General features: G+C 44.4%; 3 protein-coding genes across 3 annotated transcripts; all 3 read right to left on the minus strand.

Moving 5' to 3' along the window:
* Nucleotides 1-46,312: 46,312 nt before the first annotated feature.
* Nucleotides 46,313-90,469, minus strand: uacab (uveal autoantigen with coiled-coil domains and ankyrin repeats b). Its single transcript, XM_010875306.4, has 19 exons — nucleotides 90,194-90,469; nucleotides 70,613-70,743; nucleotides 65,449-65,537; nucleotides 63,319-63,383; nucleotides 61,627-61,684; nucleotides 61,473-61,543; nucleotides 61,259-61,365; nucleotides 60,765-60,946; nucleotides 58,845-58,882; nucleotides 58,205-58,246; nucleotides 55,773-55,880; nucleotides 55,026-55,058; nucleotides 54,304-54,396; nucleotides 54,148-54,178; nucleotides 53,990-54,039; nucleotides 50,770-53,460; nucleotides 49,513-49,668; nucleotides 47,025-47,090; nucleotides 46,313-46,410 (listed from the first exon to the last, which is right to left on the minus strand). The coding sequence occupies exons 1-19, from the start codon at nucleotides 90,239-90,241 to the stop codon at nucleotides 46,339-46,341; spliced, it is 4,131 nt and encodes a 1,376-aa protein (XP_010873608.3). The 5' UTR covers nucleotides 90,242-90,469; the 3' UTR covers nucleotides 46,313-46,338.
* A 2,062-nt stretch (nucleotides 90,470-92,531) lies between these two features.
* On the minus strand, nucleotides 92,532-100,536 carry LOC105013992 (mortality factor 4-like protein 1). The gene is made up of 13 exons (XM_013136524.4): nucleotides 100,369-100,536; nucleotides 99,620-99,666; nucleotides 99,418-99,485; nucleotides 99,067-99,153; nucleotides 98,869-98,907; nucleotides 98,550-98,630; nucleotides 98,428-98,453; nucleotides 98,222-98,310; nucleotides 97,680-97,781; nucleotides 97,389-97,477; nucleotides 96,272-96,444; nucleotides 94,100-94,184; nucleotides 92,532-93,119 (listed from the first exon to the last, which is right to left on the minus strand). Exons 1-13 carry the CDS (start codon nucleotides 100,406-100,408, stop codon nucleotides 93,035-93,037), a joined length of 1,011 nt encoding a protein of 336 aa, XP_012991978.1. The 5' UTR covers nucleotides 100,409-100,536; the 3' UTR covers nucleotides 92,532-93,034.
* A 4,584-nt stretch (nucleotides 100,537-105,120) lies between these two features.
* LOC105013640 (relaxin-3 receptor 1) lies at nucleotides 105,121-106,813 on the minus strand. Its single transcript, XM_010875297.3, has one exon. The coding sequence runs from the start codon at nucleotides 106,586-106,588 to the stop codon at nucleotides 105,605-105,607; it is 984 nt and encodes a 327-aa protein (XP_010873599.1). The 5' UTR covers nucleotides 106,589-106,813; the 3' UTR covers nucleotides 105,121-105,604.
* Nucleotides 106,814-109,480: the final 2,667 nt, after the last annotated feature.

Consider the following 109,480-nt stretch of genomic DNA (forward strand, 5'->3'; position numbering starts at 1 on the left):
CAAGGTTTGAACACTGCTGTCAGCCAGTTTCTGTTTGTTTTGCAGATTTAGCCGTTTAGCGCCACTTACTCCACAGCCAGATGTTTTTGATTAGGTAGAAAATTGACACGTTATATTACATTATGCATACACACACATACAAAGCACGTTGGGCATGAACAACAAGTGGAGTCATTGAATTTTATGGGTCGCAATAATGTTTATGCAATTTAGCAAATTCCTACTTGGTGTCATGTTAACACAAGAGGTACTCGCTCAAGGACCTGTTTTGTGTCTGACAAAGTGCTAGCCTGCTAAAGTCATCTCTGACAGGGGTTTGCTTTTATATGATCTACTTTTATGGGCCATTGCTTGGCTTCCAGGAGAGGAGAGTGCCAAGAAAATGACTTATGCACACTGCACATCTAAATAGATGCAGGTTTTGATTAAAGAGGCGATACTTGCCGCAGCGCTAATGAGAAATAATGAGAATTACAGTGACGTCAAAAACCCTGGCTCACAGTAGAGGGTGAACAACAAATGTGCTTGGTGTGCTAACCCAGGGATGCCTTTTCTGTGCACGGGTCACTTCTTTAAATAGCAGATGAACACTGTCTGAAGCTTTTTTTGGAATGTCTCTGGAAAAGGGATTTAGCTGTCTAACTACAGTACCTGCCTATTTTGGGCCTTCCCCTTCAGTGGAGCTTCCTTCCTGGTGTTTACTTGACCAACTCAGACACAACAATGAGTGGCCTCAGCATCTCCAGAAGGGACACGATCTCCAAGACATTTTGACTGAGACACACATGGGTAGTGATGGACAAGCAAGGCTTCAATGGTGTTATTTTAGCAGCAGGATATTATGCTGGCAGCACAGAGATTTTCTTTATCACAATAAAAGCCATCATTGAAATGTATAAGGAAGTATAGTTGACAATCCAGTTTGTAAAAAAAGAACAGACACAAACAATATTGCAATGGACATTAAACATATAAATTTACAGACTAGATAACTCTATTGCCTTTATATATTTCAATGTTGGCTTTTATTTTGAAAATGATAAAAGCCAACATTGAAATCAGTTAGCGCTGCTAGCATAATATCCTGCTGATAGATGAACGGTAATAAAGTCTCGTATGGCCATCACTACTCGTGAGCACAGGTCAAAATGGCTGTCAATCCACCCATCGCAGAGTATTTTGTGAATTTCAGTTCTAGCACTGCTATTTCTATGGTCCTGAAATCAATCCAGGCTGAATCCCATGAGCCACGCTTCAAGGGAAAGATCAGATCATTAGTAGTAAGGCAACACAATTGCATCCTTTGATCAGTATAAATGTTTTACTGTGTGATGTTATTAATGAACCATACAGCTTCATCATATACAACAGACAGAGTGCATCAATTATTTTATCAAAGCCACATGGGCGCAAAAAATAAATACTATACCACGTGTATTCTTCAGTTGATGCATGTTTGCTTCTGATGGGATTACTTCAAAACAAGATACTGGGTAAATGTACCTTATTTTGAACCTTCACTTTACAAAGCCCTCTGATCTCTTTACCCCAAAAATTCCTTCCTCTTCCAAAAACCCACAAATGTATCAAAGACATGAAGCCGTATCATGCACCGCCGTGGTTCAGGCCCACAACCTTTTAAAGGTGGTTTAAAAATAGAATCGCAAGCTTCCCAGGTTACATTTCCATAGGACTGGGTGCCGTGTGCTCGGATGAAACACTTGACACACTTGTTTTTAGACAATGTCATTTTTAATGCACGCTTTTGCTTGAAGGAGGGAGCCAGACACATGGCATAGTGAATAAGCTATTGGTTGAATAAATACATGAATAATACAGAATTCAAAAAGCACACACAGACAAATACATATGTGCTCACGCAGGCAGGAGTATCGGGATCTTTCCTACACCAGTGGATGTGCTTCTGCCACTGGTGAGATTAGATTTAATAAGGAATTAATTTACATTTAAGACAGGGAGTACATCTTATATAAAATGTGTTGTGTCACAATCTGTGATTTCCGCCACAATGTGGAGTTAACATGTAGAGAAATGTTAAGTCACATCTCCTCTGAATGGAATAAGCTGTAAAAACTTCACTCCAGGCATTTTTGCTAATTGGTCTCTCTATTATAATTTCGTATAGCCCCTTGAAGATTTGTTGACGTTAATATTTTATTAACAACATTTTGCACACTCTGGCCAACTTTTGGAAATTAATGAGTTGAGACAAGGATCTGCAGATTCCCTGCTAGCAGCAGTAGGGGCTACAGGGAACAGGAGACTGTGTTACTCTGTATCAGCCACATTATCCAGCTAATTTGGATACTGTTAGTGTGTGTGTGCGTGACAATGTGTTTCTGTACGGTCCTCTGCTGGTGGGGTTGGGGGGGGGGGGGGGGGGGGATCCTTCTGTCTCTTCCCTGTGTCTGACAAAATGACCTTTAGTGAGTGGAGTCTGACAGACCTTTAATCCACTGCTTGTTCTGGGAGCTCTTCTTTAATCTGGGATTATAACAGAAGATCAATGTGGTGCCAGTCCATGCGGCCCTCAGTGATACAAAGGGGGATTAGCATCAAATATTCATAACCTGCGTTCTCCCACAACTCCCGCTATCGCAGAGAGCAGAGTTAGCTTTTTCCACTGGTTCAAACAGGGCTCAGCAATCAGCTTCTGCTTAGCAGTCTGGAGGGCGCGCAGGCACAGTGTATCTCCTTAAATGCTCTGAACGGTCATTTACCTCACCGTTATAACACACTGATTAATTCGACATGATTGAGGAATAGATTTTTAGACATGAAACTGTGAGGATTTTGGGTCGTCCCCAATCGTCTGCTCCTACCGACTTCTTAATCAGAACATCGCCGGCAGGTGTTTTTTCTCTTTCGTCTTCCATCCCCCCCCGTCCCAGTCTGTAATACCAACAGGGTTCACATGGAACACCGGTCCCTGTGCCCAAGAACACCAAGTACCGGCTCGCCTGAATGGCTGTTGCCCAGAATCACTCACATCTGTGGCCATCGGGCGCACCATCCTCCTGGGACCTCTGGGAGGATGTTCAAAATGCATACAGCCCCGCCAGATCCACAGAAGACATGGTATCTATTGCGTTCAATAGAGTAGTGCCTGGTAAGCTCATCAATGAGCTCAGGACTGAGGAAATCAACGCCTCCTTCCTGTCAGGCAGCCCCCAAGTGGGGGGAATATGCTATTACACGTCTGCTACGCTGTTGTTGGGCCACGCACATAGGCACACGCACTTTGACCTCTTCGCTGAGTTTGCTGACAATGCAATGGTGGTAGGTCTGTCTACTGGCGACTATCTGATGAATGGACCAGAGGCCAGGTACCTGGCTATGTGGTACCAGGAAGACGAGCTGCCCTCTGTGTCAGAAACACCTAGCGGCTGATGGTGGAGTCTGGGAAACTGCAGAACAAGAGAGCCTCACTGCATGACCAGGGCCCAGACCATCAATGGCCGTACCAGAATATACACATTGTCCCCGTTTGGCACAAAAGCCTTTAGGACTGACTCTGAGCACACACACTGGGCTCCACATGCGCAGACACACACACACACACACACAGTTCTAAATTCTAAGACCAGCCCTAACTGAAAGTTTGACCCTAAACCTAACCCCTAAACTCAAAAATGACTTTGTCCTCATGGGGACTTCAGGACTTCTTTGAGCTATAAATCCAAGACACACAAGCTCGCACCAACACGCGCACACATAAAATGTACACACACACAAAGTGATGCCACACACACTTTTAAATTAATCCGATTGTTGCTACTGTTCAGGACCTCATGTACAGGACCTCGTACCTCTTCACATTGACTGTGTACTGGTATTTGTAGGATATATCCAAGCTACTGTCCTTAGTTTTTCATTGTGTATATACCCCTTGGGTACTACGATATCTTTCTTTTTAACCCACCAGTAGTTTACCCGTATTGTTTACGGAAAATGCGACAAATAGCATTTTATTTGATATTCTACTGCACTCCATGCAGTAGAATATCTGCATGGAGTGAGAAATAAGCAACATGTGAAATAAAGCATTAACACTGGGAATTACTCATAGACTTAATGCTATCACAGAGCATTGGCACAAACACTGATGGAACATGGCGCCTGCAAAACACACACACACACACACACACACACACACAGAGAGAGTCAGTCAAAAAGGCTTTACACACACACAGTCAAGAAGGCTTTTCACACACACACACACACACACACTCTCTGTAAAGCATACAGACCTGCCCTTGGCTCGGTGTACACTGCTCTGTTCTCTGTGGGGGGTGGCCCTGGAGAGCTGCTGTGCAGGGTTCCATCCTGCTCAATGTTGCATGAGCCTCTACTAAGAGTTGAACTGCAGCCTTTTGTTTTAGTTAAGCAGCAAAATAAATAGAGCATAGCCCTATAAATCATAAGGACAATTAAATGAACAGCAGTGCTGGGTTTTAAGAAGACAATGTGGTGCTAATCACCAGGCGCTCTGAGGGCCTGCTACAATTTAATCACAGCCATTTACTTAACTGTACTGTGAAACGCCTTAAAAGAGAGGGATTAGGAATATATTTCTCTTAAATGTGTTACACAGGAACAAACCATGCTTCACGTTAAAATAAGATAGGAGTGTGTGTGTGTGTGTGTGTGTGTGCGTGCAACGAATGTGTGATCAAACGGCACTGGAGATATTTTGGAATAATAAGTCATGCAAAACATCAGATTGACAGGGATTTATTCTTTTCCGCTTCGCAAAAAGCAAGTCGCCTTTTATTCCGTAAACCAAAGCTTATCTGTCTGTTAGGATGACGATGATAATACCATCCCAAGGAATAGACACGACGTGCAGCCAGCCTGCTTGGACGCTTTGACCTCCTCCTTTTTCACCCTCCGTTAAAACAGAAAGCAAGATTCTTCTGTATACAGAGGCTTTGGCCTTGCGCAGACAATAGCATATCTGTTCTTTCGCTTGGCGTTGTACACTTGTATCGATGAGTGTAATCCAGGACTGCTGTCTTATATAAATTCCACACTCCTCCTTCTGGAGTCAAGCAGCCCATTTCCTGTTTGGCTAAAGCAAGGGCCTCTATCTATCACTTCATATGATCGTTTCTGACTCAGGCACGATGTCTGCATCCTTTCCCACTCAAATAGCGTCAATTGCCATCAGCGGACGAAGGGTTGTCATTTTGGGCTGTGAGGCGGTGTTGTCACCACTGGCGTGTCCGACACAACGTACGTTATACAGGGAGGCGACGGCGGCGAGATGATGAGTGAGGGGGAATGACGGCCATTACCATAAATGACTCATTTGTTCTCGTCAACAACATAATGGCAGTATTTTCATGCTGACACTGATATGGGTTCTGCTCCGTTACGTGGGGTCAAATAGTGCTTAGCCCGGATACACGAGGAGAGATCTCACTGGGCCATTTCGATGTTGTTAAGGCAGGATTTGGAACCGATTCACGGAACAGAACTGAGACCTGGAAAATGAATGAATGAATTAAAGGAACAGAAACACAACGGGTAATAGAAATTGATCACTAGCTTTTGGGAACGGAACCGTTAGTTCAAAGGCATGGGAAGTGGTTGATGTTTTTCACTAGGAATGTTTTTAAGTCCAAGTCTCACAAGTGTATGTTGTAGTGTATCAATGTGCATATGCACAAGTCTGTGTCACTTTAACTTCTCTTGTCAGAGTTAGGTCTGCCAGCCTAAACCATTGCCAGTGCATGTAGGCACCTGGTATTTGGTGTTTTCAGAAGACAGGGAGAAATCATTTTTTTATAGGGGAATAAGGGATTTTCTTTTTCAAGGTTAGTTAAGGATACTATAGTCATGACATTTTCAGAATGAGTGTATTAACAAAAAAGTTAAGACTTTGTTCATCCTTGTGCTGCTTTGCCAAGGTGAGTTTAATAGTATATTATTTTTTGTGAGAAGACACCTTCAGAAAACAGGAAGTCACAGCCGAAAATTACATGGACCAGAAAATTTTACTTATTCATTTGTAATTTAAATGGTTATGAAATTACAGATTTTAACTCACTTCTCTCTTTTCCAAAAATGTTTACTCTGATAAAACAACGCGTTTAAGAAGCCCAATTCAATGCAAGGATTCCTTATATTTTGCAAAAGAGTGCGATGGACATTAATGTAAAATAAAATGCTGTTGTCTTTAAAGAGTTTCAAAGAGCTAAATGTAAAAATGTATGGGGATTTCACATATTTTTTTAAAAACTGTTATTTTGGGGTTTTGAACCGATTTAGAACTTTTTTTTGCTGGTTAGAAGATTGGAACAAAATAGAAAATAATTGTGGTTCTGGTCCGAACTACATGATTGGAAAATTATTTTGGTTCCAACTCCTGATTAAAGTTCCATTTAGTAATTTCTGTGTGAAGCAAACAGACTGATCCTACCACTTTGTCTGGTCAATTGAGGAATAATTTATACCTGGATTTAATCCAAAAGCTGGTTATAGGGCAGACATCTACATTTTTATTATGAGTAGTACTGTCAGAGAACATTGTGATTTAAAGCTTTCAGATTGAATCTGGTAGCTAGAAGGTGGTGTTCGGGAAATTGGTAAATAACATCAGTGAAGATGTACTGTAGAAATGAAATGGCACAATAATAAATGTACATTATTCAGCATCAATATGCAGTAACTAAACAATCACTTCCAGTAAACATGCTTGCTTTCTTGACAAAAAAAAACTGAAGACATCTTCCTTTATTTCCTCCCCACTCCAATATGATTAGTCCTCCATTCTCTCTGTTATCTGTTTGAATGTCTGATGGAATTCGCTTGAAAGCAGATGCAGCAAGTCCATAATTATTGCCATAATTAAGCCGCCAAAACAGAAGCACGCCGCGCGAGCACCTTTGAAACAGTGAGTGCACGATTCATTAGCGTCTGCTGTAAGCTTATTAATCATCTAACAGGCAATTAGCAAGCTGTTACCATTCACGGCTGCTATGTAAATATATTCCTGGGTTAATTTCTTCCTCCGATAATAAAGAAAACATTATTTAAATTAGCTCTGCCACTATGTAAATGATCTCTGTTGTTAATTGCAGAGCACTGTTCCAACTTCGATGGTAAATCTGATTTAAGGACAGCTAGGATGGTACTGGGTGTATGTGTGGCTGTGATAGGAGTGGAGCTGGTAGCCATTGCACTGACTTCATGGCAATTTATGGGCTGTTGTTATAGCTTCCGCCCACCCAGCCCTTCTGTTAAGAAGATAATGAAACTTGTTCTAGGCTAGCACTGCCTTGGGGAAACAGTCACATACAGAAGCGTGGAGGTACGGTCCAAAGACAGATTTTGTGTGCGTGCGTGCGTGCGTGCTGCGTCTGTACAGAACATGCACAGAAACAATAAGCCGCCTGAAAGTATAAAAAAAACAGTAGCTAGCTAGCGATGATGAATACCAAAAAGATACTGTTTCCATTTGCCAAATTAGCCCTGGCTAGCACCGTAGCCTTGGAGGAACACATGACCCATTGCTACGCAATGCTAACAGGATATTGAGCCATGCTAAGGGGATTTTCCGGCTGCACTAATGCTGAATTCACTGCAGAACACGACTAATGACACAGCGGCCAGCATCCATCATGGCTCCCCTCATAAAGTGGTGCCAACGCAGCGCTAGCTCCCCTCGGCGCTAATCTATGCAGTGCAGACGCGGAGAAGCCATTACGCGCTGCATACACGATGAGGCTCGACACTAACACTCTATTCCCTCCTCACAAGGCAAGACAGGGTAGGGAGAGAGAGAGAGGGAGGAGAGAGTAGAAAGAGAGCAATATAATTGTAGCCAGGAGGCAGATTGTGATCTATATACACTAAGCCCGGGCCTCTCTCTCTTTCTCTCCCGTGTACTGTTGTGTGCAAGTCCCGTCGGACATATTGAGGCAGAGGATTTTCACATGGATACCTTTCAACCAGCCATGACTTGGCTGTGGCCGGGGCCTCCCTACTGCTCTACCTCCTCCACATCGTTCTCCTTCTCTTCCCACCTCTTGCTCCTCGGCGTACCGCGGGGTCTACTGTCCCTCCGCGTAAATGTGCCGAGGCAGTGTTAATCATCCGTGTGACGAGGAAGGGATGCTCGGCGTCACGCCGAAGCGCTGAATGAACGGCGCGTCATTCCAGGGTGATTTCCTTAAAGAGCTGTGCTGCCGAGCACACGGCTAAAATGGTCATGCCAAACTCATACACACGGGCGCGTGCAAGCACCCAAACAATTCCAATGATTCCTGGATATACATACTGTGTAAATAATTGCTGGTAACACTCACACACACACACACACCAGCTTGTGTAAACACACTCCGTCTGTGCGGCACAGCCAATTGGATTACGCGGGCAAGTCACATGCCAGATGGTGTCGCTATTAAACGCTCCCAAATGACAGCCATTGCTTCCGCCTTCTTGGGCGCGGCGGGCTGTGATGCGTGGCCTAATCAACAGCAACACAGGCCCCTTGTATATTTAAATATGCGTGACTATAGCGTGGTTTATGTTGCCCACGTGTACTAGCTCCTTGAGAGCGTGCTGATTTATTGAGGTCTTGGCTACGGGGGGGCCCCGCTGATCTAAAAAGCAGCCGTGTCTGAAATCCTTGGCGTTGCTCTCTCTCTCTCTTGCCCCCGGGTGATTTAAAGGGACGTACTTCAGGTGGCCCCCAGGGGCCCGGCTCTGGACGGTCAAATCGCATTCAGGGTCTAGACGAGCCCTGTAGAAAACCTGGACCGGCAGAGGGATGAAATCAAGCACATCTATGTCTTTTTATATAGTTTTGTTTTGCATCTCGGGGGGCGTCTCGCATGGGATTGGTTGCATTTGTCCCCCTTTCGTCTGGGGAAATCTGGCTCGTGTGTCCGTAACCTGCCTCCGCTCATCTCGTTCTTGATTGTCAGAGGCACAGGGACATGGGAGCGCCAGTCTTGTCCTTCGGAATCGTCTCTTGTTATTCCAGCGAAGCACTTTGGCAAAGACTCACTGGCGGTAATTGTCCACCCCCCAACACCACCTTGGACTGTTCTGTCGCCCAATCAATTAACGTTTTGAGCTAACACTGACCCCCATTAGAGCCAATCCAAAGCTTTGTGTGTGTGTGTGTGTGTGTGTGTATGGGGGGGTCATCTGCTGGGGGAATGATTGCTCAATATAGGAGGGGGGCTCGGAGGGGTGCTTAGCAGAGCACAATCCACTTAAATCAATAGCACCAGTCAGGCTATATTGTTTCAAACCAGGGAAAAGTGTGGCCACGATAAAAAGCGCTCAATACCAGCGTCTGGGCCTGTGAGACGCTGAGTCAGGGCTAAGTAATGGTGTGTTGGTGGGAGGGAGGATGTGGGAGATGAAGGCTGCAGACTATCCGGTGATGGTTCTCCTACCCTGGGTAGAGGACAGACGATGTCAAGGGACGAGGGATCGGATGGACTCTGGGCAGTTGGCGGAGCAGTCTGTTCATGACACTTTGAAAATACACGCGATTCTCTGTCAGTAGATTTCGCGGAAGCAATATAAACCCTCTATGAATAAAACATTTTAGGGAATTGTTCATGTAATTGTACACATTGTATCATGTCTTCATCCGTGCTCAATAACATCAACGATGAGTTATCGTCTCGCAAGTTAGCTGTTAACTAGCGGGTTGCTACGGCTACTCCATGGACACTTGCTTGAATGCGTTGCTATGGTTACACAGTATCACATGCTGTCAGGCGGCAGTCTGTCTTTTAAAATCTACCAAAAAGGAAATGTTCTAAATGAATAATTCCAATACTTACATATTAAATGTCTTCCACATCCCCCTGATTTTCGGTGTTCAATGAGGGGATATCCTATTTCCTGGGCTTGCTCCCTTAACTCAAAGCCCCAATAAAATTACTGTTTTTGCAGTATGGTGTTTCCAAAGCTTCTTTTCCCCAACATGTAGCATCATCCATCCGGGGTTCATATCGGTCAGTGATATTCACCTATGCCACAAGTAATGTTTGAATCACACTTTATACAAAAAGCATAATACTATGATTGCAATCATGAAAATCCTGTGCATTTCACAGAACGTATATGGGATGCGACCATCTCCAACCCCGGGAATGCCGCCAATTGGATTTGATTGAACAGCGGGGTTAACTTTCTCTCAGTCCAGTGCAGCTTCATCAGTATTCCGCTGTCTCCTCGTCGACCTCCTACCTCAGAAACAACAGAGGGAGCGGGATGAAAAGGCCCGGCCAGGATCCCTTAATAAAACAGGGCCGGATGGCAATGTGTGAAGTCACATTCCCTTCATTCTGGCCATCTGATATTTGTTGAGTGCAGACAGCAGGCTCTTCAAAGGCAGGAAACATTCCTGCAGGCCCTCACATCTGAGGCTGCTGCTGCCCTCACTGGCAAGACAGCCTGCCTGTCCAAGGAAGATCTCCACACGGCCAGGAGGAGTGTGTGTGTGTGTGTGTGTAAATATGATCAATGTATATGTGTACATTTTGGATCCCCACAAACATAGTAAAACCAGAGAAATTGGCGGACAAATTGGCGCCGGGTAGAACTTACTTTTTAGATTAGATTAGATTCAACTTCAACTGTTGTCATTGAACAGTACAAGTACAGTACAATGAAATGCAGTTAATGCAGTTTGGTCATAGTATTAGAATTGGAGTAACTTAGGAATCGGTTAGGTTTAAGCATTAAGGCTAGGTTAAGTACAAGCAAAAAGGTTGGGGCATTGAGGTTAAGGTTGGGGATGGACTTTGGGCTAGGGGATAGAGAAAATGGATTTCTGGGTTTCAGACACTACAGAGTTAAGCGATACTACACTGTGCAGTACAGTATTCTCCAATGTAATAAAAAATGTAGTAACCCTGTTACACTACTGAAAGCCCTCAGGCATGCCACTCTATGCTTCTAAAAGGTAACTCCTACGGCCAAAGAAAGTAACGAAATTGTGGTTCCATGTAGTTCCACTGTTGTGACCCGTGTGTGACCAGTGTGGTACCAGTGTGGCACCATAATAACAACAGAAGTGAGCCTCTTTTACTGAATATTTATATGACAATAAGCTGACTATTACTTTTACTTAACGTTTTAATGAAAATATACAACTATAAAATTATACTTGGTTACTTTTAAAGTCGTAGGTCTCCCCATGTCGATATGTTTAATATTTCAATACTTAGTGGCAAGTATTGACATAGTCACTGGATGTACATGCAGGCTTCCTTATCTATAATTACCTATAAACATATACAGTATCTCAGAAAAGTGAGTACACCCCTAAAATTTTTGAAAATATTTGATTATATCTATTCATATGACAACACTGAAGAAATGACACTTTGCTACAATGTAAAGTAATGAGTGTACAGCTTGTATAACAGTGTAAATTTGCTGTCCCTTCAAAATAACTCAACACACAACCATCAATGTCCAAACCGCTGGCAACAAAAGTGAGTACACCCCTACCTGAAAATGTCCACATCTTGGTTCCTAAGAAGTAAACTCAGGACAAAAATTGTCACAAAATATTTACTTTACATTAACCCATTATACGACTAAGGAATAATAAATGATGTTTTTCTTGGGATTGATTGCATTGTGGTGTAAAACCTTTTGCGACTGTGTTGGGGACAGATGCAGGCAAGCAAACAAGAACACACCAACAACAGGAGAAAAGAAAACCGTCAATCCTGGGAACATCTGAGTTCTTGCATCAAATACGTGTGTTCCATTGATTTGTGTATCATAAAGCTGAGACAGCACAGACGTTGACACATTCTCCCTCTGGAACCCAAAAGAGCTTGGATTTAGTTTGATCCGTTCTAACCATCTCTAAATACTACCCACTGCCAAAATGCTTTGAGGATATCACATATATAGACATCATAGACATTTTCTAGGCTACATTTTCCAATTAGAAATCACCATGTGTTTACAATTCCCTGAGGTAGGTTTACCTGTCTAGGACTGACACTACAGTCATCTCAAACATCAGAGTTGTCTTTCTTTCCCTACAAAGACTTAGTGAACAGCTGCATGACGAGACAAACACTATCAGATTGATGTTAAAATATCAATGGTCGCCTTACTTCCATCTAATAAACTGCCAGTCAAAAGGCTTTAGCTATTGAAAACACGCTGCTGGGGCTCCCAAATGGCGCCGCGTTGAAGACATTGCTTCTGAGTGCAGAGCTTTCATCACGACCAGGGTTCTAAACCCATTCATGGCATTGCCACAATGCACCAGGGGCCTGTCAGAGGGTGGTCCGGATTGCCTTTTAATACTCTAGCGACTCCTTTTGGAGTCTGGGTCTTGATTGCAATTTCCTCCAGGCAGGTAGATTCCGATGAATTATTCCTTGTTGGGCCAACATTGTGATGACAGGTATCACGACGTTCGGGGGGAATGAACAGGGTAAATTGCAATGAATAACAGTAGAAAAACATGAACTCCGTCAACGTATTTATTTTACTTTCCACAACGGGCAGCGTTTTTGACACGTCCCTAATCTACTGTACCTCAATTACCCACAAAAACCCTAGTTAGACAGCGGATGTTTACTGCGCGGTGTAGTTTTGCACATGGGCCAGCCATCTAGCATTGAGAGTTCCAGCTAATGTGAATCAACATAACCCCGTTTGAGTGACAGCAAAAAAGAAATCCTAAATAGCTTGGACACAATGTGATGGTATGAGAAGTGTTGACCAGGCCAGTCAAACATATTCATATTTTTTTGTTTAACAGAACTTCATATATTTATAAATGGGTACTTGATGCCATTTATATATGTGTGTGTGTGTCTGATTATAAATATCTGGACAGGCTTTCCTACCAAACGGCAGCAGACAGATGACTGGTTACCGAGTTCAGTACCAGAAACGCTGTCCCAGAGCCAACAAGGTGAAATCTGTTATTGTTTCCTTGAGCATGGCACTGTGTTTGTTATTAACATTCACCTATTTCTGTAGATCAGAGCTCATCAGCAAAATAGCCCTTGGTCCCAAAGTGCATACCTAGCAGAGAGAGATGCTGCACATACCAGAAGACATTTCTGGTACCCTATTACTTTCAGACCGACTAGAAAAATGTAAGGCGAAGCTTACAGTTTCTTTAAATGTAGAAATAAATGTATGTTTACCATTAAAAAAGAAACCACTAATGACGTTGTACTACATTAACAACGTTGTTGTGGCCACATCAAAATATTTAGATCATCGTTGAAGCATTGATGCAGAGTATGCTAGCGTAAAAGGTAATTGTGCTGCTAATGACATGTTAGCCGTGTCGTCGCTTTGTTTACCTCTGGGCTCAGGCTTACAGAAAGCTCGAGAATTAGCATTGGCCCTGGCATTAGCATGCGTGGCTGCAATTAAGCCCAGTCTGTTCCATGTCACTGGCAGATCAGCCCATGCTAGCGCATGTTAATTAGCTTAGCGCTGAGTCTGTTTGAAGTGTGTTAGGCGGCGGAAAGGTTGTGACTGATACTCAAATCTGGCCTCATCAAAGACATGCTCCAGCAGCCTTGTACTCCTTTGGAAGGCACACGCCAAAGATTGATTAATTCAGGAGTACATAATCTACACCGGGTAGCCTACTCAGCGCGTCACCAAAATGTCTGCCTCTATTTTACTTGGGTGGCAGCGTTACTTGTGTGTAATTGACAGTGTGCAATTAAAGAGTGGTTTAATTACAGTTAATGATAGCATATAAAGGAGGTGACGAAGCAGCCGTGGATGAGAAGAAGAGTGTATAATCAGTTATCGGCTGATGTTTTGGCAGTACCAACTGGTGACCTCTGGGCCAGTGATTCTCCAGGCAGTGGTAACAACACCAGGTGAAGGCAATTAACTACTAGGTGATTATTATTTTTTTTTAAATTGTAAGACAACCACATCTTCAAGCTGCCTGTTTGCGTCACTCAATGAGACGTATTGGCAACCCTGTTTCTCTGCCAAACCCGGGTTGTCGTGGCTCTTAAATGATATTCAGCGAGAGCAAGCAATTAAAAGTGATTTGACATGGAAGATGCTAACAGGTGTGATGGAGGGAGAGGAAAAAAAAACTCCTGCTTGATCTCTCCTCTGCTGCCGACAGACAGAAAACATCTCCCTTCCCGGGGAATGGTGCATTAGCATTCCAGCAGCGCATCCCGATCCCCAGTACTCCTTGTCGGGTCAGAGAAATCAAAGAGGCAGCACATCTAAGGAATATCAGAGAAGGATTCATAGATTAGTGCCCATGGGTTGTATCAGTAATTAAAAATGAAGAGGAAAAATGGTGCTCGGCGGGGTCCCCAAGGATGTGCTGCGGAGTGATTGGCTCCAGGTGATCAATAGCTCCCTTCTCAGGAGGAGGAGGCGTCGAAGGAGGTGGGGGGGGCGGTGGGGGCTGCACCCCAATCGTCTGAATATTAAATAAAAACAAATTCACTTCACAGAGCGTCAGATAAATGATTGAACTTTTTTGTTGAGAGGAACGGGAGGACATGCAATGAAAGCTTGAGTGAGTAGTGAGGATTTTATTTTATTTTTAATGCCAGAGAGTTAAGAATTAAGAATTCATAACACGGGGTACCAGAAGACAGTGTGTAGGGAATGAACCAGGTTTGCCTGTCTTGTGTGATGTCTCCACCTGCATGTTCAACACACATCTCCATGACTTCAGGAAGATAAAAGGCACACTATGATATAATAATAATTAATAACCCACAGAAATCGGTTCACTAATTGATACATTTCAATCTCATCAGAAAGCTATTCCAAGAAAAGCCTGCAGGGGGCAGTGACAGGGATAGGTGTTGAGCGCAGAGATATATAAATGGATCTTAACGTAGGGAGGCGGAGGAAGTAAAGCTGCGTGAACTGACCACCTCACGTCACCCTATCAGTTCCCAGAGTGCTGTATGCTGTTGTAACCCCAAGCTATCACCCATCTCCCTGACAGGCATTGGCCGTTAGTGTGATAGTGTGGTTGGATGTGGCCCCCCTCTTCCTCCAACTCCCATAACCCCCTGCTGTGATCTGTGAATCTCTCTTCAGGGGACGACAGACAACAATAAAGCAGGTAATTCTCCCAAACCCCCGACTGAGCCTATCATGTCGGCTATATGAAACAAGATCACGTCTCAATAGACCGAACCTGCCTTAACCACTCGCTTCAGGGGCTTTTACATCTCCTCCTTTTTCCTCTTAAGGAAGGACATAGTTCATTACCTGACCTGCTTGTGGTGGCTTACGAAGGGCGGGAAATGCTATGCAAAGTCAGACATGACAAATGGCAAAAGGATTAGGATGGGGGGGGGGGGGGGGTAGAGCTCTACCTTATTTACGACTAACAATGTTTTTGTGTGGAGAAGCCAGCCTTAATTTGCTTCTAAATAATTGACTTCCCTCGTGTTCAAATCCCCTGAGAGGCTTTTCGGGGTTTGTTCGGGAGACGACTCTGCCGCCTGCACAGCAAATTAGCCTTTCAGAGACGTGGCATACCTATCGGCGGCCACGGCTCGGTGACACACAAGGCGTCGTTATACTGCTTTCTACTTCCATCCACCAGTAATAACCTTCAACTAACCTTTAAACCTCTGTGAATAATTTAAATCCTATTTTCATATCAATGGGAGAGTCAAGCCAGGCAATTATCTTTTATCTGTATACTTTGCTGTCAGAGCAAAGCATAATAAAGTTTTCCCAAGTGGGCCAGAGCCTGGCAAGACAGAGAGAAAGGGAGAGGGAAAGAGAGAGAGAAAGAAAGAGAGAGAGCAATGGAGAGCGTAGAAGGCAGAGATGCTATCTGAAGACATTAATGCAACGATGAATAATTCAGTAATGACTACATGATCTGTCATAAAAAAAACAAAAAAAACCACTGCTTACATCTGCACGGCGTTCTCCAGTGAGGAGGGGCTGTGAAGGGAGCGGTGTGCGGGCGCCCGGAAGACACTAAAGATAAACATGACAAATTGGCGGATCATCTGTTCAATTAGGACAGTGGAGCAGGTGCGCCGGTGCAGCGGTGATGCCACCGCCATGACACAGTTACCAGGGCCAGACCAAAGGCATGATGGGAAATACCTCATTTGCGTGACAGTGATTTAGAGCCTTGGCGGTAGGAGTGTATCCAGGAAAGAAACACCACTGACAAAATTCCCCCCGGTACTCATTAAAATTAGACTGCCATACACCCTCCTCTTGTTTCCCCTGTCCTTCCTGCTGTCTCCCCGGCTTGTCGGCACACCGCCTGCCTCTCCGGACCAACCATGATCATTCTGATTAATTCATAAAAAGGTTCCCTGGATTGAGACGGAGCAGCGGAAAGATTATGAGTGATCGGGGGGCAAAACTCCATGTTTCTGCCCTGAGCGAAGGGAGGTAGGAGAGGAGGATTGGTGAGTGGGAAGATGAATATGTTTGTGAACGGAGCATGTTTACAGACAGAAGGAAAGAGGCAGACAGACGAGGATGGGTTTTGCAATATTGATCTATGGCGGCGGCGGGGGGGGGGGGGGGGGGGGGGGGGGGTTAGCTATGGAGGTGAGTGAATATCTTAATCCCCCTTTCCTCAAGGTAGGCCCAAAAGCCTTGGCGGCAAACCTGTGTGCAAACACTATTTGGTATTGTTCCAATATTTGAAGTATTTGCTTTAGCCTGATTGGAGTTCCAGGTGGGAGGGGTTTGAAATATTTCTACCCCATTGGTTCCGTTGTGTCAGGCAAGCTCTGATATTATTTAGTATAGCATTTGGGTAGAGACATAAGCAAAAGGGTTGAGACATATGAAACGTTCCTCAAAATGTTGGAGTTTTACAAAAATAAGGAATGAATTTGTTTGTGTCAGTAGCTTGATCCTAGGTAATATAGTTCCATTTATGTTGGTCAAGGCCACTTGGAGCCTACTGTAATTTATGAGATAAAAAACCACCAAGGGTCAGTGATTTATAGAAGGGGAGTAGAATATACAACATTTACACATTTTTAAAGATACACTCTCTGTAATTTAGCGATGCGTTTCTCATTCAGTATATTGCACTTCCATGTGAAGCTGTCTGTGGTCAAGGGCGACATTGCCAGCAATGGCTTGGGTGCCTGCATCCATTGCATTTTACCATTTTCTCATTTAAATTTCGAATTATTAACACACAGAACCGTTACTTTCTGGCATTTTTCCTGTAACGTGAAAGTTCCACGGGAAATCCTAGGAAGTGCAAATATTCACCAATCAACAATGCAGCATCTATTTTTATGAGATGATCAGAGCTGGTAATTTTGGGATGTAACATAATACTTTGAACACTCTGAGCAGTCATCAAGCCTACACTGATAGCTCTTGGGAAGCCAACTACCAGCCACTGAGTCAACTATTGGATGGAACTTTCCCATGCATCTTAGTACATTTCATCTAATAGCCACACAGCATCACAAAGAGCGTTGACTAGACCCCAATGAAAGTCGGTTCATGTGTAACTGCCCCAAGCGTGATCACCAAAGCTCCACTTGAAACGTTCAAACGTCCACTCTCCCAGTGGGAACCCATCTTGGCACCGACGAGGTGACCCAGGTCTCACATCTGCATCTGCTGATGCGCTCACATTCCTGAAGGCGGGCCAGGTCTGCTCCGCGGCCAGGGCTCACAGCGCAAAAGCCTGTATCAGACCAGCACAAGCCTCCGTGGCCCTACGCTAAACCCACTTGGGGGAGGGATGCAATATTGAAAAGGCCGGTGCCATTTGAAGCCATTGACAGAAACGCTCAGGGCGGGTCCCGGGCGATCCCGCGCTCATTTCCGCCTCGGCACTTCAAGCAGCTGCGCTCCGCCTGGGCCTGGATGGGCTCAGTCGCCATTGGCCTTGCATCACAGCCTGAGCATATGCGTGTGTGTGTGTGTGTGTGTGTTTGTGTGTGTGTAACCCCACAAGGCTTGTGTCTCCAGCAAGAAACAGGAAATATGGGCGGATGGAAAGGTTACATTGTGGGTGAACGTTGAATAAGGTCACAATGTTGTTGGAAGCTCTCTGGGTTTTGGTTATTACATCATTTTGTTGCGCGGAAAAATCGGGGTCAGTCTGACAAATCGTCACATGTCATTTTAAACAATCCACTTTTTACTATAGCTTTGTTGACGACGGCGCACATTATTCATATCTGCCTGTAACCCATTATCACTCATAATTATTACTGCCTCTACGGATGTTATTATGTGTGCCATTCATTAATCAGACAACATTGCTAGTTGCTATAGGTTCGCCCTTTTTAACTTTCCTTTTCAAGCTGATCCTCGCCACATTTCCCGATGCTTGTTATCGGCTCTTTGAATTAAACACGGCGAGTAATGGACCGACAGTGCAGTGGGCCATCCCCAGAGTGTCAGCGTGTAGCTGGGAAGGCTGGTTGTGCATGAACGCGTGGGGGGGTAAGACCGGGTTTAATGATGTGCTGAGCATAAAAAGAAAAGTGCTAATCAGCTAAGAAACTCCCTCTGTGTTTTCCCAGGCAAACGGCTCCTCTTCCAAAACACATACATTCCTTAGAAAAGCACTTTCAGACAATTACAGGAGAAAAAAAAAATCAATATCATTAAGACATATTCCAGCTAATTAATTTTGGAGGAATAGAAGTTCTGTGTGTGCATGCGGTGGAGAACATACAAAAATAATAGCGAGGGAGTTATTTTTCTCTTGTTCACTGTAGGATCCCTGCTGGGTGAGGTAAAATAACCCCCAGTCAGGCATTTTTGCTTCTTAATAATAATAAAGTTACTTTTTTCTAATTATGCAAATAGGAGGACTGATTAGCATAGCTCGTGTTCGGCATCGCTATAAAGAAAGTAAGACGACCAAAATGCCCTTGAAGACAGGAGCGGTTCGGTCTGTTTTTGTTTAGTTTTGTTTCTGCTTTACTTTAATGTGCTAATAAAGATGTTAGCGGCTGTTCAACCATTAGCATGATTTTTTACTTCTTTCTTTCTCTTCCCCCTCTTTCTCCCCTCTTTCTCCCCTCTCCCCTCCCACCTCCTCCACCTCCTCCACTCACACTCTAAATACCACCCTATTTTTTCTCTCCCTCTCCAACCCTCTCCTTCCTCCTACTTATATTCCTCTTTTTTTCTGAGGTGACCCCCCCCCCCCGTGTCCTTACAGACTGCCTGCAGCAGGCCACACCGTCTCGCTTTTACAGTGGATAAAATCCCGGCCTTCATCAAACGACGCCCAAATGGGCCTCCATGTGACACCCCCGGGGTTTCTGGGTGTTGGGTGTGTGATCGCCACCAGGCATGGTTGGAATTATTGTGTGCAGGTGCGGAAACGACTCTGATTACAGCGTTCATGTCAAAGATGAACGGCTGCGTAATTGCATTATTGTCACACAGTCTGGAGTTCAAGCGTGGCGAATTGACGTTGGCTTTCATCACCAAGCTGGTTTGAAGGATAAGGGCGGCAGTTGCTAAGTTTTTTGGGGTTTTGTTTACCTATAAATGAATGATTGATTCAATAACTCCTGAACAATATGACCTTAACAATAACTCAGGTGAGTGGATGTTTTTGTAAACACTAACACTAGCTGGTCAAAACTACAATGCACGCATCCACTTGAAAGTACTTACACTTAATCGCTTTTTACCCAAACTGGGCGTGGGCACCTCTCTGCCATTGCTTCTACTGCTCATTGCTCCTTCAATGTAAGCATGCTTTCCTCATGGATTCTGCTGTAATCAGAGGACCTGCAGTTTATTAAAAGCCTGATGAAGCAGCCTAACCTCTGGATGCTGGAAGGTCTTACCATTACGGAGGTCTCTGTTATGAGTCCGGTCTAGATGGAATCAAAGAGGAGGATTTGGACAGAGTGGAACACCTGAGGCACACACACACACACACACACACACAGGACATCTGGGACTTACAACACAAGGGGCCTCATGCACACAATAAATGAATGGGGAAAACAACTCAGAGAGGAGTGTAGAGGGGCCGCTGGGATGTAGAGGGGATGTTGGGGGCGGGGCTAAGATGTAGAGGGGGTGGTGAGAGGGGAGGGCTGAGATGGAGAGGTGGGGTGTGGGGTGGAGTGGTTGGAGTGGGTCTGAGACAGGGGGGTGGAGAGGTGGGGTCGGGTTGAGGGGGGTGGCGGGCAAGAGAGATGGTAGAATAAAGAAATCATCAAAGGCACCTCAAAAGGAGAAAAAAAGACAGAGGCAGGAGAGACAGGGAGGAATATGAGAGAGGGATGAGAGACCGGGAGGAAGATGAAAGAGGGATGAGACATGGGGAGGAAGATGAGAGAGGGATGAGACTTGGGGAGGAAGATGAGAGAGGGATGAGACATGGGGAGGAAGATGAGAGAGGGAAGAGAGACGGGGAGGAAGATGAAAGAGGGATGAGACTTGGGGAGGAAGATGAGAGAGAGAGGCTGATGAGGCGGTTTCTAGACCTTGGAGCTGAGCAGTAAACACTGTGCAAACAGACTGTTGTCTCCTGAGACTTCCCTAACCTCTCCCTCCCCCCCCCCCCCCCCCTACCCCCCCCCCCCCCCCCCCCCTCTACCTCAATCTCTGGCTGTACGTGTCCTCTCCTTGTGTAGTGCTGGTTAGATAAGAACCAGAGTAGACGTTGCTTGCTGATCGATATTTAACAAGCTCTCAAGGTGGGCTGAGACACCACCCCATCCCTTTGTTTCCTCTTTCTTAGTGTTTCTACCTTCAGTCATCTTCTGTTCAGCACTTACACCTGACACACACACACACATACACAAAACCATACACACACACACACAAAACCATACACACACACACACACACAGACAAAACCACACAAACTCCCTTTGGACAGTCCAATCCATACACAAATAAGCTGTATTTATGAGTCAAATGGGGCGTGCAGACAGAACCACCCCCACACACACACAAACACACACACACACACTCATCCCCCGTGGTTTTCACAAGACACATTAGAGCGTTCGACCATCCGCACATCCTCTCTCTTTCATTAAAGGTGAAGCAGCGAGTGGTGGGGTTCATTTCTCTGGCTCCTCCCCCTGGGGCAAGTCAGAGGGAGTTAGAATTCCAACCGCACCGCTGTCTGTCTGGCCTGACGTGGCATGCATTATTAAACAAGACGTCTAGCTCCTCAAACAGACAAATAGAGCTGGATTACGTCGCGCACACAGAGGCAAACAGTAAACACGGCAATCAAAATGGCATCCATTAATTAGGCAATTAGAGACAAACTAGATGGGGAAACAATCTACAAACAGGAAACAGCCCAACAGTACACATGTATCGGGATTTATTAACCGTTAGCTGAATTAACCAATTAGCTAAATGTTCTGTTTCAAGATGCTGGCTTGAATAACAATGGGGAATGTGTGGCAGAACATATTTTATATTATCATAGATGCAAAGTCACAAGTATAGAAATTACTTGAATTTTCAATTAAATGGTAGTTAATATATGTGTATATTCCATTTATTTGGTCTGGGAACTTGATGGTGGCCATAAGGCCCCTTGCGCTGTCTGAGGATAGGAAGCAGCGCCACTGGTTATCTGGTCCCGTTGAAGGTCAACTCAAAGAGATAAATCCCAGGATTAAGGTCTGTGCTCTACGTACAGCGTACTAACTATCACAATGCATACACACTGCAGTAACTGATCCTACCTGACTGTGTATGTTTGCACCCTGAGCCAGGCTAGCTGCATCAATGCTGCCAGCAGACAATAAACACATGGTGACTGAGTGGGTTTTAAACGTGTATTTAAGAACAATCTTGGGGTGTGTTTAACACACCAGAGGATCTTTTTTTTTTTTTTGGAGTGATCCTCAGGTGCATTAAAGAGTGATCATCAGGTGTAGTGAAGAACACGGCCACTGTTTCATGGCTCTACAAACTGTACACCTCTGTGGGAAAGTTGTCTTGAAACAGGACAGAGCTTGTTTGATCTTGCTGTACAAGGTGGTAAACAAGATATGTTGATGTGTTGAACTAGGTGTCAAACATCTCTTTCATCACAACATCATAGGGCCTACAGCACATTAAGTTCACACATTCCAGAGATGTCACATGTTTACATAACTTCAAAAGCATCTTTGTCAACAGCAGTCAAGCAATCCAAATGATGACTGACTGGATACTTCTGTTTCTGTAGGATGCAATCAGGGAGGTGTCAGTATTGTTTGTTAGCGTGTGTGTGTGTGTGTGTGTTAGTATTGTTTTTAGCGTGTGTGTTAGTATTGTTTTTTAGCAGGTATGTGTGTGTTAGTATTGTTTGTTAGCGGGTATGTGTGTGTTAGTAATGTTTGTTAGCAGGTATGTGTGTGTTAGTATTGTTTGCTAGCGGGTATGTGTGTGTTAGTATTGTTTGTTAGCGGGTATGTGTGTGTTAGTATTGTTTGTTAGCAGGTATGTGTGTGTTAGTATTGTTTGTTAGCAGGTATGTGTGTGTTAGTATTGTTTGTTAGCAGGTATGTGTGTGTTAGTATTGTTTGTTAGCAGGTATGTGTGTTAGTATTGTTTGTTAGCAGGTATGTGTGTGTGTTTGTACTGTATGGAGGGATGGTTTTACTCCTGACAAGGCTACGCTGATTCAGAGAGAAGTGTTTCTTTGTTCTCAACCGGTACAGAGCCTCCAGGTGGTCAATGTTAGTCCCTACTGTTCACCATTCAGCATGTGCCAACACACAAATACACAAATAAATTCATAAATATACACACATCAACACACACACGCATGAATACACACCCATCAAAATACACATATAGACATAAATACACCATCACACATATAAGCACACCTGAATCAGGTCAGATACCCACAATTCCACACAAATTAACCACTGTTTGAGTCAAGAAAACTGCTTTCACCACGCAGCTCAGATCAATGTCCACAACAACGTTATTGTGGGTGGGAAAAGTTTTAATAGATGAATGGTGATCCCAAACACATGATGGGACAACAGCCTGGTAAATGGATACACAGATACAAAACACTGACACGATTAACCAGTTAATTCTTAGTAAATTAGAACGTTCATGGGCCATACCAAGTTGACACCTGTGTGTCTTCTGAAAGTTATGTTTTATTATGAGAATTGTTTGTTTGAGTTTCAGTGAAACTACTTGGTTATCCCAACCAGATTGAATGTAGGCTAACTGACCAGCAAAATGTTGACATTTTGAAAGCAGCAGCAGTTTTCTCCATAAATGACAGGCAGTTAACTCATATCAGTTAACACAGATGGATTTCCAGGTCTATAGGCATGTAACATGGAAACGTTTTAGCAGGCCAAATCATCGCCAAATTACAAACGGGCATGTGACTAGACCCTAACCTCGAGAGGCTGGCCATTTTCATTCTGTTAGTCCCCGAGATTCCTTGTAAACATAGCGAAAGTCTAGTCAAAAGATATAGAATTTCTGGAAACTAGCTTAAAAATGTCTGTAAAACTGCAAAATGTTCTCAGCCCAAGGAAGACCGTGAAGAGTTGCAGAACAATTTGAATTGCAACAAAACTAAAATGTTTTGTCCGAGAGGTCTCAGCGATCTCCCAAAGGGCCCACTAAAGGCTTCAGGCACCACAAACCAGTGCCCAGAGAGTGCTAGTGTACGAAAAGCAAAGGACTCACTTATTATGCACAGACACTGATTTAGATTCCAAAGCACTCGTGTCATATTCAGGAATATAGAAAGCAATCCATTACTAATAAATGAACACATGATAAAAAAAAAAGAGATTTCCCCTCAAATCTGCCTATGTTACGTGAATCTTTTATGCAAATGGAATTTCAAACGAGGTGAAGCTATCAGCAGGGACCTTGACTGCTTTCCACAGCCCTCTATTAAAATTTATGCCGCCACTAATTTATAAATCGTATTAATAGCTTTGTGCGCCGAGGAGGGGAAGCAAAAGTGATGAAACGGCCTCACATCTTTCTCTATCTGCCCCCCCCCTCTCTATTCTCCCTCTACCCTTCTCCCTCCACTGGTCCAGCAGGTTCTCCCTCCCTCCCTCCCTCCCTCTTCCTCTCTATCACCTCACCCCCTCTTCTCTGTGGTGTCTCTTAGTGATTTTATAATTGGGCCCGGGCTCATTGTTATTCAAAACCCTGTAGAACCAATTAGTGGCAGACCTCCCGACCCTCAGTTGCTATGTAATGGTGGTAACTAAAGACTAAGTGAGGCTGCCGGGAGCAAAGGTCTGAATTTCCTTTAGTTCCTGATTAATAATCCTGTCAGGCCTATCACACACATTAAAGAGAAGCGCTGGTTAAGGCCCCTGCTTTTTTCTATACGCTTCTTCACTCTGTTTTTTCCCCCCATTCCGAGCCTTTCTATTAATCTTTAACGATGGCCGGGGCGCTGCTTCCCTTCTCTCTTGTCAGATAAATGTTGAGTTAACAGGATAATGAGATTTCGCAGGGCCCTCGCCGCAGCTCGGGATGGGGAGTGGGGTGACCCCTGGCACTGAGTGGATTGGCGTCGGGGCAGGGGTTGATGGGTAGGGGCAGCCATTCATACAGCCGGGGCGTCTCTGGCGGACTTGGACGCCCTTTCGCTTGTCAGCAGCCTGAACTTTTTACAAGTTTTCGTATTCCAGGGTAGTGGAGTTATGAAAAAGTAATGACGAGGTAAGATAACATTCTGAACCAGAGGTTTGAGGCCTCTGAATTTCATTACTGAGCAGCAAGCAATGTGTCGGTTATTTTACAGTATCATTGGTCAGCCCTTTTATTCTAGCGATAAAATACAGGTACTGTATAATTTCTTCATCTTTCCCAATTGCTTGTCTGGAGAAGGAGAGAAAGTTGTTAATGGGCTCATTTCTAGAAGAGGTAATAATATTTGTTGGGTGTGTTGAGGTATTTCGGAATAGTTTTAGTTATTTAGTCCTGGACACAAATTAATTGATAGCCCTAAGCCTTCATGTATAAACCAGAATTGTCACTCAGCTAGAATGTAATTATGAAATACCTGCCCACCAATTGAAGCAGTGAATGAATTAGGACTAGGCTAGTTTGCAAACTGTTACTATGTACCTAATCAAATGGATTGATATGTTTTTGGGTTCATTTCTGGATTAGGACATTAAATAATAATAGTGTTTTCGTAAAAAACACTTTATCTCTGGATTTGCTGCCTTTTAGGCCTTCACAACTAGTTGGCCTTCACAGAGACATGGATTTCCCCAGAAAATACTGTTAAATACAACCTTCCTCTGTACATCTGAAGCCAAGTTTCCCGAAGTCAGTGCATGTCTGGTGGCACAGGGCTACTCATTTCCCCAAAGTGGACATTTTCTCTCTTCCCCCTTGCTCGTGTGTCTTTGTCCTCTTTTTGGTTTAATCCGGTCGATGTCACTTGTTCATTCAGGCTTGACATTGTCATTTATCGTCCGCCAGGTGGCCTTGAAGACTTCAATAACACTGACACCTTGAGCTCACTTCCTGATGATGGCTCACCGCTCATATTACAGAGCGACTTCAACTTCCCAAGGTTTGCCTTCAGCTTATTTCTTAGTATTTCTTTCTTTGTCCTCCCACTCACGTGGCAGGCAGTGTGATTGGCTCAACATTGACTAATCTCACTGTCAACCCCTCTGGGTCTCTGATCACTATTTCAAGCATACACTGCCATTTGAGTAGATGAACGAGACTTGCTGCCATTGTGGATTACAGGAAGTCTTAAGGCTGCAGTCACGCCCCAGTTCTCATCGATGGCACTGAGGTGGAGCGTGTGTCCACCTTCAAATTCCTGGGGGTCCACATCTCCGAGGGCCTCTCCTGGACCCTCAACACCTCAACCCTGGTCATAAAGGCACAGCAGCGCCTTATGAGGAGGCTGAAGAAAGCCTGTCTTACCACCAAGATCCTTGTGAGCTTTGACCGCTGCACAATTGAGAGCATTGTGACTAACTGCGCCACAGTGTGGTTTGGTGGTTGCTCCGTATCCGAACGGAAGGCCCTGCCAACGGGTGGTGAAAACCACCCAGCACATCACTGGTGCCCAGTTTCTAGCCATCGTAGACCTTCAGCTCAAGCGGTGTCTGCGCAGGATCGTCAGGGACCCTTCACATCCATGCCACAAACTGTTTGCCCTCCTACCATCAGGCAGGCAAGGCGGTACATGTCTCTTCATTCCCACACCAGGAGGCTCAGGAACAGTTTCTTTCCATCTACTGTCACCTCTCAGTGACCTTGTTGCGCTATTCCCTTTGTTCTACTCTGACACTGCCTTGCAAAGTCCGATAATAAAAAGTTCAGTTGTAAAGGTACATCTACCTCGGGAACCTCACTGCTGCTATCCCTGCATTCCAGTTGCACATGCACCTAGCACATTCAAAATGTAACTTCAGGAGGACCTTTCATCCTTTCACTCCATCCTTGGATTATTTCACCAACTACATTGCAAAAAATAATGATGATGTATAGTTAAGTCAAAACCATAGTTCATGCCAAGATGGCTATCTAGATGGCTATCTAGATAACACTTATGGCTGTGACCTTAAAGCTCTATATTGGTCTTGTCACTCCAAATTACAGTGTGTGAGCCGTGTCAAGGTATTGTCAGGCATATTGTAACCAGGCTTTTTTGTGGCATTGGTGCAGTAAAGGCTTCTTTCTGGCAACTCGACCATGCAGCTCAATTTTGTTCAAGTATCATCGTATTATGCTCTTTGAAACAACCACACCGTCTTTTTCCAGAGCAGCCTGTATTTCTCATGTGGTTACCTGTGGTTACCTGACCTTGGCTTGGTATCAAGAGATTCCTGAATTTTCCTGCATAACATTACCTTGTTATGCAGGTCTTTTGACAGTTCTTTTCTGCTCCCCATGGTTCAGTATCTAACCTGCTTAGTGCATCCATGTGAGAGCACAGACACTAATTGCAATTTAAAAAGCCACAGGTGTGGGAAATGTACCTTTAATTGCCATTTTCACCTTGTGTGTGTCACCTTGTGTGTCTGTAACAAAGCCAAACATTCAAGGGTATGTAAACTTTTGATCAGGGCCATTTGGGAGATCTCTGTTATCATTATGATTTAAAAAGGGAGCCAAACAACTGTGATTATAAATGGCTTCATATGATCACTATCCTTAAATAAAATAGTTAATTTTTTTTGCATGATTAATCATACTTTCCAAATCAATGCCAAATGCTAGGGTATGCAAAGTTATGAGCACAACTGTACATTCCAGAGAGCTCCATTTACTTGGCAAAGCCAATCTAAGGGACAGGCCTTTTGGTTAAATAGAGATTTTCGGCACTCTACCCTCCGCAGACACCCAACTGTCAAGAGACTCCTTTGTGTGTCTGCAGACAAAGACCAGCAGGTACCAGACAGCAATAAGGTTGAATGAAAAGGCATTCAAATAAAAAGAAAAGTAATCAGACTACAAGTGGTCCTGTATGGCAGTGATTCCCATCTCCAACTAATCATCTGGCCCTCAGTGAGTTGAATTGGGGATTTCTGCCACAACATAAGTGTGTGTTGCGGGAGGTACTCTAGAACCGGAGCTGGGAACCACTGCGGTATGGCTGATTTGATAGAGCAAGGCACTTGCAACTGTTTTGGTTTAGACCTGCTAAATATATGAACATACTATATATTACACTACCATTCAAAAGTTTGTGGTCACTCAGATTTTTAAAAGAACTTTGTGACTTCTGCAAACATTATCAGCAAACAGTCCGATGTTCCAATGGCACATTGTGTTTGTTAATCCAAGTTAATCATTTTAAGTGGATAATCAATCATTAGAACCCGTTTGCAACTATTTTAGCACCACTGAAAACTGTTTGAGAAACAGGTCCTCAACTGGCAGCTTCATTAAATAGTACCCGTAAAACACCAGTCTCAACATCAACAGTGAAGAGGCGACTCCGGGAAACTGGCCATCTGTTTTTCTGCCAAAAACCAGGACATTTCTAAATGACCCCCAACTTATGAACAGTGGCACAACAGGGATGGTGATTATGTTTGTATAAAATATTAAAATTAACTCATTACATCCTTATCTAAACCCCAAATTATAATAAATACATGGTTATGGTCAGGTTTTTGACTTGGCTAATCCAAAACAAAACCCTTCTTTCTCCTCACCCATTCTTTGGTAGATTTGCTTGAATGCTTTGGTTTGTTGTATTGGTGAGAACCCATTTTTTGCACAGCTTAAACTCCTTGACTGATGGTTGGACATTCTGTTCATGAATCTCCTGCTTCACCTCAGAATTCATGGATCCCATAATGATGTGCAGTCGACTAAGTCCAGAGGAGGAAAATCAGCCCCAGATTTTGACACTCCCACCACCATGCTTGATAAAGTTAAGGCATTTTGATAATTTTTTGACAACAGAGGCTGTCTTTCCAGTAACCTTCCCACAAATCCCATTTTGATTCAGTGTCTTTGTTTTGGAAGCACAGTAACCTGAGATGCAGCAAGGGAGGTCTGCAAATCTCCAGATGTTATGTTTGGATTGGCATTCACCTGATTTATTATTATCCTTGGGGAAAGGCATCTACTTCCAGACTGAGTTGCCATCATACAAAATGTAATTAAATGCTCTTGATTTGTAAAATATTTGCCTTACTGTGGACTGATGGAGCTTTAATTTGTTTGAAATGGTTGTACAGCCTTCCTGAGACTAATGTGATGATGAGATGGTTGTACAGCCTTCCTCAGACTAATGTGATCGCATTACCCTATTGCCGATGTTTTCTGAGATCTCTTTAATTGCAATTACATTTCAATCCACATATCATGTCCCTGCTTATGGTTAGCCCGGAGAGAAGCCTCCCTGTCATTAAGATACCCATTGTGTGTGTGTCAACATTTCGGCAAACACTAATTGACCACTCATATTAAATTGTGACGTACAGTCAGAAAGCTGTGGCACAGTTGCACAGAGCAGCTGAATATCAACTGGGTGTGCTGTAAACTGCAGGAGTAATTGGACCCGGCACCAGATGGGAAAAGGGATGTGTTTTTTTATTATTTTTTTACAGCCAGTGGCATAAAACGGGATGATTGACATCTAAAGCACAGCCTGCCTCTGCAATAATCTCACTGTAATAAGAATTCATGATGCCTGTTTGGTTGATTTCCTTCTCTTCTGCTTGCCGTGTGTGAATGAAGGCGTGTGTGTCTGTGTGTGTGTGTGCGTGTGAGAGAGAGAGAGTGTGTTCAGGAGAGAGAGTGAGTGAGTGTGTGTGTGTTCAGGAGTGTGTGTATGAATGAGTGATGGAGCGAGAAAGACTGCAAAACCACACTGCCTATCTTATTTTCTCTCTCTTACCGCCTAAGAAAAAAAATATAGTGAAAAACAAAAAAAAAGGCCTCTTAACATTGAAACCCACTGACTGCAAAGCTTGTGTGAGGGGGAACTAATGACACAGATGAGAAGACAGCCCTCCAGCCGTTCTCATTAGCTTTACTAATAATGAACTCTGAGAGACCTTTCATATATCAATCTGCAATCCCTTTAGCTTGGGAGCTGAGGGCCATTTTGCTATAAAAAAAAATGCTAACCAATTACTTGAGTGCCATCCCTGTAATCAGTCATAAGTGTTTTGCTCTCTGGTGTAAGGAATCCTGGATTATTTGTTATTGTCTGCTCTTACTAAATGTGTGTAATTACTGAAACAATTAAATCACAGATGTATTGGTGCTCTTACACCCCCCCCACCACCACCACCACCACCACACACACATACACACACACACACATAGGATAACCATGCTTAACATTATTAACATTTTAAATTAACGAGTGCCAAATCGATACAACTAGCCAACGCATAGCCCCACCAGAGCTTGTTCTAATCGCGGCCAGTAGGAATGGATGTTCTAATCATTGGAAGGCACTTGGCTATGGGTGAACTGCGGGTCTGACAACAATGTAGAGCAGCTCTGTAACAATTTATCTCGTCCCCGGGGGGGGGGGGGTTGGGGGGGCATGAGGTGGCTTTCTCTCTCAATATTGTCAGATATCCACACTTATTAAACTGAAAAATCTCTTTCATTAAACGTTGTCTGGGACAGATAGGATCAGGATCTAATCTCAGCCCCCCCCCCCAGTCCGATGGGATAAAATACTTTCTCGATCGTTCATCTCGCCTGACATCAAAAGGGAGACGTTCCTTTCCGCCATTGGTCCTGCTTTTATTGTGCCACCGTCTAGCCTTCTGACGAGGAGATAAACATCCACATTCCCTTTATATATTGCAATATGGCAGCTGCTTTTGACTTGTGGCTGCCCCCGTTTGCTTTCTTGTAACATTATCTTAGCCCCGTTTTAAGGTCTTGTTTTATTCAAATTAAAATCCATGGGCAGAAAAGAGGGAGGACGGAGAAGCTATTTCTCGGGCGGGATGGGAAATGAGGGACTTGAGTCTTCTTGTTTTTATTTTCTTTTATTGTTCCGCTGGTCAGCTAACATGATGATGGTGGCTGTGGTTTGTGGGTAAGAGGACGTTAAAGGGATATCTTCCACATGAACCCTAGCCTTCTGAAGGTTTCATAAGCATGCAAGCACACCCAGACAGTTCCCCACACACGCATGGACGCACGCACGCACGCACGCGCACACACACAGTAACAGTCCGTGAAGGCAAATCGGGAGAAGGAAGGTCAGAGCAATCTGCTCCCGGATGGTCCTGGGAGCCTCCAGGGCGACCTGGCCACACAAACCAGCACATTAAATCTGCACTCACAATCCTTGGAGGGGTTTGCCTTTTAATGGACTCACTCACCATTTACGCCGGTGCCAACACTACTCTCACCCCGTGCAATGGCCAGCCTGAGCCCAGGACAACCCACAGTGCTATTGTAGGACAGCCGTGGCCAGATTTTCATCTGCGAGCACACTGGTTCCGGGAAGACTTTTAGAAACCAAAAAGAAAAAAAACAACAGCGGGGACCAGTTTTGCTGATTACTGCCTCTGACTGACCTTTAGTTTAGAGACTCTATTAACTGGGTAAGAAGATAAAAAAAAAATAGGCCTTGTGGGTTTGTAAAGAGGAAATGGAATTGTTGCAACGAGGGCTGTTGCTGAGGCCTCGTCATCTCCGCACCGAAATGACAGACAAAGGGGAGGGTGTGTTTTCTGGAGACGTTTCCACCAGGAAGGTTCAGAGCAGGAGCGGGAAAGAGGGTGTGAGACCACAATAAATGAGAGAGACGCCAGGTGTTTGAGGAGACAGGGCTGCAGACTGAGATGCAGTAAGTTCATCTGGGTGTGTTGTGGCCTGGACAGAGTCCATCAGGGCGTGGCTCTGATACTTGGCTGTGGTCATGTTGTGAAAGACTGATACATCGTGCCAAGCCAATGACTTCCTGAAATCCAACAGTAGAGCATGGTCAACACACATACACTCACATTTATTTTGTTAGTTCCTCTTCTATAAATTCTGCATAAGAAAGGGAAATAAATAAGAACATAATCTACAAAGCACTAAGTGGTTATCAAAAACAACATTCTGACATTTACTCAGTTAAAATGTAAACCATGGCTATCGGACACCCGTGAATGACATCATAACTCGTACGGTTGGCTGAGCAATTGCGTCCAACCTCTAAGCCAACTCAATCCAAGCATGTCCAACCCACACTGACACAACAGCTCTTTGTCATGAAGGTTTTCATACAAAACCCTAAACTACAAGACAGATGTCAACCTCGCGTTGCTCCCGAGAGAACATGAAACGGCGGTGAAACGAGCCTGATAGTACAGTGCAGAGACTCGACAGGCAACACGAAACCCTCCAAACCACATCCAACTTAATCACATCCTCACTGGCGGCGTGTGATGTTTGCATCTGTGAATTTTAACACATATTTCCGTTTCCCCACCGCAGGCCTGTGGGAGGGGAGGGCTCCGGAGCGCCCCTCCCCACACCTCCCTGAGAAAGTTCCCCCTTGAAACTAGGCCTGGAGCCCCCCACCATGCCGGACCACTTCTGCAACCCACCATAAATCCTTAACGACAAACTCCATAAACCTCTTTGGGTTTGAATATTTATGGATGCCTGTGGTTCTCCGGAGTGCTGTTTTCTGTCTGGGCCTCGACGCACCGCGGAAAAAAAACCTCCTCTGGAGCTGCTCCAAGCCCTGTTATCTACAGTGGTTCGTGGTGAAGGGAGTGCTTCCACTCAGGCCTGGTGGTCCGAACTTGGATCCCGTCAGCTCTGGCCTGAAACAAAATGGCCGCCCACAGAAAAGGGAAACATGGCAGGGACGTGTATACAAACACAAGAAAGACATTCTGACCTGGCAGCTGCTCTTTGGTTAGACCAACGTGGACAGTGCTGGACCCGAGCCTCTCGCATTCGTACAGGCCCAAAAGAATTCTTCCAATTCAAACAATGTTAAATAAATAAAACGTCAACAGACAAAATCTTTTCTGCCTATTCTCATCTGTTCTTAATGGCATGTCCTTAGGGATACAAGAGGCGTTGGATAATGTCCAAAACCATTGCAGGAAGTGCAGCACAAGTGCTTAGCTACACTCAATGTTAAAACCAGGCAAATAGCAAAAGAAAAAAACGGAATTGTCTTCATAATAAGCACGGATGAGGTGGTTGGTCCAAACTGTGCAATTGTCCAAGGCTGGTAGATCGCCAAGCTGTTAAGAGCTGTGACCCTGATTAAATGCTGCAACACTCTCAACAGTAGGCCTTTATAAGTCCCTCACCACCTCAACAGTCTAGTAATTACTTACATTTACCATTTTTAATATCTGTAATTCCCTTTTTCTGTAATTCATGGGTAAAAGCCCTCTGGGGCAAAACACCAGTCATGGAATTCTGCCAAGGCCCTGCCGAAGAGAAAGAGGGTTGAAGTAATTTCCCTCCAGAGTTTGTGGATGTATTACACTATCCTGACTAGGCGGGGGCCCTGGGTTTATTTGCTTTGGGAGGAGGGCACTCCATCGATGTGATGATTGTATTGGTTTGTTTAAGCTAATCAGAGACTGCAAGGTTAGGAACGCCTGTCTGGACCCGGATACACAGTGAAAATAAATTAATTGAACATTAACACCCAATTTTCTCCACCAGTCCTTAATATTTCAAATGCCAATACTGAGTTTCATAATGTTGAGGAGAAGAGTATGAATATATACAATTGGGGGGTGGGTTCTTTACCATGGACTCCATTTTGAGGAGGTTGCGGTGAAAGCCAGTTGAGAAACGGAATGCTGAGTGCATCAAACAAGCAGTTTGCTAATAACTGTTGGGCAATTATAAAGAACTGCTTGGCTAAGCATGTGGTTTTTTCCACGAATGAATCAATTGACAGTCACAAAGTTGTGCCATCCTTTAGTTCTTGCACAAAGTGCCAATTACGTCATTACAGAGCCAAAATACATAGAGCATGGCAACTTTGTGGCGGATCTGAAATCTATAAAAACAAACAGAATCACAAAATCTACACCAACCAAAAATGTATAAGTCTAATTTTTTACAGAAATAAAATGAAATCCCAGTTGTTTCTGAAACTCAAAAACTCAGGTTAAGAGATGACCCAGGCGTGTCGGATACCGTTCTGTGGCGTACCTGGAGCACATCTGTCCTGTTAGGAGGAGGACGGATCTACGAGGCAAGAGGGACCATGGAGTTCAGTTCACAGTTTCAGTTTCCTTTGCATTCCTCTGCCCCAAGCCTCTGAAGAGTGCTGAGACGAGATGGCTGCCAAGGTTGTTAACCTTGAGGCATTTGTAATGTTGCACCAGGGTTCCTTTATTGCACAAGTGAAATAATCTCCACCAAAGTGGTTGGGATGATGACAGGCCAGATTTATCATCTCAGTAGAACAGCCAGGATAACAACTGCTCCTGCACGCATCATGAAAACTAATAAGTTGTGGGGAGAAAGGCTGCCAATTGCACAAATTCATGCATATTTGAATCTATGAACAGCTGCCAGTGCTAATAATTTATGTCCTACATCCAGCAGAATGAGGGGACGGAGCAGCGTTTCAAAGGTTTGATCCAAGGATGCCTTTCTTCCTGTACAGTGGTGATCCCGAGCTGCCCACCCCACCTCCATCCACAGCTCCATTACCACAGCCATAAGCTAGCAAAGTAGGTCCATCATTGAATAATGAAGTCTTTCCCCAACACAGATTAGATCACATGGAAAGTCCCAAAGCAAATGGAAACGCAAGTTTCCGATGTAGAGGGAGCCAAAATATGATGACTGCAAAATGATGCGCCCTTCGCCTGACCCATCTAGCGTACACCACCACTGACCTTCACTCGCTTTCCAAGTCTGTGACGGAGCGCAGGTACATTTGTAAGACGTTGATAAACAGACATGAAAGGGGAGTTCTCCTTTGAAACGCGCCTCAATCAGTCCTGCTGCACCAAGGTAAAGCAACAGATCAAACATTTTGCAGGTTTATTAGCATTCACAGGGTCCTCGCCAACACCCCGTGGATAAATCATTTATACCCTTTACCTAATTACTGAATCAACCAAGAAGAAGAAAGTCCAGAATAATCTTTTGGCAGTGCTGCGGAAAGTAAGCTACACAGAAGAGCGGCCAATGGGCTCTAACATTCAGAAGATGGAGGGTTTGAGATGTAGTGCTGCAGGAAAGGGTCTATCCTGCACGCCCTTCTGCAATTCACAGATCAGTTGTTTTGTTATACAGAGTCTGTACCATGAAAGAGGAAGGCCAAAAGGCGCAATAAAGAAGCTTTTTGTTTTTCATTCCGTAGTCCTCCCTGAGATGTTTGATCTTTTCTCTACTGCGAGTCAGTTCTAGACGTCGGCTGTTGTTTGAGCTCTGAAACACTATATGATCCTGCTCTCCGATTTACTTTCTACCTCGTTCCCACAAAGCTGCATTTTACAGTTCTCAATTTGATGCCAGAATGTAAAAACGAATTTTTGGTTCAAACCTGTTATTTTGTTACATCCAGGGCTGGTTTCAAGGACACAGATTAAGGCTTGCTCTGGATTAAAGAATACAGTATTTACATTGAGCTAGCTTTTTTTTTTTTTTCCAGGACTGGGCTTAATCTGGGGATGCAAAATTAACTCTCAGGGTTTAGATTTAGGTTAGGCTCGTGGAAATACATAAAAACTGCTAATGATTTTGAGGTCTAAAATCCCAGCCTGCTTTACAGGGAGTGATGACATCTACGTTCCAGGGGCAACTCCACACAGAACCGCTATAATCACACAAACAATGTTTACTTTCATCATGGCTGACATCTGGTCCCTCACATCCACAAGGCTTGGTGCCGAGGATTTTCCACAATCATTTGAGCAGATGTTCCGGGGCAGGCGGCTGAGCAAATACTCCTCAAGGCCCCACTGTGTGATTTTGCCACCTTCCATTTCTCCACTGCCTGCTCAGACATCAAGCCAGAATGGCCGTCAGTCACATGTGCGACAGGCAGCCAATCAAAGCAGAGATGTAAATCCCGCAAATATTTGATCATATTCCTTTTCACCAGGGTCAACAATCAAGCGGGGCTGAGGTTTTCACGGCCGGGCTGTTTATTGATCTTCTTTCATCTTGCGCTATAACATGGAAAAAGCCCATTTAATAGAAACACTTTATTTCATATACATATATAAAAGATTGTATAAAGGTATACGTCCCAGACGGTTCAGAAAAGTGAGTCGTGATTACTTAATATCAATCTAACTCCAATGTAGTTATTAAAAAGACAGGTTTGAGTTTACAGTTTCCCTGAAGGAGAGGAACTGGAAAAAGACCAAGCTGGTGAGAGGGGGATTAAAACAGCAAGACAGAGAGAGATCATTTAATCACAATGACATTCTATCACTCAATTACCATCACATATGGGAAACACTGGCAGAATAATTCCTTAAACCATGACACCACCTTCACTTGGTCCCTAAGACGGGAAGATGACATCTGGCTGAGAGAGTGGGTGTGTGTGGCGTGTTTACCACAATAAGCCAGAGGAGGAGAGGGAGTTTGGTGATAAGTGCGATCTCTCTGGGCCTTAACACCGTTTGTAGGAGTAAAACGCCTGAGCACATTAAAACCACAGGCCGGTTTATCCATGCAGGCAGCCCGACTCAGCGGAGATCCATGCGGTCAAAGGTCAACACGTGGCCAATTCAATCTCTTCCATGCAACATGTTTGGTTATACCGAACAGGTCACTGGGGTCAGTGAACGAGCTCTCTCCGCACTGGATGAAATCCAACAACCTGCTCACTCCTTGACACAGATCTGAAAGGCTTAGGATGGGTCCAACTTACCCTTTTGATTTCCCAGTAGACCTGCTGCCACAACACTTTACCCAATCCAGACATCCATAGATCCCTGACAGTCCAGCAGTCAGTGAGGACATAGGAAACGGGAAGACACATTTGGATTGGAATGGAGCCCCAGACACAAACTGGACTGGTTTCCCTTCACTCAGTCGTGCCTCCAGGGCATGTTATTGGGACGCATAACCACTTCCTCATGCTGAGCTACGGGAGGTCAGAGGTCAGACAGAGCCACTGACAGCCTGAGCTGGCTGGAACAACAAGGCCAGTGTGACTAAGGAACGATGCAAAGCATCCCACTCCCCTCTCCCCCTCACTGGCTTTCTTACTTCCAATCGCCAACTCGATGCTGGATGATTTTAAGGGTGTCTGAGGGTAAAGCCTTGAGACTGTTTGAAGATAGGCCTGTCAGTCTTCTGTCAGTGTCTAGGCTGCATTCGGGCAATTTGCTTATTTTATTTCATTTTTTAAGAGGAAACACTTGTTCCAGGGGACACATCTTGAACGACTCAAACGGATCGGGAGCTAATTGGAAACATCATTCATGAAAAGAATCAGTGTTGCTGGTTCTGCAACACTGACGAAAGGAGTGAAAGGAGCGGGTTTAGGGCCTGAAGCGGCGCTGCCAGACATGTTTCCCCTTGTATTTCACGACCACCATCACAAAAAACATTCCTCTCTGTGGGGAGCGGTACCAACACTTTGCCATCTGCATTTATTCAGTATAGTTCCTTGTCAATCGTGAACCGCCTGCCAACCGGTACATAGGTGATGCAAGTCTGCCCTCTGGAGTTGCACTGAGGTACTTCACCCAATAATTTCCCATCTCACTTAACGGTTTCTTTGTAGGGATTCCAAAATATATTACCCCATGTTCCCTGTCCCCAAACTTAACCTCAATAAAATTACCTTTTTACCTACCTTAACCTAAACTCTTTCACGACCCTAAAGCTAACCCATAATTTCAACCTAAAAGCAACCCCAATTGTACATTTTACCCTAGCCCTAAACCTAATGCCTAACCTGTAAATAGCCTATTTCCTGATCTGGGAATGGAAAGAAAAATTATTTGAGGAGAAATTTGTTGGGGTTTCCCATCTTTGTGGGGAGCAGTTTGTTGGGGTTTACCATCTTTGTGGGGTGCAGTTTGTTGGGGTTTACCATCTTGGTGGGGAATTCTGGTTCCATTACCTATTGTAAGGCCTGGATCACTAAAACACACAAAACTCATCATATCCAATGGGCAACTTGAGCCGCAATCCGGCTAGTTTAGACAGTGTTGCCCAAGGCAGCAATTCTGTGTTGTGTTTGTGTGTGTGTAGTTGCTTAGATTATAGGCATATACCACTGGCATATCTTAAACACTTAGATTTCTAAAGCTAATGAGGCATCACATGGAGAATATCTAATGAGCTGTGCTGCTATGGTAATTACCTTTGGGTGGCTAGCGTATCAGCAGGGTTAGGGATATTAAGACCTGTGCATTTTAGTCATTTACTGCACTACTGAAGTGGAACGCATGATATAAAATCTATAGTGAGTGATGCTTCGCTGTCACAGCCCAACTGAAAATGGAAGAAAATACTGAAAAAACAAACCAGGCAAAATGAAACCGGGACAGTGATCCTTCAGTGGAACGGCAGGTGTTAAACCAGGCGGGTGCATCACATTCCAGCACAGTGACAATTGCATTTATGACCCAAAATCCTTGAATAAATGCCAATTGCGATAGGAAATACGAATCTTTTGAATACGGCGGGATTGCAGTATTAGATTGTGTCGATGAGCGGCCTTTCGGTGTATGAGCCAGTACAGTTAAATCCTCCAACTCAAGTTCCCGTCCGCTGGGAATGAGGTGCATTTGCACATCAGTGACTAGTCCATCTACTGGTTCTGACACCCTAGGCCAGCTCCAATATTTACAGTGCAGATGATTTATAAATATTTCCCTTTGGTCTCGGAAGGTGTGAAAGGTCTAAACCAGCCCTCTCTGAAGTGAAGACATGAAAGCCGTGCCTCTCCAGCCCCAGCATACGCACACATTCACACGTGCACGCACGCACGCGCACGCATGCACACACACACACCCACCCAGCACACATACAGGGCACACATCGGAAAGACGGATGGACTCACACGCACTTACACGCGTTTGCAACTCAGATCAGGTGAGTCGGAGCACTTTCCGGTGGGATTACTGTTTATTTCTTCCCCCGGGAGGCAGGCAGGCAGAGGGAATTTCCAGTACGTTCTCATCAGACAGAATTTGCATGGAAATTCGAGACACAAAAGGTCCAATCACACGCCGACAGGCCCGGGATCAGAGCAAGGCAAACGCCTGGAAAAGGTAGAGATGAAAGCGGACTTTTGGACACTTAAGGCAACAAGGTGTTAACTCATAGCCTAATGAGGTCATTTAAATTGGATTCTACACACGCAGCCGAGAAGCCTTTTTTACACCTCCATCTGCACATCAAAACATACAGCTCTGGACTAAATTAGGATGGCATTTATTCCAAGCCTCAATTGAGGTAATTGGAAGATGTTTCCTGGAGTTCTAAAGATCATGTTTTAGATACTAATTACAGGGTGTCAGTAAAGACTTTACTGGCTACTGTGTACACAGAGATGCGTTGTTTCTGATACCTTACAGAAAAACATCATATTCTGCTCATGTTTTGTCATGGAAGGGACTGTTAATTGAAGAAGACTCCCTTCTTGCTGGTCTGCTCTCAGTCGACACTGAAGAGTTCTTAACGCTCGAGACTGGCAGTGGTAGATGGTAGACTGCAATCCAGACGTTTTGTTTTAAATTCCAATAAGGGTCACTATGATCCCCTGCAATGGCTTTTGATCATTTCAGTTTATGCAAGAAAGAATGTTTCATATAAAAAAAAGATCCACTGACTGTAGCAGATTTGCATACATCCATGTTTTCGCCTCCCACCAAGGAGGAAACTATTCTAGTTTCCAGTTAGCACACTATACAGCTAATCAGTGCAGATGATCTGTTTTCCGTGAACAAGCACAGTAATCCTGGTCAAGGCATACCAGCAGTGCCCTGGGGTCCAACACAGGGATGTTGCCGTTTGGCTCAGCACAGTCTTGGCAGTCCTGGTCTGGCTGGGTGGATGTCACGATGGTTGGCTGGGCAATGCGTTCTCCTCAGACGCAAGTGTACCAGGGAAACCTTCCCGTTCAAGAGTGCAGCGCAACAAGAATCAGAACCGGTTAGAGAAGACGTCTCAACCTTCGACCATCTCACACTCGCTGTGGAGTTGAGTCGGGTTTATCTGGTAAAACAACGCATCGAACTTAAGCTTGCTCAGCCAGTAGCAAATTTGTCACAAATTCCCAGCACACTAGGCATTGGTTAAATTTGTTTAATTTACAAACCATCATTAATTTGGGGCAGCAAGCTGGCATAATGCTCTGGCTCTCAGTTCTAATCCCCCAACCGCAAATGTGAAAACAATGTCGTCCTGTCCTCCAGAAAAAACGTTAACCGTTATTGCTCATCCTCCCCTGTAACATTCTCCCCAAGTTGTTGCTGTATATATGAATTGGCTCTTATTCAACTTAAATAACAAGACAAACAAATATTTTAGCATAATACCTTCCTTCTCTTGTAACATTGTTGTGGGAAGTAGCTGAGCAGCATAGAACAGAAACAACTATATGCAGAGACATGCCTTGGAGCGTTTTTAGTTGCTAAAACCAATAGAAGACATATACCTGTACTTCACACAGTAAGGTCACTCCCAAGGCTAGCGTTTCATATTTGTTGTGCCTGGTTTATATGCACTGTGTGTAATAGCCTGGGACCAAGATTAATGAATGGGCTACTTGTGGCGAGAGTTTTGACCTCTGCTATAAAAAAAAAAAGCAGTAAAAACATCTGGCGGATCTCAGTTCAGCCAATAAAGTTCACCACTGAAGACATGATCGTTACAACCGGATGAGAAGACAGGTAGGACCAGAACATAAATATGAATGCATGAATGAAAAGACATGCATGAAAAAGTGCAAGAAAATACAGCGTTGTCGACCCAAAACTTTCCAACATTGAAAGCAGATGGGCAGAGCATTTGTGTTGCACTTCTCTCCCCCCCTTAAGTGCTCTTGATTATTTGAAGGAGTGTTTGCTGAAGCCAAATGCGGGCGTCTTTCAGGAAAAAAGAAACGAATGCAGATGTAGTTTTCCATTTTACAGCCTGTTTACGTCTTGCGAATTCCAGCCCGAGTGGAGAGTTCGCTTTCATGTGTTTAATTGGATTGTGTGACTACAGCCTTGTATAACAAATGTCTTTTTTCCAATACTAATAACCAACTGTCCAAACTCCAAGTTTACCTTAGAGTCTCGGCAGAACACCAACTGGACAATAAATCAAGCACACTTAACCCTCCAGTTTACTCCAAAGGGGAATAAGTCCGTCAAACAAGGTTTTGACCTTCCGAGCTATCCTCAATCAAACGTGAGGTAACGATGGCCCTTCCAGAGAGAAATCAATAGCAGGAAGTCAAACAAGAAAATAAAGGAGACAACTAACCAACAGAGAGTAGGTCTCCAGAGGCAGAGGGAAAGAAGGGGTAGGGAGAGGGGACAGAGGACTTCAACACAACTGATCTCATTATGTTATTTACAAACAAGCCATTTCACCGTTCCATTTATGGAGTAAGTGTCAAGTGCCCCTGTCATTTCTCGAGTGCTCGCCAAAGTCGAGAGGTGTTAGTTTGTCCTCGTGTGAACTGCGCACGCGCTACTAATTAGAGCCCAATCAAAGTTTCTGTGTTACATAATAAGGACAACATGTGGAGTAACTTCACTGTGCCAACGACAAAGGTAACTCGACGCCTGACGTGACACCATGGTGTAATGTGAGCAGCTAATCTTCGCTCTGACTCACATACCCTGGGCCATGCCAGTTCATTCAGAATCACTCTCAAGGATGATTTATCCAGAATGACGAGTCCGTGGTTAGTCAGAGGTTCTGTAGATATTTTATAAACAACGTGAAACCGAACCAAAGTCAAACCAAGCCACGGGTGGTTGTACACAGAGTGATTTCGAGGTGCATTGAATTACAGAATTGACTGCGTCCCATCCACTATCAATCACGGTTCACATACTGGACTCTCCACAACCTGCCATTCATCACCAACTGAGAGTACAGCAACTAACCACAAGCCAAGCCAGCACATCAAACCCCCCACACACACATAGACACACACACACACACATCACTAAACTCCAAACACATCAGCCATTTCCCCGTCTTGGAAACATCCTCAGCCTTTTCCAACCACGCTAACAAGCGTGCAGGACGGTGACGGCCCCCCGCCCCCCCCCCCCCCCAACTGCCCCCGGGCCCACGTCTTGAAGGAGCGCGAGGAAAGCTAAGTGTTACTCTCAGCCATGTTTCCAAACACTTTCCCCAGCAGCCAGTCAGACAGTCAGTCAGCCAGCCAGCCAGCTAGCTAGCCAGCCAGGCCGCAGTCTTATCCCCGTTAAACCGCATACACAGCTTCATGTGGCAGGGGCCTGGGAAGACATGTGAAAATGGGCCGATTCTCTGTTTGAGAAGCCGGATTATTATGGAGAGGGGCGGCGAGGAGAGGGAGGTCTGGGCGCATCTGTTTCTGGGCAAGACTGTGAGGAGGCGGAGTGGATACACTAAGCATTAGCGGTTAACCAAGAGCTAATGAGGGAAAAAGAAAAACACTGAGCTCAGATGAAACCGTTTAGCGTACGGTCGTATACTGTGTCCATATTGCGTTTCAAGGAAAGATGACTATGGCTTGTGTTAACCCCCATGTGTAATTACCAAACAGGGTGGCAGGGTAGGGGGGTCAGACCTGTTTCTAATCAGTATGTGTGTTTGTCTTTGTAAACCAACTCCACTTTATAAGAAAGGCCTGGGTGTCTGTTCTTTAGCATACATACAGAACAAGCCCCTCCATACCTTTGATACAGAGCATTTCTCTGAGACACTCAGCTGCACCCAGCCTAAGTCTTAGCACATTATTTAAAAAGATTATAATTTAAAAAACCTGGGTTCAATCCCCTCTCTGCACCCCCACACCCCCTGTGTAAATCCTAGGAAATGAGACGGCCTCCTGGCCCCTCCCTGGTCTCCACTCCCAGGTGTGGAAGTCCCGGGTCAACCCAGGATCAGAGACCTGTACCGCAGAGAGAGCGAGAACGAAGGAATGATGCAAGCGGGAAAGAGTCCAAGTTAAATCAGCACCATGTGTCCCTCCGGAGTCCCATTATCCCATAAATGAACTTTATTGAGGCAACAAAGTGTTTTGGAACTCTGCAGAAAACATTAAAGGGTTTGGCCAGGGGCCGGGAGAAGACAGCCCTTCAGAGAATCAGTGGGGGGAGGTGGCCTGTATGCAGTGGCCCCATACTCTGCCAGGCAGCGGCCCGCTGGGCTAATGGCCCATTACTGACAGAGATGTGGTGGGCAATCCTAGAGGAAACAGAGGGGTCAATGGCAGAAAACTCCAGACTGACCTGACCTCAGGGGTCAGGCAGGTTAGGACAGAGGGAGGCGGGCGAGCAAGGAAAAGGAGGAAGTGGGATGAAGCGAGATGTAGATCAATAGAGGCGAAGGCTGGGCAAGAGAAAGGGGGCCACACGGACAGCCACAAATAGGGACACCAGGGCGGACAGAACCGAGCCAAACGCAGGGAACCCGTTTGCATAACGTGAACCCTTGAACCCAGGGGTGGGTGGGTAATGAGGTGACAGTTAACGGCCAGACAACTACTGAGGGAGGTAGCAAACCACACGAAAGCCCAGAAAAGTGTGTACGCGAGAGCGCACGTGGAAATATTTGCACGTGTGTTAGTGTGTGCTTCAGCCCACATGAGGGGAAGAGAAGGGTAAGGAGTTTGTTCAACTACATCTCAGTGGTGTGATCCTAACTAAGATGATGAATGTTGGGGGGGGGGGGGGCAGCTGGTTTTGGTTAGGGCCCTGGAAATGAGATTAAAGGGAAATCTCCAAACAGATTGAATTGTATTTGCCATAATTGCTTATTCAGAGCAGACCGCAAATAACTGAGTCGTAAAACCAAGGGGGAAACGGGGAGGAGTTGCCATCGGAAACCAGTGTCTTGGATCTTCGGCAATCAGGGCCTCAAGTCTTGCATCAATTAAGGTGCGTTAGCATAAGTGTGTTTCAATCTGGATTTGTCAAGCCTCACGATGAATGCATCCCAATCCCAGATAACTCCATGGACTCCCAACCTGGAGCAGGGAGAGGTAATGCATCTCTCAGGATCTCGAATTGTACAGTGGTTTAAAAAAAGAATAAAAAATGAACAAATCAACATGGTTACAAGTTAAAAGTGAGTGCAGTGAGCCAAGGAGGCTCTATTTCATTCCAGGGTTGATTGTGTTTAAAGTGAAGCCACATGCCATGCCCCACTCCCACCCCAAGACCAGACGGAGAATAACCCAGGGAGAGAAAAGCGGAGGAAGAACGAGAGAAAGTGTGAAGTGTAGAAAGAACCAGAACGAGAGAATAAGAAGTGTAGCAAGGGAACCATAAAGAGAGGGATTAAGAAGTACTGTATAACGGGAATAAAAAAAGGGAGAGAAGGCAAAAGAGGTGTACAAAACGCAGAAAAGGGTGTTAGAGAGTATCTGCAAGGTATAGAAAGTAAACAAAAGGACAGCGCCAGTAAGAGCACCAGCGGAAACCAACTCCGTCATATCCTACCTATAACATTAACATGTCAGTTACCAGCACAATGCTACCGGGGTTCCACACTGCCACCGGGGTTCCACACTGCCAGGCCACATTCAGAGGTGGAAGGAGCTCTTATCGGTTTATCCAGCCTGACGTCTTTCACATCGTGGTCAGCACCAATGAGGCGATTCTCCGTAGTAACAGTGAAGTTTACCATTACTGATTGGCTGATTCTTCCCATTGACATGACTCCAATGTGGCCTTCTGCAGCGATCAGTCAATAGAGCTGAATGTTTATTTTGTGTAGAGTAGAAGAATAAGCAAAGAAAGGAGACCGTTTTCTAAGTTAGGCACTTTTATTGAAGTTTGTATTATTAAAAACACAAAAACATCCTTGCTAAAAAAAATAAGTAACAACCCATTCCAAAAGATTGGCATAGATTTGAAATAACTGAATTCAAAGTTGTAAATTATTTTAAATGAAGATATTTATTAGATTTCAATTAATCAGTTAATGACAATATAAAATAATCTGCAGTCACGTGTTTAGTAACTTGACAGTTCTTGTAGCCCAGTAGTAAATAAAGGATTCAGCAGGAAACTGATTAATTGCATATTTATGAGTGGCAATACATGTCAGAGGAAAAACAAAATCACTTCACATTGTTACGCTAAGCCTCATGTGCATTCAAAATGGCACCCCCATTTCCTACACAAGCCACATCTCTTGACCTCCAAGCCAGAAGCAGTGCCTTACGTACTGAACAGCGTGCCATTGAAATAGGACCTCAGATTTACCAATCCAAGTAAATAGCGGGATACATTTTGTTTTTATCTGGGATTACCCACGGACAACACGGTTGTGCCTTTCTACTCCAGACCTGCTGAATTTCATTGATACATTAAATGCAGTTCAATAAGTAGTACAAAGCCATGAAAAAGAAAAAAAAAACATCAGTGTAAAGGCTCAAGAGACTTGCTCCACTCTCATGACACCGCTAAGAAGATCCACTAAGTCAAAAAAAAAAAAAAGCTAGTCAAAAGAATACAGAAGTCAACTTGGCCTGCCAAGTCTTGCCACTAGAGGACACTCACGCTCCAGCAACAGGAGATGCTGCACTGCAAACATTAGGACAGAGACATGGCCCTGAGCCCCCCCCTCACACACACACACACACCCCACCCAGTCCCTAAACATACTCCATAAGCACATCTGCAGATCTGAAAGGCAAATATACGGTGCAGTATGTGTAGGAAAACCTCCAACAAGTCTATCAGGCTTGAGCCAATCCCTCAGTGTTTACAATGATCAGATAACCCCAAATGTTACGAGACTAACGCTTGGTGCTAAGACCTAGTAACTTTCCGTTCACCCTAACCAGACACGCTTTTGCAGATCTGAAGGAGGCCTGAATGAATGTAACCAATATGAAGACATCCCTACTGCCTGATAGAGCGTCTGCCTTAAACCTCTCCTATTCTTACAGATCTGTTAACACTGCAGCAGTAGGAGACAAAGAGTGGGCCACAGTGTTGTACACAAAACAAAACACTGACTCAAATCCAACACTGCCCGTTACAGAGCCCCACATGTGCCTTGTGTTGGGTCTATGGCTTAAAGAGACCGCTTGAAGAGTACAATTCAATGAAATGCATCCTGATATCAATTTGGACACTTAGGGACACAGCGGCTGTTTAATACCCCAGGACAGGGCAGGCCACATCAGGTGTTTGAAATGACCAGGGCGGGGTTCTGGAATTCACCAATGAACCATTGAGATGTAGAAGACATCAGCCAATCAACATGGGGGAACTTAAGGTGACAGTGGTCCAGGCCGCTCCTATCCTGTTTTACTGCCATCACCTCAGGAAGACACACTAACCAGTGGCCCACTCACACCACAGAATACTAAACCAATACAGTCCTATAGGGGCTCAGGGGATCAATTGTAGACTTCCCAAACAGCCATGTCATATCCTGTTTCCGGAAGCCTAGGCACCACGCAGCCAGCAAGCTAATACATTACACCGGTCTGCCACTACAGGACCACAAATCATACTGGCTCGAGCCAAGGGGTTCGGCCACCTAGCAACAACGCCCAGCATCCACACTTAGGGTCTCGACATAACATGTATCTACGTCCAATCACACCGCTGGGTCTCAGTTCTACTGAAGTACAACAAACCAATCTATGCAGGATTATGGGTAAATGGTAACATGGATCACTGCCCACACCCAACACACACACACACGGTCCTCTGCAGAAACTCTCTGTGGATTTGGGCTGTTGTGAATCGAGGGTTTGAGTCCATGGGTAGTGTTCTGTGGTTGCCCGGGGGGGGGGGGGGGCTTCTAGCAGACAAACTCCTGCCTCATGCGGATGATCTGCAGAAGAGCGGCTTGGACGTCTTCATCCATGTGGCCCTGCGAGAGAAACGACAGCGGACACAAGACAATCTGTCAGCAGTGTGTCACAGCTACAGTGGCAGTGCTGGCTGAGGGCCAGTGGGGGTCAGCGTCGGTAAATTACCCCTCTGGGCCATTCATAACAGTACTGTATCAACACTCCAATGTATTCTTCTACAGGATGAGAGAGTAGTGGGAGAAAATGCCAGATAGTTACAGTAACGGAGAACACCAAGTCTGTTATATTTTAGCGTGACCGGAACAGGGGAAGGCCTATTTCGGTGGAGCCACAGGAAATTAGGCATTCTGATTTACCCAACCTGGATGACCAGGTGGGCTGAATCTAGTTAATCACTGAGCCTACAAACTGACCTAATCCATCAGTTTGGTTATTGACAGGGTTTACACACAGACACACACAGACACGCACTTGCACGCACTCGCACGCACGCACTCGCGCACGCACGCACACACACGCACACGCACGCACACGCACACGCACGCACGCACGCACACACACGCACGCACACGCACGCACACGCACGCACACGCGCGCACGCACGCACACGCACGCACACGCACGCACGCACACGCACGCACACGCACGCACGCACACGCACACGCACACTGACCTGTGCTGCAGAGAGGAGATGAGTTCTATAAATTGAAACCACTTCTCTGTGTTGCCTCTCAGCATCCTGTGAATATCCAGAGAGTAAAGGTAGAGAAAGGGGGAGATGAGAGAAAGGAGAGAGTGAGTGAATGAGAAGGCTCAAGAGGCGTCGTGTCTCTCCTCTGCGTCCTGATGAGCACAGCCTCACATTGTGCTGACCTGGCAGAGATTAGAGGCCCTCTGCCAGTCTGCCTCCACCTTATCACGCAACCCAGAAATACGCCTGTCTCTTAAAGCCAAATAGATGGCATCCATATTTTCCTGAAGATTGCGAACTTCGAATGAGCGAGCCAAGAGATCCAGCTCTAAATCACGTTGTGGGCCAGACCTCTGGGAATGGAACGCACATTGGGAGCTTGAGTAATGAAGTTCACAGGATTCTAAGATGTATCCCGGCTTCTCTCTCAAACTCATTTTCTTTTCATCTGGGTGCTGGCTAGCCACTAGAACGATTTCCAAAAAACATCCTCATAACTTAATTTCGGAGCCTACATTATTTCAAAGGCTGAAAGAGAACTGACAGAGGAGGTGGAGGGGGCAGACTGAAAAACAGGTGTGCAAGCGTTTAGTTTGGCCTGACAGCTGTAATTTACACTGTCATACCACAGTGTTATTGTTGTACAACTGACAAATACAGTGACGAGATGGTTGATGAACAGTCACGTTTGACCTAACACGTAATCAGATCAAAAATGCTTTCTCAGGACTCTTTCCTGTCACTATAGGAGCTTCAACAATGTTGTTTTTTGATCCACAGGAAATCATTTAATTTCCAATAACTAATGTGGCAGGAGGACCCATAATGTCTGAAGAACACCTATGTTGTTATGGTAAATAACAAAGATGGCATCCCTGTTAACCAACAATTGTCTGAAAAAAGCTTTCATCGCTATTAACAGAGAGACGTTTAGAGTGGAAAAACTAGGCTCCAGACGGTGAACAGTTAGTGCAGAAACAGCCCATCATTAAATCGCATTACATGGCATCATACGTCAATGACGCCGCTACATGTCTCTTGATGGTGCTACACGTCGTCGCTTGACCGCGCTACATGTGGTCATTTGTCCGCGCTACATCGTCAATCAGTCATTATACCGCGCTACATGTCGTCATCCATCATTAGCCTGTGCTACATATCGTCATGTCATTAGAGTGCATTATGTTGTCATCGGTCATTAGACAGAAGCAAAATGTATGTAGAATATATGATGAATACATTTTACTTTATTCAAAATACATTTCAGGTATCAAAATGTATTTCAGCTTTTTAAATTCTTCTGGTGAAGCCATGCTTTTGTGAATTTGGATGTGTGCTTTGGGTTGTTGTCATGCTGAAATGTGGTCTAACAGACACCTGAAGATTTTGTGCCAAAATTGCCTGGTATTTGGAACTGTTCATAATTCCCTCCACACTGACTAAGGGCCCTACCTGAAGAAAAACAGCCCCAAAGCATGATGCTGCCACCACCATGCTTCACTGGGGGTATGATGTTCTTTAGTTGATGTGCAGGGTTGTTTTTGCGCCAAACATACCTTTTGGAATTATGGCCAAAAATGTCAACCTTGGTTTCATCAGACCATAACACATATTCCCACGTGCTTTTCAGGGACTCGATGTTTGTTTTTGCAAACTTCCACCGGGCTTGGATGTTTCTCTTTGTAAGAAAATGCTTCCGTCTTGCCACCCTACCCCAAAGCCCATTCATATCAAGAATAAAGGAAATTGTTGTCACATGTAGCACACAGCCAGTACTTGCCAGAAATTCCAGCAGTTCCTTTAATGTTGCTGTAGGCCTCTTGGAAGTCTCCCTGACCAGTTTTCTTCTCATCTTTTCAATTTTGGAGGGACGTCCAGTTCTTGGTCATGTCTCTGTTGTGCCATATTTTCTCCACTTGTTGATGACAGTCTTCCCTGTGTTCCATGGTATATCTAATGATTTGGAAATAATTTTGTACCCTTCTCCTGACTGATATCTTTCAACAATGAGATCCATCTGATGCGTTGGAAGCTCTAGAACAGCAGAACTTTATTTCTGATTAATCAGAGTCACATTAAATGGTGGTGTGTAATGACTTCCGTTTAACATGAGTTTAAATGTGACTGGTTAATTCTGAACACAACCACATCCCGAGTTATGGGGGGGGGTGTGCACAACCCCCTATTTGTCATTTTTCCCCCTTGAAGATTTCAGTTTGTTTTTCAATTGAATTGTTCACATTATAGGTCACATTAAAAGGGAAAAAGTTCTGACATGATTTATCTGTCTCATTGTTTTACATGACAAAAACCTGGCATGTTAACAGGGGTGAGTATCCACTGCATTTACCAAATGTATTTGGTATATCAACGGTGATTGGATTGAATACCGGCCTAAGTTTGTTACAACTGCCTTCCATCACTATCTGTTTCTGTGTGTGTGTGTGTGTGTGTGTGTGTGTACACTTACAGCCAGCTGCTGCTGCAGGCTCTTAATCTGGGCCTGGAGTGTGTCGATGTGTTGCGTCTGTCTCTTGTTTGGCGCAGCGTTGCCAGCGTATGCCAGCTGGGACAGGCCATTCAGGGCCTGCTTCAGTCTCTCCACGTCAGTCAACAGCTCGCTAATCTGAAACACGCATAACACAGTGGTTACCGCCAAAGCATGATGCGTAACACAGAGGTTACCGCCAAAGCGCGACGCGCAACACAGTGGTTACCGCCAAAGCGCGACACGTAACACAGTGGTTACCGCCAAAGCGCGACGCGTAACACAGTGGTTACCGCCAAAGCCAGACGCGTAACACAGTGGTTACCGCCAAAGCCAGACGCGTAACACAGTGGTTACCGCCAAAGCCAGACGCGTAACACAGTGGTTACCGCCAAAGCCAGACGCGTAACACAGTGGTTACCGCCAAAGCCAGACGCGTAACACAGTGGTTACCGCCAAAGCCCGACGCGTAACACAGTGGTTACCGCCAAAGCGCGACGCGTAACACAGTGGTTACCGCCAAAGCGCGACGCGTAACACAGTGGTTACCGCCAAAGCCAGACGCGTAACACAGTGGTTACCGCCAAAGCCAGACGCGTAACACAGTGGTTACCGCCAAAGCCAGACGCGTAACACAGTGGATACCGCCAAAGCCAGACGCGTAACACAGTGGTTACCGCCAAAGCCAGACACGTAACACAGTGGTTACCGCCAAAGCCAGACGCGCAACACAGTGGTTACCGCCAAAGCCAGACGCATAGCACAGTGGTTACCGCCAAAGCACGCATAACCATTTACAGATCTGGAAAACTTTATTAGAATTGCCAAACTAGAATTGCCTTATTCTTTTATGATTGTGGTGGATTGGGCTAGTGCCAATGTGAGCAAATCAAAATTGTACTGTTAATGGCTTTTCAGTTCTCCAGGAATCAACAAAATATTTCTGCAGAAAGTAGTCATATCATCCCATTATTATTGCATTAAAGGGAGAAATTGCTGAAGCATAAAAACAGGGTTGTTTCAACTGTTCATGGCACAATTAACACAAAATTGTTCAAACAACTAATTCTTGCGACAAATATTTCAATACACAACTGCAAAGTCAAGCTTTTTGGGCTGTAGATATTATAAAAAAAATAACAGTTCCAGAAGGAAGTAAAATGTTTGAACCTATTTAAATGTTTTTTGAAACATTAGGTTGATTATTGTTTATTCACTAAAAACGATGATTTAGTGTACCTTCTTGTCTTTGACCTCTGTCTGCTCGGCAGACATTTGGATCCTCCTCTGCAGGTCCCCGATGGTGTTTAGGGAGTCCTCATACCTCTCCTTAAGCTCACAGATCTCCCTCTCAATGGCGTCGCTCTTCTCCTGCAGGGTCTCCGTCTCGAACCTGGCCCTACCCTCGTCCTCCCTGGCCTGAGCCGCCTCGCAGTGGAGGACCTTGCATTGCTCCGCCAACGCAGACAGCCTCTCACCAAGCCCAGCAGCCTCCTCCTCCAGACGCTGCTTCTCAGCCTTCAGCTGGCCCAGCTGGTTCTCTGTTCCCCTGAAGTCCTGCAGAGCCTGGTTGGCCTGAAGGAGCGCTGACTGCAGGGCCGCCATGTCCTCAGCCTGCTGGGCACTAATCTCCTGCTGCTGGCGCAGGGACACAAGAAGCTGGGTCACCTGCCTTTCCAGGGCTTCTTTGGCCTGGGCGTGCTGCTGGAGAAGGACGGCGTGGTCCCCAGAACGTCCCTGGAGCTCTTTCTCCAAGGCAGAGACCCTTTGAGCCTCGGCACGCTGGGCCTCCCTGGCTTTCTCACAATCGTTCTGGGCTTGGCGGATGGTGTCCCTCAGGGCTTGATGCTCGCTCTCATACCGTTCTAGCCGGGCCGACTCAGATTCCAGGCGCTGGTTCAGACTCCGGATTTCCGTGTTGCACGTGGCATTCTGCTCCTCCAGCTCTGCCCTCTGCACGGTCACCTCTTTGTACTGCTGCTCCAGGTCAAACAACTTCAGGGTCAGCGCTTCCATTTTACCTCTGTATTCATTCTCCACCTCCTTGTGCTTTTCACTGTCAACAAAACCAGTCTGTAGTCTCTGCTGCACAGACTCCAGTTCCACTTTAAGTTTTTCTTTCTCCTGCATGTGACATTCTCCCTCTGACTTCCCCTGGTTGTACTTCTCTTGCACCACCAACATATTTTCTGTCAAGTCCTTCAGCTTGGCCTTGTAAGAGTTCTCCAGCTCTTCCATTCTGGTCAACGGGACAAACTTACACCGGATTGCTTCCTGTATGGTGTCTAGTTCTTTCTTCTGGGCCTCCATTTCTTGGTGAAGCTTCACATTGTCTTCTTGGGCAGACTGGTAGTTTGCCAAGGCCTCCTTTGCCCGATTCTCCACTTCAATAACAGCATTGCTCAACTGGACCCTCAAGGCTTCATGGTCAATAAGGCATACATAGTCATTTTCTATCATCAACTGGACATTCTCAAGCTTTTCTTTCAACTCAACATTTCCATCCTTCACCTTCTGTAACGTTTCCTCACTTTCTCTGCCCTTCTTCTCCAGGTTGGAGATCTCACCCTTGGCCACCTCTAAAGCAGCAGCCACTCGCTCATGTTGCTCTTTAGGCACATACTCTCTATTAAGCCTCTGTTTCAGAGACTGGCTCTCGGCAACAACCTGGCCCAACTCCTTCTCTTGCTCCTCAAACCTCTTCTGGAGCACCTCCAGTTCTTTCTCCAGCTCACCGTTGCGAGCATTCAGGGCGCCCACTTGGCTCTGGAACTTCTCAGAGGGCACCGTACTGCGCTGTAGGCTGCTAACACTCTCACACAGGCTGACCCTCTCCGTCTGCAGCCTCTTGACCTGGGCCTCAGCCTGGCCGCTCCTCTCTGTGGCCTCCACCAGCCGCTCCTCCAAATCTTTGACTGCTCGCTCCAGGGCACTCTTGGCCTCCTCGTGGGCCTCGAGGGGAACAAAGTTGGTCTCCACCCTGCTTCTGAGCTCCTCCAGCTGCTCCTGGAGTACCTCCCGCTCCTCCTCGCCCGCCTCTACCTGGTGGATCAGCACCTGGCTCTTGGCCGTCACGTCCGCCAGCCTCCTCTTCAGGGAGGCACTCTTCTCCTCCAGGGTCGCCCTCATCCTCTCATGCTCCTGCACAGAGACAGCCATGTCGGGGGCGGGCCTGTTGTCTATCTCCCGGTGTAGCTCAGCCACCTCCTCCAGCACCCGATCGTAATCCTCCCGCAGCTCGGCCAGCTGACGCTCCTTCTCGTCCACAGCGTTGCTCAGAAGATTCTTCATGTTGTCAAACTTCTCGGCCGGCACAACCTTCTCCCCCTGCCGCGCCTGGGTCTCCTTGACGAGGGCCTCCATCCCCAGTAGGGCCTCAGCCAGCTCGTCCCGTTCCTCCCGCAGGGCGTTCAGCTCCTGGCCCAGCCGCTCCGCCTCGGCCGCCAGCCGACCCTCGCTGCTCTTGTACTCTTCCAGGGCCTTCTCACTCTGCTTCAGGTGGTTGCGCACGCGCCCCACTTCGGCCGAGGCGCCCTCGTACTTGGCTTTGACGTCGTGGAGTTGGGCACGGAGCTCGTCGGCCGCCTGGCCTCCAAGGTGCTCTTTGACAGCCACCACGTGGGCCTGGAGCTGCCGGACCTTGGCTTCGGAGTCCAGCATCCTCTTCTGGACGTCTCCCAGGGCTTCCTCCAGGTCCTGGACCTGCCGGTCCGCCTGCCGCTGCATGGTCTCCCGGGTCTGGGCCAGCTCCTGGCACTCCTGGGTTTTGCGGGCCAGTGCTGCACGCAAGCAGCAAACCTCCTCCTCCGCCGTCTGCTGCTGCCTCCTCGTTGCCTCCAGCTCGTGCCGCAGGACCTCCACCTCGCCCGTAGGTTCCCAACTCACGGCGGGACGAAACCCGGAAGGCGACAGCACAGGGGACTGGAGCACATGCAGGGCGGGAACAAACATTGGAAGGTTTTTAGATGCGTGATGAATTATATATGAAGGTGTGGAATGACTGTGTGACCCCCATCCCATATCCCTCACAGACGTGTCACTTCAATATTGGTTTTGCAATAATGGCCCAAATGTCTTCTAGATAAACCTTGGCTTTTTAATACAGCCAGTTCTACTGTAATGATACAAGAGAGAATACTGAGGGGATGTGAAGGCTGCAATACAAGTAAAAAAATATGAATTTAAAAGTTGAGGCCAAACTGTAAAAAAAATAATATACCTGCAGCGATTTCAGTGAATAAATCATAAAGCCTTCATTTGCTGAAGGGCAAATTGCTCACAGTACAAAATGAGAATCTGGCAGCAGAGGTAGCGGTCAGAGAGCTGATAAGTTCATGGTGGCTGACTGGTCTAAAACTGGAGAGCAGATATAGTTGATGGGACTGTGTTAATACAGTAGGAAGGTTTCCTTGTCATTTCTAACTGTAATGCTCCAGAAACAGAAGAAAATCTGGTTCACCTGTTCCGAATCCTGGCTTTGAGACGATTTGACAAGGATGTTGTCTTTTCCTACAAAAGCAGGGAGAATTTATCATAATTATGTTTCTGTTTTTTAGTCTTATAATTTAACCCCCCCATCCTCTGATTTCATAGGGGGTTTAAAGAGCATTCACTCACCTTTGATAACCGACTGGCCAGAGTAGTCCCCCTAAAAAAAAAAAACACACACATGGAAATATGTTCCCATTGGCACCTAACCTCAGACAACCTGCACTGGGGCTGATGACCCCATGATAAAGGCACCGGCTGTGATACAGTTCGGGGGTCACTAACCATGTGGCTCCTGAGCTGAACTTTGACGGTCTCGGGGCCCCGTGCACCCTCCTCCCGTTCCTTGGCACTGAGGAGGAGCTTCAGTTGATCTCTCTGATTGGACAAACGATAAGCTTTTAAAGACTGATGAGTCACTGGCCGCGTAGGCATCTGAGCAGATGTTGTCGTGGCTCTAGTGAAAGACGTGGGTTCGCACCCTAAACAACGCAGTCTATTGCTTTCCAGCTGATCAACAGCTTTGGTTTCATTTAAGGACAATAACATTCAGTTAATTTAAGCTAATCAAATCTTTCCACACTCACTGTGTGCCATTGCAAACAGCCACACAACCAGCACTGGGGACCAGTGAACTACAGGTACAACTAGTCATTTCATTTCGCAGTAGCTCGTTGGTTGTTTAAGTTGTACGTGTGAAGCCAAGTAGGGTTTAAACAGTTAATACATTTCTTCCTGCAGTTAATTCATATCTCCCCAACACTGCAAACAACCAAACAAGAACATCAACTCATCAACCAAATCTAAACGGTAAATCCTTTCATCTTCAGACTACTGTGAATCTTAAAACAGGCCTCAAGACATATTTCAGTTGACCCATCCTATCTCCCAGATAAATACCAATTTAAACTCAAATTAAGACAAAAAGATCTTTACAAATATATATTTATTATTATTATTCCATTTTCTTTCTGCCCGAAGCAGTTGAATCATTTTGCTTTCCTTACCTCTTTATGGACATCTTCCACAGTATGCTTTTCCTACGGAGCATATAGATTACAGGTTTAGTATTGCCTGGTCTGGTAAACAAAGCATTTCCATATAGAATGCATGACAAGTACAAGTGTGTTTTTGCCTATAATGTGGCATTAAGACAAAGCCTTTCCTATTAGTTTACCCCATTCATCCTCCAGGGCAGACCCGGTCACACTGTCAGTCAGCAAGGCAATGTTTGCACAGCTTTTGTTAAAAAAAAGTAGACTGCTTTTCAGTCCCTTTCCGGGACTTTCCGCGTTGGTCTAGACGTTGTGCGTGTGGGGTGGGGATGTGTGTGTTACACTAACAGCAAACTGCTGATGCATTTAAAATATTTACACACTACTTCAGAGTATTTGTAGTTCACATGCCTGACTACAGTCTGATGAATTATTTAAAAAGAAACTATATTTCCTTCTAATCAGCTATAGTAGATCAAAGACCTCAAGTCTTAGTCACATAAATAAGTGTGACCTAGGATGGCCCAGCACTCTAAGGCCCTCCCTCTGGTATAAGTGTGCGTACCGTTATAGGATGAGAGAACTCCCTCCTCTATATTTCACCATCTAATAAAGAAAAAGACTCCTGAAAAGACCTCAAGAACATATTGTGGAGTTCACCCAACAATACTAAACATGCCTTTAACTTTTGTATGACACTTTGGTTTTTGCCGCATTTTGTAGCCGTGCATCATACTTCATACTTATGTGTGCATTTACCTGACTGAGCTGTTTCTGAAGGCTGTTGACCTTGTCCAACAGAGCCCTGTGCTCCAGCTGGAACTTCCTCAGAGTCTCCTGCTGGCTCTCGTTCTGCCTTCCCAGGTCCTGAGGAACAACACACACGCCTAAGTTAGAACCCACAAAAATTCTAATGAGAAATCTGTACAGACCACGCCGACATTACCTGACCTGACATAATACTGACCCCTACGGTACTAAGCATTTGTTGCGGTACATAGACTGTATATAAAATGGACGACGCCCTTTCGCTCTTTTCCATTGGTGAAAAATGAAGCCGCCAGTGTCCCGATACGGTGCTGACATCTTGGACTTGCGTCTGCGCAGATAGCGATCTTGGGACCAGTTCTGCGCAGTAGTTATGCGCAGTAGCGAGCAGGAAGTAAAGCCACGAAATCAACGGCCCCTCCCCTGTGCCCCGCCCTCACTCTCCCTCGCAGAATGCGCATACCGTAATCAATCGCAAGTCCAAGTACAGTACAACCTTTGCTTGTTAAACCTAGACGATATTTATAGCCTAGCTTACATCATGTTTAACCTTAATTTAGAATAGGCCTAATACAAAAATAATTGGTAACTTCTAGCTAACGATCACCTGCTAGCTATTAACGAGGCTTGTTGTCTTTTAGCTAACGTTAGCTAGCCCATTACATTTATTTACTAATTAAATAGCTTATAAATTTAACTTACCGAAAAAAATTCAAAGATCGATTGGAAATGCCAGATCGGTTAGCACAATGTACTGCAGAACAACCCATTATGTCCGTGTGAAATTATATCAATTATAGAAATGTAGAGATTAAATGTAAAGCTCCAATCTCCTCAGTCCTCCGAAGGAGGATGGCGCTTCAGTGGCTCCTTGGCTCAGATAGCTGTCAATCAAAGCTGTGAATCACGACGTCACACCACCGTTTTTAGAGCATTAAATAACTAACTAAAAACCAACTTATTTTTAAAACAAACTGAATTTACATTAGCGTGATACAAACTACAGTAAATGACAGAAACTAGCTTCGGAAAAAAGATAATTGAAGGGTAATTTAATTGTTTAGTTGGTCTCGCGTCCCATTGAATAACATGGGGAGGGCGGGGTTTATGACCTATACTGGGACCACTCACCAGGGGGCGATCGAGACGTTTTGGCTTCACTTTTCAGGGCTTGTGCGGCACGCTTGTTGCGGTAACAGATAGACTCTCAGCAGCTTATGGAATGCTAGGAGCCAACTGAAACGTTCAATCCCCCCAGAACAGAGTGTTGATTTTCTTTGTGTTGAGCAGCGATGGAATACGTTCCATAAAATCGTGCTTCAACTGTTCTAGCTGCCTTTCGTGACGTTGTTCAATCCCACATGAACCACAACAGAATGAACTTTCTGCGCGTGCAGAACATTTGGGATCATTCGCTCCAGCCCCGGTTTTAGCACCGGGAACACTGACGTTTCTAACGCCATTTCCACCTAAAATAACGTCCAGGGAAATAAGGGTCCATCACCACATTTCTCATGCAGGTTTGTACAAGGCCTCCCCTCCACAGGATCCAGGAATGACCACGGAGCAATGGGGGCCGACCTGCTGCTAAGCTTTGGCTCCTGTTGAGAAGGTAGACGGACGGACATCAATCAGACGCCCGTTTTTGTTGATTCACCGCCAACAACCTTTTTGACCCTTCCCTTACGACACAGGTCAACAGAATCCGACTCTGGAACACCGGCATTGGAGCAGGATGAACCGGAGAGCGACACCGCCGACGTTGGAGGGACCCTCGGTTGGAGGGACCCTCGGTTGGAGGGACCCTCGGTTGGAGGGACCCTCGGTTGGAGGGACCCTCGGTTGGAGGGACCCTCGGTTGGGATATAGTAGTGCTGTCTATCGTTGTTCCGGACTTCAGTGCACAACTTCACGTTCACTGACAACAATGGTCACCATTGAGTGAGCCGGGGGGTCAGCAAGACATATGAGCTGATCACAGACTATAGAAAACGTGTGTGTGTGTGTGTGTGTGTGTGTGTGTGTGTGTGTGTGTGTGTGTGGAGGTAGTCCATATACACCTCTACACTCATCACACACACTGCTACAACATAACATATATCCCTCCCTGTATGTACATAAACCACAATCACCTCCATACCCCAGCACATCAACGGGTTACTGGTTCAACCAGGGTAAAGACAAATGGCATTGTCATGAATGCTTGAAGATTAACTTTAGTCCGGACAAGCAATTCCTTGTAGATTTAGCCTCACCATGGTGGGTTTACTAACACTGTAAGGGCTAGAGCATGTTGTGTAAGGTAAGTTACCTTGACAGATACCTGCAATTAATCATCTGCCTATTCTTAGGAAGCCTTATTACAAGGTCAAACTCAGTGAAGTGGCCCGATCTAAAGTAGGCCGGAATAAAACAGTACTCACCCTCAGGTTTGCTTCTGCCTGCTCGTTCATCTCCACCGAATGCTGTGGAAACGCAGGTTAAACATTAAGCTGCGACTATGCAGGGTCATTTTTTTTCTTCTATGCAGGGTTTTCTTATTCAAATCAGCAAGTTAAGAACATTTAGAAGTATTTTTAAGACAATTATTGTGCTATCCCCCAATACACAATAAAAATAAATAAAATACTTTTTTACACATTAAATTTCAATATATATTACAATAAAAATGAATTAAATGAGGAAAGTCTAAAGATAGTGGCACTTAAGTTTTAAATTGCTTTTAGTAACATTCTAAAGGTTTTAAACTGGTTTTAGTAAGATAACAAAACGGAATGTGATTAGCCAACAGGCCACTAGGTGGCAGTAATATCCTGCAGAACGCTGGAGCATTAGTAACTGGAGACAAAGCTGCTGTGTCTAACTGATCATCCTGCTGTCCATGCAATGTTAGAAGTCTAAAAGGAACATCCATTAATTATAACCCACACAGACGTACAGTCTTCTGCAGAAGTACATTCCCATTGAATACGACCAGCTCAACGTGAGAGCATTTACCAGTGTTTTTATTCAATGCTTCATCTCGTTTGACAGAATTTAGCATGAAGTAAAAATTGTTGTTACCTGTCTCTTTCTCATCTCTAGCTTGGCAGCTTCTTTTGCTGTGGACACAATGATAAAAAAGTAAAAGGTTTCACATAGGGTATCTGACTAGCCAGTGTGGCTGCATATCTATTGTGTGTGTGTGTGAGATACACACACACACACACACACACACACACACACACACACACACACACACACACACACACACATATATAGTGCCCTCAAGAATAAACAACTCTTGGTTAAGAGGAACAAAAAATGGCTGTGAGTAAATACTGTTGTTCATCAGCTTGATCTTACAATCACAATGAGAGAAATCAAACCTCTGTGGTGAAACTTTTCAAAGAAAAATAAAATCTTAATCAAGAACTCTAAGGAACGTGTCAAGGATATTGGCTTGTTCTTACAAAAACAATGACAGAATATAACTTATAAATTACATGGAATAGTTCAAGGAAAAAAATTATTCAAATGCCTTTGTTCCCAAAAACATCTGTCACAATTACTGGCATCTCTGCATTATGAACTTGAGGCAAGATCACATCACACAAGTACGCTCCTTTAATGTAAATGACGGATGAGGTGGGAGAACACAACAGATCTGAGACCATCGGTTCAGTTCAACAAAGGTTTTCAATAAGGTTTGGTCAGAGGACTGATATGGCCATTGAAAAAGCTTGATTCTGTGGTCAGTCAGTAATTTTTGTGTGGGACAGGAGGAATGCTTTGGATCATTGTCCGGCTGGAAGATCAAATGGCGACCCAGTTGTAGCAATTATTGTATGCTAGCCTGGTACCAAGGGCTTTGGAAAGCAAACAGCCCCACAACATCACTCAGCCACCGCCACATATCACATTTAGATTAGTTTTCCTGCATAGCCATCCCTCTTTATACACCAAACTCTCAAATGGTGGTTCTACCCCAGAGAAAACCACCCGGGTTCCTTACGACTAAACATTTTGAATTATATTTCTATTAAGATTTGTCCATAAGAATTTTATGGGCGCCAAAAATCGTGACATGTTTTTAAGAAAGATTGTTTTTTTGTTTATTTCTGAAGAACCTCAACTGAGGGTTAGATTTACCTCATTCTGTGTTATAAATAAATAAACAAATACCTTCATGCATTGTATGTTTTGCCACACAGTCTTGATAAAACCCAATAAACTCTGATGTCACTTTTTTGTGAACTAAGCTAAACTTAAAAGCTAAACTCACACTGATTGAATAACCTAACGTTACCTCTGAAAAAAGCTGACTCACTTTACCTCAGGGTACCTTTACTAAAAGCACTATTGTAGCACTAGAATTTTCCCCAGTCCACTTCATTCCAACTATTTTTTTTTAAAGCAGTGCCTTTACACCTGGGGCTTCTTAAGACCTGTTTCTTTCCTTCATTCTTGCTCACATGTTTGATCTCTTGGAGAATGGGTGATTTTTTTACAGAACCCTGTGGTTTATTTTCTAAAGGCTATACAGCCGATACCTCAGAAACATCTTCAAGCTGGGTTAACAGTTCCTGTCTTTCGCCCTACTGCAGCTAATGAAAACTCATCTTATTTTGACAATGGAGAACAAAAATGTAAAGAAAGTATTTTATCTCCATAGCACTGACCTGGACTATAGCACCAGACATTGTTTAAAACCGAATTTGTGACAAACTGCTGACAGTATGTCACAAAATAAAATATGGCATCACAAAATAAAATATGGCATCTAGTCTGCAAAGCAACCCTCACAAGTATGTAAAAAGTACATTACAATACTTACTGCTGGGTTATTCCCAGAACTCCAACATTTCAGAGCAGAGTTGACCACTTTCCTGCCACCATTTAACTTCACTAAGCCATCAAAAGGCACAGCGAGGTCATTAACTTAACCCTTTACGATCTACATTAGTACCTAGGGGTTAGTTGGGTACACAGCTGTGCTCTGACCTTTGGTAACTTGGTCGAGGTAGGTCTTGACCAGAGTGACCAGCTCCTGGTTTTTGCTGAGGCGGGCGTAGTGGTAACTATCATGACCAAGGCTGTCCATGACTGACACGTCAGCACCACTCTTCAGGAGGACCTCTACTGCATCCTTACAGGAATACTCACAGCCAAGGATCAGAGCAGTCCTGGACACACAGAGAGAAACGCAGACAGACACACAGAGAGAGACAGACACACAGGGAGAGACAGACACACAGGGAGATATAGCATCCATAATGAACCCTAGTGTAGAGTTTAATACATATCTTAGTAAGACAGTGTTATTTAAATATTTTCACAGGGGGCCTCTCAGGTTGATAAGACTGGCTGGCACAAGACTAAATATCCCTTAATGCAGTGGAGGGACTCGTCATGGGTCAAGGGTCGCGCCAGTGGGACCTGCAGGGACCAACACCAGGCTCCCTAAGGCTCTATGGACCCCAGGTGGATGGGCTTACTTGTTCTGTTTGTCACAGACGGTGATGTCAGCCCCTCGCTCGAGCAGCAGCTGACAGATGTGTGGATGGCACATCTGGGTGGCCAGCACCAGAGGAGTCCGGCCATCCTAAAACACACACAGCTCTAATGACCGTCTAATTATTCACTCACCTTCTACAACCCCAAAACACGCCTGCCTCGTTAAATAAGAAACAAAGTTTTGCCAAAACTTACAAAATCGGCAGCGTTTACCGAGGCTCCGCTGTCACACAGCAGTTTCACACTGGAGGAGCAGCCGGCCATAACTGGGACAGAGAAAAAAATAAAAAACAGTCATCACCATATCAGGCAGCCAAGCAGCAATCTGAAGTGTCAAACTGTTTCTCACCAGCGTCGTGCAAGGCGGTCCTCCCCTGCAGGTCCACGTTCCCCACAGGACAGTTGTGCTGCGGAACCAAACAAAACTTATTACCCATGAGGCAACCAAACCCACAACCCGGTCACCATGACAACACTGTCAGAGGGTGACAACCTGGATGAGCGTCACGCCTTTCGTCGTCGTCTCCTCAAAACGCACGGGCAGAAAAGGTCAGGGAGGAATCTGTGGCTCTGTCGTCCGACTGGGTTTTGATGCCGACACGAGAAGAAAGGACACGGGGGAGGAAGCAGACGGATCCTGCCCATGACAAAATCCATGACAGCCTGCAGAACAACACCCAGGGGGAGCACAAACCGTGGTCTATATTCACGCAGCGCAACGGACGCGTTCCCGGCAGAAACATTTCAACATGTTCCTAGTGTCGAAATGAAACGGAATGCGTCGAGCAACTGGCAGTTTGTTGCTCGCCGCGAACCTGCCTGAGGCCTGCAGTGTCAAAATCTTCTCTGTGTCGGCATCACAAATTCAAGAACTCGCCGCGGTCGCCTCGCAAAGCCTATCAGTGTGGCGCTCACTTTGACACGCCACGATTTCCTCGCACAGTCGGGCATGGAGGGCTGACACTTTAGCGCTGTAGCATTGAGAGCTACGAGAGCCGTTCGGGGCTCGGTGCCAGCCGCGGGCCCCCGGAAGGTCTGCTACTGGAGGACTTCTTAGGGTCTGAACCACTATAAAAACCCAGCTCTCTCTAGCAACAAGGTCCTAAAACAAGTAGCCCGGTCAGATAACAGTTAGGGGAGGAGGGAAACCCGACACCGCTGAAGTCGAGCGGTTCTGATGAGTGGGATGACGGAAGGCAAAGCGGATGGAGTGATTTGTGAGGGGGCAGCCTTGTCAACACCACCGACACATCAACAGCCATTCGGGTCGGGGGGGGGGGCTGTGAGCCAGGGGTACAATGTGGCGGGTTTGAACACAGGGTCTTATTGTAAACACATAAATTCATATCGGCCACTGCAACTCAACAGGACACTGAAGTTGTCCTACCAGGGGCCACAGTTGCCGTTTTAAGAGAGGACAACTAAAAATAGCCATGTAGTCTGATGCCAAAACAAACACACACACACACTTTTCTAATAACGATGCAACGTGTTCACCTAAGCAGTTGTCTGGCTGTTGAAGACGGTTAGTAATTACACCTTGAACTGTATGAGCTGGTTTTCTCAGACATGCATCTAAAAATCCTTGGTCTGGGTTTGGCCTTAACCATATTGGTTCACATATGTGGTAACAAATAATGCCCTTAGACGACATTTGTTGCCCATGAGTCTGGGATGGGGCTACGAAGCCATTTTCAGGCAAGAAATGGCAACATCATTTCAGCCAAAGGGGTCACCACCAGCTATTGAAACGAGAGCTGTAATTTTCTGCACTATAAAATGCATTCCTGATGATTCTCGATTATTATTATAATACTATTGCCAAGTATAATCTTTGTGACATTTGTTAGTTTAAAGGTTCCCTTTATCGGTCAATAGTGTGTAAGTGAAGATCACATGTCCACTCTAAATATGAAACAAAATTAACTATGTTCCAGGGGGTATTCTTACCTTCTCATGACCGTACATGTTCCGTTTCATGATGCATGAATCACACAGACAAGTACATATGTAAAGAGGGAGTCGTGTCAAGTGACCATACCTGTAATAGCTTCTGCACACAAAGCGATTGGCCATTTCTGGCAGCTAGATGAAGGGCATTTTTACCTGCAAGAAAAAGACCAGATCAGCAGATGCAGTACATAAAACATATCTTCCAGAACATTCCATTTCATATTAGAAGATACACAATGTCTGAATTCACATAGGCAGTACAGGATACTTACTCTACGTGGAGCTTTTAACGGTTCACAAATTTTTATTAATCCATCAAATATGTTTTACTAAATTATATTCAACATGTTTAATGGTTAATTCAGGTCACTAGTTCAGTACTCACAGCTAATTGGAGGCTGCTGCTGCCTGTGTCATGTATTATATTTTCATTATGAATAAAGGATTAGAAGAGAGGACAATCCCTGCATTTCATACAGCAAGACCTTTTCCCCAACATACAGCCAGGTAGAGCGGACCCTCCCATTGGAAGATCTAACCTAAGATGGGCTTGGTGGAAATCCACAGGAAAAGGTCGAATCTATACATGTCACAATCTATATGGTAGCAATAATCCTCAGTCGTTATCATCCACCAGTCACAAGCTTGATTGACATATCTGAACCAATAGCAGACCACAAGCTTGATTGGCATAACATTTGACCAGCCTCTCTGTTGTTTTAAGCTCAGGTGTTTCTTTTACACTAGTTAGGTAAGATAGTGCTGGCCAGTTGGTGGGTCACTAGCATTAGAAAATATCTGCAATGCCTTAAGGTCACCAACAGAGACCCAAACGGCCGTGTGTGAGAGCTGGACTTAATTCTCACTGACGGGGTACCTCCTCTGGCCAGCTGAAGCAGTGGACTCATTCCATTGTGCAAACAAAAACGACTGCCCAGGACCTTTTTGATTTCCATTGAGTAATGTCCCACAATCTTTGCGCCAGAAGACGTGAAACATTAAAAGAGCGATGGTTGTTGTGTGACCCATGTGTGCCAGAAGCCTACAGCGGGGTGCTATTGCCATCTCACCGGGAGGAGAACAAAGCAGAGGCACAGTGAGCACCTGTAGATGTGTCGGGAATGAACAGACGCATTTGTGAAGAGAATCCATGAACTGTTGCCTGAAAATCAAAGAGTCTCTAAACACACAGAACCTTGGATTTAGCTTTTCGGAACGACCTAACGGACAAGCTGAACGACCCGAATGTAGAGCCACAAGGAACAGGCCAGATATGTAACACATGATCAGCTCGTTAAAAACAAGCCACAAAAGCTTTTAAGTAACTTTACAGAGTTACTTAAATAAATTAACTGAACAGCCTGTCAAGTTCAGAGTACCTCGTCAGAGTCTGACCGACACAAAGTCAGTAAAGCGCCACTTAAGCCTGTTGCCACTTATATATGCTTTCCAGCGGCTACAGATATAGACATAGATGACATTTCACCAAACTAGGAAAGCTTTTTCCACTGGACACAATTGCAGTGGATAATGAAATTCTCACAATTCAAAATAACATTCAGATGAAATCCAGGGCAACAACTGCAATCGAGAGTTTAACACATATCTTCGTAAGACAGTGTTATTTAAATATTTTCACAGGGGGCCTCTCAGGTTGATAAGACTGGCTGGCACAAGACTAAACAACTGCAATCGAGAGCCCAGACTAGGAGAAACCAGCAGCTACAGCCCAGACTAGGAGAAACCAGCAGCTACAGCCCAGACTAGGAGAAACCAGCAGCTACAGCCCAGACTAGGAGAAACCAGCAGCTACAGCCCAGACTAGGAGAAACCAGTTGCAGCTCAAACCTTGTTTCGGCAGAGTGGTGGAACTCTCAGCTGAAACAGTAGATGGTCAGAAACGGTTGGACACCCCTGGTTCTGGCAGGTGATTAATGCTCTAGTACTGACCATTCCTGCACCATGCCAACACCCACACGTATAGAACCACTGCAAATGACGGGCACGAGTTGAACGAGACCCTAAAGCTCAACACTCCAGTCCCACCTCACTAGAGACGCTACCTGCTGACGCCCCTGTTTCCATCCGTAGACACTGTCATTCAATCTGCATTTCTACATGTCAGATTATTCCGTTTATGTCCGCTGCGCGCTTTTGAACGCCGCCGGCAGGGCCGCCACCGCACGCATCAGCAGAACCACCGTGGGCTCTCTCTTACCAGTGGCATCGGTGGCCGTGACGTCAACGCTGTGGCCCAGGATGAGACTGAGGCAGTCCAGGTTGCCCCTGGTTGCAGACAGGTGGAACCTTGGGGGAGACACAGAGAAAGGGGTGAGTCAGACATGAGGAGTCTCAGCCCTGGGAACTGTGATGAGGTGAGGTGAGGGGTAGGATGGGAGCCGTCTAAGTGAACACCGTCAGCCAAATCGGCATTCCGCGTGCTCGCCAGGGACCCTGGGGAGAAACCTTCGCGGCCATGACAACCCTGAGGCGGCACGAACACCCGGCTACCAGTAAGACGTGATACAACCACTCGCAAGAGCAGGGAATGAGGCGAAGCTATCAGGTGCCCATAATGGTCATTATAATCAACTTTAATCACCAAAACAACATTCCCAACATAATCACTCCCAGGATCTTACATTGTGTGATGAAGCTGCTAATGGTGGACAGCGTTAAGGGCAGAACACACAAAACCTACACAAGGTTGACATGCAATTAGACGGCTGGCTGGGATCAGAGCAGGAGATGATAGGACATGAGCAGTGGGAATATAATACACTTGGACTAACAATTGAGGCACAGTAACAGATTCGGTAAATCATGTTGAGATGCAGGGAGATGACCAGAGTTTTGAAAGCAGTTATAACATGGTGGCTGTGACTTTACGTTATGTGATCACAGACGGGCCAGTACACATTTTGGGAAAAGCAGGTGAAACAATCGGTACTACTCGAAATACGCAGCGTTTCCTCTATATTCAGTCACACTATTAAATATATGCAGAGTTCCTCCTATATTTAGTCACACTATTAAATATATGCAGAGTTCCTCCTATATTCAGTCACACTTAAATATATGCAGAGTTCCTCCTATATTCAGTCACACTAGTAAATATATGCAGAGTTCCTCCTATATTCAGTCACACTAGTAAATATATGCAGAGTTCCTCCTATATTCAGTCACACTATTAAATATATGCAGAGTTCCTCCTATATTCAGTCACACTTAAATATATGCAGAGTTCCTCCTATATTCAGTCACACTAGTAAATATATGCAGAGTTCCTCCTATATTCAGTCACACTATTAAATATATGCAGAGTTCCTCCTATATTCAGTCACACTTAAATATATGCAGAGTTCCTCCTATATTCAGTCACACTAGTACATATATGCAGAGTTCCTCCTATATTCAGTCTCACTAGTACATACATGCAGAGTTCCTCCTATATTCAGTCACACTAGTACATACATGCAGAGTTCCTCCTATATTCAGTCTCACTAGTACATACATGCAGAGTTCCTCCTATATTCAGTCACACTAGTACATACATGCAGAGTTCCTCCTATATTCAGTCTCACTAGTACATATATGCAGAGTTCCTCCTATATTCAGTCTCACTAGTACATACATGCAGAGTTCCTCCTATATTCAGTCACACTAGTACATACATGCAGAGTTTCTCCTACATATTTTGTCACTCAGGAACTGACATGCATTAGTTCACAAAGCGCAACAATGTTACTGTGCAATAATAACCACCCTAGCACTAATCCGCCTCGTTTCTGTTAGTGGCCCCACACAGTGTCCATGATCCGTGCCCTGCTGCCCCCCCCCACACCCCCCCCACCCCCCCACCCCCATAAGGACAAAACGTCTGTAAACCGATATAGCCCACAGCCTCCAATCCGTTCATGCATTAACCCTGAAAATTCCTCCAAGGAGACAGGCGGGCTGACACCTGGTCCCGGGCACACACCAAACTGCGAACCAGTGACACCCTCGCTAAGCACAAAATCTCTCTGGTTGTGAACCCGCGGTGGAATAGATGCGGCTCCGGCACAAGTGGAATGGGCTCAGGGTCTAAAGCACCTGGTCTGGAAGGACCGAGGAATTCTGGGAGGATTAAACTGTAACCACAATACTGTCAGCATCTTGATGCCATGCTCTATCCTTGAGGATTTTTTAATCAGATGGTCATATCAGACAGCTCCAGAAATAATAATGTTGTATATTCAAAATTGCCAAAGTAGATCACAGAATGACTAAGTAACAGTTCTGCATGATCATAGGCTTTAAAAGCCTACTGTAATACGTAAAAAGTTTGTTTATTTTATCATTTAAAACTCTCCTCTGATCCAACTGAATAAATCGTCAGCACATTACGCAGGATGCCCTGTACAATCACCTCCTCGAACCTGTATGTGGATTCGGTGATTGCTTAAACGGCTAAACTGACAAGCTGATATTTTATGCAATCGTGTGTTTAGAGATTAAACCGGGTCAAGATAAGAACTGCAGGCTTCGACATGACAAGTTCCGACCCAGCCCGACGAAACAAACAGTACCGGAAACAAATGGAAAGAACGATCCGCATAAACGCACAAGAGGGTTTAGTTCTGAGGGAGTCTTTCATGTTTAATTAGCGTGTGTGGGGACTGGCGCTCACGCACGGCCATTACCAGTGTGACACTAGACGCTAGGCCATTAGGGAAATGTCACTTCATCTTAGCACTAGCCAGCTCCATGAGTGGCTTTCAGCTCAGACCGCCCAGACTACACAGGATATGGAACCAGAGACAGGATCTTTAGACAGAGAGGAGAGGGGAATGTCCTGTGTGGGGTTTTTTGGGGGGGGGGGGAGGGTGGGGTATAGGTGCTGCTTCACATTTATGTAAAATTCTAGTACTTTTGAAAAGCTGATTCAACCAGGCCACATCAAGGACTTGGTGGTGTGTCAACCTTGTCACATATAGTCTTTTACAATATTTCTCATCATTGTGAACTCATCTTTTTAAATAGGGAATGGACTTATTTGACTGGCCACAAAGCTCGTGCCTAAGTAAGTAAAAAAGCTTTAAAAAAATGGGGGGGGGGGGGGTAAAAAGCATTTTCTGTTTCATCTCCAGACCCATCGATAAAGTTGGCGGCATGCAGCCGCAAAGACAAAAACGCATTTAAATATCCGCTTTGACGGTATATAGACTCGTTTCGTTTCCCAAACAGCAGAACACAGTAGACCGCCCAAGCCTAATGTGAACCATGACTAACCTCCAGGAATGTCGAGCAACAACACGGTAGCGCCGGTCGCTACAATGACACACCTCCAGCCAATCAGGGGAGCACAGCACAGCAGACCACAACTGGTTTCAGACCCGGAGTAGCACAAACAACAGCAGCGTGTCTGTCTACGGTCAGCATTGGGCAGCGGCAGAGCTCAGACGGTATAATTAAGGCACTTTCCGGTGTGCTAATTCTCAAATCAGCTACGACAAGGGCAAATGAGCAGGTGCAGCAGTTCGAGCCAGGCTAGTGAAGTGCGCAGCCTCTGTTTGTTTAGCTGGGTTATGTCATCAAATGAACACTAGAGGAGTCTAATCCAGGCAACTAAATTACACACCAGGGACTAAATTAAACATTAGGGGATTATACCACACCCGGTGATTAAACCCCCCCCAAATGGCCCGACGGGGAGACCATGATTACTGTCCATCATTGTCCTCCAGCAGGCCTCTGGTCTGCATGGAGACAAACGACCACAGGAGGGCTGAGCTACCTGTGTGGCCTGCAGTATAAATGAAGACTTAGGCTAAGATAAGACCACAAACAACGGTAATGTAACAGAGAGCAAAGGTTGTTTTTAAAGTCTTCACCGGCTCCTAACGCACCAGTGTGGGCGATGGGGGGGAGGGGGGGGGGGTCCAAAAGTGGATGTGGTCAGTTGTCTTAAAGCCAATGAGGACCAGGCAACCCACCAATACTTAGTACAACAAGCCCAATGCAGGGGGGGCGTCTTTCACAGTGGTCCGACACTTGATTTAGTCCCGGGGAAATTCTAGCACCTCATTATGAGATGAGCCCTTCTCTCCCTGGTGTGTTTGCACTTGGTTTACTTTAGAAGTAAACATGTTAAATTCAGAAGATTACACAATAAGACCGGACCTCACAATCAAAAAAAGGGTATATTACATGCAGGGGTTCAGGTTAGAATTAGGGGTTAGATTCGGGGTCACTCATTGTTGATCCTAAACAGCAGTGACACCACCTCCTGTGTGTGGTGTGTGCGTCAGAGACACTGGTCACACTCCTGAATGCACCGTACAGCCCAGCTCGAGATACAGGTTCTCTGAACATATGGACGCCACAAGCTGGGGATCAAAACGATCCTGAGGCATCGATCAGACACGGGCAACTCTGTTGCACAGCTGTGAATAAGCTCAGGGGGAAAAGCTCCCCCTGAAAAGCCAGCTTTGGCGTACAGTTACATTTACATTAGGGGAGGAAAACAAGTCTGACTGCACTACTTTATATAGACCTTTGAACGGTCGTGATATGCTTATACATAGAGCACATGTAACATTCATTACGGTCCTCTGTGCACCACCCAAAAAGAACAACAACATTTTGTTTTTATTCTCAAACGTTCCCCAAATTCGAGTTCATGCAACGACAGTTCAAAATAAAATACTACTACACCCTGAAAACCTGACCCCAGTCACTCAACAGTCATTTAAGATCATAAACATCAAATGCAGATATATTCGGTTTGCTATGGACAATTTCCTGCCCAGAGAAAAAGTTGGTCCAAGTCACAACTGGCAAGTAGCACGACCACAAAGTTGACCACGGCATTCCTAAGCCTGTCTGAACTGTCCTGCCTGTGAGGTCACTGACCTCACAAGGAGAGGACACAAACAAATGCCCACAGTAGGGAGTTTAAACACCCACAGAATCACACAGAAACCATAATGATTCCCATGTGTCTGGGTAACAGCAGGACAGAGGGCTTTGGTGTTCAGGGGAAACCCCCGACATCTCCTAAAGAGGTGAGGTTTTGGCCAAACGCTGAAAATTCCCAGCACTGTTTTCAACTATTATGGAATTAGCTTATGATAAAAGAATGTTGGCATTCCTTGCCATCTTAAGGGTAGAAGTACTACCAGCTAAATTTGGGCCGAGAGAAAGTTGGTGCTGCCAGATATGTTGGGCTTTTCATTGGGAACAGCAAGTTTGTGCGTGCGTGCGTGCGTGTTATATGTGGGTCGGTTTGGGAACGTACAGCCAGCCACCGTACCCCTTGCCTGTTCCTACACGCAAAGGTGTGCGTGCAGTCATACTATAAGCGTGCGTGTGTGTGCGTGTGCACAAGTGTTACTCACGCTGATCTTCCCTCCACATCCAGCTTGGTGGGGATGATGCCCTTCTTGCTGAGCACAGTGGCCACCTTGTCTACCTCGCCCCGCTCCACCGCCTTCATCAGCCGGTCGTCATACTTGTTCCAGTCGGTGTTCTGGGAGAGTGGGCGAGAGGGCACAGTATTGGCACCACAGTCGTCACTCAGGAGTCTGGACAGGGCATCTACATTTTAAATATTTTTCCCTGGATCTTAAAAGGAGTTCAGATGGGATTGAGGTTAACCTCAGTGATTTATGTCAGGATTGTGGGGTTTCAGTCTTAAGCCAAAACAAAGAGTTCCCTGAATAGTGTCTTAGGAAACAGAGTGGTTTGAAAAACAGAAAGCTGTGGTTATATCCTACACTAGGAGAGAAAGGAACCAACATTGTGAAAGACCGCAACATTAAGACAGAAAGCTACACTGAAATGGACAGGGCTACATTGCTAGAGAAAGAGTCAGAGACAAGTCTTGACAGAGAAAGTGATATTGAAACAGAAAGCCACATGTAGTATAAACAGAGGGCTATGAAGGGCTATGAAGGGCTACGTAGGCATATCAGACAATTTAATGGCTTTTCCTCTGATTCAACAACACAAACACAGCACAAGTTATTGTAAAATGCAAATCAGTGAAAATGTAAAAGTAATCCAGATATTTTGCATGCAGTTCTCCCTCTAGCATTGCCTCAACATGTACCTAAAAACATGTGGGTATTATCAGACTGCACGTTCAAAACACAAATTTAACTTGGCAACAAGTTAAAACAGGCGACTGTGTCCCAGGCAACCAGTTCGGCAGTGAAATAATTCTCCCAGAGGAATGTGGGCTCGACTCCCCAAGTTCCTTCTGCTGTGCCCACGTCCAACACACTCCCTCCTCTGGTACTCAGAGAACACAGTAGCTCCCAACCGTCCCCGGACGTGGAACTAACAGTGTCGTTAGACACGACCACATTCTCTGTAGAAAAACTAAGTGTAGTTAGGCACGACCACATTCTCTGCAGAAAACAAACAGCTGAATACATACAAAGTACATGGAGGTGCATTTGAGCCAGCGACTCATGTTGACAGAGGGCGACTGTTCCTTGCAGATCACCGCCGCAAACGCTGCCACTGTTCTGGTAAAACGGCAAACAAACACAAACGTTTCCCCCCCCACCCCGCTAAGGCACTCTGCCAGCAGGGCGCCCCGCCGCGGTTTGGTTGGTCCCCTTTCAGAGAGTCCCAGCGATGCTTCCCGGTGCCTGGGACTCTTGGTCTCGGAGTCTCACAAACGACTTCCCAGAGGGTCTACTCAGCACTCCCCGGCTCATGGGCTCCGTCTGTGGGTTCATTTCACCACTGAAGCAGGAGGGCCAGATGGAGGAGGAGGCGTGGAGGAGCAGTAGGGCCCCAATCCAGCTACTGCAACTCCTCCCCTGGGGAAGAGCCTCTCCGCTACAGCCTGCCTATTTTTTTGATTAGTTAAACTTCCCTCTCCTTCAGGTTGTATTCTGCACCTCCCTCGTCTTTCTTCCTCTCCTCTTGTCCAGTCGTTCTTCCTCTCTCGTCGGTTCGTCCCGGCAGACTGGTCACTGCTCCTTCTGCAGCAGGAGTTTCTTTCATGCTGCGGTGTCCAGCGTCTTTCCACCGTTCCGAGCGGCAAGGTCGCCCACCCCCCTCCCCGTCGGTTCTAAAAGTATCTCTGGCTCCAGCGGTAAACAGCGGCTAGCGCAGACAGCACCAGCAGTTACTTCTTTATTTTCTGACCCTCCAACCTTTCTCCAATGACTGATAGGAAGACAGGACCTAAGAATACATTCTGAGCATGCCTGCTCTGTGACTAATAGATTGGATGTCCTGTCCACCCAGCACCACGGCAACCCATCCCCAGCACCGCGGCAACCCATCTGAAACAACGCCAGCCAAGGAGTCCACCCCCCCCCACCCCATCTCCAAATACCAACTCTACAGACGGGGGGGGGGGATTATTGAGCCCTGACCCCCATGGTGGCCCATCTACTCGAACCCTGTCAAACGGGCTATGTACTTCTATATCTATATACGCCTTGTTAGTGTGTGTGTGTGTGGCTCCTGATTCCATCACACGGTAGCAGGATTAGGTGTCACAGCCATTTACAAATGAGCTGTCTGGGAGTGCAGGCTCCTCCTCAGACCCCCCCCCCCCCACGTCATCTGGATCCCGGCTGTAAACATTGCATGGTGCCATCTATTTCCAGCCCAAGACGTCACCTTTTCACATTTAATTTGGGAGATCAAAAACCAACGGAGGGGTTGTGGGGGGAGGGGGGGTTTGGACAGTGCAAAGGGGTGGGGTCGGACAGCGCAAAAGGGGGGGGGGGGGTTAATTTACACACTGCGTCAGCTTGGCGGGGGCTCAGGTTACGGCCCGCTGCCAGACTGGCGTTAGCAGGGCGAGATTCCGCCAACATGCAAAAAGGCCCATCCACATGACCTGTCATTGGAAGGACTGGGTGTTCTGTTACAAGAACTGACCGGTCATTGGAAGGACTGGGTGTTCTGTTACCAGGCCTCCTAGGAACCACATGGAGACAAAGGCACCAACATAGAACCTGCGGGCCATAATGAGAAAGGTGGCCCCTCAAATGTAAATATCTGTCAGGGGGGTGTGTGTGTGTGTGTGTGTGTGTGTGTGTGTGTGTGTGTGTGGATAAGTGTGTGTTGTGTTTGGACAAGATTCATGCATCAGGTTTAGAAAAGCACGGTTAGTTTGTGAACTCCATTGGTTATTGAATACTTTTTTATATAGAAGAGACGTATGATGTACATCAGAGTGAATCATTTCCCATAAGCATGTATGAAATTTCAGCCCAGTTTCCCAAAGTCCAATGTTTGATTGACGGACAAAAATTAAACCAGCTGTTTATGTTAAATTTGCCAAGAACAAACACACACAATAGGGGTCTTAAATTACCCCGGAGAAAGTCAAAGAAAACTGACAGGAAGAGATGACCAAAAAAATACACGAAAAAGTAAAAGAGAGAGAGACCAATACACGACATGGCCCCACACCCCAGGCGCTGGGGCACCATCTCGGCGGGGTTTGCTTCCACGTGCTGCCGCGCTGTCTAGTCAGAGCCTGCATGCGGTCCAAGTATCTTGGGCTGATTTGGTAAGGCAATATCTGCCCACTGAAAGAGCCCAAACACAGGCTATATTTGCAGTGTTGACGGCGCTAATTTGCAGGAGGACAAGTTAGACAGCTAGTTAAGAGTAACGGGGCACTAACGGCACGCCAACGGCATACCAAGTTCAAGGAACTACGATCTCACCTCCTGTAGGTTTGAGACGGCTTTCAGGAGTCCCTTGCAATGGTTTTCCGATGTCTCTTTTATCATGGGGTTCCGTATCTCCCTGAGAAGCATGCATTCACATTGGTTCAATATGTTTATTGAAGTCATTGGAAAACGAGCATCAGGTCAAAACCAGATTGTGCAGTGTGTGTGTGTGTGTGTGTGTGTGTGTGTGTGTGTCTGAGAGCAGTGAGAGAAAACAAAACTAAGTGCCAGGTCCTGATGTGGCCAGCGAAACAACCCCACTCCCAGCTAGCAGTGGGTTGACTCATTTACAGGATGTCCACATGAGAGGAACCATCCTGCCAGGCTGCATAGCTCTGAGTGAAAACAAAAACTCCCCCGGGGTCACAACTGTGGAAATGTGAAGAATAGCTGCCAAAAAACAACGACTGACAAGCACTGATTGGGGGAAGAAAAAAAAGAAGAAAAAAACTGCTAGCGTCAATGAACGGAGAGACATCAGGGGGCCTTTCTCAGGGAAAGCGAAGCGAAGCCCTCAACGCCTCACTGAAACGCAAAGCCACGTGCATGCACGCTCGGTCGCGCACACTGTCACACGGCTACTAAGCCTGGGGGGCCTGAGGGAGAGGAACACAGGGCTTCTATTAGCGCCAGCAGCTGTGGCCTCACATCTCCCCTCATGGCCGGCGTGGGTTTGTCGGCATGGGCCTTTAATGCAGTCAACACCCATTACACGATGCAGAGATATAGGGCAACAGATAGACCTGTAATATGGAGGGGGGAGGGGGAGGGGGGGGGGGGTGATGTTGTAATGGTCACCGTATTTATAGGTTGCCTGACACTGATGGGGAGATGAGGGGTCTGTCGTTATGGCCGGGGGCAAATGTATTCTTTAATTAGCCGGACCCCCAGAGGAGGGGATGACGGACCCACTGATGGCCTGAGCCAAGTGTCCAGTCGGGTTGGGGGGGGGTTGTTTGGTCAGGGTTGGCACGCCAGGGCCTCGGCTGCTGCCTGCCACCGCTGCTGAAGAAAGGGCCACCCCTGCTGGGCAGAGCCCTGAACAACCCCAGGGACCCTCCCACACAGTCGGAAAACATCCCTCGGCGGTGTCAATTGACCGAGGTCATTTTGTGAAGCCCTTTTTCCATTAGCAGTAGTGACAAAGTGCTTTTACAAAACACCCAGCCTGAAACCCCTAAGAGCAAACCACAACAGGGGTGATGCACAGTGGCTAGGAAAAACTCTCTAAAAGGACCGAAACTTAGGAAAAAACCTAGTGAGGAACCAGGCCCTGAGGGTGTCCAAACCTCTTCTGGCTATGCTGGGTGAACATTAAGAGTACAAATTGCAATTAATAAATGCATGTGGGCTGTTTCCACAATCTATAAAACATAATCCAAGTCAGCAGGATGACCAGATGCACAAAGACAGGGACAATCGGGGGGGAGGAATGGTCAGCTGAAAAGCTCATCCCTCTTCCCTACCACAAAGCCCAAAACAGAAAACGCATCCCTCCTCCCCATGAAGTCCAAATGGAGTTCTCAGGCTGGCAGGGTCAGGTCCTGTGTGAGACCTTTGACCCCAAGGCAATGGCGTGAGTGCGTGCGTGCGTGACTGAGTGACAGTTTCTCCATAATCAATAAGTACAATTCACCATCATACCTCATTTAGCCATGCAATGACAATTTTAAAAGGGAACATCCTTGAGTGGCCAAACAAGGACTTCTCAGCTAGGACGATGTCAGCGTAGTTCCTCATCATTACTCCTTCATTGTAAGTATTGGCAAGTTGGATAAATTGAGGAAATTAGAAAAGGCTCGGCTAAACACAGAAACGGTTGTCAGTAGGACATTGCCTGCCTTTTTATACTTAGTCTATATATTCAATTTATAATTTGAAGAGATAAATGAGATTCTTAGATAAATGGAGAAATGCATCTATGTAGACATTCTAAAAATACTTTTAGGATAAGGATTCTTTAACTTTACATTTTTTTTATTTTTTTTAACTTTGATGAATTTCCTTTAACTGTAAAAATAAGCACACTTCCAGGTTGTACAGCCATGAAAAAGGACATTTACCGTAACACTGATGAATGAGGTTTGCTGATCAGATGGGAATGATACCAAAGAATGAAACAGACATCGCTGTCACTTCTAACTGCATTTAACATAACACATAAATTACTCTGTGGGCCTGTGGGGGTAATTTAGTAAGATAACTGGATGCAGGAAATCATAAATTCCATTCCATTACAGCAGGAACAATAAAGATTGAGGGGAGAAAAGTTACTAGGTTCATAACATTTAAAAAAAAAAATAACATCACTCTACTTAATGTTGAGTCTCCTTTTGGACCTTCAGTGCTCCAAAAAGTTTTTCTATGGTAAATATTTTCCAAAGACAGAAGGAATCTGTTCAACAGAGCTTAACCCTTTGCCTTACTCCCGAAATCAAAAACCAGCATGGTCGGCAGAAAGAACGAGACAAAAAAATAATTTAAAAAAGCCAAACCTGAGAGCCACCTAACGAACAAACATTTTAATTAACCTGCAATAACATGGTCCCAGGTGGAGGTCGTTATAAACCAGGCAGGGCTATTGGTTTTGGCTGCAGGGGCATGTGGGGAGGTGTTGTTCCAACGGGCCTTGATGACATGGAGATGGGGAGGCCGTTCAGACGACCACTCCAGCCACCCACCCACCCACCCACCCGAAGGGGGGGGGGGGGGGGGGGGGGTGTCCAGCAACAGAAGGTACAACACAGCCACACCCACTCACTCACTGGAGCAGTTCAGCAAGTCAAAGTGACGAAAGGAAAACACAGCTAAATTAACAGTGGCGAACCAACCAAAACAGCAGCAGCCACTTCCTGAAAGTAATTGCTCTCTCTCTCCATTCCCGTATGAAGGCCTCAGGGCATGTCGGGCACGAAACACAATGTGGGGTGGTGATGATGTTTTTTTGGCAGGTAGCAGCATGACTACAAACACGCCAGCTCAGACGGCAAGGCTTAAAGGTAAATCAAAGAATCCAGAAGGAAATGAAACAACCTGGTCACAGGGGAATGGGTAACTTAGTGAAAGTAGGTCTGTGAGAGTGAAATACATGTCAAGTCAGGGTGCATTACAATGTGCTACTAAAACATATAACATCATACAAATACACGAAAGCATGCATAATTGGATTAAAATTAAAAAACAAAAAAGTGCGGTTAAGGTTAAAAAATTTTAAAATAAAATTGCTTTTACATTGATTTAAACTTGCTGTGGGTCTGTGGGTGTATTCCAGTTGGAATGATCAGTTTGCATTATTTCCTATATCATCCTAGAGGTGCAGCAATTCACTGTATATTAGTTAAAGACTGGATGTTATACATGACAAAAGTAGTTCACCCTTCACAGGGATATTACTGTAAGGCTGATGTAGATAAATACGCTAGATGAAGTTCTGAAGTGGAATGTTGTCTAATTGCGGTTACGACCAGTGTCTGACTATTAGCATATCTACATTCCAAACAGGAAAGATGCAAAGCAGGTACAGACCTGTTCTCTAGAAACCACCCTTTCCCGTCAACAAGGCTCATTGGGAAAACCTCAATACCAAATTCCTTCTGCTTTACAATGTGTCAGAGGTATGTTTATTTACTCTAGGCGTCCTGTAATTTATCCTGACAGTTAGAGATTTTCTTTTTGCATGAGTTAAAACTGCATGTTTTCACATGCAACAAGGGCTGTCCCAATTATTACATAATCGCCTGATCACAATTATTTATAACAACCTTTCAACGATTTTTCTGCACAATATTTAGAATCAAAATCATGTTTCCAATCAGAATAAAGGATTTATAGGCAAGTTATAGGCGCAGATAATTTACTGAAACACGTTTTATTCAAAGTTTCTGTATGTTTAAACCTAGTTTAGAATTGTTTTGCACACGCAATTTCACAACATTATTGACAAACGCATGTCAGTTGCTCATCTGTTGCATAAACTCTTACGTAAAAAAAACCTCAATCGTTTGTAAAAACAAAAAAACAAAATTATATTCCAAATCAATGGTTGTCCTTTCCAACCATATTTCCTAATTTGATAATGTGCATTAAAATGCATGGATAGAAATATACTCTGCTCAAACTGTGTCATCCGTTTTGGTGCAAATGAAAGTGACAAGGTGCACTGGAGAGGCAATGGCCCTCGCCTCATCCTTCCTGACTTATTCTTCTCTAGTTTTATGTTTTGCTAGCTTTCTGGTCACTACTGGTAGCATGAGGCGGTACCTGCAGCCCATTCAGGTCGCACAGGCAGTCCAGCTCCTCCATATGTGCCATCGCAAGAAGGTTTGCTGTGCCGCCCAGTACAGTCTGAAGAGCATGGAGGAGATGCCAGGAGACGGGCTGTTGCATGAGGAGAGACGGACAGTGCCGTAGAAGGGCACCAACCCAGCAACAGCATATCGTTGAAGGGTTGCACAGACCCCCACATGCTAACAAACAATAACCTGACTTACACTGGTACAGTGGACGTTGGGCTCCTCTTGGTGCAGTACCATGCCCAGCCTCATGTGGCCAGAATGTGTAGGCAGTTCCTGGATGACGAAGGCACTGATACCATTGACTAGCCCTCACGTTCCCCAGACCTGAATTAAATTGAGACCCTCAGGGATGTTATGTATCGGCGCATCCAACTGCTTTGCAGTTGCGTTTTGTGAACAGTAACTGTTAACAACCATTGATAGTGATCGTTCCAAAGCCGAACACGACCGCACAACTCTGGGCACATTTAAGTTTTAAGACCAATTGAAAGAGGGGAGGGCAATAATTTGGAGGAGGCAAATTGACAGATTTGCTCCAGAAAGGTGGCACTCAAAAGCTCAAACACCAGAAACCTGAAGAATAATCTCAGAATCCACCACATGTATTTCTACAATATTAGACCACACTATAACAGTGGCATAACATTTACAACAGTTTGTTAACTGCAATTATTTGTGTGACCATTAATCAACTAAAATGTCAATCGTGACAGCCCTACTTGCAACTAATGACAATTCATTACTCCAGTTCCTTGTGTTCCTCTACATCCATCTGACCAACAGAGGGCAGCACTCAGTGAATTTGAATGCAACATCACCACCATAACGGTTTACCACAATCAAACAGCAGGCACAAATCATTTAGTTTAAGAATTTAAACCAGGACACCTCCCTTAACCAGACAGTTCACATTCTACCCAGACTTCCCTGATGCTTTCTCAGAGTGCTCCACAGCGCATCATGAGCAGAAGACACCATTTTCCAGTGTCTCAGCCTGTTCATGTGATGCTGAAATGATCCGGAGGCCAAAACCACAGACATAAGCTCTACACTGTGGTTCTCACTGACTCAGCAAAACACCCCCCCCCACCCCACCGAACGGTGGTAATCCAGCCCTACACACACGCACGCACCCACCCAACTCCCTGATCTTCACTTCCCATCTCTCCCACAGACAGTATCTATTGTATAAGGGACATCTACTCCATGAGAAAGCAGACAGTTAATGCTGGGATGATCCCTAAGGGCCAGTCTGCCCCCTCACGGCCGGTCAAACCCCTCACAGCCGGTCTGACCCCTCACAGCCGGTCTGACTTTAGCCCTAGAAACACATGTCTGGGGGGGAACATGGGAGCCTGATGGGAGTGACAAAGACATGTATGCTACTGTTGATTCAAGGGAAGAGTAACAGGAAAGGAAATAAACGAGACATTTTAATCTCACCAGGTTTAATTGACAGTTCAGAGGACTAAATAAAACACACATTATCATTCTCTAGCTATGCGCATTATTGGACAGGGCTCAATGTTAACACATTTTGCCAGTGGCCCAGTAGTCCAGTGGGTTTGAAACTTGCTGGCCCCCCCAAAAAAATTATTACCCTCCCTCCTTCCAAAAGTTGGAATTTATCAGTGTTACAACATATCAAATACTTTCAGTAACGTTTAATTCTTTACGAAGTGCATTCTGGATATATAAAATGAATATAATTTATATTTCATCACATTTCTAATTAATAAAATGAATTAAAAGATAACGGTCAACAAAATATTTGACCTTTAAACAAACACCAACTCATTCATCCCTGGGGTAACCGGGTGAACGGCTGGTCCGTCTTAGTAACTAGGTATGTGGTTGTTATAAGTCGTACAATCACCCAATGGGCCTCAGCATTTACATTTCTGACCAGTACAGTCAAGGGGCCCTGAAGACGTATTGTCAGCAACCCACTTGGCTGCCCTGCAGACCAGGTGCAGTTTACTATTGGCATGGCTGGTCAGGGACTGTTTGCGAAAGTGGTCTGTGCTTTGGTAACCAGAAAAGGAACCAGGCAAGCCTAGCTCAGCCGGCCTGCAATTAAGAGATGCGTTGTTCCCTCACTGGATTCAAACCTGGGTCTCCCACGAGGCAGTGTCTTTAACCACTACGCCAAAAAGCTACACGCCTGAGTGCAAAGCATCTCAACATTAGATCCTTTGGTCACACATTAACATCACGCCAAGTTTGAATATTTCACTAGACACCATTAAACAATGTGTTAAACTGACTAACGTTTCTTATTTAGTTATCCTCCACCATAAATAACTGTCGTATCTTTCATTCATTTATGACATTGATAACTATACATTAATGACAATAACTATAAATGTGTCCAGCCCTGTTGGAAGAGGTGCATAATGAATGAAAGTCCAATCGTGACATGTGATGGTGAAGCGGTCGATATCACTGTCTCTGGAACACATAGGGAGTGTGGGTTTTGAATCCAGCACATTTCTATATAGCACACACTCTTCTAAACTCCTACAATTCCTCACTGTCCTATCTAATTTTGAAATTCAACAGAAGAAAAAAGTCTGAACTTTGTAAGAACCATGAAAGGCTTACATAAGGGGTCTGGCCGAAGATTTGATACACAGCATAATATAGGAAGCATTTCCTTTCCTCTTTATTGGCAAAAGTATAAACACAGATCTTCACAGACACACACGCCGAATACTGCTTCCCGAATTAAATATTGATTTCTGTGTCGTGAAATTACATGACTGGGGCCCCTCCATAGGACTTCTGTCTGGCCCAGAATAAATCCCCTGGAAATGTACTTTCATTTCACACTTACAAAACGGAAACGAATGATGTTACACTTCTCCCCAGTCGTCTGCCCCCTTTACAAGACAACTTCCTGATGAAAAGCGCTGTATTCATGCAATCAGAATACACAGTAACAGAACACAACTTGTATAATATACACACATACACGATTTACCAAACAGGCAGCGCCCCCAGGTCTAATGGACATCAATAATGACAAGTCCATTCCATGATCAACTCTGTCACAGTGACCGGTAGTACCGTTCCACAGTCATCACAACGCAAAGCACATAGCCTACAAGCCTGGCTGACCTGTTACAGCGTAGGCCTAATGTCAAGGCTATCAGTACATGGGGGAACGTGTGGTCCCTCTTGGACGCCATCATACTTAGCAGAGGGCCAGCCACTGTAAACAGACATCCCTTAGACATTGAACCCGTTTGGTGCCGAACTGAATCGAACCGGAGAGAGAGGCACCCCCCAAGAGCTCTCCACTCAGAGTCCTTATGACCACTCACAGTCCCGCCTCTTTCCTTTGCCATCATGTGAAGTCATGGTAGCCTAGTGGTCGGGAGTGTTGGATCAGGAAACAACAGTTGCGAATCCCAAAGCTGGCAATGGGATGTGTTCAATCTGGGTGATAAACCCTGTGGACCCGTCCCGAGTGAGACAGTTAACCCTAAACCCATTGCTGCCAATAACAATGGGTTCGCAGCATACTTACCTGTAACAAGCTATAGCTAAATCTTGTTCCAATGGCAATCCCCTAAGACACAGCTGAAGGAAAACACACATTATTACTGCAACAGCTCAAGTCTTTTAAGACCAAAATGGATGTGAAGAGTAGGGAGAAAAAAAGAATCTACTTGAAGATCTTGTATACTGAAGTTTTGATACTTTAGTTTGATTTCGATGATTTTAATTTGTCCTCAAGTCTATTCTGTCTGATGTGTTAATTGCATTTGATAAGCTAATTGGCCCTTAGTTCAAACCAAACAGCCAAGACGCCTTGTAAAACAGGATTATTTCAGTGATCAAAGGGGGAACATCTTCAAATTAGCATTCTGAATTTCTCTGCAATAAAAGTAGGTGAATAAAATATGAACATGCCTCTGAATCAAGAAGTTAAGGGTGCTTTTGTGTAACTTTTCAAAACAAGTTTGGTTCCCTGGCGTAAACCCTATTTATTGTAGTTGGCCAAAGCTTTTATTAGTGCCCACAACCTTTTCTGGTAGTGAACCAAGCTTCTCTGACTCGCCCCAAAAACATTTCTTACATGGATTTTCAATTATTCCCTTTTAGGGCAATAAAGTATTGATTTACTCCTAAAAGCAATTCCAAAAAAAAAAAAACAGCATCTATTACGAGGCAGCAGGACAGGAGTATAGTCTGGAATAGACTACTGCCACAGAGAAAGACTGTCCCTCGATGGGTACAGACCTTTCCTTGTTGTTCTGAAACAAAAGATGGAGAGGATGTGCCAAACCCGAAACGGAGTGAGATCCCGGACACACAGTGTCATGCCAGGTTGGCCTACGATGACTGGAGACAGAGGGCTACTCTCCAGTCACTCAGGATGAAGTGGAGGGAGCAACCCCCCCACTCCCCCCTCCCCCCCCCAATACACACACACACACACACACACACACACAGCTGAACACTCCAGGCCTCTTTTCATTGATTCCAGAGGGAGGAGCCAGAAGACAGATGATTGGAGGGGACAATGAGAAGAATGAAGGGGAGAATGAAGCCGACCAGGCCCCGCCATGCTTGTCAGGAAAGTTAACACCGTGAGTCCCAATCCACAGTAGACCAAAGTATCTTCAAGGTCTTATCAAGGGTAACAGACCCACTTAACATAGGTGGAATTCTGGGGTTGAATAAACACAAGCCAAGAAATTCCACAGCGCATAAACATGTGAAGTGCCCCTTTTTCGTCAGCATATCAGAAGTTGACCAAATGCTTGACAGAAACAAATCTCTTATTAAACCTGTAAAGGGAAGTGTTCTTTGAATTAGGACAAATTTGTCTGGTCTATTTAGTGTTGGTTTATTAAGTGGAGGTCTATTAAGTGGCTACACAGGCATTAAGTAAAGATGTTGTTACGGAGTCTCTTTTCAGTTTTCTTGTCATGCTCACAAGGCTCCCTGTTGTGTGTCGAAACAACCTTGAAATCAGAGAGGTTTCTCATTCTAAACGAGGCACTTCAGATTCCCACTTTCACCAACCCAAACCGGGCAACCTGCTCTGAATGGTGTCAAATAATCCCACTTGCAGGGTGAGGCCTATTCTGTCAATGAAGCAGGAGTGCCTTCCTGGGAGAAAAGAGGTGGATCATGTTCCGGGGGGGTTAGGGTGGAAGGGAAGGGCCTGACTAAGAAGAATAACAACACTACAGCAGAACTAGTCTGCCTGAACAGGCCTGAAGTTAAAGTCTTAATCAATGGCCAACTCAAGACAGGTTTTCCAGGGATTCAGGGTTGGTAGTCTTAGTCTTAAGTCTTAAAACCGGAGTGGAGCGTTTTACTTTCGGGAAGCTTTGAGAGTTCCAAGTTCACAGCAACGATTACCATAATTTACATACAGGCTGTAAAAAAATCAGCCGTAGAGTCAAAGGAGAAGTTCAGGTCTTGGAGTTTGTCTTAGTGGCTAATTTAATTTAAGTGCTCTGAAACTGCATCAATTCATAAGATGTATTTTTCAAATTCTCAGGCCCATTGATTACATCTTATATTAACTTATTTTTATTATCTTCTATTTTAAGTTTTTTGTATTTTGTATGTAGGCTAAATGTAGCCTTTAGGCTATTTGTGGCCAGTAATTCAAAGAACATTGAACATTTCACTTCACTGATTCAGACTGGACCTACTCCAATGAAAAGTCACTGGGAACATCCAATCAGCTTCTTATGAGACTACACCGATCAGCCATAACATTATGACCACTGACAGGTGACGTAAATAACACTGATAATCTCATTATCATGGCACCGGTCAGTAGATGGGATATATTAGGCAGCATGTGAACATTCTGTCCTCAAAGTTGATGTGTTAGAAGCAGGAAAAATTGGCAAGTGTAAGGATCTGAGACTTTAACAAGGGCCAAATTGTGATGGCTAGACGACTGGGTCAGAGCATCTCCAAAACTGCAGCCCTTGTGGGGTGTTCCCGGTCTGCAGTGGTCAGTACCTATCAAAAGTGGTCAGAGGAATTAAAAGCTGTGAACCGTTGACAGGGTCATGAGCGGCCAAGGCTCATTGATGCACGTGGGGAGCGAAGGCTGGTCCGATCCAACAGACGAGCTGCCTTAATGCTGGTACTGATAGAAAGATGTCAGAACACACAGTGCATTGCATTTGTAGCGTATGGGGCTGCGTCGCCACAGACCTGTCAGGGTGCCCATCCTGACCCTGGTACCACTGTTGAAAGTGCTTACAATGGGCACGTGAGTATCAGAACTGGAACACGGAGCCATGGAAGGAGGCCTCATCTGATGAATCATGTTTCCTTCTACATCATGCGGATGGCTGGGTGCATGTACGCCGCTTACCTGGAGAACACATGGCACCAGGGTGCACTAAGGGAAGGAGGCAAGCCGGCAGAGGCAGCGTGATGCTTTGGTCAATGTGCTGCTGGGAAACCTTGGGTCCTGCCATTCATGTGGATGTTACTTTGACACGTACCACCTACCTAAGCATTGTTGTAGACCATGTGCACTGTTTCATGGCAACGATATTCCCTGATGGCATTGGCCTCTTTCAGCAGGATAATGCGCCTTGCCACAAAGCAAAAATGATTCAGGAATGGTTTGAGGAAAACAACGAGTTCAAGGTGTTGTCTTGGCCTCCAAATTCTCCAGATCTCGAACCAAATCGAGCATCTGTGGGATGAGCCGGACAAACAAGTCCGATCCATAGAGGCCCCACATCACAACTTACAGGACTTAAAGGATCTGCTGCTAACATCTTGGCGTCAGATACCACAGCACACCTTCAGGTCTAGTAGAGTCCATGCCTCGACGGGTCAGGGCTGTTTTGGCGGCAAAAGGGGGACCTACAAAATATTAGGCAGGTGGTCATAATGTTATGGCTGATCAGTGTATAGGGCAGGTTTAAATCAAGTGGCAAAATGTAGTGCTAGGGTTTTGGTCAAAACATTTAGTGTCCAGATCAAATAGTGAAGCAGAGCATGCTTAATCAGAGGCACAAATGTTTCAGTGGAATTACTGAAGTACATTTTTCTCTTTCCGCTTCAGTCATATCCGTTTGGACACATTTTTCCCTCCCAAAGGCCTTTTAAATAACTCCGCAAGCAATAAGGGGCTTTGAGCGATTTTACACTATATTGATTCATTGTCTCAAAAAAGTCTTCCTGCCATATTCACAACGGAAAAATACTGTCTTAACTGTGTGAATGGGTGAAAATGTCAATTGTCGCACATCTGACAGATACTCTGCACAGCTACCAAGGTTTAAGACAATGCCCCGTTTCAATATGGAATGGGATACTGGACTGGACACAGTGACACAGGAAATCTGGTCCTGAAGTCCTCCCAGCTCCAAGTATAAACAGATTCAGAACTAAACAAAAAAAATAATCTCACACTGTCACCTGAAAGATTATATGACCAGCAGCTTCATAAGTCAGTAACACATGCTAGTGATCATGACGGTTTTTATAGTCTAAATGTATTCTTAGATGGAGTGGCCAAGGGGACGTGTCAAGAGAGGAGAAAGTACAGAATTTCACAGAATTTGGAGAACCGGCGTCAAACGACCATCTACATCCACCCACAGGGCAGCGGAGACCAGGGTGCTTTTCACACAGCTACACACACACTCCCTCTTTCTTCTGTAATCCTGGGGCTTTTAGTCAGGCTGGGATAAACTTCAGTCCACATTGTCTGCACCCCCCCACCACCACCCAGCAGCAGCACCACCACGTACACCAGCCAGGCCCCCCCCCCACCCCACCCACCCCCCCCCCCCCCCCCGTAGCAGCACTCGGACATCCCACAACAGGAGATCTGATTGGGATAATATAATAAGTTACATGAATGTAGCAATGCATAAATATGGTGAATTTTAATGTTTACCCACGTCATATATTGGTAGCAATCAATTATAATTTCTATGCAAAGACGATTTAAGTCTTACAGGTTATGTGGATTAAATAAACGCTTACCATATCTGTCAGAGTGCAGATTTCTTTTGGATAGAGACATAGTGTGGACCAACATAAGGTAAAGAAATTGGCCAAGGAAAGACTTGTTAACAAACTGGTGCCAATGAGTTTAACTGTCACATGTGCATCGATGGCCAGTTAACTAGAGCGCAAAGATCAAAATGATGAGTTTTTTTTATTGGGAACAGGTAACAAAGATGGCCTTGTGGAAAACAATGTCCAATTCATTAACCCTAACAAGCCAATAACTATGTAGCCAGAATTTAAGGACTGGTCTGATCATTTTTACAAGAGTATGTTTTGCACACAGTGCACACTATCCTGCTAAATGTTCCTAGAACATTTTGCGTAGAAGAACTTCTTGCATTTAAATGACCCCTGTGGAGGTTGTGAAAGACAAACAGCACCTGAGCGTTTCTTCAAGTTTCCGCTTCCCATTGTAATAGCTTCAGTTTAAACAATTCAGACGTTTTAGTTAGATGACCCAGCATAAACCTCTTAAGGATACACAATAGCACAGCCACTGTTAATCAAACAAAGATTTAAAACACAAGAAAAAACAAATGTGCAACCCATTAGTATAGTATCTAGCTCAAACAACATTTAAAAGAAGCCCAAATCACGCCAGCATGCGTTCAGAAGACCTTTGGTCCAGGTCGGGGAGGAAGTAACGGTTTATTTAAAAACCATTTATTAAGATTTTCACCATACAAAAGCAGAAAAGTATTTTGGGATTGTTATAACGTTATTTGAAGTGGACTACTATCAGAGACCCACAGGACAACCCATTATCAGAATGGACAGAAAGATTCGAAAACCAAACAGCTGTTGGCAAGCCATCATTATCTCTGACCTGTCACAGCGATTTTCAGCAATGCGTCAAGGATTTTTGGACAAACGTAATATGCCAGAGAACCAAGTCTACAGCCTTTAATGAGATTTGAAAGATCCAACACGCAGTGGAATAGAAATACAGCCACTAACACATTCATAGAGCCAAAATCAATAAGTGAATACAAACAAGAGAACAACTGGTTCTCATTCAAGAGATCCCATGCTTCTTTTTTTTAAAGCCTCAGGATCGATGGATATTCTAAACCTCTGAAAAAACAAACTAAGTGACCAACATTCCCTAGAGGCAAAAACATTAGGAAAGCAGATGGCCCATCAGGTTATAAAAGCCTGCAATGTCTGAAACACTTACAGAACCTGAAGAACATTGCCCTACCTAAAACGACTACCTATGCTCAGAAAACCAATGTGAGATATTGCCAGCATAATCAAAACATTCACCCAGATCAGGTATAGCATTCTCAACGGCAGAATTACTGCCAATGTTTACAGTACATTGTAAGGAGGAGTGTTAGGTACAGATTGTTGACAGTAGCTTTCAGCAGGTTGCCTTGGATAAGAGGGAAAATGAGTCTGGCAGCTTCAACTAAAATTATAGCTAAGTGCTCAGGAGCAATCTCTTAATGCAGCTTATTGCTTTTGGCTACGATTGTCATACAGATCTGAAACAGTTCCTTCAAATTAGACTCGGCAGGCAGCAACATAACTAAGGAATGCAGGGGGGGAAAAAATATGTTACACAAGATAGGGTAAGATGCTCTCAAGTGACTGGGGCCTGGATAACATTAGGCTATTGTTCCGATTCTAAAACCTTTTGTACTCTCACATGCACTTACAATAACCAGTAATTTTTAGAAGAATTGTACAAAGCTTTAAAGGCTTTACTGTTGCCTGTGCTTCATTTTGCATGCTGTATTCAGGTATAATTACTGGAGTTTGCATAATAGTGTAATTTGAGGGTGTGGGAGGACTGTGAAGAACATTGCACACATGACAAATGTCAGTTAAGCAGGGGGCTGCAAGCGCAGTTAGGATACAAGCAGTATCACCTCAGGGTTTCTGTCAGACCCAGATATCGCAACAACCGTTCCTTACATTATGTCAGCGTAAAAATACATGAATTAATCCCAAAACCCACCTCAGGCTTAAGTACACGATGGTCTGAAACAGCTGAGAGATGTCAGATAGTGTTGACGTTCAGTCTAGTCAACTGTGCTTTTTCGAAAGATCCACCAATATAACCATGTAGCTTACTGGCTATATACCCATGTAATCTACTCTGGCTTACATGAAGTGTCTAGCATTACTGCCTAAGGGTCAATTTAGAATTGGACAGATAACCAAAGATCTGCATTGGGCTATACTTATCTTTCTGCATACCTCAGCTTCTTTAAATGCAACCTTGATAAAACTGTCTGTTTCAGGTGTGCAAGGTTCTGAATGAAAATAAGAACCTTGTTTATATTCTAGACATTGGCATCTGCATTTACACCTTCAACCAGGGTGCAATTCAATATTCCAGAAAAAGAAACCTCTTACAGGGAAAGAGAATGCATTTTTCAAGTAGCACAAATTATTTTCATTTTCACAGTGTTTAACGCTGACCTGCAGGTCATTTTCATGACCTGTGCATTCCAGGGCTCGGCCAAAGGTTTGGACGCATCTACGATTTCAAATGAATGGAATTCCTGAAAATACTTGTCTCGGGACTGGGCAACAAAGTTGGACAACGGACAGCTCTTGGCAGTGTGCCTTTTTAATATTAACAGGCCTATTGCGCGGAGAAATGGGCTCTCCCTGCCAACAGCCACAACTCTGAGAAATTAGAAGACCAACTCATTAGGCTATAGCATTGCCAACAGCTTAACACCCCGGATGCCACTGCTGGCTTGCCTCTGATGCTAAGCAGGGTCAGTCCTAGTCCTGGGTGTGAGACCAGATGCTGCTGGAGGCGACGTTCGAGGGCTGCTAGGTTGCACTCTGGCCTAAAAACCCAATCCCAGGGCAGTGTTAGGGATATTGCCCTGTGTAAGTTGCCTTCTTTCTGCTGTGCCCTGGCGCGCTGACTAGTTATCAAAGATCCTACAGGCACTTAAGAGTGCTATCATATGGCAATAAGAGTGTTATTAATCCCATTATAGTGTTAAGTACTTGAGCTAATGAACATAATCAATAATTTACACAAGGCACTCTGGATATTAACAATAAGCAGTATTAACATCAAGCAGTATAGGATACAGCATGCGTAGTATATTCACTCATGCTTTTAATAGCATGCAGGTTACTTCCAGAAAGAAATAGTGGGCCCACAGGCCTAACCTGTGTAGCAGCGCCAACAACATTCTTGGTTTTGAACCTACATTAGGCTACTACAGTACAGAAAATACTTGCCTTATTGAGGTTTATGTTTTATTAAAATACACAATTCACTTCGATAGGCCTGCCATTTATATTGCACAACAACTTCCCTGAGGAATTATGTAGGCCTAGGACAGGTCAAAGCATGACACAACGCCATCCTCTGACAGATAATGCAATGTATGACAGGTTTTCCAACCTTGTTCAGAGCCATATGCATCTTCCAGAGGTCTCAACTTGCCTTTATGCCGTATTATGGCTATATGAAAAACAATTCACCAATAAAATAATACATTTGTATATTGATACTGTTAAGGCTCAGCTATGTGCCGTCAGATGGAGACTGTGACAATGCGAACAATGTCGCACAGATTTACACACCACGAATCACGATGCCCTCCATAACACAATTGGCGCTATTATTCGCTCGTGGTTTGGGGCGATTGTGTCCGGTGCGTATCTTAAATCTTTACCACAAAAAACGTATTTGGGGAAAACTAACATGTATAAATTTACATATTCTATACAAAGCAGTTCTGTATCCAATAAATATTGACAACATTATGCGTAACGGGCTTGCCGCATGAAGCCAAACCCTGATTGTGTTGGGTTTGGCTTTTGTTTAGGCAGAGTTAAAGTTTGATGCGAGAAAACGGCGTTGATAGCATATCATTTTATAATCGATATCATTTAGAAGCAATATCATAGCTGGCTATACTTTACATAACCAAAACAATGTGTTTTCACAAAAAGCTCAGATTAAACTTACTGTGAGCGTAACTTCGTGCTTTTTCAGTCGGTACTTGAGACTCTTCATTGTTGCGGTTTAACTGGTGAGGTTTAAGAGCTTCCTGTAAATCCTATAAGTAAATGTGTGCAATTAAACAAGTTGGGGAAACGTACAACGCCTGAACGAGAAAACTTTTCTGCCTGGAGTCCTGGACGATTTTCACCTGACGCAAACCAACTGGAGTTGCTAAATTGTCAACTAAATAAACCAATGACAATACAATGTGCACAGCGCCGTTTGGGTTGTAACCAATGAGTTGTTACTGAAGGAGGGATTTCCTTGCTAGTTGTGGTATCGGTTCTCCGGAGTTGTTAGGACAATCCATAGGACAACCTGAGATTCTGTAGTGAGGTGACGTCAGGTTTACCTGCCTGAAAGAGGAAAATGGCGAGAAATACCGTTGCCTTTTGAAACTTGGCAATTCGTGTAGTCTATGGCTCACACTAGTGCTCATAGGCCATATCCCACACACATTGCCTGTTCATTTCCCCCCAAAATTCCTAATTGTACCTGTAGTTCATTTTACAACTATGCAAATCCCTAAAGTATGGACACCATGAGAAACGTTTCAATACATATATTTATAGATGTTTCATTTACATATGCTAATTCATATTTATTTAGGGAGATTAATTCATTCGATATTTCTTCATTCGAAACGTATTAGGCAAGAGGATATAAAATAGAGGTTTGCTCATTAGGATTTCTATAATAAAATATATTAGGATATGTTGAATGTTGAATCAATTAATCAGATTGTTAGTTTCGGTGTTGGCTCAACTCAACCACGTCTAAACGTAGAATGATTGCCCCCTTGTGGCTCCACTATATGTAGATGCAAAACATGATTATTATGGATATACAGCTACGGAAAGAATTGAGAGACAAGTGCACCTTTTTCTTACCTTTCCAAAAAAGTTGAAAATGAATGTTTTGAGTGAGGAACAGAAGCGTTCAATGTGCAGTGGTCTCTTAATTTGAACCCTTCTGGTCCTCACTCAAAACCTTCCTTTTCAACTTTTTTGGAAAGGAAAGAAAAAGGCGCAGTGGTCTCTTAATTTTTCCAGAGCTGTATACGGGGTTTGGACAAAATAATGGAAACACCACATGGAATAGGACAGTTACATTGAAGTAACTAAATCACAGTTATGTCCGCAGCAGTCACATTAAGTTGATTTCCAATTAGCAGTACATATGCATTAGCTACAAAAGAGGTCTGCCAATAAACACTTTGCTATTTGAGCTTACAAAGCAACATGAACTAACAGACTTCCAAAGAGGGCAAATAGTCTGTGACTGAATTGCTGGTGCATTGATGACAAAAACTGTAAAATGATTCAATGTGTCAAGTGGAACAGTCTCAAACACCATGAGAGCATGTGCAGAACACATGCATTTACAAAGAGGAACAGTTGTCGCAATTCAGAGCTGACATGGCCTCATATGCACAAAGACCCAGAACTTGGTTTAAGGAGCACGAAACCCAAGCCCCTGAGCAATGAAAAAAGTTATATGTTCTGAAGAGACCAGATCTTTCGCCCTGTCCTACATCCGGACAGGATTACATCTGGAGAAAGTCAAAAGATGCCTTCAGTCCGCTATCAACTGTGAAACATGGTGGGGGACAATTTACTGGCAGCCATGTTGTGGATGTCATTGTGTCTGATGATGGTTGTAATGGTTGCATGGTTGTAAAACTGACGTTCATGTAACGAGTGGTATGAGGCCATTTCACAGGACCAGGTGGACCCTATTGTGTAAACACTGTTCCCTCAGGACTTTCCAGTATTACAGGATGATAATGACCCCACACTGCTAAAGAAATACAAGAGTGGTTTTATAAACACCAGGTTTTAATAACTGCCAAACAAGCAGATAATCAGGAGTTTCCTTCCTTTTACATTTAAATAGCATCGACTTGTCAGTAGTAATACACTGTAAATATACAAGTCCAGGTCACCACACCATTCTATTTTTAGGTTAACGTCCATGTCAGATAGACCTTTATGAATTCTGCGGCATAAGCGGAAGAGTATGAATCCACAGATTGGATGTTCTTAGTCCAAAACTTCTCAATGTTTGAACTTCCAAAATCTGGTAGTAATGAATCTTACGCAAACACCATGAGTGGACGTCAGTTCTAAAATAACATACAGCTATGTTTCAAACTATATTTTTTGCTGGAGGACTTAAAAACAAACGGGATCAAGGATTAAGGCCCCTGACCCATCCCACAAAATGCAGAAATAACATTTATTTCTGTATTTTGTGGCGCATGAATTTGCAGGGCTAATGAAAGATATTTACCATACCAAACCTGTGTAGAAACATCTTTATTACAAAAGGAAAGCCAACCATTACACAGCTAATGTATCCACCAAAGACATTAGAATTTGTTTTACAGTCTACAGAAATTGTAGTTAGCATCGAATTGCATGTAATTCATGCCAACACATATCCATAAAATCAACACATGCAAAGTCATTGAGGGAAAAAAACAGTGCCAAAAAAGATCTTATGGAATGCACAGAAACATTACAGAGCTGCTCATGAAAATAAGACCCCCATATTGGGAGAAAAAAACATGCCCGTCTCATTTGTTTTACATATCCTGTGGGAGAGAAATAAAAACAGTATGCCTTAAAAGCCACGGCTCTGATCCAGACATAACTGGCTCCTGAGGACCTCAAGTGTTCAGCAAAAAATAAAATAAAATTGTCCAGCGTTCCACTCAAAGACTTAGAGAGGGTTACATGTAGTCTTGGAAGAGGCCTGCCATTCCCTTAAGGGATCAATAGTTCTCCTTCCTGCTCTCTCCACTCAGACTGCTTTCCTATGGTACTCTGGCGGGGCCACCTCATAGTCGCAGGCACTGAAGAGGGTGGCGGAATTTTTTACAAGGTACCTGCAACAGACAAAGAAAGACCAGGTGACCGGATGTCAATTGCCAGCATTAACGAACCGACAAAAACATGAATCTTCATGAATTAAGGAAATACGCCTTTGAAGCCTAAAAAAAGATTACAGCCGGCGGAGGAATAAGACGCATATCAGCTCACTGTAATAAATTAGATCCCCCCCCAACGTAACCTCCATTTGAACATTTAACAGCGTTTGTCCTGATAACCATCGCCTGCAATTAGGCAAAGCCCACATAACTTAAGAGGAAATAATGACACGGCCAATTGAAGTAGTACCCTTTTGAACCTACGCCAATCATCCGCTATCGTTTGAGGAAGATCATTATCACCGCCACATTCACAGATAGTCTAAAGTACACAGACAGAATCATAATGACGCATGGCAAGACATTTTGTGCTAGTGGAGGGACAGGAGCATGGGGACGGGAACAGTGGGGAACTTGAGGATTCGATTTGATAAAAGCCTGATTTCAGAAAACAGACAGCCCAAATAACATTTTAATACACCGAAAATCCGTGTTTTTCATTTGAAATTGACTCGTTATACATTTCAGGTGTACTAAAATATATTTGAAGTACATTTAATTAGGAAATAAGTGGATCCATTTAACACACTGATGTATACAGATTCACATTTAAATAGCACTGAAATAATAATAAAAGGGTCCAAAAATAATACACTTTTAGTACATTGCTTTTGGTTGGCAGGGTATTTGGTCCCAGTCCTAAAATCGATCCCTAAGTCCTACAGGCTGTGCCCTTGGGTACACGGAGCAGGTTTGACAGGCGTAAGCAATCCGGTCTTAGTGCTACCTCAACCCTGGGCAGACCACATGCCATACCTCCCACATCACTTAAGTCATGAGGTCTCAGACCTCCAGAGGAGCACAGGGTGTACGGCTTTGGTGTTGTCAAGTTCAGGCCCGATCCTAAGACAAGTCAGGGAGGAGGAGAGGCTACTCACTTGAGGAAGTCCTGCAGGTAGTTCAGCAGCAGAGCCAGGCTCTTCTCGTCCAGGGGAGTGTAAGCCAGCATGGCCCCGATCCGCACTGCACAAAATAGACCCAAAATAGGCTGCTGTCAGACGCAAGGCTGAACAACGCCCGCAAACAGTTCTGGGTGGGCTGTTGGGAGTGTCCGACCAGTAATGACAGGCTGATAAACTGGATACCCAGAGCGGACGAGGCAAATAAATGTTGCTCCGTCTTTGAGCAAGACGGTCAACGCTAATCACTCTGCAGCCACTCACTATAGCAATGTATTACACCTCTCCAATTTGGAGGGGTTGCGTTAAATGCAGTGGCCAAATCTGTCGGGCCATGTGCAAACTGACGCCTTTTCCCTATCCATTCGCGTTCAGTCATATTTGTTGGAATGCTGATTTAAGGTATAAATGTGGATGGATAACACGCTGATAAAATGTCAGCCTGAGAGAAACCAGCAACCGCTATCATTTCTGCTACTTTTGTTCTTGCTAGAATCACAACCAATGGAGGGCCGCAGGCTGACCTTCAAGTGTTAGACACGGCCAGTGATCACACTTAGTCTCTAAAAGGTTCTCCCACCGTCGTCAGCTCAACCTGGCACTTAGTGAGAAACGTTCGGAAATGTCCCAGGCACTTAATCCAGCAGACGATCACACCGGTTGAGACCAAACCCAATTGCCAGTTGTTGATGATCTGCTGAAAGACATCTCCTAAGGGCACCGCTTTCATTAATTAACCAACTAATGGAATTCTGGATGCAATTTGCAGCAGATGCTGTACCCAGGCTTTCCCAGTTGATTCCACACTCTTACGGCCCATTGACTCCAAACGATTTTGAAAAGGAGAAAAATGCTCCAACATCGAAAGCACAAGTCAAAGTTAATGCTTGTGATAATGGCCGACTCAAAAAGAATATTACCATCACATTCATTAGCAGTAAGACCGATGATGTGAACGGGATATTCACAGGAGCTGACAACACAGGAAATGGCTGTTCAAACATTGATATGGGATCCCAATAACAGCCATCGACACAGATCCGTGCACCAGAGCCAATCAGTGCTACAGAAGGCCTGTAAGCAAATATGTCATTTTCCACACTGGCCATCCCAGCCACTGAGTCTAACCAGACAACACAATGAGTTTCTAAAGTGATGGGCCATTAAGTTACAGACCAAATACAGAACAATAAACGTCAGGCTCAAATGTAAATATTTAATTGAATGCAGGCCAACATTGAACATCACCATTTCTGTGTGAAAATGCTCCAACATTGGTTGTAGGGCACTCTTATCTGTATAGATGATGCCACAACAGTCTATCACCTACTGTCTGAAATGGGCACTTAGTGGCTACAGCCTCAGTGTTCACTGTAATCGCGTTTTGAACGGTGCACATCTTACTCACAACGTTAAAGTTAGCCCCTCAGGACACCAGAGACTTGCTCAGTAACTCCAAAAGAGAGAACACTGAATGGCACCAAACATTACTAAAGCTCTCGAGTCACTAAAGAGAATCAGTTTCACACACACACACACACACACACACACACACACACACACACACACACACACACACACACACACACACACACACACACACACACACACACACACACACACGTACCAAAGAGACACACACACACACGTACCAAAGAGACACACACACACACGTACCAAAGAGACACACACACACACGTACCAAAGAGACACACACACACACGTACCAAAGAGACACACACACACACACACACACACACACACACGTACCAAAGAGACACACACACACACACACACACACACACACACACACACACACACACGTACCAAAGAGACACACACACACACACACACACGTACCAAAGAGACACACACACACACACACACACACGTACCAAAGAGACACACACACACACACACACACACGTACCAAAGAGACACACACACACACACACACACACACACACACACACACGTACCAAAGAGACACACACACACACACACACACACACACACACACACGTACCAAAGAGACACACACACACACACACACACACACACACACACACACACGTACCAAAGAGACACACACACACACACACACACACACGTACCAAAGAGACACACACACACACACACACACACACGTACCAAAGAGACGTAGAAGGTGTGGGGCCCCATAGACCTGGGACATGGGAGCATCGGGGTGATCCGCCAGTATCTCTGCGTATTGGGGCCTCTCGAACTTGTACAGCAGCTGAGTGCCGAGCATGACGTTGAAGTACTCCCGGATCCCGGCCACCACCTCGTTCACCGCATACTCCCTGAGAGGAACCAGGACAAGGGATAAGTGTACGGTCATACACCCTGAGAGGAACCAGGACGAGGGAAAAGTGTACGGGCATACTCCCTGAGAAGAACCAGGACAAGGGATAAGTGTACGGTCATACACCCTGAGAGGAACCAGGACGAGGGAAAAGTGTACGGGCATACTCCCTGAGAGGAAGCAGGCTCCCTGAGAGGAAGCAGGACGAGGGAAAAGTGTACGGGCATACTCCCTGAGAGGAAGCAGGACGAGGGATAAGTGTACGGGCATACTCCCTGAGAGGAAGCAGGACGAGGGATAAGTGTACGGGCATACTCCCTGAGAGGAAGCAGGACGAGGGATAAGTGTACGGGCATACTCCCTGAGAGGAAGCAGGACGAGGGATAAGTGTACGGGCATACTCCCTGAGAGGAAGCAGGACGAGGGATAAGTGTACGGGCATACTCCCTGAGAGGAAGCAGGACGAGGGATAAGTGTACGGGCATACTCCCTGAGAGGAAGCAGGACGAGGGATAAGTGTACGGGCATACTCCCTGAGAGGAAGCAGGACGAGGGATAAGTGTACGGGCATACTCCCTGAGAGGAAGCAGGACGAGGGATAAGTGTACGGGCATACTCCCTGAGAGGAAGCAGGACGAGGGATAAGAGTACGGGCATACTCCCTGAGAGGAAGCAGGACGAGGGATAAGAGTACGGGCATTCTCCCTGAGAGGAAGCAGGACGAGGGATAAGTGTACAAGCATACTCCCTGAGGGGATCCAAGACGAGGGATAAGTGTACGGGCATAGCTTGAGCGTCCACAGGAGTGGGCAGAAGAATGTGCGAAACCCTTGATTAACTCTACAAAGCAAACTAAAGACACAGCAACAAAGCCTGGTCGGTATATCGGCAGAATTTTTGTCAGATGAACTTCCTGGGTCCAACTACGGTGGTTTTACTTACTTGCTTTCTGAAGTTCCTCTTGACTTCTTATAGTTTGCATAGTCCTCCAAGACAGATTCCACATTCTTTTTCGCAGGCAGATGAAAAAGCTACAAGATCAAAGAGGACAAATCTGTATGTTTGGCACGACACCTCACAAACACAATTCTGTGAAGAATTCAAATGCAGTCTGGAACTTTTGCGAAAAACAGATTTGTTAAAAAAAAAAATTGGACCACATGTGTAATTTGTGGAAGTGAGTTGGAATTGAACCCAACCATGCAGCTAAGCATGGCAGACATAGACATCTACCTGTTTTTGTCTAGTGATGAGATCCCAGTCATCAACTAACCACGGCTTCAGCTCCTCTGGAATCTTCACCTTGACCTCAACACGGTTGATGAATGTCTCCTCCTGATTACAACCAACAGCAAAACACAGTCTGATTCACTTTCAACACACATGGAAACAAAATGTTATGGGTTTGCTCTAAACCAGACTAGGCCAAACGCATCAAAGTTTGATTGATGGCTGCATTACATGGGCAGGCATTGACCTTAAGTCAGGCCCACTTCCCCAGGGAAAGTAACCTGTGATGTCACTGCCGGTTGAGCCAACTTTGCAGTTCCCCCACTGAGCAGAAAGTCTTAGTTTTCGGAAAACAACCAAATTGCTACGAACTATAGAAGTCTGGTCCTTCGGGGTTGTCACCAGTGTGTACTTGAAAATAGTTTTGCTAAATGTTATCGCCAGACAGGCTGAAACTGGGGCCTCCGCTGCAGAATAGAGACTCCAGTACATTCACAGGCCTACGGGAGGCACAAGGAAGCAGATTACACTCGTATAGGACATACACACTCCACAGTCGGGTCAACGCGAGCCCGCTTCTTCCGCGGAGGCTGTGGCATCTCTCCTATGCTGGTGCCTTCACCAGCCCCGGGTGCTAGATAAAGACAAGAGGCCCAGGCCACGGGTAGAGTTATTTATCCAGGAAACATCAAAAAAGGCTGATTTAGAATAGTAACAAAAAAGAAAGATTAGGACAAACATTTTTACTTACACTTCAGTTTTGTCTTTTTCGCTTTCCTGTGGGGGGGGGGGGGTAAAAATTGCATTTAGAGGGGTTGTACAGTTATGTTTTTACGGCGTAGAAATTACGTAGGAAGCAGGTGGCAAACTTACAGATCAACATTTTTCTGCTGCACAGCAGCAATCTTCTTGCTTGGTGCTACACCCCTCATCTTTCCTTCGACATCATGATGCCTGAAAAAGACCAGAACACACAGTCATGCACAGCCAAGACACTTGGCAAGAAATTACAGAACAAAATCCTTATTGCTGTTGTAGACTGATGATTGTATACATCATTATTTCTACAGACAGATCATGTTCAATTTGTGCTTGTAAATAAAAGCACTTCTGGCTTGTTTCATAGATGCTATATTACAAAAGTGCTATTACAAATATTACTGTGGTTCATTATTAAAATAAGTGGAATCACTTTTTATGTTCTCCCATCTTCGAGTCATCGTCGGCATTTCTGAGGAGACATTGATTGACATATAGAATCTCATTCTTGTATTTCGCTCAGTGGCAGGTTGAATAAAATGTTGATACAATGGGTACATTCAAACGCATTACACAGTTCTTCCCCTAGTCCCCACCTTAAACAGAAATAAGTAATGACAAATGAACTCACTGATTAGCCTTTTGAAGCTCTTTTTGTTTCTGCAAGTTGCTGTCCACATATTTGAGTACTCTGCTTTCAGGAACCCATTCATCCCAGCTGAAACAAAAACAGAACTACAATCCCATCTGTCCATTTACTTTTTTCCTTTTATTTAATCCACAGGTGCGTTAGATTAAGCGATAAATCTTCTTAAATAAAATAAAAAATGAGCCGTAACTAACAGCACTGTCCCCTGTAGCTCAGTGGGTAGAGACTGCATTTCAAAAAAAGTTGATTGATTTGTATAAAAGTGCTAAAAGTGTAGCTAAGTTCAACATTTATACATTATGAGGAAAAGCAACAATGCAAAAACCTACTCACTTTTTGTTCCATCCACTGTAATGAATGAAGTACTTAATTTGCTTCTCCTTGATATTTGTTTTCACCGCCTTAAAAACAGTCAAAACGTCATCCCGTTAAAAAGGTTTGTAATAAATGACAATGTATTCTTAGGTTATTTTGTAGAATATTTACAGAGAAAGAGCTAATTGACATCCTGATTTTTACAATAATCTAAACTCACCTTTGCTTCGTAAAGCAATGGCCCATGAAAACACAGAACTCTTTCACCTGATAACAAAAAAATAATAATTGATATCTAGCAATATTAATAAGTCAACAACATTGTTAACTATTTATGGTGTACGTACCATATATACGTTCTGCGAGTAAATATTTAATCAACACAATGCCATATGTAAACGTACATACTGTAGCTCAGCCAAGGCCTTGGCTTAAAGCGATTGTTTACACCAAAGATGATGTAAAGACAGATATATCATGCGGTTTACCATTGTCAGAAAATGTCAGTTCATGTCTGCTTAACGGGTAGCGTCTTCGGGTCTAGCTCGTTTATTGCCTTCAACGAATGGGATGTCTCGTTTCCTTTTCCGTCTCTGTTTACACGTTAGCAATTGGCTAGCTAACTTTGGGTAGCTTATTGTTTCAATTATATACCGGTACTGCAAACACTCCAGTTAACTAATTGAATCGATACAAAAAGTTAACGTATAATTACAATAATGATGGTAGACGACTAACTTGGTCCATATATTATCCAGATATGCTTCATATTTATGATCTTGCTGTCTAGCTAGCTTATAGCTAACGCATACCAGTAGCGCAGAGTATTCTACGCTAGCTAACTGGCTAGCTAAGCTCTGCGCGACAAGCGCCATTCCGATCAGAGGCTTGGATGCCTCGGCTTATCGCTCAAGACACAAGAGCGTCTGCGTTATTAATTCAACAGTTCTACCCTTGGGTGCACATTACCTTCTTGAAATTTAGGTTTAGGGTCCTGTTTTGGCGCCATTCACAGACTCAACTGTTCGGATCTCTGAATGATCAAATTCGTGCATTGCCAGCTTCCATTTCTTACAGACTCAACACGCTAAAGGGCGCGCCAGTCTTCTCGCGACGCCCACAGCCTGGCCGAACGGTCAGGTGACCACAGAACAGCCAAGCTCCTGGGCGGCCCAAGCAGAACATGCGTTTTATTCTACTGGAGTGGGATTTGTAGGACGAACGGACTACATTGCAGATCACGCGGGGCATTATAATGGGTTTTTGTAAGAAACCAATGGAGACTGTTAGCTTAATCATTTACAGTCATAAGGCTAGGCTAATTGAAGATGATTGATGATTTATTTGATTTAAGTCAGCCTATAACAGTGGTATTCAAATCCAGTTCCACTCCATTCATCATGCAACCCCCTAATCAAGGACTAAGCCTTCTGTTCTACCTCATCATTAATTGCAACGAACTGCACCCACCTTTTGCCCAAGGTTTAAATAACTCCCTGATAAGGGGTTTGCAATAAAAAAAAATGGAGTGGAACTGGCTTAGTGGCTCAGATTTGAATACCACTTGCCTACACTAATTGCTGCCCAGCTAATAGGAGTATTTCTAAAGGCCACATCTGAATCACTTAATTAACTTCAAGTAGAATGCATCAAATTAAACTACGTAAATGTAGTGGCAGTGACTGCAGTGTTTAAAGTGTAGTGGTAAAATGTAGACTACATTAACTGCTTGCTATGGTGTTTGATTGTTGATTCGTTATAGGATCTACGCTGTGGGAAGCAGGGGTGTTGAAGCAGCTTCAGCCCAACAATTACCCTGATCAAAGCATATTCTCGCCATCATGTAAAGCATAGGATAGCTTGAACATGTTAACATTTGTTATCTAAACCTTAAACAGTTAAATTACAAAAACATGCCTCAGGACATCATGTATGAGTATTTGCTATTAAATGAATAGGCTCATTAAATATAGACTACCCTATACTATGTTAATCCTGTGCTGGTCAACAGTCAGGGACGTTGTTAGGCCCCCCTTAGGCTTTAGCCCCCCTAAAATCTAGTTAATATATGTTCCATTTGTAAAGAAACCTGAGTGAGCATGCAAAACACGTCTTTTATTTCTTATGGGATTCACAATCAACTGTAGGTCATAACAGAATGGCACAATTATAAAACAAAACATGGCAACAAAGAAAAAAATTACCTGACCCCTGTTCAAAAGTCTGCATACACTTATTTCTTAATACTGGGTATTGCCCCCTTTAGCATCAATGACAGCATGCAGTCTTTTGTAATAGTTGTATATGAGGCCCCGAATTATTGCAGGTAGTATAGCTGCCCATTAGTCTTGGCAAAATGCCTCCAGGTCATGCAAAGTCTTTGGTTGTCTTGCATGAACTGTACATTTGAGATCTCTCGAGAATAGCTTGATGATATTAAGGTCAGGAAACAGTGATGGTCACTCCAGAACCTTCACCTTTTTCTACTGTAACCACTGGAGGGTCAACTTGACCTTGTGCTTAAGGTCATTGTCGAGCTGGAACGTCCAAGGGCGTGGTACGTGGAGAAGAATGCAAATTGTTTACCAGTATTTTCTGATAAAATGCTGCATTCATCTTGCCATGAATATTCACAAGATTCCCTGTGCCTTTAGATCCGGCCCGTTGAGTCATTCTATCCGGCCCGCGATACATCCAAAACTTTTAAAATAATAAAAAAAAAAAAAAATACCTGACGAGGTCCGCAGATGACGTTACTTTATTTACTGTTGCATATTTATTTTCAAATTAAAAGTCCCTTGGCACTCCAAGCTATAAGTACAGCAGTATAATACCATACAGTCTATGTATAATACTGTCTGTTTAAAATACCTTTAAGTTGAAACAAGGTATTTGCGTTGCTATGATACATAGGGACCAGCACCACAATCCACGCGCGGAAGTAATCATTTGTAGATACTATACGCAAAAGATGGCTAGCGATCTCTGGAAATTAGCCTAAGAAAAGTTGATAACGAAAGCAGGGTATTTAAAAAACTAGTGACAGGAAAATATTTATTTGCCGATGTCGCTGGTAAAGCAACTTGCTTAATACGTTAAGCTAAGTTTTTAAAGAGTACAATTTGCAGAGGCACTTCCAGAGCAAGCATGCTGCGAAATACAAAAACTGTCATCCGATGCTACAGTTCAACAAGTCCAAGCGCAGATGCAGCCTCACTGATGAACATCTTGCACCAGAATCGCACACTTCATCAGAATCGCACACTTCTTCATCAGAACCGCACAATTGCTTCAACAGTACCGCACACTGCTTCAATAGAAATGACTCCTGACTTCACCCGACTTGTCAACGCCCATACGAGGCTCTCCTGTTCATATTGAGTAAAAGTTGATTTCTTGGGTCTGGGCTGCTGGAATCGCTGTCGTTAAAAGCTCGTAGTACAAAAAATATACTGTATGAAGTTAGATGACGGCAATTATACCAACATTTGCTTTGAGTGAAAATCTTCAGAAGTGATTTCATAGACTTATGTCTGCCCTAATAACTATTATGCCTATAAAACTGTTATACACTATACCTTATGTAATGTAGCTTACTCTGTTGAATTGAAAGTTAAGTTTTAAGGCAAATGTGTGTTGCTACATTTCTCTTGAGTAATAACCCTAAAAAGGGATATTTTTAGGCCTTTGCCTGCCGTAATAACAGTTGTTAACAGAAAAAAACCAAACATAAAAACATTGAAGTAAATTAAGTTCAATTATGAAAATGGTGTTGCATGGAAAATAAATATGCATAAATATAATATGCAAGTTAACAGAGTTAGCTATGTTGTGTGTTTTTTAGGCATGTTGGTTAAAAAAGTAATCTGGCCCACGATGCTCTCTGGCATTTTCAATGTGGCCCCCCAGTGAAATATATTGCCCACCCCTGGTTTAGAGCTCACACACCCCCAAAACATCAGTGAGCCACCACCATGCTTCACAGTGGGGATGGTATTCTGTTCATTATAGACCTTGTTGACCCCTCTCCAAACTTAGTGCTTATGGTTGTGACCATAAAGCTCCATTTTGGTCCACAAATTATAGTGTGCCAGAAGCTGTGAAGCATGTCAAGGTGTTGTCGGGCATATTGTTTTTTGTGGCAATGGCGCAGTAAAGACTTCTTTCTGGCAACTCGACCATGCAGCTCATTTTTGTTCAAGTATAAATGTACTGTGCTCCTTGAAACAACCAAACTGTCTTTATCCAGAGAAGCCTATATACCCCGGACAATTCTTCTGGCAGTTTTGGCTGAAATCTTTCTTGGTCAACCTAACCTTGGCTTGGTATCTAGAGATCTCTTAATTTTTCACTTCTTAATGAGTGATTGAACAGAACTGACTGGAATTTGCAAGGCTTTGGATATCTTTTTATACCATTTTCCATCTTTAGAAAGTTCCATTACCTTGTTACACAGGTATTTTGACAGTTATTTTCCGCTCCCCATGGCTTAGTATCTAGCCTGCTCAGTGCATCCACATGAAAGCTAACAAACTCATTGAGTATTTATACACAGACACTAATTGCAATTTAAAAAGCCACAGGTGTGGGAAATTCACCTTTGATTGCCATTTTCACCTGTGTGTGTCACCTTGTGTGTCTGTAACAAGGCCAAACATTCAAGGGTATGTAAACTTTTGATCAGGGCCATTTGGGTGATTTCTGTTCTTATTATGATTTATAAAGGAGCCAAACATCTGTGTGATAATACATGGGTTCATATGATCACTATCCTTAAATAAAATAGTTTATGCATGATCAGTCATATTTTCAAAATCAATGCAAAAATGTCACTATTTTGCCAGGGTATGCAAACTTATGAGCACAACTGTATGTCATCACCAGAACATATTTGCCCTGACATTTCTAAAATGATCATTAATGACATGCTAGCTAACATTTTTATGTCACTAATAATCACCACAAACATTGATGACTTGATCAAATGATTATTCGGTACAAGCAGATGTTTTTCAAGATTGATGTTGGATATGCTGATAACTGGTTATACGAGATTAGTGTCAATGTTCAATTCTTCGGTTTCAATGGAACACAGTTGCAAAACCTTGCTTGTTTCACCAATTTATGTTTGTTTGGGTTTCAAGTCAACATATTTAAACATATTATTTTCAGAGGAAGGGAGATTTGGTTATTATTTGAAGCATGATACATTATATTAATGACTTTCTGAAATGAATAGGCTAATGACTAAATCTGTTTTGAAGTGATTCAGAGAAATTGCTTTTTAGCCAAACTTGACCAAAAATAACCTTATTCTGATAGATTTTTCGCCCATTGTTATTCTAAAAATACATGATGAAAATGAGGATCGGCCCCCTTATCCATGAATTTCTAGTGACGTCTCTGCCAACAGTGATTGTCAAAAGGTTACAAGATCGATAATCTTGGTCTATTCATTAAACTGAAGATTTGGCCCAAAACAAAAATAATAATTATAATTAGTTTGTACCGGAATATAGGTTAGCCAATATCCATTAATTCATTCTGCCCCATTAAACGGAGATTGATTGTTTAATTGATATGGGTTTAAAATGCAAGCTTGTAATGTTGGCATATTTGGTCAGTCATGTCGATATTAAATACAGTGTTTGTGATTGAACAATGAATATTGGAAAAGCTAGACAACGTTTATTTTTTTTATTATCACTACTGGGAGTTTCAGAGAAAATACTATTAGTCATGTTTTCGACTTACATTCTGACAATAAACACAGGGTCGAGAAACATGGGCGTTTATTCCTAAAACATAATCTTGTATAAACACAGAATTATGCAATCCATTAAGTCCACACTCATTCATTTGTTATCGCAGGCATACCGTTAAGCATTACTAACATTTGACAATTGCCACTTAGCACAATGTCTTGAAGTCCAGCTGTGATCGATAGATACATTAGATCATATTTTCTCCACTTCGCCACAGTAATGATGGAAAGACGTAAAGGATAAAACAAGTCTGCCTCAATTTTTTCCGTGAATGACGACCTCATACAAAAAGCATGTTAATGCCAATTTGGGTTGCTATTATACCGCAATTCTTACCTTTTGCGTTAGTAGTGACTTGACAATACATTGACATTTAAGTTGAAGTAGGAAGCGCGTGCGTTATGACAATGGTAATAGAATATTTCACTGCGTAAAAGTAATTATTTGTGATATAACAAATAATTCAGTTTCTTTCTAAACTCTACTCTCATTAGACAATAAATAACAGGATTTAGACAACTATTGGCATGCGCAAGGCAGACAGTTACAGGGAATACGTAAGTGTGTACTATGTAGTAAGATTTATCCCAATGCACGGCATTCAATTTCACCAGCACGCCCCAGAATGTGATGGCGTGATTTGGCATCCAGCAAAGAAAGAAGGAAAGAACCACGATCGTGACAGATTTGGTGACTTTTGATATTCGCTTGGAGTTGTATGATTTCATACTACGGTTGCGGATGAACCGCAAGAGCATGATGTAGCTGATTGAGACAATTGCCATTGGTAAAATAAATGCAAATATAATTTTTTGAAGGTGATAAAATGCTAACCAATATTGTCCATCAGGGAACTTGAGCAAGCATAGTTTTTCCCCCGCTACGTTTTTTACCGTAGAGAATATGGATGTTGGAACTGTCGCAACTGTTGCGGACACCCAAAGAACCATGCAAATCCATTTGGCGGAGCAGGACTTTTGCCTTGTTCGATCCTTTAGAGACGAGGCGACGGACCAGTATCGAGTTATGCTCATTGCAGTCAGAAAGAACACGCTCGCATACATGTTCATGACTGTGACGGAGCTGATGATTTTACACATGGCGTCCCCAAACGGCCAGCTGAAGTCCAGTGCGGTGTCTACAGCCCAGAACGGCAGAGTCAACACAAACTGGAAGTCTGTCACTGCCAAGTTCAGTACAAATAAGTTAATTGTAGATTTTTTCCGCTCTTGTCTAACTCTGATCAAGAACAGCACCAGCAAGTTGCCCACCAAGCCCGCAGCGCAGACTACAGAGTAAACAACGCATATAAAGACCCTCAAAATCGGAGTCCCATCTCCTGTCACATCGATGTCATCCAAGCTAGTGAACCGGTCCAGATGCGCCAATGACCTATTCAATACACTTTGGTTTACCTCATTCATTGTTCATGTTTCAAAGTTTACAGTATATTGTGGTCCATCAAACTTCAGGTTTGGAGACGATCATTTTGTTTATTCCTTTTCAATACATCCTCACGCTCGTTTGAAAATATGACAGCGTAAAGACTGGTACGCGCCATTCCCATCCCCGCATAACCAAACGTACAGGTCATTACTTGGTCGTAGTCTAGCTGAAAGCGTCTACGTTCGTAGCTCTTACAGGATTTATATTATGACCTTCGAGATGCCCTGCCCCCAACGCACTAGGATTGGTGCCAATGTTTGACTGACGTTAAACTATAGTCAAACTGTTCTGACATTTTGCTTGATACTGATCTATACGGTGTGCGTAATTAGCTTTTTTAGTAAAACTTGCTGTAAATATCATACTACTCACCTGGGAAATACAGTAGTAGAGGTTCTGAACCTAATAACTAGTTCTATTGACTGGATACATAAACTGCAACTCGTATTAACAGCAATGAATTGGGTGGAATATGTTTGAAATTAGGGATCTACCTTGACCATCCCAAACCCTTTAAAGATGGAGTTGGTAAAATATATGTCACAAGGTGGAAAAGAAACATGTTCTTTACCCTGGTTGCATAAGCAAAATGAAACAGGGACCACGAGAGACAACAAAAACTGTTCCTGTTATTACTTTAGGGCATGGTCTTCAATTTCTTTCTGCATTCCAAAATTAGCACATTTCCATTCCTAAAAACTATACTTTTGGCTGCACTATTGTTTATTTGCATATCATCTTGGCTGGAGCAAAGAATTTTAGAAGTCTGAAAAGCAGATAAAGCACATACAATAAGTACAGTGCCCTCCAGACTTTTTGGCCCACAACTTTTCAATGGGGATTAATGAAATGACTGGGAAGGCTCCATAAACTGTGATTCTGTTATCAAGTTATTTAGGTGTGGATCTGAAGGAACGCTCAATTATCCTGCTGGGAAAACCACACGCAAACCAGTTTTAGGCTTTCGGCAAGGGCAGATTTTTGTCATATATCCTAACCAGTTTCCCAGGGCCTTTGGAAGTAAAACAGCCCCACAACATCACACATCCACCACCACACTTCACAGTTGGGAGTAGGTTATTTTCTGCATGCCGACTTGCAAAGCTGAAAGCTTTATTTTATTCTCATTAGACCGTAGAACTCTGCTCAATTTAAAGTTCTGTTGACATTTGTTTTTAAAGGTTAATGTCTTGATAATAAAAGCTCTCACATTCCTGGGCCTGGATTGGGGGGAGGTTTGCATTCAGTCCAAGCATTTGAACCCAAAATCATCAGGCCTAGCCTGCTATCTACTGTTGTAGAAAACCTGTTATAGAACTCTAAATTTGAAATAATACAAAGGTCATGGGATCAAAGTGCAGACCGTCAGCTTTAATTTAAGGGCATTTCATCCTGTATTGGATTAACCATATTCGAAATGACAGCACCTTTTTTTAAATAGTCCACCAATTTTACGGTACCAAAAGTGTTTGGACAATTGGATTCATGGCTGTTCATATTACGCAGGTGCATTTGTCCGGATAGTTAGTGCATGCAAGCAACTGTCAATGCTTAGTCCTGATTCAAGGATTTGCATTTGGAGTCTTTTTCAAGGGACAAAAATTAATTGGACAATTGACTCAAAAGCCATTTCATGGACAGTTGTGGGCTATTCCTTCGTTGTTTCTTCATCAATTAAGCGGGTAAAAGGTCTGGAGTTTATTCCAGGTGTGGCATTCGCATTTGGAAGCTGTTGCTGTGAACCCAAAACATGCGGTCAAAGGAGATCTCAAGGCAAGTCAAACAGGCCATCCTCAGGCTGCAAAGAAACATCCATCAGAGAGAAAGCAGGAACATTAGGAGTGGCCAAATCCACAGTTTGGTACATTCTGAGAAAAAAAGAACTCACTGGTGAGCTCTGCAACACAAAAAGGCCATTCCTCGTCCACGGAAGACAACAGTGGTGGATGATCATAGGATCCTTTCTATGGTAAAGAAAAACCCCTTCACAACATCCAGCCAAGTGAAGAACACTCTCCAGGAGGTAAGCATATTATTATCCTAGTCTACCATGAAGAGAAGACTGCACAAGAGCAAATAGAGGGTTCACCACAAGGTGCAAACCATTCATGAGCCTCAAAAATAGAAAGTCCAGATTTTCAACAATAACAAACAACAATTGGAGACAGCTGCAATAAAGGCCTGGCAAAGCATCACAAATTAGGAAACCCAGCGTTTGGTGATGTCCATGTGTTCCATACTTCAAGCAGTCAATGCCTGCAAAGGATTCTCGACGAAGTATTAAAAATGAACCTTTTGTTTATGATTGTGTTAATTACATTTGAGCCCCTGAAATAAAGGGAATGTGTATGGAAAATGTATGATTTCATTCAATATTTTTGTTTATCCCCTTGATTTAAAGTTGAAAGTCTGCACTTCAATTGCATCTCGTTTGTTTCATTTCAAATCCATTGTGGTGGCGTACAGAGCCAAAATTATGAAAATTGGGTCAGTGTCGAACTATTTCCAGACCTAACTGTATGTGCAACAAAATGAGTACCAAATGAACGTTAAAGCAAGTAGAATTTGCAACCATGAGGCCGATAAGTCATAATACATTGATTACTGACATTGCCAAAACATTGTAGGTGCCAACATTAAACAGAAAGAAAACACCGGGGAGCTCAGATATGGTGAACAACCTACTAGACCAAGCAAGCATCTGTCCAGCAGATCAAAAACACATTCCATGTGGACAGTCTGGATGCGTCAGCCATGTGCAAAAACACTAGTTAACCTCAAATAAGGGACTGACCTGCTGAGTTGTGGAGAACGGTATTGGGGAAACACGAGGCAAACATTAACCTGTACCAGACTGATGGCGAGAGGAA

Source organism: Esox lucius, chromosome 2 (genome assembly GCF_011004845.1).
Source record: "Esox lucius isolate fEsoLuc1 chromosome 2, fEsoLuc1.pri, whole genome shotgun sequence".
Taxonomy (NCBI): domain Eukaryota; kingdom Metazoa; phylum Chordata; class Actinopteri; order Esociformes; family Esocidae; genus Esox; species Esox lucius.

Bases quoted from the DNA above. Each gene is read 5' to 3' on its own strand.
- uacab (XM_010875306.4), bottom strand. From the start codon at position 90,241: ATGAAGAGTCTCAAGTACCGACTGAAAAAGCACGAAGTTACGCTCACA. The intron at 70,744-90,193 runs GTAAGTTTAATC...CCACTCTCCCAG, and splicing joins AGCACGAAGTTACGCTCACA to AACACCGACTGGAACAAGTA. The intron at 46,411-47,024 runs GTCAGTGTGCGT...TTTCTCTCGCAG, and splicing joins ATCTCCTCTCTGCAGCACAG to GGCCACATGGATGAAGACGT.
- LOC105013992 (XM_013136524.4), bottom strand. From the start codon at position 100,408: ATGGCGCCAAAACAGGACCCTAAACCTAAATTTCAAGAAG. The intron at 99,667-100,368 runs GTAATGTGCACC...TTTTGTTATCAG, and splicing joins TAAACCTAAATTTCAAGAAG to GTGAAAGAGTTCTGTGTTTT. The intron at 94,185-96,271 runs GTACGTGTGTGT...TATTTTGTGCAG, and splicing joins ACACCTTCTACGTCTCTTTG to TGCGGATCGGGGCCATGCTG.
- LOC105013640 (XM_010875297.3), bottom strand. From the start codon at position 106,588: ATGAATGAGGTAAACCAAAGTGTATTGAATAGGTCATTGGCGCATCTG.